Source organism: Erythrolamprus reginae, chromosome Z, assembly GCF_031021105.1.
Source record: "Erythrolamprus reginae isolate rEryReg1 chromosome Z, rEryReg1.hap1, whole genome shotgun sequence".
NCBI classification, from domain to species: domain Eukaryota; kingdom Metazoa; phylum Chordata; class Lepidosauria; order Squamata; family Dipsadidae; genus Erythrolamprus; species Erythrolamprus reginae.
Window position 1 is genome coordinate 58,447,899 of NC_091963.1, and position 144,179 is coordinate 58,592,077.

Consider the following 144,179-nt stretch of genomic DNA (forward strand, 5'->3'; position numbering starts at 1 on the left):
GCGAACCCTGGCGCAGTTGCTTCAGCGCCCATGTGGCTGTCTGCTCTTGCACCGGGTCCGTGAATTGGTGATGCAGCTGGTCACAGAAAGCTGCAAAGTTCTGGAGTAGAGGGTCATCTCGAGCCAGGTAAGGTGCCACCCACGACGCTGCAGGGCCAGCCAACAAGCTACAAAGAAACACCACTTTGTGGTCATCTCCAGGAAAGTGCACCATCTGGGCATTTATGAACAGCTGCACTTGGCTCAGGAACGCAGAAAACAGCCGCTGGTCCCCCCAGAACTTCTCTGGCATCACCACGAAACATTTCCTCCTCGGCAAAGGCGTTGGAGGAGGTACCACGGGTGGCGCCTGGGGTGGGGCTGGCTGGTGGGACAAATCCTCCACCTGGCGTTGTAATACCAGGACCGTCTGGGTCAACTGCGCAATGTCTCTGCGCAACTCATCAAACACAGCCTGCATGTCAGCTGCAGAAACTGCCATGGTGGAAGGCAAAAACAGGAATCCAAAAAGCAAAAATGCCAAACAAGGAACAAGCAGCAGGGAGCAGGAAGAAAAAACAAACAAACCACCCCCAAACTGTGAACCAGGTGTGTCTGGTGGTTGGTGGAGTGTTATACTGTTCTGTCTGGGTCACTCCGGAAGCCAAGACCAACCCAAAAAGAGAAGCCAGACACAACGGTAAAAGGCAAAGGCAGTTTATAAAATTCAAGAAAAACACAGGTAACAGAAAATGTCCTTACAAACAGGAAAACGCTGGAACTTCAAATATATCCACGAAGGCAAAAGTCCATGCAGCAATACAGGATTCTTGCTGCCAAGACGAGGCTGTAGATAGGAGACTTACACCTCCCACGGGTCTTCCAAACTGCTGGGCCACAAGCCAGGAACAGAGACATCGAGAACAAAGCAGGTCACCGTAACTCCAACTGATAACACTCCACATGGCTTCAAGGGCTTGCCTGCCTTTTAAACCCTGCTAATGAGGACCACACCCAAGCCCTGCTGTTCCTAATTCACTGCTGATAATACTTCTTTAATTGCTCTTTTCTTTGATCTGAACGTCTCTGTCGCATGTCAATGACGGCTTGTGCTTCATCACCTAATGACTCCAAGCTACTGGCTGGGGAGAGCCCCCCCGGGGCTCTCCTGCTGTTCTCCTTCGTCCCATTCCTGACTTTCCTCTCCCCCGTCTGACTGCTCAGCCCCCTCCTCTTCGCTGTCATCCTCCTCCGGGCATGGAGCCAGCAGAGACACAGCCGGTCCCTGAGCAGCCTCAGGCTGAACCACAACACATGCCAATCAAAGAGAATATGCAACAACAAGCAACAATTGATAATCACAACTATCAATGCTTTAAATGCAATGACATTATCAATGATCATGATGGTTTCATAAAATGCAAAACTTGCAATCAGTCTGCGCACTACAACTGCCTCAATATTTCTAAACATATTGCCACCTTTCTAAAAGCAAACACTTCATTTCTTTATATGTTCTCATCCTGCACTCCCAAGCTGAATATACTCAGCAGTTTGTCTGATGAGATTAACACCTTAAAAGAAGCCCTCAAAACCCAACAAACATTCATAGAAAGTATTGAATCAAGACTTTCATCCATGGAGAAAAATATCCAAACACTGATTAATCCAAATCCACCCGACAAAATATCACTCACCACTTCACCACCCCAACCTCAACCTCAACCACTTCCAATACTCCAAAAACCCACTAACTCTACCACTGATATCTCTACCTTAGTCAAGAATGCCATGCAATGTGAACAAAAACGCCAGAATATTATCCTCTTTGGTCTTGAAGAAAGCTATGAATCATATATAACAAAAATAAGAAACATCATCCACCTCCATCACTCACATGCACAATCGCCCAAGAAGACATTTTAGAAGTTACCAGAATTGGACCTAAGCACAAGTATAATGATGGCTCAATAGCCTCCTGCTTCTGCAAAGTGGTATGCAAAAATGAACAAATAAAACAGCAATTCATCAAGACCATTAACCATATTGCCAGAAATAACAAGTCTTTCAACAAACTCAGATCCAGACCAGATCTTTCTCTCCTCCAACGTATTTGCTCTCACAAACTACGGGCAGAACTCAAGAGACACTATGAACTTGGTGAAAGAAACCTTTACATAGATTACCGCATGGAATGCATCAACCCAAAACCCATAATCTTCCCTACATCAGCCCCGGACTTGCTAGGCAGCATTGGTGAAAGCAAACGGGAGACTCTGGAGGCCCCCGCAGGGCCGCCTGCACTCTATGTAGCCCCGGAAATGCCTGGAATAAGCACCTTTCCCGTTTCTATGCAGAGGGAGCAAAGGTGGAGAGTGGCTGCGGAGGGGGCCTCGGGGCTGCCAGCCCCTTCCTGGTCTGAGGGGCGGGCAGAAGAAGGGCCAGCTGGGGGGATCCACTTTCCAGAGCCCCCTCCTACAAAGCGCCAGGGTGGGGAGGAGACTCAACTGAACTTCAGCGGGCGGGCAATTATTATTATTTCTCTCACCTTCATTTCTGTTTTTCTTCTGCTTTCATCCCCCTTTTGCTTTGTCTTGGGCTGCAGGATTGGGGTGGGGGCTGATGGAGAGAGCCCCCTCATGCTGATCAAGGCTGCCCCATGGGCTTTCTCTAGCATCTGGATACAGAGCACCGAGGGATGCTCTTCCACTTCCTCTCAGTTGCCGCCACACGCACCGTGTCACTTGCCCAGCGGTGGGCGTTTCTTGTGGGGTCCCTGCTGGCAGTGTCCCCATTTTGGATGCCCGTGGTGACTGGGGGCGCTGCTGGCAGAGACCCCGCGAGAAATGCCTGCTGCCAGGCAAGTGACATGGCGCATGCGGCGGCAACCGAGGGGAAGCAGAAGGGTTTCCCTTGGCGCTCTGTATCCAGGTGCTAGAGAAAGCCCAGAGGGCAGCTTTGATCGGCGCGAGGGGGCTGGCTTCCATCAGCCCCCCTCCAATCTTCTGCCTTCACAGGGGAGGTGGGTGCGCACAACGGTAGCCCCAGACAGAGCCGGAGAAGCCAGGGGTTTCTCCCCCGCCGACAGCTTGGGAGGGGCGGATCAGCTGTCGGGTGGGGAGTAACGGCGCCGGCTCTGCGTGGGCTTGAAAAACTCTGCGCTGTCCTTAGGATTCACCTGAGCCACAACGCGCTGCGCAGGTTAGAGGGAACACTGCCTGTGGTAGCCAAATACTAGGCAGAACTCCTCTCAGACCTTCCCTCCCTCTCATTATAATCTTCCTTTATTCCCTCCTTTCTTTCCTTCTTTTTCTTTCCATTATCCTTTCTTTTTCTTTCCCCTCTTATTGATCCTGCCTTGCTTTCTTTCAATCTTTCCTTTTTTCTTCCCTTTTCTTTGTCCTTCCTCTTTCCCTTTCTCCTTTCCTATCTCTTCTTGGATGGTCAAATGCAAAAGGGGAAACATTTCTCCTTTTGTTTTTTTGCTTTTAGTTTGTTTTGCATTTAGTTTGTTTTGCATATGTAGCATTCTACATATCTTTAATGGAATCTAGATGGAGGGAATCATGCAATAGAATGTCATGAATCTGTGAAGCCAGTGCTCAACATTTTAATAAAAGATTTAGATGAATCGAGAAGGGGAACTCATCAAATTTATATTTGACATCAAACTGAAGGGAATAGCCAACAGTTTAGAAGACACACTTACAAGTACAGAAGGACCTTGACAGACTTGAAAACTGGGCCTTATCCAACAAAATGCTATTTAGGGTTGAAAAAAACACTTACACAATGCACAAATATAAAATATGTGGTACCTGGCTGCTCAGTAGTTATTGTGAAATGAGTCTAGGTGTCCTAGTGGATAACCCCTTAAATATGAGCCTGTAGTAGTAGAAGTTCTAAAGCCAATGCAGTCTTGGACTGTTAATGCTCCATCATAGAGGTTTTCAAGAAGATATCAACAAATGTTTGTCCAAAATGGAATAGGGTATTCTGCTTGAGCAGGAGGTTTGACTAGAACAGTGATGGTGAACCTTTTTTGCCTCAGGTGCCAAAAGGATGTGCACACATGCTATAGCCTGCATGCGCATGTCCACACCCATAATGCAATGCCCTGTACATGTGCCAATCCCCAGCTCACTGCCTATGAGCACAGGCCTCACTGTCTTCCAGTAGGCATATTGGGCTGTTTTTTTAATTCCCCCAAGGGTTCAAGAAAGCCTCCTGAAGCCTGCGGATGGCAAAAAATGGCTCAACGAGCCAATTGGGAATTTGGAAATGAAAGGAAATGCAGTTGCCCCTATTACTTACCTTCAGATAGTTGCAATCAGGCCTCGCACACCTTGATCCATTTCTACTGCAGACAGGAAGGCTTTCCTGAAGAACTGTGTAGCAAATAAGAGAGCTTTCCAGATTGATCGATATTATCAGCTGCCACGGCCTTCAGGAGGGGCCTTTAGGAAAGGCCTCTGCAGCTGATAACAAAGCTCCAGATTGATCCAGAGCTAGAGCTCTGTTACTGGCTACACAGGCCTTCAGAAAAGCTTTCCTGGCTGCAGAAGAAATGGGCCAAAGCTGTGAGGCCTGGCTGCAACTGTCCAAAGCCAAAGCAGATTCTGAAGACCTCTGACAGTGAAAAGGAAACTGAGGGTGAGCAAACAAGTAAACTTCCAGATACCCCATTGAGCTGTTTTCACTGTGGGAAAAGTGAAAATGACTGAAAAGAAGGCTGAAAATCAGTTGGCCAGCATGCACATGCCCACTGGAGCAGACATAGTGTAACTCCTTGTGTGCCCTTAGATATGGCTCCATGTGCCACCTGTGAGACATGTACCATAGGTTCACCATCACTGGACTAAAATGTCCATGTTTTTAACTCTCCAGGTGTTTGTATATATTATTTGCACCCTTCTGCCAAGCAGATCAAAGTCTCCTATTGTCATTAGGCTACTCTGACTGTAGCCTAATTGGGCACCCCATTTCTACTTGTTTGCAACCAGAAGTTTCTGGGATGTAAATGAAGAACACTTATTCTTGCACTGGGAATTGAGAATGTCATCAGTGCTGTTGAATTCATTTCATTTGTGTAAGCTTTGGAAGCAACAACTATGAAGTGCTTAGTCAAGTATGAGTCTTGAGCATTTTCATTTACATCGTACTAAATCAGAGTTGTCAGAAAGAAGTATACAGTTATGTGTTTCACTCTGTTACCCTAAAAATGCAAGATTTAGGCATTTTCTAGCAGAGATATTAAAAAATGGCATAGGTACTCCCTCACTGTATCTCTGTGTTGCAAACCTTTCTAGCTACTTCTTTGAAAATTTATAACAAAAAGTTTAAAGGACAAATTTTGAATCAGGATCAACTAACAGACTGAATAAAAAAGGGAAAAGGTTCAAAGAAAAATGTTTAATAAATGTTTGAATAACATGATAAAACTGATTTATGAATGTTTACATCCATCAAATATATATCACAATTTCTTAATTTTAGTTTGTTTATACTTGTTTGTAAAGGAACCACATTTATTAAAAAAACAGAAACAATTTTCCTTTTAAGGTGCCTTTGCTATTTCTGAAAAACATTTCCTTAATAACATTATTCAGAGTGAGAACTTGATGATGAAATTAGAAGCAATATGAAGTAAAACAATAGCACAATACACATACACACACTCTTTTAAATAAATGCTTGAACTGTGTTATTCTCAAACATATTTTCAAATGATATTAATAATGTATTGTATTTTTAAAAAACAGAACTGCATATTCTTGGAGAAAATATTAAAATATTTTCATACAAAGTTTGAAGTATTGAAGTATACAGATACATAAATTAATACATATAAAATAAAAATACATGTTGAATAAATAATTCAATAATCTTTTGAACATCATATTGTGTAGTCCATAATCTCCTCCTCTTTATTATCTTAATGGTAAATCTACTACTTAACTTTTAGGAATATAATAGGATACAATAATAGAATCCCCATCCCACCAGTAGTGCTGATCACAATGCTATAATATCTTGAGACAAGTATTCTGTTCACTCACAAAAAAGCTAGCAAATATACAGGATACAGGATGTCCTATTTTTACAAAAAAGAAACATACTTCCAGCCCTTCAAATATCTTAAAGACATCAAGATTGAAAAATACTGATCTATATTCAGGAGTGGGCTTCAAAAAATTTAGCAAAATATGAAAAGATAAAGAGGAAAAATGGATAAAACAACTACCAAATGACAAAGGCGAGTTGCTATATAAAGAGGGGGATAAGAGACAAATTTTTTGAAACTATTATAGAGATTTATATAAACGGGAAGTAGTAGATGATAAAGAAATTTGTGACTACTTGGAAAAAGCAAATTTACCAAAAATTTCAGAAACTTTCAGGGAAAGTCTTGATGCTAGAATAACAATGATGGAGTTATCAGAGGCTATTAAAAAACAAAAAAATGAAAAGGCCCCAGGGCCTGATGGATTACCAACTGAAGTATATAAAACTTTTAAGAAAGTATTTGGAATTCTAATTCTGGATATATTTAATGAAGTGTTGACTGAGGCTAAGATACCAGACTCATGGACAGAAGCTTTTATTTCCCTGATACCAAAAGAAGGGGTAGATATTCTGAAAGTGAAAAATTATAGACCTATTTCAGTTTTAAATGTCAATTATAAAGTATTTGTATCCATAATAGCAAAGAGACTGAAAAAAATTCTCAATGAATTTATTCATATAGATCAAAATGGATTTCTTCCTAAAAGACAAATAAAAGATAATATGCGGATAATTTTAAATACCATTGAATATTATGAATAGCATCCTGAGAAGCAAATGACATTGATGTTTTTAGATGCTCAGAAGGCATTTGATAATCTAAACTGGCAATTTATTAATAGACAACTACAATATATGAACATTGGTACACTATTTCTTCATGTTATTGAAGCAATATACAAAAAAACAATCTCTAAGATATTGATTAATGGAGAATTGACTCAAAAGGTGGAAATTACAAAAGGTATGAGGCAAGGATGCCCTTTATCTTCATTGCTATTTATTCTGACTTTGGAAACTTGGAAATGGATTTGGAAAAATGGAAAAGTCTTCAGTTATCTTTCATGGGCAGAATTGCTTTAATCAAGATGAATATCTTGACAAGATTATTGTTCCTATTCTTTACAATTCCTATTAAAATTGATAAATCCTTCCAATGAACTAAATAAAATGACTTCTAAATTTATTTGGCAAGGGAAGAGACCAGGGATTAATTTAAAGAATCTACAAGATGTTAGAGAAAGAGGTGGATTTGGACTCCCAAACTGGGAGCTATACAGTGATCCCCCGGGTATTGCGATCCCGATCATTGCGAAACGGCTATATGGCGAGTTTTCAACCCGGAAGTAAAAACACCATCTGCGCATGCACGCCCTTTTTTCTATGGCCACGCATGCGTAGATGGCGCCGGGCAGATCAGCTGCTGGGCGGCTTCCCTGGGTCTTCCCCCTCTTGCTGGCGGGAGGGCGAGCGGCGGGCATCAGCGAGGAGTTTGCGTGGGTGGCAGGGAAACCCCAGCGCCGCTTCCCAGCTGAGTCCTGAAGCCAAACGCGGAAGTTCGCTTCAGGACTCAGCTGGGAAGCGGCGCGAGCGAACGGCGTGGGCGGGCGAAGGGCGGGCGAGCGGCAGCGAGTTTGCGTGGGCGGTGGGGAAACCCCAGCGCCGCTTCCTAGCTGAGTCCCGAAGCCAAACGCGGAAGTTCGCCTTTGCCTTCTGGCTTCAGGACTCAGCTGGGAAGCAGCGCGAGCGAACGGTGTGGGCAGGCGAAGGGCGGGCGAGCGGCGGGCGCGCGGGCAGGCGGCGGACAAGCGGCGGGCCGACAAGACCAGCGGCGGGCGCGGCAGCAGCGAGGAGTTTGCGTGGGCGGCGGGGAAACCCCAATCTTCGGCTCCTCGCTGCTGCGGCGGAAGTAAAAACACCATCTGCGCATGCGCAGATGGTGTTTTTACTTCCGCAGCGCTACTTCGCGAAAAACCGATCATTGCGAGGGGTCCTGGAACGGAACCCTCGCAATAATCGGGGGACCACTGTATTATCAAGTGGCTGCAATGACATGGATAAAAGATTGGATTTTTACTTAGAAATAAAAGACTTTTAATTAAAGAAGGACATGACTTGCAGATTGGATGGTACGCATTTAAGTGGTATGAGAAGAAAAAAATACATAGCTACTTTCAGAGACATATTATAAGGAATTTGTTATTGGCAATTTGGGAAAAGATAAAGGAGAAATGTTATTCAAAAGTTCCATTCTGGATTTCGACAATAGAAGTTTTTCTTCACCCCAACAGATTAGATTGGTCTAATATCTTAAGATATAAAGATATACTGACACAGTTAATGAAACTACAGTCATTTCAAGAGATAGAAAGACAAGGTATAAAAATAGACTGGTTTATATATCTTCAGTTGCAATCAAGGGCAGATAAAGATCTTAAAATAGAGGGTATCAATTTACAAAAAACTGAGCTAGATCAGATTATATTTGGTCAAGAGGACACTTTAATTAAATAATTTTATAAGTGCTTCTTATCTATTGCATTAGATTTTGAACAGGTGAAGGACATAATGATAAAGTGGATGAGAAATATAGGCTATACAATCGATATAGATAGTTGGCAGCAATTATGGGAACAGAATTATAAAATGACAATGTCAACTACATTTAAAGAAAATATGTATAAGATGTTTTATAGATGGCATGTCACCTGAGAAGTTAGCTAAGATGTTTAAAGGTTTGTCGATGAAATGTTGGAAATGTGCTGATTTACCTGGCTTTTTTTACCATATGTGGTGGACTTGTCCAGAAGCTCGAAAATATTGGATACGGATTCAAACTGGATACAGAAGATTCTGAAAAAGCCTATTGAATTGAAACCTGAAATATACTTGCTGGGTATTTTACCGGAAAGTTTCAATAAAGAAGAAATATATTTAATTGTACACATAGTAACGGCTGCGAGAATTGCCTACACACAAAATTGGAAATTGAATAGAATATCAATTGAAAGGGAAGTTTTAAAGAAACTTATGGATTGTGCAGAGACGAATAGACTGACTGATTCTGATTATTACAGAATTTGGGGAAAATTTAATGAATGGATGGAGAGTTAAGACTTATTGATGTTTTGATGTTGTTAATATTCAGATAGTGTTGATAAAATTGAGACAAGAAGATTGAGTTTTAAATATTATAACCCAGATGGAGAAGATGAGGAATGGTGGTAGCACTAAGTATTGATATAAAACACACACCCAAGTACTATTGGGATAATCTACTGTAAACATATTCAAATTAACTAAATTTTTAAAAAGAAAAGTTATTTAGCTTTTTTTAGATGTGATATTCAAATTTACTTTATATATAATTTACTTTAGTATATAATATGATATACTTTCTTATTAGAACAACTATTTTATTAGATATATAGAATTATGGTTTATAGCTCTTTTTGTTGTAATATGAAGAATTATTTTATATATAATTTACTTGGCTCAAAAGATTATAAGGAAAAAAAATATTTTTTTGAATAATGGGCTTAACAGATTTGTAATATTTAAATAAGAAATGAATTTGTTGACCCGTGATTAATGTAAAGGTTATTGTAATATTTTAATATTAGAGAAGGAAAAGTTATACTTTAAAAGTTTTTTTGAATATATAAGATATGATATGTTTTTACAATTACTTTGTGAAAGAAAGAGATATGAGAGCCTCCATTGAATGATTACAAGGTAAAAAGGGAATATTTGTATATGTTTGACAATAAGCTGGACTTTGTGTTGGAAACTATGTATTGTTTTTTTTGTTGGAGAAAAAATAAAAAAATTATGATCGAAATTTTTTTTAGCAAGAGGATCTTTGTCCAGTTGCTGGGTGGGCATGACCCTGGTGGGCGTGGCCTAGTCTGCCTCCTGCACCATGGTGGGGGTGCATTTTTGTCCTACCTGGACTCTGGAGGCTTTCTTTGAGCCTTCAGGAGAGTGAAAACGGCCTCCCCAGTCTCTCCCTTCCGATAGGTCCATTTTTCACCCTCCCCAATCCTCCATGTGTGCCCTACACTTACCTGTATCCAAAACAGGTCACGTGGAGGGTGATTGGTTGGGGCGGGGCCAGACAAGAGTAGAATTTGTGAGTTCTCTTAACTGCACAGAATCTTACTAGAGGTTCTCCCAAACTCCTGCGAATCCCCAGCAGCCCAGTCCTGTCTATATTAAATGTTGATTTTTTATCTGAAAGTCCACTTTCTGGCCAGAATTCTTGTGTTATAAATTTAACACCCCTTCTAATAAATATTATTAATCAGAACTGCTAGATTTTTGTTCCTTGAATTAGGTGTTTTGAATCTGAACTATATAGCAGAAAACCCGACAGTATATTTGAATGGAGTCAACCCATTTGGGCTCACTAGAACTTCACAAAAAGCATCCTTAAGAGTAGACTGTTGATTAACCACATACTTAAAGTTGACCCTGACCCTAGAAATACAAACTTTCAGCTTGAAAAAATACAATACATGTTTGTGCATATTTTTTTTGCATTATTTTTGTGAGGTAATAAATTGTTCACATTCAGGATTGCCCATCATTTCAGGAGACTCAGGAATCCTCTTCCCATTCTTTGGATACACACACCAGCAACTTGCAGGATTTCCATCAAGCGAAGTTTCACACTAAGAGAATTTTTAAAAGCATATTAAAATAAGTAAATATGGGGGTTTTTTTCAGTAAGAACTAATTTAAATATTAGAGAACAATTTTTATCTAGTTCCTATTCAGGTAATTTTTTTATTTATTTTAATCTTATGTATAGTTCAATCTTCTTCACCCCTATTATGCTCAATCCAACTACTGTAATTTTCTGAGTATAAGATGCACCTGAGTGTAAGACACACCTTAGTTTTGGAGGAGGAAAATAGGGAGAAAAATCTACCTACCAGGTATTCATTTGGCTAGAGTCCTTAGTCTGGTCAGCTTTGGCACATTACTTTATCCTCTGATTAAAGCTTTAAAAAACCTTATCCAGTAGGTTGCATGAAAAAAAGCCTGCAAAGACTTAGGACTGGAAAAAGACCTTTGGAGCGATTAGCAATGAAAAAAAAAAGCCTGCAAGCACCTTGTTAGGGCTGGGAAAAAAAGCTTCAAAAAAGCTACATTCAGAGTGTAAGATGCACCAAATTTTCAGCCTCTTTTAGAGGGGAAAAAGATGTGTCTTACACTCTGAAAAATAAGATATTCTCAATCTGACATTGAGTTATGATTGAGTTGACTTTGGTTATGATAATATCTTGTAAGATTTGGATGATAAAGTATGGATAACTAATATTTAAAATTAATTTTTTTGAAGGGCAATTAATGTATTATAAGGGTAAATATTTTTTTAAAGAAGTAAATAAGGATGCATGACAATTGAAAATAATCTCTTTGGCCTAAATGTACTAAAATTTAATAGATATGTGAAAGCAAATAGATGAGATATAATAGCAAATAGTATCATAAGTTTGCATAATGATATTTTAAAAGTTTATTTGAAAGTTTTCCAGGTGATAAAAGTAAAGGAGGCAGCATTTTGTTGTTGTCAATGATGATAAATACCAAATGTAAATGTAAATTCATTGTATTGTATTGAAGATTGAAGGTATATGATATTAGACTGTTTAAAAGTGGAGGAAAAAAACTTTTACTTGAAAATCAGTTGACTTTGTCTACTCTTCAAAAAGCATTTCTTTGCTGTTATTTCTCAACTGAATTGATACAGGGAATCTATCCCAAAAGATTGAAAATAAGAAGGGTATTTCATGTAAATGAAGAGTACATGTTGACTTTACACTTATTCCACTATATCATATACATAATCATTCAGAAATACATTGTGTGTGGGGGGGTATGTGCGTGTGTGTGCATGCACACACGCGCGGCCATGCACACACATGGATGCATATGTGGGGAGAATAAAAGAAATTATCAAGCAAATCTATTTAAAGATATTATAGCTGAATAATCATATTTTTAATTGTTCTATAATATGTATAAATATTATAAATATAATATGTATAAAACTGCCAGATCTGTATATTAACTTAGCATTATCATATTATAAATAAATTTTTTGAAAGTGCATAGGATCTTCTACAATTCTGTGAACTTCGTTTCCCCCTTCTTCATGAAAAACCAATGCTTCTTACGGGAGCTTCTCTACTTACTTCAGATCTTTTCTCTTAAAATATATAACTGAAACTTCCCTCAGAACAGAAAAGTAGTTCTACTTCCTCCATCTTTATTTTTCTTCTTACCAAAGTATAAGCAAACACAGCTATCCATAGTCCACTTGCATTTGTTATCATTATAAATATATTACATCATCTATGAGATCTGTTGCAGATTGAAGATTTCTACTTTTGAACATGGTTATGGTTCATCATGAGACCTACAGACATTTTGTTTAAAAAAATGTAATGTCCTAAGAATGATATTTAACTGTGAATAGTCTGCTTTTGTTCTATCAAAAAGAAAAAGATTTGGCTGCCTTGCTTATTGTTCTGTCTGAAAGGACAACAATTAGAAATAAAGAGCCACACACGCTGTTTAAAATTTGATCATAGAAAAAAATCTATTGGTAAAGCAAGTCATGCAATCCACTGGTTAATTCTAAGGAATTTCATGCTGGCAGCATTTCTCTCTAATGAGCTGGAGATAAGAAAGCCCGAGCTGTGAGCCAGAGAGCTATAAATCTTAGTCCTTTAAGTGTTTCTGGCAGCTTGAACAAAATTTACGGTTCAGTAAAACTTTGCAAAGCATGATACAAGCATGAAGGAAAAGGATTTGAAGTCAGAAAGTCCTCTCAGTTCCAATTCTCTGACAGCCATGATGAGGAACGTTGTTCACCATGCCCACTTTCCCTTTGGTTGTCCCTTATATACTGGCAATGCATGGCCAAATGTCCTATAGATCTACTATTGCCAGGAACCCCTTTTTTCAGATATTCATGCCTAGACCACGTCCTCCTGACCCTTGCATCAGGGAGGTCCTCCTCCTCTAATTCCCTATCATCCTCTGATTCACTCAATCCCATAACTGGAGGTTCTACAGTCTCTGGTTGACCCTCAGTCCTTAACTCTTCCTCATTCTCACTCTCAGACTCAGGTGACAAGAACACTGGCTTGCAATGCCAGTATACATCCGTCTCTCGATCCTCAAAATCTGTGACCAGCTGAGCCGGATGAGGAGCACTCACAACACTTATGACACTTAAAGATGACAAGTTTTTCATTTCTGAATTAACATGTGGGATGGAGAGGCTTGATTTCTATCATTTTCAAAGTAAGGGTTTCTGAGCAGGTTTCATTCAATGAAAAAGGTAATAATAATAATAATAATAATAATAATAATAATAATAATAATAATAATAATAATAATTATTATTTATTAGATTTGTATGCTGCCCCTCTCCGAAGACTCACACCATCCTTCATTAGCTTGGAAATATCATTCCCATCCACTACTCCTCCACCCCCAAATTACCTGCTTACTATGATAAAATCCATTTTTATTACAGTTGGGTAAATAAAATCTGTATAACTGTCCTCCAGTTGTTTGTTGAGTTTTTGACAACTTATCCAGTATTTTGTACAGTTCTTTTTGACACGGTCCCTGAAAGAACATTAAGATCATAAACAGTGAAGCATTAGAATAAAGGCTGAGATGCTTTTGTCCCACACACATGCAATATTACTTCTAAGAACTTCCAAAAGTTCTTTTAAAGTTCAATTAAAATTAAATCTGTCTTCTACTGCCTTACAAATAAGATAGCTATTTCTTTAATATCTTTCCAGAAAACAACAATGACAGAGATCTTTTCCAGAAAACATTGAGTGATGTTATTTTTCCCCTTAGTGTTGTTTTTCTTTATTTGTTTTTTACTTAATGCATTGCTTCTCTAGCATTTCCTTACCAAGCTCCATCTCAGAAAGCTCTTTCTACCCTATGTAGGTAAAATCTTTTAAGTCGATTTAAATGCTCCTATTATGATTGTGTAATCCATTTGTATATTTGTATTATACTAAGAAAATCTCCTTTACATAATTTTGGATAATTTGCCCAGGTCTAGGAAGCAATGTTTTAAGTGATTGGGTTATAAATGCTTAGTTGTTAGTTGTAAACCAATGTGAGTTTCTGATAAAAAACATAACCCTTTCTGAGGGGATCAATGCCCCCCCCAAGAACAATAGAAACATATGTGTTCACAACTTGGGTGTCCTCCTGGATCCACAGCTCAGTCTTGATCACCACCCCCCCCGGCTGTGGCCAGGGGGATCTTTGCCCAGGTTTGCCTGGTTTATCAGTTGTGGCCCTATCTGGACCAGGAGGCTCTATGCACAGTTACTCAGGCCCTCATCACCTCCCATCTTGATTATTGCAACACACTCTACATGGGGCTACCCTTGAAGAGAGTTTTGAGGCTCCAAATTATCCAGAATGCAGCCCCATGAGCTGTCATGGGTGCACATCTATATAACACCTATGCTCAGTGAGCTGCACTGGCTTCCTATTAGTCTCCAGGCACAATTTAAGGTGTTGGCAATTACCTATAAAGCCCTTTATGGCTCAGGGCCAGATTATTTACAGGACCATCTCTTACCGCATACCCCCCAGAGACCTATAAGAATCCACAGAGTTGGCCTCCTCCAGGTCCCGTCAACTAAGCAATGCAGTTTGGAGGGGATGTGGCTGAGGGCTATGGAATCAACTTCCCCCCGAGGTTTGTACTGCTCCCACCATAATGACTTTCCATAAGGCCTCAAAGACCTGGCTTTGTTGGCAGACCTGGGGGCCATGAATTGACAACTATCATGGTCAAATTGTATGAATGCTATGTATGTAGGCTGATTATTTAGTTTATTATGGGTTTTCATCTGGGTTTTATTGTTAGATTGTATATTTGACTTCTTTTTAATTGTTTTTTGTATTTTATATTGTTGTCAGCTGCCCTGAGTCCTTTGGGATTGGGTGGCATAGAAGTCTGAATGAATGAATGAATGAATGAATGCAAACAATCCTTATATTCAGTTTATTTTGCTTCCAGTGAATGCTAATGAAGCAGTTGTTGCTTTATGTTAAAACAGATTCTTTGTCACTAATGAAAAAGCTGGTTGTACCAGAATCTTCAGACTGTACCTTGTGAAGAAAATTCCATGCTTTTCAAAGCAAATTGCACCCTATTTTTAGAGAAATGTCTAATAAAAAATTGCATTATCTGTTTTGAATGTAGCTCACAAATCAGTGATGTTACAGGATTCATTTTTAGGATCCCCAAAACTACCCACACTTCTGCACTCGGTACCAACTGTAGCTTCCAAATATTCAGGTAGCCCCATGTAGAAGTGGATTATACTAAACCAGCTGTGAGGTGACTGACAACTGAATGATTGAGCACGGGGAATCCTGATTCAGGAAAGACCACAGCTAGTGCACAACTTAAGATTGTGCAAAGACTGTCCTAGCCACAACTGCCACATGTTCTTCAATATATTCCTTCTCCAAACAATGCACAGATCTGAGGTTATTTGAAATTGTTGTGTGGTGACAGAGAGATCTTACCTGTTCCTCCTTAACTTCAGCTCTCAAACTTTCATAAATGTTATTAGCATCCCATGAAGCAGATTTATCTTGATCAGCTGAAAACACCACCTCATAGTTGACTAAGTGATCTGTTGTTATTTCATCATCTTCAGTGGGCATGTCTTCTGGTTCTACAGGTTCTAAGAGGATAAACCAAAACAATAGTGTATTGCATTATAGTTCAGGTAGAACAGTGATTGCAATTTTTTTTTGGTTCATGTACCAAAAGGGGGTGGGGGTAGGGGTGCTAGTATGCACGACGTGCCCACACCCCTTCCCTCCCCTGCATGCATACTGCCATCCCACACTGCTCCCTACGCATGTGCACAGGCCTTTCTGAAGCCTGATAGGTGAAAAAAAAATCAGTCAAAGTACAAACTAGAAATTCGGAAAAATGCCCTTCCAGTTTGCTGTTGTGCTGTTTTTTGCATTCCGGGATGCAAAAAAGATAAAAGAGGAGAATAGCAACAGGCAGAAGCTGCTGGGTAAAGAGTGACAAGAATGTAGGGAACCATCTCCCACAACAGTCGAAGAGCAGGGAAAGAAAGCTTCTGCTTTTGGCTTCATGGAAGGAAAACAGAAGTTTTTCTTTCTTTCCTCCAAACTCCGGCTCTTTGTCTTCCAAACCCAGCCAGGACAGCAGTCACTCTGGATGAGAATTTAGGATGGGTATCTCATGGTGGGGAGAGCTGCAAGATGCGTGTCCTACCTGGGACTTGTAGCTCCATTGTGTTTCTCAGCATTGTGTCCAAGGAAAGAAGTCCATTGCACTGGCAAAAGGAAACTTCTCATGAGTTCGAGAAGTTTGAATGAACCCACAAGAAGTTTTCTTTTCCTGATACCATGGGCTTCCTTCCCTGGACACAACACTGAGGAAGACCACAGAGGTACAAGTCCCAGGTAGGACACACATCTTGCAGTGGAGTGCATTTTGGATTTTGGAGGTGGCAGGTGAGGTGAGGGAAGTCAGCTTGCCTGGCACACAAACTTGGAGGGAAGCAATGCTTATGCCTGTTGTCCACCACAGGTCATGTCAGATTCTGAGGAGGATGAGCCAGGCCATTGGGCCAGGGGAGTTGCCAGTTAAGTCAGACAGTGAGAGTGAGGGAGAAAGTGACCTGAGTGGACCTGAGGAACCACTAGAGGGGGCTGATATGACAATGGGGGAGTGGTCCCAGTTGAAGGATGAGGAATATATTAGAGTGGAAAGTCAGTGGATAGACACTCACTATAGGTGATTATGGAGAAGGTGAGAGCAGTTACATAGTAAAAGGTATTAGCTTACATCCTGAGCCTCTTTGGGGTGTGATGTCACTTCCAGGCAGTATAAAGACAAAGGATTATGGGAAATGGGGTGTGAGGATTCAACGTCGTTCAATGGAAGAGATATGAGGCTGACGGATGTGATTGAACAAGGCTTAAAACTCATGATTTCTGCTTCTATAAAAGACATTGTCTGCTCATTGCTCAGGATTTTTGGTGAACAAATTCATATGCTTAAATAATGAATGGATTTTGTCTAAAAATTGCTGATTAGAGTTTTGGTGCCTTTTCTGGACGTAGCTCTGAAGAGAAATGCCCAGCCGGTGGTTTTTAAAGCCGCCGGCTGAAATTGCCTACGGGGCGGGGGGCGACGCTGAGCTAGCTCTTTTCAGAGCTCAGTACTTCCGGGTTCATTCGGAACCCGGAAGTTCGGCTTCTGGCAGCGTGCCAATGAGAGCGCGCTGCCGGCTTGCCCTGCCGGGTCCCAGATCGCCCTATTTAAAGGGCGATCTGGAAGGGACCTCCATTGCTGCTTTGCCAGCGAACGGAGGAGCGACGGAGGAGCGACCAGACGCTGCTCGCTTGGGACCACGTGGCGTTCCAGGCTTGTCGGGTCAGGGGCTTACGGGCCTCTGACTCTTTCTTTTTCTTTATTGGTTTAATTTGGGAGCGAGAGGGTAGGGTAGCCTACTCTCTGGACGGGTGTGGGGGTGTAGGGTATAGTGAGGCCCAAGGGGCTTCACCCAGTAGGCATTTTGTAGAGTTAATTCTTTAATTAATTGATTAATTATTTAATTAATATTTAATTAATATTTAATATTTAATATTAATATTAATATTAATTTGGGACATTTTGTGGAGTTAATTCTTTGATTAATTAATTATTTAATTAATATTTAATTAATAATTAATAATTAATTAATTATTTAATTGATTAGCTCAGCTAAATTAATTTAATTTTGTAAAAATAGAAAATAAAAATAAATGTCATTTTAGGAACGGGATTTTGTTTGCGTTGGGGGTTAGCGGGTAGGCCTCTCTCCCCCCCTTATGGGGAGTTTAAACCCCCCCCACATGCACACACATGCCACTTCCCCCCCTGCCCCCCCCATTCTCCACGGGTGTGTGTGTTTTACTAAGGTTGGCTGGTAAGGGCTAAAGGAAGATAAGCCTCTTGTTTTGGGACAAGGGGATTTGGACACTTCAAGGCAAGGGTGGCCTTAGTGGAGGGTAGTGGGATCAAGTACTGCACCTAGTGGTGCGATCTGGTCCCAGGGCCCCCACCCGTTCGGGTGTCTTGGCCTGGGTTGTGGGGGCATCCAGGTTTTTTCCCTGTTAACAGTGTCCCAGGGTTTCCTGAACCCCAAGACCTCCCTTCCGGGTGGCTGGGGGTGAGCAGGCCTGGTTTGGGCCTACGATCTTAACTTTACCCTTGGGATTTTAGAGGGATTGTCTACATGGCTCCCAAGAGGCGTGCCCCTACCCAGGGCCCCCTGGGTCCTCGCCCTCGGAGGGCGAGGGTCCCTTCATTACGGGCTAGGGAGGCGGGGGAGATAGTTCCTATCCCTCGTGCGCAACCCTCTCCTGTCAGCCAAGCCACCCCAGGCCCCGAACCCATTATCTCGGCTCAATCTTTTTCCGCTTTACTAGATCGCCTGGACCGGATGGACGCCCGCTGGGAAGCCGCCTTCGGGGCACACAGCAGATCCAGGCCCTCGGCAGCGTTGGGAGCCCCTCCTGTCAGCGGGGATGCGCAAGATCCAGCTCCGGACCAGAGCGACCCGAGGGTACAGGATGCCAGTTCGGCGGCCAGGGCCCTCGGGGCCCCATTGGATGGCAGGGGTGAGTCAGTATCCATTGCACCCACACCGGTTGTACGGCGGTTATCCACCACAACCCCCCCGGCGGGGCCGGCCGGCATGACTCCCCCTTTGGGGTCCAGCATGCCTACGGTATGCTCCCAAGTTTGGGGTGCGACTGTGCAACCGGCTTTGGTCCCGGCCGGGGCGCCAATGGTGAACACGGGGTCCACCACGGGGGGGAGCCAGGGTAGTATTTCTAATACACAGTGGCTCCAACCATTGCCCGGATCTTCGGGGCCAACCGGGTCATCGCTCAACATGACTGGCAGTGGAGGGCCCCAGGTAGCTCCTGTTGGGTTAGCTGGGTTGGTGACAGTGCCGGGTTTTTCTTCCCTTGCGGCGGCCTTTTCTGTGGCAGGGACGGCCAGTAACAGTGTGGCCACCTCAACCGACTCCATGGCTGCTGCCATGGGGGCGGTGCCTGTAGGCCTTCCATCAACCCCCTTGGGATATCATTTGCACCCCTCGATTAGGGATAAGATTTGGAGGAGAGAATATATCGACCTCTATACCCTGTTAAATAGGGAGGTTCCCAAGAAGGAGAGGGATGAGGAAGCTCGGACCGATCGGGCCAAAAAGGTCAATGTCCCCAGAAGTTTCAGGTCTTGGCTGTACGCCTTTTTGACCTATGCTACCATTATAATACAAAAGGAACCGGGTAGGGCTACGGCGCTACTTAAATACATTGACCTCATTGCCATGGCATACTTCGAGGTCAAGGGGGATGCCTGGCAGAACTATGATGAGGCATTCCGGATGAGGGTGACTTTTGACCCTTCTCTCCCCTGGGATCGGGACGAGCCCGACCTATGGTTTCAGGCGACCCGTAAGAGCGGGTCGGGTCAGCGGACCGATAGCGGTCATCTAATGGAGGAGGAGCCGGCTGCACCCCGCGTTGCTGCGAGACAGGGTGTTTGAACCACCCAGCTTTGTTTTGAGTACAGTGCCAAGGGCTCTTGTGCACGCTCCTCTTGTAAGTTCCGGCATGCTTGCGGTAAGTGTGGGGGTTCCCATGCCACCCACATGTGCACACGTCCTGGTGGAAACAGGGACAAAAGTAAGCCAGCCGTTCCTGCGACGCAAGGGCCCCAGTCCGGTCAAGCTTGAGCGCTTGGCCGAACTCCTGCAAGGGTACCACCCGCCAGAGAGGGCGGCTGCTATCCTTTGGGGCTTTTGTGAAGGCTTTAGTATCCCTTATCGGGGTCCACGTAAGGCCTTTATGTCAAAAAAATTGAAGTCAGTTTTGGGTAATGATGATTTAGTTAGAGCTAAGATTAAGAAAGAGGTAGACGAAGGGAGGGTCCTGGGCCCCTTCCCCCCCACGTGCCTAATAGGAGGGTCCCCCCCCGGGTGGTGCCCAAGAAAGCCCTAGGGGAATATCGGCCTATTCACCCCGTAAAAAGGTAACAGCTTTAGGAGCTCACATGGCTACTTAACTTCGCATGCTGGGTAATTGCTCCCGGTAGGGCGTTTTTATGCAGACTGTATTCCTCCATGCAGGGATTAAGCTCGCCCCATCATCGTGTGCGGCTCAATGCAGGGGCCAGAGAAGACTTGCGGGTATGGCAGACATTCCTGGCTCGATTTAACGGGATTTCCTTCTGGCAGCAAGATTTGCTTCTCCAAGCAGACTTGCCATTGCACTCCGATGCCTCGGGTTTCCTTGGCTTTGGGGTGATGCTAGGAGGAAGGTGGCGCCATTCACCGTGGCCAGCCGAATGGGAGGCAGCAGGAATTTGTAGGGATCTTAGGGAGCCTGGTGGGGCTACAGAACCAGGGAGTCAGGAGGCAGATCGGGCCATTGGGCTGTCAATAGCTCCAAGCACCCGGGCTGCATACCGCAGGACAGGTAAGGAATTTTGGAGTTCAGGGCTAGCAAGGGTTACAGGCAGGCTTGGCCATACCAGTCGACCAGTTGTTGGAGCACTGGGTGCTGTTACACCAGTGTGGTCTGACTGTCAAAACCATTAAGGGTAAATTGGTGGGTCTAGCGTTCATCGCCAAGGCTCAAGGGTTTCCCGACATGTGTAGTGATTTCCGGGTTAGGAGAATGTTAGAAGGGGCTCCCTTGACTAAATACCAATTCTGGGCCATTACAACCCGGGCCCTTGAACAAGTTGGTGCTGACCCCTTCAGGTTTGGCACACATTCGTTTCGGATCGGCACTGCTATCGCGGCCGCCACTGCTGGTTTCACGGATCACCACATTATGGCCATCGGCCGTTGGAGGTCTGCGGCCTTCCGTTCATACGTTAGGCGTCCCCGATAGGGACCCGGGTATTGGCCGTTTTAATTGTTTGGTTTGTTGTTTCAGCCGTTGCTGTTTTCCGGCCCGTGGTTTGGCTCTTGGGCCACAGTTTCGTTTTTGGGCCGGCTGTTTTGCTGCGAGGTCTCCTGTCATATCCCAGCTTTCCCTGGGCGCCAGGATGGACATCGTCTGGATGGACCGCAGGGGAATGCACTGGGAGGGGCTCTGCCCCCTGTTTTTTGAGCAGTGTTGGTCCGGGAGAGCCCCCGAGTTGCTGTTGATCCACCTCGGGCGCAATGACCTCCATGTTTTGAGTGGCTTGGCGGTGAGCATCCAGGCTCGCGAAGATCTGCAGGCCATCACCACTGCATATCCAGACACACGCATAGTGTGGTCTGAGATTCTCCCCAGACTGGTCTGGCGGAATGCTATCTCATCTAAAGCTGTGAACAAGGCCAGGTTAAGGGTCAACCAGGCCATTGGAAGGGTGGTGGGGGAGTTGGGGTGGGGTGTAGTGAAGCATCCCCTGATAAAATTTGGAACGCCCTGGCTGTACCGGGCCGACGGCGTTCACCTCTCAGATGAGGGGAATGCCATTTTCCTGTCGGACCTGCAGAGGTGCCTCCAGGAACTAGTTTAGGAGGCTGGGTGGGGGTCGGGGGGGCCAAAATTGAGATCTGACCCCCCCCTCCGTGGCAGGTTGGGGGCGGAAATGGGCAATTAGAAGCAACTGCGCATGCTCCTTTCGGGCATCCTTTAAGGGTGATGGACCGCCTCTCTCCTGGAACTAGAGGTTTGAGCAACATCGGGGATTGGAGAGAGGATGTCCATGGGAATCACTGGATCCAATCTCCCCCGGGGATTGGAGGGTGAATTCCTCCCACACGACGAAGGGGCGTGATTTGATCCAGGTGAAGGTGGTACCTCCACCTGGTTCAGCAAGGAGTTCTTGCCCAATGTTGCCAAGGAATGTTATGGTAGGAATTTCCGCCCCGTTAGTTTGGCTCTGCAGGTCCTTAGTCTGTTTTGAATTAAATATTCAAAGTTACGTATTTAAATTTATTTAAAGTCATTTAAATTTATGATAATTAATAAATGACCCTTAATCCACAATATATGTCTCAGCGTCTTTACTCCGCCTCTGGGGGGCAAATGCCCAGCCGACGGTTTTTAAAGCCGCCGGCTGAAATTGCCTACGGGGCGGGGGGCGATGCTGAGCTAGCTCTTTTCAGAGCTCAGCACTTCCGGGTTCATTCGGAACCCAGAAGTTCGGCTTCTGGCAGCGCGCCAATGAGAGAGCGCTGCCGGCTTGCCCTGCCGGGTCCCAGATCGCCCTATTTAAAGGGCGATCTGGAAGGGACCTCCATTGCTGCTTTGCCAGCGAACACCCGCCCACCCTCCGCTATCAACAGTGTGTCCTAAGGAGGTCGCCTTTGGGGCTGAATAGGAATTTTTTGCGGCCTCCCCTTTAGAGGCGGCCGTTTTTTTGCCTATTCCACACTGATGGTGCAGACTGGATTGGTTAGAGGGTGCGGCGCTTTTAGTTGTTTAAATAGGCCTCACTTTGGTCACTGGGGTTTGGCAGGTTGGGGGCGGAAATGGGCAATTAGAAGCAACTGCGCATGCTCCTTTCGGGCATCCTTTAAGGGTGATGGACCGCCTCTCTCCAGGAACTAGAGGTTTGAGCAACGTCGGGGATTGGAGAGAGGATGTCCATGGGAATCACCGGATCCAATCTCCCCCGGGGATTGGAGGGTGAATTCCTCCCAGACGACGAAGGGGCATGGTTTGATCCAGGTGAAGGTGGTACCTCCACCTGGTTCAGCAAGGAGTTCTTGCCCAATGTTGCCAAGGAATGTTATGGTAGGAATTTCTGCCCCGTTAGTTTGGTTCTGCAGGTCTTTAGTCTGTTTTGAATTAAATATTCAAAGTTACGTATTTAAATTTATTTAAAGTCATTTAAATTTATGATAATTAATAAATGACCCTTAATCCACAATATATGTCTCAGCGTCTTTACTCCGCCTCTGGGGGGCAAGATAACTTCTTCTTTGATGTTTAAAATCTGATTTTCAATATGTGCGCTTTTTCTCAAATAAAGAGTTTGATTTTATCATAAAATAAGGGATTTCTGAGTAGGTGGGTTGCTCCAAAGGCCATGCACAGAACAATGCCTTTTAAGTGCAGCAGGCTTAGGATGGGGAGTTCCGTGCATTGAAACTAAAGTGTGACCTCTTTTTCAGCTGCAGCCAAAAAGACGGAGTCAAAAGCAGGGGAGGGGTGACAAGGGCTCTGTGAGCAAGGATTGGTGGTGAAGACAACTAGAGTGAAGGTGAGAGTTAGGAGCTGTGCGTCCTCCCAGTGGGAGGTGGAAAAGGTTTGACAGTCACCACATGCAGGTCTGTCCTCTGCCTTCCTGGCCAGGCTCCACAGCTGGGGGGCAATGGAGCAAACCATGCACGGCTGACAGCATGGCTTTCGCTTGTCTGCTTCTGGGAATGGCCAGTGCTTGGCTTACCTTCCTGCGAGGCTCGGAGACAGTCCAGCATGCCCATCCACTAGCTCTCCAGGCAATGCCACTTTCTTCCTGCCCCAAGGGCCCAGCCAGCCCAGAAGCTGCACTCTGGGATGGCATATGACAGGGGACATGGGTGCCAGCACTACCATCCCTCTTGCCTTCCTGGCTTTCAGCTCCAGGACCTTCATGGGCCAGGAAATGTTAGGTCAAGCATCTATGGAGCTCCACTGGCCTCAAGGGTCTGCTGGATTCTGGGGTGGTGGGGGCTGTGGGGGGAAGGAGAAAATTGCACTGCCTGGAGAGCCAGTGAATGGGTGTGCAGGGTGCTTTCCTAGCACTGGCCAGATCATTTTCTTCCTTCTCCCACCACTAAGAAGCAAGAAAGAGAAAGAGAAAGAAAGAAGATCCTAAAGTCAGCAGTTCCATGGCCAGCCGCTTTGTTTTTTCCAATCTTTCTTTCTTTCTTTCTTTCTCTCTTTCTCTCTCTCTCTCTCTCTCTCTCTCTTCTTGACAGTGGGAGAAGGAAGAAATTAAAGAGAAGCTTTAATTCTGCTTCTGTTCGCAGAGAGACATTTCTCTTCATTCCTGTTTCACTCTGTTCTCTAGCTGCAGCGGTTTTAAAGTTAGCAACCAATTCACCCTCCTATAGAAATTTTCCCCCACCCTGATTTTAAATCATCAGACAAAACTGCAAAGCAAATATTCCCTAGGCCCGCCTTCCATGACCTGCTTCAAAACACATGGCTTGGAAGAGCAGTTGGTCATCCCCCAAAATGTTCTTTCCAAAAGTTTCTGTAATTTGAAAAAGTGAGTGGATGAATGTGTTACTTTAAACATGTGTGCCCACTAGAGGGGGTTTTTTTTTTGCCTTGCATTTGATTTAAAGGAGTTGCCATCCTGCCACCGATCCCAAATTCAGTGCGGTTCACCAAGGAACTCCGGGAGATGAAATGTCAGAAGAAATGTCTGCAGCAATGCTGGAGAGCCAGTAAATCTGAATCTGACTGAACATTACCAACTATAACTTCAAAAAGGCCAATTACGACCTCATCGAAGCCGACCTCTCACCTCTCGACTGGCACACAATTTTCTCTGATTACATCACTACTGAAGACCACTACAATATGTTTTTACTTAAAATCCAAAGAGTCATCAAATTATACTAATATTCACTAAAACTAAGAAAAACAAATTACCCATAAAAATAAGAAAGCTCCAAACCAAAAAAAGAACTCTTTGGTGCAAAAATAAAGCAGGCCATGTTTCAAACTTCAAAAGCCACTATAAAAATTTGTGTCACCAAATAAAGACTGAATGTACCAATTATCACATCATCCAAGAAGAAAACCTTCTACGGACAAAGTCTACGTGTGCCTTCTACAACTTTGTTAACAATAAACTCTAAAACTCTAGACCCATCCCACCCCTTTAAGCAGCGGTCCCCAAACTACGGCCCATGGGCCGGATGCGGCCCATTGAGGTCTTTTAACCAGCCCGCGGCAGCACACAAGATTTTACCGATCGATATAATAAGCTACTGAATCTCCTGTCCACTCACCGTGGTCGGCTGCTGAGTGAGGAGGCAGAGCAGCAACAGTTCCTCTCCCTAAAGGCGAGAAAGAAAGGGGCCAATTGCAGGCCCGCTTTCCTCCCCGCCTCTTGCCTCTCCACCTCCTCCCCACCTCCTCCTCCACGGTGTTTGGATGGGAGATTCAGGAAATTGGCGCTTCAAAAACTCCACTAAAAGTCACAGCTAAGTGTGCCATGGCTAAGTGTGTGGAGAGGGGAAGTGGCTGCTTGCAAACCCCTGACCTCCACTGCCTCCCCCCCCCGCGGCACAAGGCGAGCACACCTCCTTCTCTCTGCTTCTCCGGCGGGCACCGCCTCCGTGCCGTCCCCTTCGCTCTGCCCCCACAGCAGCTGCCATTGGTGCAGTGACAGCAGCGGCTCATCTCGGACCACCTCGCTGCTGGCTGGCTGCCTGGGAAAGCAGTTTTGCTGGCTGGCACAGGGCAGCTGCTGCAACAACAACAACAACAACCGCCCCGTGGTAGCCGCTGATGCCAAGAGCCCGAAGCCTGCTCTCCAGCGTCAACACCAGGCTTTGGGTGAGCAGAGCTGCACGCTGGCGGCAGGAGCTGTTGGGAAGGCAGACGCGGTGTCACTGCCGGGAAGGGCTGTCAAAGAGGCCCTGAAGGGGGACAGGGCGGTCCCCACCGCCTGTGTCAGCAGCGAGGTGGCCGCGCCGGCTGGGGCGAGAGAAGGCTGGAGTTGCACATAAAATGGCACCCGCTGGTGGGGCCTGGTCCGAGAGGAGCCGCCGCTGTCGCTGCACCAATGACAGCTGCTGTGGGGGCAGAGCAAAGGGGATGGCATGGAGGCGGTGCCCTCCAGAGAAGTGGAGAGAGAGAGAAGTGAGGGGGGGTTCACCTTGTGCTGCGGGGGGAGGCGGTGGAGTCAGGGGTTTGCAAGCAGCCGCGAGGTGGCCGCGCTGGCTGGGGTGGGAGAAGGCTTGAGTTGTATGGAAAGCGGCATCTGCTGGTGGGGCCTGGTCCGAGAGGAGCCGTTGCTGTTGCTGCACCAATGGCAGCTGCCATGGGGGCAGAGCAAAGGGGAGGGCGCGGAGGCGGTGCCCACCAGAGAAGTGGAGAGAGAGAAAAAGAAAGAGAGAGAGAGGGAGAGAGAAATGAAGAGGGAGAGATGGAAAGAGAGAGAGAGAAAGAGAAAAATGAGACAATGATGGAGGGAAAGAACGAGGGAGAGGAAAATGAAACAAATGAGAGAAAAGGAAGAGGGAAGAGAGAAGTGGAGAGGAAGGAGGTAGGGAAGGAAGCAAGGAGAAATGGAGGGAGTTTGTTGATTTAAGTTTAAATTTACTTGTTAATAAAGAAGTATAAATTACTTTATTACTTTATTATTAATTATTAATTACTTAATTATGTATTACTTCTTTATTTTAATTATTGTATTTGTTCCCATTTTGTTTTTTAGTTTAAATAAGGTATGTGCAGTGTGCATAGGGATTTGTTCATAGGGATTTTTTTATAGTCCGGCCCTCCAACAGTCTGAGGGACAGTGAACTGGCCCTCTGTGTAAAAGGTTTGGGGACCCCTGCCTTAAAGGGCCAAACAAAATAGACCATAATGATGAATCAATCAAAGCCAACCTCTTTAATACCTTCTTCAGCTCAGTCTTTATTAACAACAATGGCTGATGCCCAACATTTCCTAGTCGCACCACAAATAACCTCAATGATCTTACACAAATTGATTTTACAGAAGATAATGTTAGAAAGGCATTACACAACCTAAAACCATCTTTATTTATTGGACCAGATGGACTATGTGCATACTTTTAAAAAAAGCTCTCCTCCACCTTGGTTAAACCTCTGAGCATAATTTTTAATAAATCCTTCAGTACTAGCTCCCTACCCACACTATGGTCACTTGCCACAGTCATCCCTATCTTCAAAAAAGGAGATCCAAACAACGTTGAAAATTACAGACTATCTCCTTGTGTTGTGTCACCTGCAAAGTTATGGAATCAATCATAAACCAATCCATTACACCCCACCTTGAAGCTAATAACCTACTTTCCAATAAACAATTTGGTTTCAGAAAAAAAATATCCTGTAATCTACAACTCTTCCACTGTAAAAACATTTGGACCACTCAACTTGACCAAGGTAATCCAATTGATGCGATCTATATCGACTTTTGCAAAGCCTTTGACTCAGTTGTCCACGACAAACTTCTTCTGAAACTCAAATCCTACGGCATCTCTGGATTACTACACAATTGGTTAACAGCATTCCTAAAATAGGAAGTGCCACTTCTCTTCCTGCTCCTGTGGTGTCCCTCAAGGTAGTGTTTTAGGACCCATACTATTCATACAATACATAAACGATCTTTGCAATTGCATCACTAGCAATTGCGTTCTCTTTGCAGATGATGTCAAACTATTTAATGCCGCCAACAATGCTGCTACCCTTCAAAAAGACCTTGACCACGTAGCAGAATGGTCTAAAACCTGGCAACTTCAAATCTCCACCACTAAATGCTCTGTCTTACACATTGGTAAAAAGAATCAGAATACTAAATATAAATTTGGAGGAATTGAATTTATTGATAACCCTCAATCTGTCAAAAACCTTGGAGTATTCATATCCAATGACCTAAGTCCTAGAGCCCACTGCAACAACATTGCCAAAAAGGCTTTAGGAGTTGTTAACCTAATCCTTTGCAGCTTCTTCTCCGGTAATTTTGAATTGCTAACAAGAGCTTAAAAACATTTGTCAGACCAATCCTAGAATACAGCTCGCTTGTATGGAACCCACATTGCATATCTGACATCAACACAATTGAGAGAGTCCAGAAATATTTCACAAGAAGAGTCCTTCATTCCTTTTCCCACAACAAAATACCTTACTCCACCAGACTTGAAATTCTTGGTTTAGACAACTTACAACTCCATCGTCTCCATTCCGACTTAATTATAGTTCATAAAATCATATACCAAAATGTCCTACCTGTTAACGACTACTTCACCTTCAACCGCAACAACATACAAGCACGAAATCGATTTAAACTAAATGTCAACCGCTCCAAACATGACTGCAAAAAATACGACTTCAGCAACAGAGTAATCAACGCCTGGAATGCACTACCTGATTCTGAGGTTTCTACTCCTATCCCCAAAACCTTTAACCTTAGACTATCTACAATTGACTGCTCCCCCTTTCTAAGAGGTCTGTAAGGGGTGTGCATAAGTGCACCATTGTGCCTACCGTCCCTGTCCTATTGTCTACTTTTTATCATTACTTATCTAATGTTTTATATGTACAAATTATCACCCTATAATTGTTTGTCAAATAAATAAATAAATAAATAAATAAATAAATAAATAAATAAGAATTTACAGTAGGGCTTACCTAGTAGCAATAAGAGTGGCAAAATATGCACATTTTCTCGCTCTTATTGTGTCCATAGACGTGGAGAGAGCAGAAGATCCCTTGCAGGGGATTTGTTCAGTTTTTGACAGGCAAAGTCACTCAGCTTTGGGTAGACCTGGACTCCAATTGGGCAATGTCAAGTGAGGCGATTGGAGTAAAGTATACAATTCATGTATGGTATGTTTGTGTGTATGTCTGCTTTAATAATGGGTTTTTAAAAATGTTTTTAAATTATTAGATTTGTCTTGAATTCTTTTATTGTTGTTGTGAGCTGCCCTGAGTCTACAGAGAGGGGCGGCATACAAATCTAATAAATAAATAACGTAACGTAACATAAAGTCTTAGTCCCGTTGTGTGGGACGAGTTTGATCCTGTGACTCCTGGTCAAGTGGACAAGGCCATATGAGTGATGAGCACCTCCACTCATTTGTTGGAGCTGTGTCCCTCCTGGCTAGTTTCAGCCAGTAGGGAGATAACACGAGGCTGGCTCCAGGTGTTAGTCAACACTTCCTTGAGTGAGGGGTCCTTTCTGCAACTTTTAAAGGAAGAAGTTATGAGGCTCCTCCTCAAGAAGCTTTCCTTAGCCTCATTAAACAAGTACCGTCCTGTCTCCAACCTTACCTTTGTAGGAAAGGTTGTTGAAAAAGTGGTGGCGCTCCAACTCCTACGAACCTTGTATGAAGCGGATTACATAGATCTGTTCCAATCTGGCTTCAGACTTAGCTGCAGCATGGAAACCTCTTTGGTCACACTGATGGATGATCTCTGGGGGCCCCGGGATAGGGTTCACTCCTCTATTCTGGTGCTACTTGACCTCTTAGTGGCATTCGATACCACTGACCATGGTATCATTCTGTGGCGGCTGGAGGAGTTAGGAGTGGGAGGCACCATTTTACGGTGGTTGTCCTCCTATTTCTATGACCAATTGCAGTCAGTGTTAGTGGAAGGACAGAAGTAAAATTCTAGACCCCTCCCTTATGGGGTGCTTCAGGGGTCGATCCTCTCTCCTCTCCTATTTAATATCTACATGAAACCGTTGGGTGATATCATCTGACAACATGGAGTGAATTACCAACAGTGCACTGATGATACTCAGCTATACATTCACCCCATGTCAGTTCAGTGAAGCAGTGGAAGTAATGTGCCAGTGTCTTGAAGCTGTGAGGATCTGGATGGGAGTCAACAGGCTATAACTGAACCCCAACAAGACTGAGTGGTACTCCCTCCTAAGGATGATTCCAACTGTTCATCTCTGGTGCTTGGGGGAGAATAAATTTCCCCCTCAGACAGGGTCTGCAAGTTGGGTATTCTCTTAGTTCTACAGCTGAGGTTAGAACAACATCTCTCAGCTGTGCCTAGGGGGGCTTTTGTACAAGTCTGTCTTGTCTAACAGTTGCAGCCCTACCTTGACCAGGAGGCACTCCGCACAGTCACTCACATCCTCATCACATCATGCCTTGACTATTGCAATGCATTCTACCTGGGGCTACCCTTGAAGAGCATTCAAAGACTTCAGCTGGTACAAAATGCAGCAGTGCATGCAATAATAGGTGTACCAAGGTATGTGCGCATTACTCCAACTTTACGTGAATTGCATTGGTTACCAGTCAGTCTTTGGATACAATTCAAGATGTTTGTTGTCATATTTTAAAGCACTAAATGGCTCAGGGCCAGACAATCTATCGGACCGCTTCCTGCCTCACAGCTTGCTGTGGCCAGTAAGGGCCCACAGTCCATTTTCTCTAGGTCCCATCTGCCAAATAATAGGTTTAGGTTTATTGGATTTATATGCCGCCCCTCTCCGCAAACTCGGGGCGGCTGGTGAGACCCCAGGGAAGAGCTTTCTCTGTTGTGGCACCAACCCTTTGGAATCAATTGCCCCTGGAGATCTGTACTATCTTTACCCTGCCGGTATTCTGGAAAGCCATTAAGACCTGGCTTTTCTGGCAGGCCTGGAACTGGGGTATTCTATATTTTATTGCATTGCTTTTGCTGTTGTATTTTGTTGTTTCTGTATTTATGATTATTGTTACCGTGTTTCCCCGATAGTAAGACCCCCACGATTGTAAGACATATGGGGGGTTTCAGGGGGGTCGGCTAATATAAGCCATACCCCGAAAGTAAGACATATGTCTTACTTTCGGGGAAACACGGTACTAAAAGCGAGGTAGGCGTCTGAGCAGTTCGCGGCGCTGGCGAGGGAGCTTCGCGGCCAGGAGAGTCTCCCAAACCTGGCGCGGATAAGGACTCCTCGGCCGGCGGAGGAAGCGCGGCGGCGGCAGCAGGCTCCGGAGGGAGCTAGGGCGGTGGCGAGAAGACGGGATTCCGGGTGCCGAGCGCCACCTGCCCGCCGTTCACGCCAAGGACAGGCAGCCCCAGTTCCAGCACCTCGGCCTGCTCGCCCAGCCTCTTGCCCGGCGGGGAGAGCAAAGGCGGCGGCGGGAGTAGTGGAGGCGAGGCGGAGAAGAAAGAAGCGGCGGATAGCTGGCGAGGTGCCGGCTAGAGGGCTGGACCCCGCCGCTTTGCCGCCGCTCCCGCCGCCGCTCCCGCCACCGCTCCCGCCACCGCTCCTGCCGCCGCCTTTGCCTCTTGCCCGGCGGGAAAGGCGACGAAAAGGGCTATCGGGTCCCTTCCAATTGCCCGGCCGGCGTCGCCTTAGTCAGCAGCGGAAAAGCAAAGGAAGCAGCAGGAGAAGCGAAGTTCTTGAATGGTGGCGGCGGCCCTTGATCGCAGCCGATGAGGTTCGGCTTTCTTCGCTTCTCCTGCTGCTTCCTTTGCTTTTCCGCTGCTGACTAAGGCGATGCCGGCCGGGCAATTGGAAGGGACCCGATAGCCCTTTTCGTCGCCTTTCCCGCCGGGCAAGAGGCAAAGGCAGCGGCGGGAGCGGCGGCAAAGCGGCGGGGTCCAGCCCTCTAGCCGGCGCCTCGCCAGCTATCCGCCGCTTCTTTCTTCTCCGCCTCGCCTCCACTACTCCCGCCGCCGCCTTTGCTCTCCCCGCCGGGAAAGGCAACGAAAAGGGCTATCGGGTACCTTCCAATTGCCCGGCCGGCGTCGCTTTAGTCAGCAGCAGAAAAGCAAAGGAAGCAGCAGGAGAAGCGAAGAAAGCCGAACCTCATCGGCTGCGATCAAGGGCCGCCGCCACCATTCAAGAACTTCCGCAAAAGACGCAGGAGCGGTGGCGATGGCGGAACGCTGCTTGAACCGCCCCCGCCTTCTGCTTAAAACCCTCGGTTCGTGCCTTTCCTGCCTGCCTCCACTCACCCGCGCTTCTGCCACTTCTTTCATCAAGCTCCCCGAACCAAGGATGATGAGCAGCTCAAAGGACCAATCAGCACTTCCTAGCACCAGCTACGGTGGCCAAATAAGACCAAAATCTTCCCGCTTCTGAGTCCTTAAAAGAGGTACAGTACTGTATACTTAAATGATTTATCATCCAGGCTACATTGCCCCCCCCCCTGCAAATTGTAAAGTCTAGATTTTATTTATTACATATTTCAAAATAAGAAATTAAAAAATTGCCCGGGACAATATAAGACATACCCCCAAAGTAAGACACAGTGGGGCTTTTGGGGATAAAAAGAAAGTAAGACACTGCCTTACTTTCGGGGAAACACGGTAGCTGCCCTGAGTCCTTTTTGGAGTGGGTGGCATATAAATACAAATGATATAAATGAATGAATGAATGAATGAATGAATGAATAAATAAATAATAGCAATTTGACAATAATAATGATAACCACTATTATTAGAATGCATAGACTACCTACAAACAACAGCAAGACAAAGTAGCAACAATGCTGCATTGGAAGAACTAATGGGAATTGAAAGCAAGAACAAGTGGGATCATAAAATAGAGACAGTAATAAAAAATGAAGATGCTAAAGTACTTTGGGATTCTGGAATTCATAAAGACAGGTATCTGCCACATATCGCACTATTGTGCCTATCCTCCCTGTCCTTCTGTCCTATTATCCTTTTTATTACTTCTATATACTTTCTTATGTTAATACAAACTATAATTCTATACTTGTTCGACAAATATAATTAATAAAAAATAAATAAAAATATCATGCCAGACTTAACAATTCTCCATCAGAAAGACAAAAAAAATGTCTGTACGATGGATGTGGCAGCACCTGGAGACAGGAGGAGAGGAGGGGAGAGGAGGGGAGGAGCAGAGTGGAGCCAAACAAAGCAGAGCAGAGCAGAGCAGAGAAGAGAAGAGGAATTGGAGGAGATAACAAAATACAAATACCTGCAAATATAAATAGAAGGCAAAAGAAAGCAAAAAGAGTACAATAGTAATAGATGCCAGACAACAAACTCCACTTCCTCCTATGCTATAGAGCCCCTGACTATGACATCTCACATGTGAACAAGTTAACCTCACTACTAACGTGGGCAACCTCCTACCTCATATTTCTTGGTGACCTAAGCCTACCACATATTAACTGGTCCCTAAATGAATGCACAACTGAACCCATTCACTCAACCCTCTATAATGCTATCACTAGTCTAGGGCTAGTTATTGACAACAACAGATTCAACAACTGCCTAGGCCTCATCTTCTGTGACAGTTTACACTCAATTTATAGACTCTAAGTAGGAGAACTCTTTTCTAACAGTGACCACAGCACAATTATTATGTCATCAAATAAAGACTGAATGTACCAACTATCATATCAAACAAGAAGAAAACCTCCTACGCACGAAATCTACTCGTGCCTTCTATAACTTTGTAAACAACAAACTTAAAGACTCTAGATCCATCCCACCACTTAAGGGACCAAACAACAAAGAGTATATTGATGAAATAATCAAAGCCAACCTCTTTAACAACTTCTTCAGATCTGTCTTTGTGAATAGTAATGGCTCATGCCCAGCATTTCCTAGTTGCACCCCAACTAACTTCAATTATCTAACACAAATCAACTTTACCAAAGAAAATGTTAAGAAATCACTGCACAACCTAAAACCATCTCTATCTACTGGACCTGATGGACTATGTGCATACTTCTTTAAAAACTCTCCTCAACTCTGGCTGAACCCCTAAGCATAATTTTAAAAATATCTTCTACAACTAGCTCCCTACCTAAATTCTGGTCTCTAGCCATGGTCATCCCTATTTTCAGAAAGGGTGATCCTAGCACATGAAACAGAGTCGACTGACAATGAGTCAGTCAAGGTGACTGGGGCTAAACGTCTTTGTCCATCTGTCTGGGAGAGGTTTGACTTGGTGACACCTGATGAAGTGGACAAGGCCATTGGAGCTGTGAGTTCCGCCACCTGTTTACTGGATCCGTGTCCCTCTTGGCTGGTTTCGGCCAGTCGAGGGGTGACACGGAGCTGGGTCCAGGAGATTGTCAACGCCTCCTTGGGGAGGGGGTCCTTTCCGCCCCTTTATAAGGAGGCGGTTGTGCGCCCCCTCCTCAAGAAGCCTTCCCTGGACCCAGCTGTGCTTAATAACTACCGTCCAGTCTCCAACCTTCCCTTCATGGGGAAGGTTGTCGAGAAGGTGGTGGCACTTCAACTCCAGCGGTCCTTGGATGAAGCCGATTATCTAGGTCCTCAGCAGTCTGGATTCAGGCCCGGCTACAGCATGGAAACTGCTTTGGTCGCGTTGATGGATGATCTCTGGCGGGCCCGGGACAGGGGCTTGTCCTCTGTCCTGGTGCTCCTTGACCTCTCAGCGGCTTTCGATACCATCGACCATGGTATCCTTCTGCGCCGGCTGGAGGGGTTGGGAGTGGGAGGCACTGTCCTTCAGTGGTTCTCCTCCTACCTCTCCGGTCGGTCGCAGTCAGTGTTAGTGGGGGGTCAGAGGTCGACCCCGAGGTTTCTCCCTTGTGGGGTGCCTCAGGGGTCGGTCCTCTCCCCCCTGCTATTTAATATCTACATGAAACTGCTGGGTGAGATCATCCAAGGGCATGGGGTGAGGTATCATTGATATGCCGATGATACCCAGTTGTACATCTCCACCCCATGTCCAGTCAACGAAGCAGTGGAAGTGATGTGCCGGTGCCTGGAGGCTGTTGGGGCCTGGATGGGTGTCAACAAACTCAAACTCAACCCAGACAAGACGGAGTGGCTGTGGGTTTTGCCTCCCAAGGACAATTCTATCTGTCCGTCCATTACCCTGGGGGGGGAATTATTGACCCCCTCAGAGAGGGTCCGCAACTTGGGCGTCCTCCTCGATCCACAGCTCACATTAGAAAAACACCTTTCAGCTGTGGCGAGGGGGGCGGTTGCCCAGGTTCGCCTGGTGCTCCAGTTGCGGCCCTATTTGGACCGGGAGTCATTGCTCACAGTCACTCATGCCCTCATCACCTCGAGGCTCGACTACTGTAACGCTCTCTACATGGGGCTACCTTTGAAAAGTGTTCGGAAACTTCAGATCGTGCAGAATGCAGCTACGAGAGCAATTATGGGCTTCTCCAAGTATGCCCATATCACTCCAACACTCCGCAGTCTGCATTGGCTGCCGATCAGTTTCCGGTCAAAGTGTTGGTTATGACCTATAAAGCCCTTCATGGCACCGGACCAGAATATCTTCGGGACCGCCTCCTGCCGCACGAATCCCAGCGACCGGTTAGGTCCCACAGAGTTGGCCTTCTCCGGGTCCCGTCGACTAAACAATGTCATCTGGCGGGACCCAGGGGAAGAGCCTTCTCTGTGGGGGCCCCGACCCTCTGGAACCAGCTCACCCCTGAGATTAGGATTGCCCCCACCCTCCCTGCCTTTCGTAAACTCCTTAAGACCCACCTTTGCCGTCAGGCATGGGGGAACTAAAACACCTCCCCCTTGCCCATGTTGTTTTGTTGATTGATTGCCTGTTTTTTATATATACTGTTTTTATGAGATTATTAATTTAAATTGTAACTAGATGGGTGTGCATTGGATTTGGTATTATGTACTGTACTGTTTTTTATTATTGTTGTGAGCCGCCCCGAGTTTGCGGAGAGGGGCGGCATATAAATCCAATAAACCAATAAACCAAAAAACCAACATTGACAATTATAGACCAATCTCCTTGACCTGTGTCACTTGCAAATTCATGGAATCCATCATTAACCAATCCATTACACTCCACCTTGAAACAAATAATCTACTTTCCAACAAACAATTTGGTTTCAGAAAAAAAATTATCCTGCAACCTGCAACTTTTACATTGCAAAAACATATGGATTACCCAAATTGATCAGGTTAACTCAATTGATGCAATCTACATAGACTTTCACAAATCCTTTGATTCAGTAGTTCATGACAAACTTCTTATGAAACTAAAATCTTATGGCATCTCAGGACCACTTTACAATTGGATATCAGCGTTCCTGTCAAACAGAAAACAGGTGGTCAAAATAGATAATGCCATATCTAATCCTGCTCCAGTTAACAGTGGCATTCCCCAAGGCAGTGTCCTAGAACCTACTCTCTTTATACTCTACATAAACCAGCAAAGCTGGCTGCCCGCCGGAGAAGTGGAGAGAAAGAAAGAAAAGAGAAGGGAAAGAGAGGGAGGGAAAGAGAAGTGGAGAGGAAGGAAGGAGGGAGGGGAGGGAGGGAGGGAAGGAAGGGAGAGAAAAGGGAAGGAGAGGGAGGGAGAGAGAAAAGGAGGAAGAGAGGAAGGAAGGAAGGAAGGAAGGAAGAGAGAAATATAAAGGGAGGGAGAAAGAGAGGGAGAGGGAGGGGAATAGGGGAAGAAAGGAAGAGAGAGAGAAAAAAGAGAAAAAAGTGGAAGGAAGAGAGAAGGAAAGAAAGGAAGGGAGGGAGAGAGAGAAAGAAAATCAAAATCTAGTTTGAAACTAACTCAACTATTTAAGTGGCATTTTGATACTTAGCAGAGTTGCCCCATTCTGAGGTCACTGTTATAGACACACAGTATTTTATTTTGAAATTCTCTGAGGCAAAATATGGTGGTTTTTTTAAAAACCAAAATATCTTTACTGCAGATTAAGATCAGCAAAATATCAATCATCCAATTTCTTAATATGATTTAATTTTCATGTCTCTCAGCTGCATAAAAACATTTGGTAACTAATTAATAGTAATAGATTTTGGTTTTGTTTTATTATTAATTTCTTTTAATAAAAAAGAAGGGAATTTTTTCCTTATTTATTTATTTATTGTTTATTTATTTATTGTTTGTTTATTTATTTATTATTTATTTACTTTGACTTCTATGCCGCCCAGTCCCAAAGGGACTGCTGCTCAGACACTATACTTTTCCACCCAAACCGGAAAAAAATTAGAGGCAACACTACCTTGGAGTACTCACTTCCAATGACCTAAGTGCCAGAGCCCACTGCAACAGCATTGCCAAAAAAGCACTAAGAGTCACAATCTGAATTCTATGCAGCTTCTTCTCTATGAAGGAAAAATCCATTGTGTATAAAATAATTTAAGTTTTATTTTAAGAATATCAGTATTTGCTGTCGGGAGTTTCTGTCTTTAACAAGATTAGGATTTCCTGTTTTTCCTTATCTTGTGACTGTCACTTTGGGATCTGTTTTTAACAAGATAAATGTTTGCTGTTTAACAAGATAAATGTTTGCTGTTTACCCAATAAACTATTCATCTCCGGGAGAGGGAGGCAGGATGTGGACCATATTTGGGCAAGGAATTCTGTGTACCCCTATGATAAGTTGAGGAATTCTATATACCTTTGTGATTTGTAAATCCTATATAACCTGCTCTTTAGCTTCTGTACAAGTGTCTCTTCCCTTGGGAAGAGTACTCACTTTGCAAACCGTTTTTGGTATACCCAGAGAGAATAAACATTTCTGTTCTCTTTGTCCAAACGTCTCGTGTGAACTTTTTCATAAAATTTCAGCGCACAACTTGGGGACTCGTCCGGGATTCCATCCTGTTGGCTGTCCAGAGAGGAACGTCTTTAGGTGCACCCTGTCCCATTTGGACAGAAGATGAACCTCCATGGATAGGCAAGTGGCTCTGGTAGACCCGTAAAATTGGCTAAATGAGATCACTAGGACAAGGAGACAGAAAGAGGAAGAGACAAAGAGAAATAATAGAAGGCCCCTCAAGGACCGGGCAACCCTGTGCACAGGTCTGGTAAGTACCTGTAATTTGCTATGGCATTTTACAACTAAGGGACTACTTACTCAGATGGTTATTGGGCGGGTAGGCTAGGTTGTTTGGAGACTATTGAGTGTGTGTGGTGAGACGTCCTTTTGAGGGGTCCTATTAGAGGATCTGCAGGACGATGTGAGAGTTGACTCCTGATTTGCGGTTCCATCCTCCCGCGAGGGAATTGGCCAGAAAAGGAGGCACGAAAGTTGGTGAAGTGTGAATTGAAAGTCTCAATAGTGGGAAACTCCAACAGGGAAATCCTAGTGGGAAAACTACCATTAACGTCCAAGGGCAAGATAATTCTTGGAAAGGTGGGCTAGGTAGCTTGGAGACTAAAAGATACTCCAATCTCCTAGTGGTAAAACTGCCTCGGGTGGGCTAGGTAGCTTGGAGACTAAAAGATACTCCAATATCCTAGTGGGAAAACTGCCTTAAAAATCCAAGATCAAGAAGAAAATAAAATAATGGGAAATAAAGAGTCTGCAGACATAAAGAGAAAGAGAGAGAGAGAGAGAGAAAAGAGCCTGGTTCAGACTCTGAACCCGAAGAGAAAGAGTTGTTAAAACTTTTATTTAAGGAAGTAAAAGTTGTTAAAGCGGCAGATAGCCCAGAGTTAAAGAGTTAAAGAGCTGTGTAGTAACAAAAGGAGGAAAGTTAGATTTTGAAAATGCCTGGAAATTAATTTAGACCCTCCAACTACTATGCAGATTTCAGGAGAATGGAAATTCCCCAAAACATCAAGTTTACTCCAAGTAAGAAAAGAGGCTGAGTGATTAATAGGGGATTTAACATAATAACGATGTGTAGAATTGGATTGATTGTGATATGTTTTGACTGGCTGGCAAATGAATGATGTGTGTGTTTGTGTGAAGAATGGAACTCATTAGCTTATGAAAAAGCTCCCTGGAATAATTGTAGATTTATTTGTATGAAATGGAATTTTGATATGAAAATGATGTATACAAGCAGTAAGAAAAAGTTGGTGTGAATGCATTTTTGATTCTTTAAAACAGTAAGTAGTAATGAAATGTATGTTATTTACTAAAGCTAGAAGAAAAAAAATTGTTGAGAGAATGATGAGTGGAGAAAAGTATTACATTTCTGTGTAGATATATATATATATATATATGTAACATTTTCCTTGTCAAGGATTCTTTTGCCTTGAAGGAGTAAGAGAGAGAAAGGATAGCCCCCCTCCCCCTTTGAGTGTAGCTGCTCGCTTTTAACAGTTTCCCCCCTCACTCCCCCTTCTCCTTGCTTGAGAAAGGAGGGGTCAATGGGCAGCTTATTCATAAAGCCTTTCACTGTTTGGATTTGATTCTCTTTTTTTAAAGATAATTTTAGGTTTTTAAAAGAATTTTAATTAAACAAACACACACACACATATATATATGGAAAAGATTTTGAAAAGATTTTGATGTTTTAATCTATGAGAATTTGCTTCCATTTGAATGGAAGTTGAATCTGATTCATTTTACTAAAAGCAAAGCATTGATTCTAAAGTTTGCCCCAAATATATTTCAGAGCATTAACTTAGAATACCTATTAAGATTGTTTTCTGAAAAGAAAAGAAAAGCAAGGGCTGTTCATTTTTTCCCCTTTTTATGTCTCTGTGTGGAACACATTGAAAAAAAAAATAGAAGACAGGGTGCTCCACTTTAGGGCTTATTTGTTAACAGCACAAGTTGTTGCCCTTCAGAAATTGTTACAGAACTGGTTTAAATATTTTCAGTGTTAGTGAAAGAAAGCATAAAATTAATTGTTGGAGGAGCTGTGGTAGTTAGCACCTCTCTTTTTGGTCTTGAACCAAAAAAAAACCAAAACAGTAGATGGCGGATGGATTGAAAGAGTTTGAAATATGAGAGAATACTTATGGAGCAAATGATTAGTGTTAACTACTGATGTTAACTTGAATCCAGCTTAGTTTTTAAGAGGAGATTTAGAAGAAGAAGCAAATAAAATTAATGAGATGAAGCAATTAAATTACAGACCAGAGTTAGATCTGACTTGATGGATGTGTCCTTAAGAAAAGAAAGAGAAGGAGTTTTGGTTTAAGCCAATTAGAAAGATGTTGGAATGTAAGAGACTGGGCAGAGGATGATTTAGACAGTAAAGAAGGATTCTGAAGTTTAGTAGAAGAGAAAGGAGAGGTTTTGTTTCCTGAGGCAGAGGCCAAGATAGAAGATGGGGATTTGGAAGTGGACAAGGAGAAAGGATACCTGGAATGTGATAGATGGATCTTCAAGATTAGTGGAAGGACATTGTTCCAATGGATATGCCATTATTAGGATAATAGGATAATATGAGAGAAGAACAGGGATGGTAGGCACAATAGTGTGCTTTTGCATGCCCCTTACAGATCTCTTAGAAAAGGGGAGATGTCAACAGTAGATAATTTAAGGTTGAAGATTTTGGGGTTAGGGGAAGAAACAACAGAGTCAGGTAGTGAGTTCCAGGCATTGATCACTCTATTGCTGAAGTCATACTTTCTGCAATCAAGTTTGGAGCGATTTACATTTTGTTTGTATCTATTATTGTGTTGTTGTTGTTGTTGTTGTTGTTGGAGGTGAAGTAGTCACTAATAGGAAGGACGTTATGGTGTATGATCTTATGAACAACAGTTAAATCAGTTGTTCGGAGGAGACGTAGTTGTAGATTGTCTAAGCGTAGTATTTGAAGTTTGGAGGAGTAAGGTAGTTTGTTTCGAGAGGAGGAGTGAAGGACTGTTCTTGTGAAGTACTGTATTTCTGGACTGCCTCAATTGTGTCAATGTCAGTTATGCAATGTGGGTTCCATACAGGTGAGCTATATTCGTGTATTGGTCTGATGAATGTTTTGTAAGCTCTGGTTAATAGTTCAGTGTTTCTGGAGAAGAAGCCATGTAAGGTTAGGTTTGTAACTCTTAATGCCTTTTTTTTTAAAGCAATGTTGTTACAGTGAGCTCTGGCACATAGGTCATTGGATATGAGTACTCCAAGGTCTTTGACAGGGTTAGCTATGAGTTCATTATTTCCAAGTATGTATTTAGTATTTTGATTCTGTAAGACAGAGCATTTGTTGGTTGAGATTTGAAGTTGCCAGTTGTTACACCATTCAGCTAAATGATCAAGGCCATTTATTAGAGGAAAACGTGGTCAGTGATTAAAAGAAGAAGAAGAAAAAGAAGAAGAAGAAGAAGAAGTTACCCAACCACTGATCTGCACAAGTGACCGAATTATATGCTTTATTGAGAGCTCTAGAATTAAGTAGAGAAAGGATAGTAAATATATATACATTGATTCAAAATATGTTTTTGGAGTTGTACGCACTTTTGGGAAAATTTAGAAGGAAAGGGGATATGTGGCAAGTCAAGGAAAGAATTTAATACATTTTGAGTTAATATATCAAGTTTTAAAAGTCTTAAAAGGGCCACAAGAAACTGCTGCAATTCATATTCGAGCACATCAAAAGGGGGAAGAAGAAGATAAGAAAGGAAACAGATTAGCGGATAGAGAAGCTCAAGCAGCGGGCCAGAAGGAGGAGGAATGAGTGTTTGTTCTGATTCCTCAAGTCTTAGATCCTGAAGAAATTCTATTTAGTGAAGGTAAACAGGAAAAACTAAAGCAGATAGGAGGACAGGAGGGGAAGGATGAGAAATGATTCCTCCCAGATGGAAGACAATTATTGAACCAACCTTATTTTAGGAGAATAATGGAAAGATTACATGAAGGGAGTCATAGGGGAACTCAAGGATTGATAGACACAGTATTGAAAACATTTACTGGGATAAAAATATATACAGTGATCCCCCGGTTATTGCGTCCCCGACCATTGCGAACAGGGTAATTTGCGATTTTTGAACCCGGAAGTCAAAACACCATCTGCGCATGCGTGCCCTTTTTTTCTATGGGCACGCATGCGTAGATGGCGCCCGGCAGATCAGCTGCTGGGCGGCTTCCCTGGGTCTTCCCCCTCTTGCTGGCGGGAGGGCGAGCGGCGGGCATCAGCAAGGAGTTTCCCCACCGCCCACGCAAACTCCTCGCTGCCGCCCGCCCTTCGCCCGCCCACGCTGTTCATTCTCGCCGCTTCCCACCTGAGTCCTGAAGCGAATTCGCTTCAGGACTCAGCTGGAAAGCGGCGAGAGCGAGCGCTAGCGAACGGCTTGTCCGCCGCCCGCTCGCGCGTCCCGCGCCCACGCCGTTCATTCTCGCTGCTTCCCACCTGAGTCCTGAAGCGAATTCGCTTCAGGACTCAGCTGGAAAGCGGCGAGAGCAAGCGCTAGCGAACGGCTTGTCCGCCGCCCGCGCGCGTCCTGCGCCCACGCCGTTCATTCTCGCCGCTTCCCACCTGAGTCCTGAAGCGAATTCGCTTCAGGACTCAGCTGGAAAGCGGCAAGAGCGAGCGCTAGCGAACGGCTTGTCCGCCACCCGCTCGCGCGTCCCGCGCCCACGCCGTTCATTCTCGCCACTTCCCACCTGAGTCCTGAAGCGAATTCGCTTCAGGACTCAGGTGGAAAGCGGCGAGAGCGAGCGCTAGCGAACGGCTTGTCCGCCGCCCGCTCGCGCGTCCTGCGCCCACGCCGTTCATTCTCGCCGCTTCCCACCTGAGTCCTGAAGCGAATTCGCTTCAGGACTCAGCTGGGAAGCGCGAGCGAGTGGCGCCAGCGAACGGCTTGTCCGCCACCTGCCTGCCCGCTAGCGAGGAGCCGAAGATTGGGGGCGGCACGGCTGTTTTAAAACGTCGCCGCCGGCATGGGGGGCTTCCTAGCAGCCCCCCAAACCCGGGTTGGGGGTCCGGGGGGTGCTGGCAAGCCCCCCATGCCGGCGGCGACGTTTTAAAACAGCCGCGCCGCCCCCAATCTTCGGCTCCTCGCTAGCGCTGCGGAAGTAAAAACACCATCTGCACATGCGCATATGGTGTTTTTACTTCCGCAGCGCTACTTCGCGAAAACCCGCTCGTTGCGGGGGGTCCTGGAACGGAACCCTCGCAACGAGCGGGGGATCACTGTACTACAGCACAATAGGTGGTGAATAAATGTGTAAACCAAAAGGTAAACCAGAACTATGTAAGACAATGACAACGAGAAGGAAGATCACTTGCATTATATCCCTTTCAGAATGTACAAATAGATTTTATATAAATGTCACAAGTGGGAAGATTTAAATGTTTACTGGTAATAGTGGATCATTTGATAGGATGGGTGGAGGCTTTTCCGTGTGTAGATGAAACAGAACAAGATTACTGCTAGAACAAGTTATACCTAGGTACGGGTCAGCACAATAAATTGTTTCAGATTAAGGTAGACACTTTATTGGGAGAATTGTGCAGGGAATTATGAAATGGTTTGGGAATTAATTGGGACTGAATGGTAAAATAAAGCATTGTTTAACTAAGTTATACATGGAGACTGGGCTAATTTGGATCAAAGAATTATCTATAGCCCTGTTGAGAATTAGAATTCAGCCTCAAAGAGACCCTGGGTTAACGTTTTATGAAATGTTGTTTGGAATGTCTTTAAGGGGGGAGTGGATTAAAAACAGGAGATTTCCGTATAAAGATCTGATACAATATTTGCAATCATTGTCCAAGTCTTTTGAATATTCCAGATTGAGTAGCCTGTTGTTGCAAACATCTGTCCTGAGTTTTAAAGTAAAGAAATTGGTAATTGGATTCTGATAAAACGGTGGAAGCTCAAGAAACTCCAACCTATGTGGGAAGGCCCGTTCCAGGTGCTGCTGACTACAGATACCGCTGTTAGAACTGCAGAACGAGGCTGGACTCATTATACTTGTGTGAAGAAAAGCAGTGCTCCCAATACATGGACAAGTCAACCTGTCGGACCCTTAAAGCTGCGGATAACCAGAAAATAAAATGCTTATTTTTCCCTTTCAGCCTGGATGCCTGTACACCCAGAAGAAGAGAAATGAAGGATGGGTAATGCTATTATGGCTAGGGTTGATAATGAGAAAAGCAGAGGGTTATCGGATTTGTATAAGTGCAAAAGGTGGACAGGGGAGAGAAATGGGATGGGAGCCCTGAGAGAAATGTACTTATGTGTTTAATGAAATGGTAACTGAATGGCTCAAAGATAAGACACATCCTTGTCATTGGGGTGGTCTCTGGGAGGAATTTCAGGAATTTCAGTGTTATGTTATAATTGGAGCTGAGGATCCATTATGTAAGGTGAATGCAGAATTACAAAAATGGGCAATGTGTGGATGGTGGAATAAGACTATCCCATCCACCTTTATTCACAAGATTCCAGTCAATATAAAATGTGGAAATGAGTTGTATTCAGATTTACCTATGGGATGGACAGGCCGGTGTGCCTTGGACACTAAAATAACAAAATCAACCAGAATATTAAAAACAGGGAGTTTTTGGATGACGGATGAAAAGAAGGTGCAAATGATTCACCCAATCATTAAAATAATAATAATAATAATAATAATAATAATAATAATAATAATAATAATAATAATGAAAATAGACATAAGGGAGAAGGGAAATGATTGCTAGAAGTACATAAAACAGTACAAGCAGGGAGCAAGATAGGGCAAACTTTGGTTTACCAAATATGAGTGTACAGGAAAAGCTTTGCAGTGTCAGTTTAGGGTTATAGCATATCATGTATGCAAGCAACAAGGCAAAATGACATGTTATGATCCAAAGGAAAACCCAGTTCAATATTGGTTAGAAGTAAAGGAGGGAAATGATCAGGGAAAGCTTCATTCTAAAGTGCGAATAAGAAATCCTACTAGTAAAACTTTTAGAAGCTTGCCAGTTGGCCAAGGTACCCAGTGGATGTTGGAATATGGATTGGCAAAGAACATACATATATAATGACAAATATATCTGTCCTCAAAAATGGGAGGAGACTAAAGAACAGTGTTTTAATGCTGATGAAAAATACAGTACTGTCCTTATTGGAATTGTGTAGGTTGGGCTACATGGAATACTAACCCTGGAGCCAGTGGATACCTTACCAAAATAAATGTGCGAAGTAATTGTGAGAACAATAAATGTAATTATGTTAATTTTACCATAAATAATCCACAAGAGTTTATAAGTAAATGGGGAAGCCAACATGGAATAAGAATATATGGATCTGGGATTGACCCTGGAGGTTTATTTTATTTAAAAATTAGTAAGTTAGTAGAAGAAGGAAACCCATTAAGTAAGACCTTCTTCTCAGACTTTTGGGAAGAGATTGAGAAACCTTTTAAGTACCAGAGGGAGCCATAAATCTGTTCTTAACATTTGCCAAAACTATTGCTCAGACATTAAATGTGTCCAATTGTTATGTGTGTGTGGGAAAATATGTAGGGGACCAATGGCCCTTAGAAGCAGTAGAATGGAATATAAGCATACCATATGATGAGGCTAATACAGTATTACACAAGCAGAAAGTTAATGGATGCTACAAACTCCGATTGTGATTAGATGGTGTGTAAATAGAATAGATCCCCATGCCCTAATACAGTGGTCCCTCGACTTGCGCGTTCTCGATTAGCGCGAAACGCTGCAACGCGGTTTTTCAAAAAATATTATTTAAAAAAATAAAATATTAAAAAATAAATTTTTTTAAATTCTGTTCCCTGAATGGAGACCGCCGGCCGCTCAATCGGGCCGGCAGGGAACAGAATGGAGCCTTCCGCGGCGGGGCTGGTAAGGGGGGGAGCCGAGGGGGGAGCCGAGCCCAGCCCCGTGGCATTCGCTTTCCTCCCGCCGGCAGCCGACTGATCGTGGGCTCCTTCGCAACCTCGGAGAGCTTCCTGGTTTTCGTGAGCTTTCATGCCCCGGAAGCTCTCCGAGGTTGCGAAGGAGCCCACGATCAGTCTCGGCTGCGGGTGGGAGGAAGGCGAATCCCCCGTGGGCTCCGTTACATCTTCCGCTGCCAGCCAGGCCATGCTGGCGGCAGCGGAACAATCGCTGGCTGTCAACTTTTCTTTTTAAAACTGGGCAGGAGCTGACTTGCCTCCCCAGTGCTAAAAAGAAAAGTTGACAGCCAGCGCTACGACTGACGGAATGCTGAGCCTCCCGGTGGAAGGCTGCCGCTTGGCCGGGGAGGCTCGGCCGAAAGGGGCTGGAGCGGCAGAGCCGAGCATGCCTTCCGCCCGGGAAGTCCTGCCCCTTCATCCCCACCCCTCGCCCCTGTGGTCGGCGGGGATGAAAGGGCAGGACTCCCTGGGTGGAAGGCGTGCTCGGCTCTGCCGCTCCAGCCCCTTTCGGCCGAGCCTCCCCGGCCAAGCAGCCAGGGAAGTCGAGCCAGGCGTGGCGGCGGCAGCGCTGCTTCTCCGGTCGCCCGGTCCTCTCCTGCCTCCTGCGCCGATGTTCCCCGCTGCGACGGAAGGCAGTCGCTTGGCTAGGGAGGCTCGGCCAAAAGGGGCTGGAGCGGCAGAGCCGAGCACGCCTTCCACCCAGGGAGTCCTGCCCTTTCATCCCCGCCAACCACAGGGGCGAGGGGTGGGGATGAAGGGGCAGGACTTCCCGGGCGGAAGGCGTGCTCGGCTCTGCCGCTCCAGCCCCTTTCGGCCGAGCCTCCCTAGCCAAGCGACTGCCTTCCGTCGCAGCGGGGAACATCGGCGCAGGAGGCAGGAGAGGACCGGGCGACCGGAGAAGCAGCGCTGCCGCCGCCACGCCTGGCTCGACTTCCCTGGCTGCTTGGCCGGGGAGGCTCGGCCGAAAGGGGCTGGAGCGGCAGAGCCGAGCATGCCTTCCGCCCGGGAAGTCCTGCCCCTTCATCCCCACCCCTCGCCCCTGTGGCCGGCTCATCCAGGGGGGCGTGTGTGGACTGGCAAGCGGCAAGCGGGAAGACCAAGGGAAGGTTCCTTCAGCTGCCCAACACCTGATCCGCTCCGCAGCGCGGCAGCAGCGAGGAGCCGAAGATGGGGTTTCCCCTTTGCCTTTACCCCATCTTCGGCTCCTCGCTGCTTCCGCGCTGCGGAGCAGATCAGCTTTTGGGCGGCTGAAGGAATCTTCCCTTGGTCTTCCCCGCCGCCCACACGCAAACTCCACCATCTGCGCATGTGCGGCCATGAAAAAAATGGCGCACATGCGCAGATGGTGGTTTTACTTCCGCATCCAATATAACGCGGAAATCGGTTAGCGCGGGAGGTCTTGGAACGTAACCCCCGCGCTAACCGAGAGATCACTGTATTGGATATGTCCCTTGTGAAATAATGATAGTTCTAAGTATGGACTAATGATGTTACCCTGTCTTATTTCCTTAATTAGAAGTTTTGTCCAGAGTTCCATTGAAAGTATTGTATCCAGTCAATAATCAATTAAAACTATAATGGTAATGAAAAAGATTGGGAAAGAGTTGAAATTACTAGAGAATGAACAGCAAAACATTCAGGAAGAGAAAACGAATAATGGAAAAAAAAAAAGCAAGTTGTTGGAAATAAAATAAAATCTTAAACAGTTTTGTATTAAAGAAAACAAAGAAGAAAAATGAAGGAATTGAAGGAAAAATCCATTATGTATAAAATAATTTAAGTTTTATTTTAAGAATATCAGTATTTGCTGTCTGGAGTTTCTGTTTTTAACAAGATTAGGATTTCCTGTTTTTCCTTATCTTGTGACTGTCACTTTGGGATCTGTTTTTAACAAGATAAATGTTTGCTGTTTAACAAGATAAATGTTTGCTGTTTACCCAATAAACTATTCATCTCCAGGAGAGGGAGGCAGGATGTGGACCATATTTGGGCAAGGAATTCTGTGTACCCCTATGATAAGTTGAGGAATTCTATGTACCTTTGTGATTTGTAAATCCTATATTACCTGCTCTTTAGCTTCTGTACAAGTGTCTCTTCCCTTGGGAAGAGTACCCGCTTTGCAAACCGTTTTTGGTATACCCAGAGAGAATAAACATTTCTGTTCTCTTTGTCCAAACGTCTCGTGTGAACTTTTTCATAAAATTTCAGCGCACATCTAGAAACACCGATCTACTAACCAGAGCATACAAAACATTTGTCATTTGTCAATTGTTGAATACAGCTCACCTGTATGGAATCCATACTGCATAACAGACATTAATACAATTGAAGGAGTCCAGAAATACTTCACAAGAAGAGTCCTCCACTCTTCATTATGCAACAAATTGCTTCAATTACTATGTTTATACCGCCTCTGAACTGATTTAACTGTTGTTCATAAAATAATACATCCCAATGTACTCCCTGTTAGCGACTACTTCACCTTTAATAACAACAACAAAAGAGCACGCAATAGATACAAACTAAATGTAAATCGCTCCAAACTAGACTGCAGAAAATACAATTTCAGCAATAGAGTGGTCAACACCTGGAATTCACTGCCGGACACTGTTGTTTCTTCCCCCAGTTCCAAATCTTCAACCTTACATTATCTACAATAGACCTCTCCCCTTTTCTAAGAGATCTGTAAGGGGGGTGCATAAGTGCACCTTTGTGTCTACCGTTCCTGTCCTAATGTCCTTTTATCTTTTCTATCCCTACTTTATACTTATATTATGTTAAACATACTACATTACAATACTATATTTGTATGACAAATAAATAAATAAAATTAATAAATGAAGATATGCAAATAGAAATAAAATGATAGTGCAAAAGAAAGCAAAGGTAGTACCAATACTAATAGGTGCATTCCCAAAACATCTAATGGACCACTTGAATATCATTGACAAAATTGCCATCTGTGAGTTGCAAAAGACTATATTACTCATATTACATTCTGTGATAATATCTTTAACAGTATCAAATAATCTGGTGTAAATTCAAACACAATCAAATGTCCTTGGGAAAGGTTTAGTGAGTGGATAAAAATGTCAAATTCATTCTAAATAGCTGGTTGATTGCCAGCCAGTCATTATATATTTAAATCTGTTGATTGCCCAAGTCTTAAAATATCCAGGCAATTCACCAGAGTTAAACAGACATTACAAAAAATAGATAAAACAAAAATTCCCAACAAAATGCCTGCAGGAATCACGATGGATGCACACAACTCCCCGAGTGCCTGGTAGATTTATTTATTTTATTGACTTTAATTTTAGTGTAATTTTAAGTGATTGTTTTTATTTTTATAAAACGAGCAATGAAAATTCAGTGTGTAGCAGCATAACATTTCAGCATTTTCAAAGATGCCTTTGGCTTCCAAATATCTCCCCATAGATATTCATAGATAAACGCAGGAGTGATTATAGCCCAGTTTGGAAGTGTTCTCATCTAGTCAGCAAAAACAAATCAAAGGTCAGCTGAGATGAAAATATCCTATACAGTGGAACCCCGACATAAGAGCTGCTCTACTTAAGAGCAACTCGAGATAAGAGCTGGGAGGGGAGAGATATTTTTGTTCTACTTACAAGCCCAAATTCGAGATACAAGCGCCAAGGAGCTGTCTCCTGAAGCCAAACGCTAACTTCCGCGTTCGGCTTCAGGAGACAGCTGCGAAGCAGCGCGCGTGTTTTAAAAGGTTGCAGCCGGCCTGGGGGGCTCGGGGGGGTGCTTGCAGCTTTCTTTCTTGCTCTTTTTCTTTCTCTCTTTTACCTTCCCTTCCTCTATTTCTTCTTTTCTTTCTCCTTCCCACCCTCTTCCCTCCCTCCCTCCCTTCACTCATTCCTCTCTTACTCTCCCCTTTCATAAGTTTCCTTGCTTCCTTCCTCTGTTCCTGTCCCTTCCCTCTTTCCTTCCTTCCTTCCCACCCTCCGTCCATTCATTCACCCATTCCTCTCTTGATCGCTTAAAGCCGGTCCCTGGTGCAAAAAGGGTTGGGGACCTCTGTCCTACAGGATTGGGTGGCAGAGAAGTTGAACATATGTAAATTTAAAAGTTTAAGAAAGTTTACAAGTTAAGTGAAAGAAACTTCATTATTCATTTATATGTACATGTACATTTCTTCATTAAAAACATGTCTTTCTGCATAATTTAGACTAACTTTGTGAGTTTTTTGAGGGCTGGAACCAATTAAAATTATTTACATTAATTCCTATGGGGAAAAGTCGTTCGAGATAAGAGCTGCTCGACTTAAGAGCCCAGGTCCGGAACGAATTAAACTCGTATCTCGAGGTACCACTGTATTATAAAAAGAGATGGTATGGAATAACTTACGCAGTTGAGATTTTTTTGGGGGGGGGTTGGTTTTTTTTTAGTGTTTGGCTATTTTGTGACAGACTATGCCCACTAAGTCAGCCATTTGATCATTGCCAAGTCCTTCCCCATGGAAGATTTTTTATGTTTACAGAACAAACCACAACATGTAATAGCCTTTTTTGAGAGAGAGAAAACTATCATAATAAACTCTAAAAATTCAGATGTGCCAGGTGTAAAAATATTGGAGATTCCTAGCCTAAATTAATGTTGTTTTACCTTTTACCTTTCTTTTTTTAAATGTAGGCTTATACTGTTAAATGTGCATTGGCAATGGCAAGTATTGACATCCTAGAAGATGAAGACTATAACTTTCTGAAATAGCCAACCAGCCATTGAAAATTTTGGTAATTTTCCAAGACCATCCAGAGATCAACAAAATGCAGTGGTTTGACCCATCTAGTGAACACTTGCATATCAGAGAATTTTCTTCATATATTTTCAACAGCTAGACATCAAGCATTTTATACATTTTACTGTGAAACATTTCCCCTATGACTATCCAAAGTCAGAATAGTATAGATTAAAATTAATAATACATTCAGCCAATATTCCCTCTAATTTTTTTTCGGTGTGGGCGGAAAAGTATAGTATCTGAGCAGCAGTCCCATTGGGACTGGGCGGCATAGAATGAATGAATGAATGAATAAATAAATAAATAAATAAATAGATAAGAAAAAAATCCCTTCTTTTTTATTAAAAGAAATTAATAATAAAACAAAACCAAAATCTATTATTATTAAAACTAAAACAACCAGCAAAACCAAAAACATAACTATTAATAAAAACAGGTGAGGGCTGGGTATTTTTTCTCTCTGTTATTATTTAAGTGCTTTTACCATATGCTTTAAATCAAGTGTCTTCCCCTCTCTCTCTCACTCTCTCTCACTCTCTTCCTTCCTCTCTCCTCTCCCTCTCTTTATTTCTTGCTCTGTCACTTTCCCTTCCACTCTTCTCTCTCTTTCTTTCTCTCTCTCTAGCTTTCTTTCTCTCTTTCTCTCTCTCTCTCTCTCCCTCTTGCTCTCTCTCTTTTTCTCACTTTCTCTCTCCCTCTCGCCTTTCTATCTCACTTTGTCTGTTGCTCTCTTTCTCTCTCTCTTATTCTCTTTCTCTCTTTTCATTCTCTCGCTCTTGCTTTCTCTCTCACACTCTTTCTCTCTTGTTTCTTTCCCTCTCTTGCTTTCTCTCTCTTTCACTCTTTCTCTCTTGTTTTCTCTCTCACACACACTCTTTCTCTCTCTTGTTCTCTCTCTCTTGCTATCTCTCCCTCTTGCCCCCTCTTTCTCTCTCTCTTACTTTCTCTCTCTTTCACTCTTTCTTTCTGTCTCTCAAACACACTTTCTCTCTCTTGTTCTCTCTCTCTTGCTATCTCTCCCTCTTGCCCCCTTTCTCTCTCTCTTGCTTTCTCTCTCTTTCACTCTTTCACTCTTTCTCTCTTGTTTTCTCTCTCTCTCTCTCTTGTTCTCTCTTTTTCTCTCTTCCTTTCTTCTCTGCGGAGGCCGGCAAAGGTTTTTCTTATTTTGAATGTTCCGGGTGGGCTAGCAGGGGGATGGGGAGCGCGCATGCATGCACCCCCAACATTCCAAAGAACCTTTGCCGGCCTCCACTGTCAGAAGGTTTTCTCCGAGTGCTCGCCGCCACTGCAGCCACCGCTGTGGGAGGAGCTGGAGAAAGGGGCCGATCGGGCGGACGGGTGGCAGTGGCGAGAAGCCATGGGCGCAAGGGGGGCGGAGGCACTTGGGGGGTGGAGGCGACTGCAGCGCCGGCCTCTGCACTTTTGTCGCTCCTCACCCCAAACTCCAACACCCGGCTCCTTGCGTGGCCCTAGAAAAGTGTGCGTGAGGGGTTGTTTTTGGCCTTAGAGGTCACTACCTGGCGCTGGTGCTGCCAGTGCCCTCCCGCCGGGCTCCAAAGGACACTTGGTAACGCCCCTGCCAAGGAAGCTCCAGCTGTGCGGGGCCTCTGACCTGAAGCTATTTTAAATGTTCCAGGCGGGCTGGCAGGGGGATGGGGGAGCACACACGCACGCACACCTGACATTCCCAATCCTCCCTCCGCTGTGAGAAGAATGCCTGCCCCGCCTCTCCTGTAGTCGTTTCGCTGACAGCCTGGTACAAAAGCGCTCTTGGTGAAGGGACTGCAAGAGGGGCCGGGCGAGCGTTACCGGCCGGATGAGGAGGACGAGAAGCCTCTGCAGCCACCCCCAATCCCCCCCTCCCTGGGCGCCTTCCAAAGGTCCCTGGAAAAAGGCAGGAGGTAGCAGCGAGGCGCGAGGACAAGCAGGCAGCTTGGTGGAGGGGAAGCGCTGAGGGGCTCTCCTCCTTCCCCATCCCCGCGCTTCTCTCCTGCTTTGGCTTTTGCTTCACCCTGCGATTTCCCCGCAGTTCAAACGGAGGCAAGAGGCGGCTTGGATAAAATTGCGGGGAAATCGTGGGGCGAAGCGAAAGCCAGGGCGGACTCGCAACTGCACTACCTGACTCTGTCAGCAGTAAAACAGGCCTATGACATGTTGATGTTTCCCCTGCATCCATCTCTACATTCCTTGGGGCAGGAGCTGGGCCAGATCCAACCACAACAGGCATGATCTCTTTAACATTGTCAATAGTTAAATGCATTAATGAGGGCTGAAAATACAACATCTATGTAATAGGCAATCAGGTAATACAGAGGTCAAGGGTAAATGTACAGTATCTTACTCCTATCTGAATGCAGACTGGATGACAGATATGGGTTTCTACTATTTAATCTGTAAATCAAAATCGATGAAACTTTAATAAATAAATTTTCAATCACTGTATATGAGACCATAAGTAATTAAGAGCAGGATCAATAGGTTGGAGCATTTTACAGAGATATTATTCCATTTCTATTTAGGTTAGCAGAACTAACATGTCTCTATGTAAGGGAGATTGGTAGTTTCTAAATTTGATAGGTAAGAAACAAACAAATGATCTTGTCTTAAAACAAAACATTCATGCACAAATGCTTTCTACTCAAAACTTTAAGAAGTTGTTGCCTCCTCCCATCATTGGGAGACTGATAAAAAAGCAACTCCTCTCCCTTTAAAAGTTCTCTCACAGCTATAAAAGTCAGCCTCATCATATTATATTTTCTTAGTCCTCTGCTCAAACTAGGAAACTGTGCTTTGATTTTAGGAGTAATCTTATTTTGAAAATGCCACTGACTGATTCCTATAGTCATTCAATCAGTTCCTCAGTGCCAGATATTGGACAGCAAGTTCTAAATGTGTTTTCTAACATAGTGTTTTTGTCTCTATTTCCCAATCTTTGTTTTTGAACCACATAAACTAAGTTAGGTAGAGAATCTCTCAATTTCAGCCATGCTGAAATGAGTTAACTTTTCAATCTAGGGAGTTGGGCAGCATACAAATGGAAACAAACAAACAAACAAACAAGATCACTCTAATCACTGTCATTTTCTCTGCCAGTCATCACCAACATTCTGAGTATGAGCAAAAAGAGATACAGAAAGATCCGTTTCTTACCTGCAGTATCTGTCCTATCAGCAATGGGGAGACATGTACCTTGCCCCTGAGTGAGAACATAAAGAGGTCGAGCTTGATCTACCTGTACCTGGCAACTAAGCCCCTGGCTACACCTTGCTGTGTATATTCCACAAAGCTCCCCCAGCTGACGGGCACAGTTATGACAGCAACTGCAGCCTGGTTGGCGTGATGTTTCTGGGCAGCTGGCAGACACTGGTGGGCATAGTCTGAGCTTTTCTTCAGTACAAGGGGCACAATGCATTAAATGGAGGGCAGCACCCAAACTGAAGCCAGGCCCAAAAAGTAACAGTAGAAGCTGACAGCTGAAGCCTGAGTAAGTCATGACGCTTTAGAAGGATTGTGAAGCAGAGTCTGCTGCTATTAGAGAAAGAGGGGAATACTACTCAGCTTTTCCATGCAGCTAGTCCTGAATTCTCCACAGTGGGCGATTCATATAATTTCTTGAGAGTCTGTTAATCTTTAAACCTAAGTTAACTATTATTTGAAGAGGAGGGACAAAAAACAGAGTTTGATTGGTAGTTTGTATCCCATCCCCCTTATTTTCCCCTTTAATTAAGTGTTGCCATAATTAATCACTATTCTATTTATTCCTAACCTTTTCAGGACAGTATAAACATGTCTATAGAAAAGGGATGGCATTTCCATTCTTATTTTTGCCTTTTTGCCTAGGCAAGAAGGTGATAAAAATTTTATTAGAAAAAAATGAGAGAGGGGTGGGAAGGATAAGTATTTCCCACTCTCTCATCCCAAAACATCACTTCATATTTGTATGAGAAGGGATTGTTTAATTTTTGTCATGTGGCTGGAGGTTATTAGAACAGTGATGTACCAATAGAGGCCCCTGGAGGGTCAAGAAAACTCCTTAGATCCAGTAATCTCTGAACATATCACATAGGAGCTAGTGTCAATTTGTGTGCTAATAAGAGTTGTTTGGTATAATTTCCTGGGCAGGTTCTTGTCCTCAAACAAGGATTAATGTGAGCACCTGATCCACTGAAGATGGGAAGGGGTTGGATGTGTATCTAATCATCAAGAAAAGAAATTCCCAATTATTTAACCCTTCATGGCAATCAGCAATCTCACATTTCAGAATGAATATACAAAACCTGCATCCTAACACACCTATCCTTAGTAAATGTCAAGGAGACATTAAAGAGAGAGTAAACCTACAAAAGAGAAAAGACAGAGTGCCTGCAAGGGTCCAATAAAGTACAGAAGCAATAAAACATGATTTTTTTTTAAAGGAGGAGGGTAAGAGATGGAAAATGTTACAGCTGTGCAAGTAGCATTAATTATTGCAGAGGAGGAGAGAGAGAATGAGAGAGACTGCACTAGAACTAAGCGGAGATTGTCCAGAGACAGGTTGAAGATTGTTCGGGGGTGCGAAAGATGGGAGGCTCTGGAGATGTTTCCCAAGAACAATAACTTCTGGAGGGCGACCAGAGCAACTGATGAGAACAGTCATTGTCCAAGCGAGGTAAAAAGACAGGACCTCAGAATGCTTACCAATGATAGGGGCCAGCACTGAGGGGACTACCTATCATTATTTTCAGAGACCTGGATATCAGCATTGGACTTTCTAGAACTTGCCAGACTGTACTCTGGTGCCATCTTGCTGTTGCTGCTGTTTTTAATGACTTTCTAGCTGACTTATGATCAAGAACTATTAATTAATAACTGATTCCCTATTTTATATATTTTATATATTCTATATATTTTTTGTATATTTTATATATTTTATAGCCAAATTTTTATGCTTATTGTTTTTAGCTAAATTATCTGGGGATTTTAATTGACAGATAATTGGGATGGATTTATATTAATTCTTTTTTAACTAATTTAAGGGGTTAACTTATATATGTTCTTAAAACCCACCTTTGTCGTCAGGCATGGGGGAACTGAAACACCTCCCCCGGCCACGTACAATTTATGTATGGTATGTTTGTGTGTGTGCTTGTTAATATAGTGGGGTTCTTTTTTAAACTATTTTAAATACTTAAATTTATTGAATCTATTTGGATTTGTACGATTGTTTATATTTTTGTTGTGAGCCGCCCCGAGTTCGCGGAGAGGGGCGGCATACAAATCTAAATAATAAATAAATAAATAAATAAATAAATAAATGTTATAAGTGAATGGACTATTTTATTAATGTTTTAATAAATTTGCATTTTAAATTAATTATTAGGGTCACCTAACAATGGATGTCTATAACTACTGGAATGAATGGAATGGTGTGGATGGGAGTGGATGGGAGGGGAATGGTAGATGGAATGGGGTGGGTGGGTGGGATTATAATATGTATGAAGTGAAAGAATACAATATGAATAAAATTCTTTGCACACCTGATGCTGAAGAGGCAGGAGGGGAGGGGGCACTTATCTCTGGGGTGGCAGAGGGTCATAATATCCCGGTCTTGCTGGGGAGAGGCAGATATGGCGGGGGCCATGGAGCTAGCCGTTCCAGGAGAAGGAAAGATTGCTGCTTCTTCCGGCTCCATGAGTTCAACTCAAGGCTCTGGTGATGAGTGTAATTCTGGCCGTGGGCTCAGGCTGCTGCTACTCAATGCCAAGTTGGTGGTAAATAAAGCTCTCCTCATCTGAGATTTGATCCTGGATGATGAGGCAGACCTGGCTTGTGTGACCAAAACCCGGCTGGGCCCAGAGGGAGGAGTTCCTCTCTCTGAAATTTGCCCAGCCAGGTTTCAGATATGGCATCACCCCCGACCCCAGGGAAGGGGGGGAGGAATGGCTATTATAGCCAGGGAGAGCCTTTGCCTGCGTTTACAAGTCCCTCCTGGTGAAGTTGGACTTAGGGGTTCAGGTAGGCTTGTTACTAATGTACCTGTCTCCCAGCTGTATGACAACAGCCCTGCCTGTGCTGCTCGAGGAGGTAGCCGGGCTGGCGGTGGGGTTCCCCAGACTTATTGTCTTGGAGGACTTTAACCTGCTGTCGCTTGGTGAAACCTCTGGACTAGCACAGGAGTTCATGGCCACCATGACAGCCATGGACCTGACTCAAGTAGTACATGGTCCGACTCATGAGGGGGGGCATGCACCTGACATGGTATTCCTCTCTGAGCAATTGAGTAATGATCTGAAACTAAGGGGCTTTGAAGTGTTGCCTTTGTCATGGTCAGATCATTTTCTACTGCGGCTTAACTTCCTGGCTCCAATCCTTCCCCGCAGGGAGGCGGAACCGATTAGGAGGTTCTGCCCCAGACGCCTGATGGATCCAGAGGGCTTTCAGAGGGCGCTTGGGGTTATTCCAGATACACTTGTCCACAGTTCAGTAGAGTCTCTTGCTGAGGCCTGGAACAAGGCTGCAGCAGAGGCTCTTGACCGGATTGCGCCATTGCGACCTCTCCGCGGCACTAGACCCCGTAGAGTCCCATAGTTCAATGAGGAGTTCCGGGAGTTGAAACGCCAGAAGAAATGCCTAGAGAAGCGATGGAGGAAGAGTAAGTCAGAATCCGATTGAATACTTGTAAGAGCTCATATTAAGACTTACAAAGTGGCGCTGAAGGCGGCAAGATGCGCGTATCATGCCGCCTTGATTGCATCAGCGTAATCTCACCCGGCTGCTCTGTTTAGGGTGACCCGCTCCCTTCTTAACCAGGGGGGAGTTGGGGAGCCCTTGCAGAGTAGTGCCAAGGATTTTAATACATTTTTCACTGATAAAATTGCTCGGATCCAGGCGGACGTCGACTCCGTTTGGATAGCAGAGTCGACTGACAATGAGTCAGTCGAGGTGACTGGGGCCCGTACTCTTCCACCTGTCTGGGAAGAGTTTGATCTGGTGACACCTGATGAAGTGGACAAGGCCATTGGAGCTGTGAGTTCCGCCACCTGTTTACTGGATCTGTGTCCCTCCTGTTTGGTTTCAGCCAGCAGGGAGGTGACATGGAGCTGGGTCCAGGAGATTGTCAACACTTCTTTGGGGAGAGGGTCCTCTCCAGTTCCCTCCAAGGAGGCCTCCTCAAGAAGCCTTCCCTGGACCCAGCTGTACTTAATCACTATCACCCAGTCTCCAACCTTCCCTTTATGGGGAAGGTTGTTGAGAAGGTGGTGGCGCTCCAGCTCCAGTGATCATTGGAAGAAGCCAATTATCTAGGTCCTCAACAGTTGGGTTTCAGGCCCGGTTACAGCATGGAAACTGCTTTGGTCGCGTTGATGGATGATCTCTGGCGGGCCCGGGACAGGGCTTTATCCTGGTGCTCCTTGACCTCTCAGCGGCTTTCGATACCATGGACCATGGTATCCTTCTGCGTCAGCTGGAGGGGTTGGGAGTGGGAGGCACTGTTCTTCAGTGGTTCTCCTCCTACTTCTCCGGTTGGTCGCAGTTAGTGTTAGTGGGGGGTCAGAGGTCGACCCCGAGGTCTCTCCCTCGTGGGGTGCCTCAGAGGTCAGTCCTCTCCCCCCTGCTATTTAATATCTACATGAAACCACTGGGTGAGATCATCCAAGGGCATGGGGTGAGGTATCATCAGTATGCAGATGATACCCAGCTTTACATCTCCATCCCATGCCTAGTCAATGAAGCAGTGGAAGTGATATGCCGGTGTCTGGAGGCTGTTGGGGCCTGGATGGGTGTCAGCAGACTCAAACTCAACCCTGATAAGATGGAGTGGCTGTGGGTTTTGCCTCCCAAGGACAACTCCATCTGTCTGTCCATTACCCTGGGGGGAATTATTGACCCCCTCAGAGAGGGTCCGCAACTTGGGCATCCTCCTCGATCCACAGCTCACATTAGAGAAACATCTTTCAGCTGTGGCGAGGGAGGCGTTTACCCAAGTTCGCCTGGTGCACCAGTTGCAGCCCTATCTGGACAGGGAGTCACTGCTCACAGTCACTCATGCCCTCATCACCTTGAGGTTCGACTATTGTAATGCTGTCTACATGGGGCTACCTTTGAAAGTGTTCGGAAACTTCAGATCGGCAGAATGCAGCTGCGAGAGCAATCATGGGCTTTCCTAAGTATGCCCATGTTACTCCAACACTCCGCAGCCTACATTGGTTGCCGATCAGTTTCCGGTCACAATTCAAAGTGTTGGTTATGACCTATAAAGCCCTTTATGGCACCAGACCAGGATATCTGCGAGACCGCCTTCTGCCGCGCGAATCCCAGCAGCTGGTTAGGTCCCACAGAGTTGGTCTTCTCCGGGTCCCATCAACTAAACAATGTCGTCTGGTGGGACCCAGGGGAAGAGCCTTCTCTGTGGTTGCTCCGACCCTGTGGAATCAACTCCCCCCAGAGATTAGGACTGCCCCCACCCTCCTTGCCTTTCGTAAACTCCTTAAAACCCACCTCTGTCGTCATGCTTGGGGGAACTGAGACATCCCCCCCTTGCCAATGTAGTTTTTTGCATGATATGACTGTGTGTATGTATTTTATATATTGGGGTTTTTTTTCTTTTTAGACTTTTTATGTAAAACTGTTATTTTAGATTTTAATTATTAGATTTGTTACCATGTATTGTTTTATCACTGTTGTGAGTCACCCCGAGTCTACGGCGAGGGGCGGCATACAAATCTAATTATTATTATTATTATTATTACAAATGAAAATCTGGCAGTATAAAATATTGAAAGTATTAAGAATAGTTGCAGCTTTAATTCAGTATTGGGGATGGTGTACAGATTGGAATAGGTAGAAAATAATAGTTGGAGTGGTATCAGCCTATCACATAATAGATTAGACCAGTGCTTCTCAACTTGGGCAACTTTAAGATGTGTGGACTTTAATTCTCTGAATTTCTTAGTCAGAATCTGGGAGTTGAAGTTCACATAAAGAAGGAATATAGAAAAGAGCAACAAACATGATAAGGAGTTTGGATGCTAAACTGTAAATGAATGGTTGTGGAATTAAGTATGTGCAGTATAACAAAGATAAGAAATAGGGATAACTTGAAGGGGAGAATAGATTGACCTATTCTCCAAAGCAATCTGAGAATAGATTGACCTATTCTCCAAAGCATCTGAGGGCAGGGCACAAAGTAAAGTGTCGAAGATCATTAGAGAGAGATTCAATCTAGAATTAAGGAGAACTTCCCTGATAGCAAGAACAATTAATCACTGAAAAGGTTTGCCTTCAGACATTGTGGGTGTTCCATCATTGGAGATATTTAAAAAGAGATTGGACACCCATTTATTTAGAATGTTATAAGGTCTCTTGCTTCGGCAGGGGTTGGACTAGAACAGGAGTGTCAAACTCAATTTCATTGAGGGCCACATCACAGTTGTGTTTGACCTTGGGGGGGGGCAGAGTGGACATGGCTAGGGGATGGCCAGGGTAGGTGTGATCATCTTGATATCATTCATGTTGGGGGCACCTGTGGTGCCCAAATGCTAAAACAGGATTCCCCTGAGACCCTCCCTTACTCTCATTATAATCTTCTTCCTCCCTCCCTCCCTCCCTCCCTTCCCTTATTTTTTCTTTTCCTCTTCATTCTCCTTCCTTCTTCCTTCCCCTCTTTCCTAATTTTCCCTTCTTTGCTCTCTTCCCATCTTTTTCTTTGTCTTTCCTCTTTCCCTTTCTCCTTTCCTGTCCTTTCTTGCTATTCAAATACAAAAGGAGAAATATTTCTTCTTTTGTTTTTTTAGTTTGTTCTGATAGTCCTTTGCCAGTGGAAAAAGAGCATTCCATGGGCTGGATCTGGCTTGCAGGCCTTAGGTTTGACTCTCTGGGACTAGAAAATCTCTAAGGTCCTTTCCAATCCTGTTATTTTACATTTTATATTCTAATATTCCTAGAAATATTTTATTATTAAATTATTTGATTTGGTTTATATAATGGGATAGCTGCTAACATAATAATTGAATCTCTCTTTCGTCACCTTCCATCCATTGATCCTAGTCTGTCCCTCTAGTGCTCTGCCAAATAGTGTGACCCCCTCTGCTCTTTGTGACAGCTCCTCAAGTATCTGAAGATTGCTATCATGTCCTCCATAGACTTCCTCTTCATTAGACTATCTATGCCTAGTTCCTATAACCTTTCCTCGTATGCCTTGGTTTCCAATCCCTTTTTCATTCTGGTTGCTCTCTTCTGCAATTTGTCTAGAATTTCAATATCCTTTTTATAGCGTGATGACCAAAATTGTATGCATTACTCTGAGTGTGATCTAATTAGGACATTATAGAGTAGTATAGTCTTGGAGTCTTGAAGTGTATCCCTCTGTTGATGCAACTCAAGATTGTGTTGGCTTTCGTAGCCGCCGCTGTACACTGCTGGCTCTTATTCAGTTGGTCATCCACCAAGACTCTGAGATCTCCTTTGCAGTCACTACTGTTGAATGTAGTTTTACCCAGATTGTATGTGTGTCTTAGGTTTTTCTTGCCTAGGTGTAGGATTTTGCCTTTCTCTACATTAAACTTCATTTTGTTAGTTTGAGCCCACAGTACTAGTCCATCGAGATCCTTCTGTAAGACTATTCTAAGGATTTTTATGGTTTTGGGACATATGATCATACTGGCAGAAAACATGATATATTAATTTTATGTTCAAATAGAAACTATACAAATATTAATGATATTTTAGTGGTTTGCTCTCCAAGCTTGTTTCAATTTAGCTTCTGAACATTTCATTACCAGATTAGGTAACATCTTTGGTAGGATTTTTTTGTTCTATTCTCCTTAGTTTATAAATGTCTTGTGTGCAGTTTGGTCAGTTGTTCATGTAATTGGTTGCTCATTTGGAGCTATATTTATTATATTTTTAGAATTTGGAATTCAGTTTATATACATCACATGAGTTATTTTTACATTAGCACACGGGTATCAAACTCAAGACCCAAGGGCTGGATTCAACTCGTGGGATGATCTGACCTGCGGGGTTGACTTGGAAACAGTGAACAACAGGCCCATGGCTTTCCTGAGCTCCATTTTCACTGACAGATGCTTGCAGGAGGCTGTCTCAACTGAAAATGGATTTTGGGAGCCTGTTTCGCTGGCAGAGTCCTCGGGCCACCACAAACAGTTGGTGTTGAGCTGGTCACACTTACTCTAGTCCCCTGACAGAACCCTGATGTAGCTCTCAATGAAATCAAGTTTAACACCCCTGGATTAGCATATTTAAATCCTTAATCATATTTGATTATTTAAACCTAGATGTACTGTTGAGTAGATTTTCCTTTATGCCAGTGGAGATTTTCTCCTACTCAAAATGCATTATCAGGACTCAATTTGAATGTATGTTCCATTTTATTGACACTTAAAATTGAATCAAAGCTAGGCAGTTTTTATAACATAAGGTGTATTGACCCTTGCTGGCCAGCTTAAATAGGATTCAAGAAAACTTGATTTAAAGTTTCATGTAGTCATTTGACATGACCTCTTGACCCCTCAATTTTTAACCATATCCTCTAAAAGCAAACATCGTTATAAGCCTCATAGTGGTTTATAAGTGGGGAAGAAAATGTTAGCAAAAAAAAGGCCTTGTAAACATTTGTTGTAGTGACTATAGATCATGTGTTCTTTTCTATGACTCAGAAAATATATGAGAGCAGTCCAGAAGGAACACCCAATTATGGTCAGAACATGTTACATTATGACCTAGTGGCCCAGATGTTCAATATTTTTATTTGTTTAAAGTAATGTCAAGGCTGAAGGGCGGGAGCAAGGAAGATATAATACTACTATCTCAAACAAACACCCATAAACATTTCTCTCACTCTTTCACTACGTGATATTTTGCATCCTGCGTACTTTGCTTTGAAGGAAAGCAAACAGGTAGTTTGTTTTTCATCACAGACCTTTACAGTGAGACTGAACATTCCAATAAGAATAGCTAGGGTCTTTATGTGGAAAAGGGCCAATATTGCTAAAGACATCCTATTTTTCAGTTGTTTACTATGTAGTTGTGTAAAGAGATTTGTAAAGGTCAACGCCTATGAAATGTTTTATCTCATAACATTGGATAGCTCCAACCTTGCTAAGTTTTAGGAAAAAGAGAGTTCATGCCCCATCCCATTATTCTGCTTTCTTTCTGTTCTACCCAGCCTCCTTAATTAGTAGAAATAATGACACAATTCATGCTGCAAAATCAAAAGCTAGCATCCTAAAATATATTTTTGTGAACACAATTCTAAAACGTACAAGTTAAATCATTGGAATGTGAATCCGGCTGCAGTCTATCATTAGCAATAGATAGTGGGAATCTGGGAAGGCTATAAATCCTCTGATCTAATGTGCTTTCTTTGACAGATGTACTCACTGGAGTCGAAAGACATTTTTTCACCTAAACACAAAAGCAGGAGTCAAGAATCCGGAGGAATAGGAAAGTCTTTTAGCTCACAAGCTGTACTCTCCATTACAAATATTGGATCTTCACCCCTTTTTTACCCATGATATCCTCACTTATATACCGTCTGGGTATGGTCAACTGTCTAGACTTCCTTTCATAGACTCACCTTCTTAACTTCTTCCCATAAAGATATATAAAGATATTCCTGTCTGCTTCTTCTGACCCAATCATCTGTCTCCCTCCTCCTCTGACTCAGACATTACCATCATTGGAGTTTCTATAGTCTCTGGAGGTTCCTCAAGTTCCTCAGGTTCCAACTCTCCCTCACTCTCACTATCTCACTCAGTTGTCAAGAACACTGGCCTAGGGTACCAAGACAACCCTAGTTCATCCTCTTCAGAATCTGTGACTAACTGACCCGGTCATGTTAGTCACCACTCACAACACCTTCTTTCTTATAAATCTATATCTATATCTATATATCTATTGATGGATGCTTCTGTCACAAATTCTTTATTTTTTATTCTCCAACACAAAGTTAAAAATAATACATAATTTCCAACACAAAATCAAGCTTATTACCAAACATGTACAATTTTTTTCCTATTTACCGTGTAATCATTCAGTGGAGGTATTATATCTCTTTCTTTGACAAAAGGACTGTAGAAACATATAATATCTTATATATTCAAAAACCTCTTAAAATACAGCTTTTCTCTATCTAATATTAAGGCATTACAATAACTGTTACATTAATCGCTGGTCATCAAATTCACATCTTATTTGAATCTTACAAATCTGTTGAGCTAATTGTTCCAAAAGGCAATTTTCTTATAATCCTTTAAGCCAAGTAGATTATATATAAAATAATTCTTCATATTGCAACAAAAAGTTTAATAAACCATAATTCTATATGTCTAATAAAGTAGTTATTAACAAAGTATATCATATTATATAATAATGAAATAGATTATATATAAAATAAATTTGAATATTACAACTAAAAAAGATTAAGTAAAAATAAATTATATATAATTTGAATATATTTAAACTAATTTATTCCAATAATATGTTTTATGTGTTGTATCAATACATAGTGCTACCACCATTATTCATCTTCTCCATCTGGGTTATAATAATAGAACTCAATCTTATTATCTCAATTTTATCAGCAGTATCTTATTATTAAAACATCAAAACATCAACAAAACTTAACTCTCTATCCACTCATAGAATTTCCCTCAAATTCTATAATAATCAGAATCTTGTTTGTCTTTAAGTTTCAAAGTCAATCTATTCATCTCTGCACAGTCTGCGGAGAGGGGCGGCATACAAATCCAATAAATAAATCCATAATTTTCTTCAAAACTTCCCTTTCAGTTGCTATTCTATTCAATTTCCAATTTTGTGCATAGGCAATTCTCGCAGCCATTACTATATGTGTAATTAAGTATATTTCTTCTTTATTGAAACCTTCCGGTAAAATGCTCAGAAGGTATATTTCTGGTTTTAATACAATAGTCTTTTTCAGAATCTTCTTCATCCAATGTTGAATCCGTGTCCATCTGTTTGAGCTTCTGAGCAAGTCCACCACATATGATAAAAAGAGCCAGGTAAATCAGTACATTTCCAAATAAAAAGTTTTAATCAAAGTATCCTCTTGGCCAAATATAATCTGGTCTATCTCAGTTTTTTGTAAGTTAATACCTTCTACTTTAATATCTTTATCTCCCCTTGATTGCAACTGAAGATATACAAACACTCTATTTTTATGCCTTGCCTTTCGATCTCTTGAAATGACTGTAATTTCAATGACTGTGTCAATATATCTTTATACCTTAAGATATTACAGCAGTCTAATCTGTTGGGGTGAAGAAAAATTTCTATTGTCAAAATCCAAAATGGAACTTTTAATAAAATTTCTCTTTTATCAAATTGCCAATAACAAATTCCTTATAGTATGTCTCTGAAAGTAACTATGTATTTTTTTCTTCACACACCACATAAACGCATGCCATCCAATCTGCAAGTCATGTCTTTCTAAAATTAAAAGTCTTTTATTTCTAAGTAAAATCCAGTCTTTTATCCATGTCATTACCTTCTTTCTTATATGATAGTCTCATCTCATCTAATTTATGCACATATTTTTAATTGATTTTTAAAAATATTTACATCTTAATATTTTTAGGTGGTTCAATATCCATATATTTACATTCATATCAATATATTATATATTTATATATTATATATACAATCATCTTTAATATTCTTTTCTATTTCTGTCCATCTCTTACTGTTGTTTTGCATTTCTTTTTTGTATCAATTTATACCATTTTGTCCAAGTGAAGTAGTAGTCCGAGTCCTTTTGGTCATTTAGTTCCATTGTTAATCAGTCCATTTCTGCAGTCATATATTTTTTTAATTATCTCCTTTTCAGCAGATATCTGTGGGTCCTTCGATCTTTGTGCATGGGCAAATCTTGCAGCTCTTACTATATGTAACACCAAGGTAACAGTGGGCTCCCTCTCTATTCAGAGTGAAAATATCTGCCTGGTTTAACATGGCGGATCTGAAGCCGCGGTGATCTGCAAAAAGAAGGAAGTTTTTATTGATTGTGGTGGATCGCATTTAAGACCAAGATAAATCTGTGAAATTGGGAGAAAAACTGGTGATCAAGTGATCTAACTGCAACTGAAAACAGCAGCAAGTGAAAGGAGAAGGTGTAATCACATGCTAGAAGCAAAATGGAGAGCAAGAGGGAGAGAAAACTGGAGAGGAACTTGGTGCCTTGGACTGAAAGAAACTGGGATACAAAGGAGATCAAGTCGATCCTAAACAACCTAGGGTGAAAGAGGCTTTGCCAGCAAAGAGATCAAGCAGGATTACAAAGAGCCAGCAATTGGAGTGAATGGAAAGCAATCCAAAGAGATTCGTCTTAATCAGCGAGAAGAAGCCAGAGGGACTATAACAACTTTCTCACAGTCAAACTGCAAGTTTTTGATGAAGATTGGACATCATTCATATGTTAATAATATTCTTAAGAGACAACAAAGAAGGAACTCTTGCTAAGATTTTGGATATAAAACATTACATATTTTTAGTAAATATCAAGTTACAAAGGTGTCTCTCCCCCTCTCTTTTCTCTTGTTACTTTTTCTTCACCATTTCTTTCCTCTGTCTTTGGACATCCTGATTCCTTAAAACTACTTAAAATTTATTTAAAATTGTAAATATTATTACATGGTATTTTGATTGTCTATAAGTGATAAATCAGTAGTTACTAATTTACTAATCTCAACTCTAATATACAAGTAAATATATGTTAAGATTAAAAATATCATTATTGTTCTTTCTATTTTATTATTAGATGTTTTACTATCAAAACTATTTAAAACATTTAAAGTATTTTAATACTATTTTAAAAACAATCTAAAAATACTAACACATCTTTCTCTAACTTTGAGATATTTATATTTATATTTGATAAAATCAAATTAATTTAAGAAATAATTATTAATACTTTAATACCAGAACGTTATGTATATTGGAATTTGCATTATATAGAAATTAATTATGATTGTAGACTGTTACCTAGAATCTATAGTTCTATTATCTATAACTATTATTATTGTTGTTGTTGTTAATGATATAGAAGGTAAAACCTATATTGGCCTAATACAAGATAGTGATTTTATAAAATTGCATATTAATTGTTTAGTAATCTATATACTATTTATATATTATACTTAAACGTATTTATTACTATAGCATATACTATAGTTGTGTAATACAGATAAAATAGTGTGATACAAGACATAATCGGTTCAAAGTTAAGAAGAAAGAAGTATATTATTCTAAATGCCAATGCGCACAATTGAAAGGTTCTGATAATTGACTGTGGGTGTTCCTGAATGGTGATTTGGAATAGGATTTTCAATATATTAGAGAAACAAAACAAAATATTAAGAGAGATGTCAAGCACTACTACAACAACAAGGTGATCGGATTTTCACATAGGTAAAGCGGGACACCATTGACGGTGTGTGTGTGTTGGGTTTCTTGATTAAAAATTTGGTCTGTGAAATAAATAAATAAGTTAGTTACCTAAATTATCTAAGATGAGTCAAGCTATTCTCCAAAGCATCTGAGAGTAAAACAAGAAGCAATGTATGAAAACTAAACAAGGAGAGAGGCAATTTAGAACTAAGGAGAAAATTCCTGACTGTTAGGACAATGAATGAATCCGTGGAACAGCCTGGGAACAGAAGTTATGATTGGTCCAACACTGAATATTTTAAAGAAGATGTTGGATACCCATTTGCCTGAAGTAGTGCAGGGTTTCCTTCCTAAGCAGGGGTTGAATCAGAAGACCTCCAAGGTCTCTTCCAACTCTGTTGTTATTATTATACAAGGCAGTTAGAAAATGTTTCACATTTTAAAATATCTGTACAAGCCACAAGAGTCATCTCTTTAGAGGAACATCTTTCTACCTTATAGACAGTATTTCCAGAAACCCAGAATAACTATAAACAACTTCTGCATCTAGTACATCTAGTATCCATGTGCTCCAAATCAGGCAACTGTATAGTTCCAACACAGATCAGTTTGACATGCCTTGATTGTTAATGAATTATTTACTTTCTGTCTCTCTAAGACTTTCAGATGACTTGCACCTTAAGGAGGTTGTTTTGATTTTTTTTGTTTTTGTTTTTTGAAAAAGCAATATCATTTAGTAGCAATTAAAAGCACCTTCAATGAGACTTAAAATAATAAAATATCCAATTAGAAAAAAGCCATACTTTTGACTTCCGGATGGCAGCCGAGCTGCACTGGCAGGCTGGGGACAAAGCTCCGTCCCTGGACTTCCGTTTTGCCCTGGTGGTTGCACCTGCAGCTATCCGGTCAGACCCGGAGAGTCCAATCCAGAAAAGGGGGCTTCTGAGCATCCGGGGGCACCCGCTGATGCCCCGAAGGTGTAAGATTGCCCCGCAGCACCAGGGACAAAGATCTGGGCTCCGAATGCTCGGTGCCCGGCCATAGCGGCATCTCTGTCAAAAGAGGAAGCAAAAAAAAAGACAAAGAAGTCCGACAGAGTGCTTAGACCGACAAAGAAGAAAAAGAAGGTAAAGAGAGTATTATGTACACAAATAATTAAAAACAGAACAATTTATATGACTAATTAAGGTGAAGAAGTTGCCAGCTCAAATAGAAAGAAAGGGAAAGACCGGAACAACTTTTGCTTTTATAATTACCGCGACTACATCAGAGCGCTTTAAAAACTTTTTTCTGTGACTTTATTCCTGGAAAGTTCAACCAAATATAATAGAACTGAGGGGATAAAGACTGGATAAAACCCTACTTGGAATTGAAATTAAAATTGTAGCTTTCCTCTTTTCTCTGTGTGGATTCAAGTATTAATAATAGTTACAGTAACAACAGGATACAAGATGGAGATTTAGTATTCTAAGAAGACAAAGGATTAAAGGTTTAAGGACAGACAAAGGACTACATACACTTCAGTATAATTGGATCTATACCTGGATTTATTTGGATTTTCCTTGATTCAACATAAGATTTTTTCCCCTTTTTTCCTTTTCTGTTTAAACTATAGGGAATAAAATATTGTAAGTTTATTTTAAACTATTTACAGTTTGAACTGAAGAAGAAACTTTTCATTGCTTTTTACTTGCCTGACATTTTTGATACACAATTTGGATTACAATTTAACTATAATTGACGATAATTGGATCATATATGAACAAATAAGGACTGCTAACTACAATATAATTAGTTTCTATTTTTTCTTTTTAAGAAATAATCTAGACTTTGGATATTGACACTGTCTTAAATTTGGACTATTAGCATAAAATTGAATATTGGATCTAAGATTTTTTTTCCTTTTTGCAATGTTACAATTTCTCCTATTAAAAATATACATAGTAAAATGAACTGCTAACCTGTTTTCTCCTCCCTCTTTCTTGGGAAACCCCTGCCTTCTCCTATTAGACTCAATTCGATATTAATTCTTTTTTCTTTCCCTCTTTTTTTCTTAACAGTATAAATAGGTCTGAAGCTAAAACAGACCTAAAAAAATAGTATGAATCTCAATTAACTTTCTCCTTTCTGTTTATAAATGAGTTGAGTTAATGTTTAAGTATTAAATCTTTTTATTAAATTTCATTTCTATATTGCTCAATTAACTGATGTATTTGGAAACTCCCTGTTTTCTTTTTATTAATAATAATTACATTAACTGGTTTATTGTTCTGATATTATATTTCTACATTTTTATATTGAGAATTGAGTTGCATAGTTTTTGGAAATATCCTTTCACTTATACAAGTTACTTTAAACACTGTTGATATATTCTTTTATCTCTTTCAACTCTTCTATTTTTCTCTTCTTTTCTTCTAGATAATCGATATTTTTAAATTTAATTTCCTCTCTTATTTTTAATCATAATTGGGAATTGTACTTGATTTTTAAATATCTTAAGTATTCTTATTTTACTTAATAATACATATATTAACTTAAACAATTAAAATTAGTTTGTTTTCCCTTTTTCCCTTCTCTTTTTAAAATTATTATTCTTTTCTTTTTTTATTTTCCCTTCCTTTTCTTTCTTTTCTCCTATTTGATACAGTAAGTTTGTTAAATTGTTGCCATTTTGGAAGCAGTTAAATTTTACAGATTTTAGAAGATCCAGAAAAACATCTAAGATGTCCACTACATCCACTATTATAAAAACCTCTAAAAAACAGACCACAACTCCAACCGCTACTCCACAAGGATCTCCTTCACCATCACCATCTCCTCTACCACAAAGAACAATAACAAGTATGTTGGGCAAGGAGAAAGAAAAGGAGAAGACTCTGACGCAGCCAACTTTGCAGACCACCCAGGACTCCTTGGCCCTACTTCAGATCTCAATGAACGCCAATAGAGAGGATGCTCGTGAAGAAGCTAAAAAACATTATGAAGATATAAAAGCAGAAATGGGTGATCTGAAGGTTGAACTAGGGAATATGAAGGGAAGTGTACAAGCAATGGATGGGAAAATTGAAGTGATACAACAAACCTTAAAAGAAAATGAGCAATGGATGAAAAAGGTTGAAGATAAAATGGAGAAAACAGAACAGAGAATGGACGAATTTAAAGACCACAGTAATGTGATAAACCGAGGCTTCGACGAAGCCATTACTAATTTAGAATTACAACGAGCCTCACATGGGTTGAGGTTCCAGAATGTAAACAAAGAAAAAGATGAAAATGTGGGCTTAAAAATGGCAGAAATAATAGGTGAGTTCTTACAGATGGATCCATAGGAATTAATAAAAGAAATCGATGAAATCTACAGAGTCCAAACTAGCTATGCAAGAAAACACAACTTACCAAGAGAGGTGCACATCAAATTCGTTAGGAAGACTATAAGGGATGACATTTTAAAATGGTCAAGAGAGGAAAACTTAAACTACAAAGACAAAGATATTATAATATTAAAACAAGTGCCAAGAAGAGTACAGGAAAGTCAGAGGGAATTTTATTTCTTAACAAGAATTTTGATTAAAGAAAAAGTAATCTTTTGTTGGCTGATTACAGAAAGCCTTTTATGAACAATCCGGCCTGTTCAGGCATGATCTACCCCATAGAGAAACTAGAGAAAGAGAAAAGGAACAGGGGGCAACCTCCAAGGAGGGGAGGAGGCACAAGATGCTAAGAAAAAACTACCACAAGCACAACAAGAATTGGTGTTAAGCACTAGACTTCGAGAACCCAGAGAAACAAAAAAAATACTATAAATAGAAAGGTATTCAGATGTCAATTTTTTCCCCGTAAACGTAAATGGATTGAATCACCCAAGAAAAAGAAAACAGATATTTTCCAAACTTAAAAAGCAAAGAGCGCAAAAAAAGAGAAAAAAGCCATACTTTTAAACATTTGTAAAGAAATAAGTTGCTGAATTTTTTAAACTGAAAATATGACATCTGTACAATACATTGACAATAAAATTATAAGGGAATTTGTCATTATCCTGCATAGAAACATTAAACATGACCAATTTGTTTTTTGGTTATATACACAGCCTTGTAAATCCTCCACAAAAAGCCTGGATAGCAGATAATCAGATGACAACTCTGCTAAGTATCAAAATGCCACTTAAATAGTTGAGCTATTTCAAATATTTTGCTCTCTCTCTCTCTCTCTCCCCCTCCTTCCCTTCTCTTTCTCTTTCTTTCTCTCTCTCTCCTTCCCTCCCTCTCTCTCTCTTGTCCTCTCACTCTCTTCCTCCCTCCCTTTGTCTTTCTTTCTTTCTCCCTCCCTTTCTTTTTCTCTCTTCTTTTATTCCTCTCTTTTTCTGTCTCTCTCTTTCTCTCTCTTCCTCCCTCCCCCCTCTCTCTTTCTCTCTTCCCCCACCCCTCCCTCCCTCTCTCCCTCCTTCCCTTCCTCTACTACAGGAGTCCCCAAACCTTTTACACAGGGGGCCAGTTCACTGTCCCTCAGACTGTTGGAGGGCCGGACTATAAAAAAAACTATGAAAAAATCCCCATGCACACTGCACATATTTCCATATACTTTTCTATAATTTCATTTAATATTTCCAAGCTCAATTAATTTTCAGGCACTTAGCACTTACTATTATTAACTTTCATCAATCTTCTACATTTGCAAGTATATTTTCAATCCATAATGCAAACTCAAAAAACTCATACAGTACATATCGTAAACCCCTTGTTTATCATATGTATCTTCCATTAATTTTACCTATGTAATTCTACATACAGTGTTCCCTCGATTTTCACGGGTTCAAACTTTGCGAAAAGTCTATACCACAGTTTTTCAAAAATATTAATTAAAAAATACTTTGCAGGTTTTCCCCCAATACCACACTTTTCCCCACCTGATGACGTCATATGTCATCGCCAAACTTTCATCTGCTTTTAATAATTTTTTTAAAATAAACTTTAATAAATAAACATGGTGAGTAATAATCTAAATGGTTGCTAAGGGAACGGAAAATTGCAATTTAGGGGTTTAAAGTGTTAAGGGAAGGTTTGTGATACTGTTCATAGCCAAAAATAGTGTATTTACTTCTGCATCTCTACTTCGTGAAAATTTGACTTTCATGGGCAGTCTCGGAAAGCATCCCCTGTGAAAAGCTGGGAACACTGTAGTTCTAAAATTCTAATCCAATTTTACAAATTAATGCATCCTAATATTAAACAACACCTAAATATATCTTTTACCAATATTCCATAGTCAATCCATATTTAATAATCAATCATCCCTCCTCAAATTTCTACCATTGTTCTCCCTCTTTTCTCTCTCATTTGTTCCTCATTTCTCCCACTTCCTCCCTTTTTCTCATTCCTTCCCCCTCACTTCTCCTCTCTTTTTCCATCCCCATCTCCTCCCACCTTTTGTGTGTGTGTGTGTGAACTCTTGAACCATTTCCAAAAACAAGTGAGGGCTGATGTTTTTTCTCTGTTATTATTTGAGTGCTTTTTACCATATGCTTAAATCAAGAGTCACTTCTCTCTCTCTCTTTTCTCTTTCTCTCTCTTCATTCCCCCTCTTTCTTTCTCTCCCTTCCTTCCTTCCCTCCCCAATCTTTCTCTCTTCCTCTTTCTCCTCGCATCTCTTTCTCTCTCTCTCTTTCTCCCTCCCTCCCTTTCTTGACAGAGCAGAGCCATCCGCTTTCCCTCTCAGCAGGAAGGGGTTTGAAGACCTCAATGCACCATGGCCCTGAGCTCGCAAACACCACGACTGACCCCCTTCCCTCTTTTTTTTCTCTTTCCCTGTGTGCGTTTGTTTCGGCCTCGGTTTCTTCCATCTTATTCCTCCCCCCTTCCACTCTTGTCCCTCCGTGAAGGTTGCCACTCACCTCATGTTGCCTGTGGGCGTTCAACAAGAGAAGGCTTCTCCTCCCTTTTTTCTCTTCTCCCGTGAGTCACCACTGGCTTGTTTTGTTTTATTTAACTGGAGGGACCAGCGTAGAAGTGACCACAACGCCGTGCGTCACTCTCCCCGCATCGGCACCAGTCTCGGCTGTCCCTTCCCTCCCACCTCCACTTGGCCTTCCCCTTTTTTCCTCTATATTTTTTTCACCATATTTTTCATTGAAGGCCTTGCAGCGAGGACTGAGCAGGGGCACCTGGCCCTTCCCCCCCCTTTACCACCACCAGTGCCATGTTGAAACAACCGCTGCCACAGCCCTCCCCTCAACCTTCTGAACCTTCCTTGGGGGCCCCAAATTGCTGCCGCTGCCACCGCTTCTCATAAAACCAACCCACCCACAGCCAGCCTCCCTCCCTTTCTCTCTCCCTCTCTTTCCCTCCTCTTTCTTTCTCCCTCTACCTTCCTTCCCCCCTCTCTTTTCTTTTTGCCTACCTTTAGCAAAACTGACACCGGATCTTCCAACAGCACAGGCTCAAGCAGCAGGGCAGTGGAAGAGGAGGCGGTGGAGGTGAGGGTCTTGCAAGCGGCCACCCCCATGCCCCATGGCAAAAGGCGAGCACAGCGATCAAGGGATTGCTGTCGGGGCAGCAGGGGCCCGTTGATGTCAAGCCCAGCAGCAGCAAGCAAAGCTGACTGCCTGAGGAAGCAGCACGTTTGAAAAGTGTGCATTTAAAAAGCGTGCTGCTTCCCTGGGTGGCCGGCTTTGCTGACCGGTGCAGGGCTTGACGTCAGTGGGCCCCTGCTGCTCTGACAGCAATCTCCCGACTGCCGTGGTCCCCCCCCCAGCAACAGACTGTTAGTGGCGCTGGAAGGAGGTGTAAAATCTGGTGTGCTGTCACTCACCTGTGAGCCGGATAAATGGCCTCAGCAGGCTGCATGCAGCCTGTGGGCCATAGTTTGAGGGCCACTGCTCTACTCTCTCTCTCTCTTCCTCCCTCCCTCCCTTTCTCTCTCTATCTCTTTCTCTTTATTTCTGTCTCTCTCACACACTCTTTCTCTTCCTTTCTTCCTCTTTCTTTCTCTCTCTCTCCTTCTTTCCTCCTTCTCTCTTTCTGTCTCTTCCTCCCTCCTTCTTTCTTTCTCTTTTCTTTCAATCTCTCCCTCCTTCCCTCCCTTTCTTTCTTTCTCTTTCTCTCTCTTCCTTCCTCTCTCTTTTCTTTCTCTCTCTTCCTTTCTCCTCCTTCCTTTCTCTCTCTTCCTTCTTTCCTCTTTTCTCTCTCTCTTCTTTCTTCCCTTTTTCTTCCTCTCTCTCTCCTTTTCTCTCTATGGAGCTGGTCATAAGGTTTATTCAACCAGCTCTCTGTGGAGCCAGTTTCAGTACCTGGATGGGCTTCCTCCTAGGGGGGATGTGGGGAAGGCAGGCGGGGGTTCTTTGCACCTCTTCTTTCCAAGCCACATGGGTGCTAGTTCCAGAGGCTGCAGAGCCCCTGCCAAGGAGAGAGAATGGCTACAGGGGTAGCCTCTCCTGGCACCTCCCCACCAAAGACTCTGCAAGGTGCACAGATAGGTGCTGTGGTGGGGAAGCCGGTCTTGGGATCAGCACCGCCAGTTGCAGCCATCAGTTGCAGCCATCTGGTGGGGAGAAACAGTGCCTGGCTCTACTCCCAGGGCACGAGAGGAGCAGCAACAGCTGTGAAGTTGGAGACTCTTGGAAGGGGGAAGGAGGGAAGAGAATTTTTTGTGGCAGAGAGAGAGAGAGAGAGAGAGAGAGAGAGAGAGTAAATTCCCCTTTTTACTTGCATGCAAGTCCCTCTCACTTACCTTAGTTGCTTCCCCGCTCTTCAACAGGCCCAGCACTCCAACTGTGGCGGTCCTCCTGCCTGCTCAGGGATCACTGCACAGCATTGGAAAATGCTGTGTGGCAGTTCCTTGTTGGGTGCGGGGCCACGGGCCACACAGTTTAGAGGGAACAGTGTTTGGGAGTCCTCATTCTGTTTATGGGCCTCAGTTTTTATTTAACAGCCTCTCTTTCAAAGCCCCCTCAGCCACCTCCATGCAAGTTTTGCCTTCCTTTGCTCAGAAAAAAGGCTTGACCAGATAGCCCCAACGGATTGCACATGCATCAAAGTTTTTTCTAGATACTCCTATCTCAAACTCTGATGTGATATATTAAATAAAGGGGGTGAGGCCAAGCCGAAGCGACGCGTAAGTTAGCAGCTCCTGACTTACACTCGAGATTTTTCGTTTAAAAACCACTTTAGTGGGGAAAATTCTTCCCGATGAGAAGAATTTGAGCAAGGGGAAGCATTGGACAGCGGGTGGGGCGCAACCCCCCCCTCTGCGGATGGCGAAAACCCCGTGTTTAGACAGGAAAAAAAGTCGGAGTTTCCACCTCCGGCCCAAAGGCTTGACATGCTGAGTTGACAACAGGGAAGCAAAAGAGAAGCGGCGGCAGCAGCGGTTTGTAATCAACTATCTTATTACACTTACCCATGATAATTAAGGGTGAAAAGACGTTAAAGGGGAAAGGAAACAGGCAGTCTCCTGGAGTGAGTGTTTGGCGATCGAGGAGAGTGGAGCGTTGTGACGCAGAAAGAAAAGGAAGTGGTTGATGGTGGGCAGAAGTGACTGGTGGAGGAATGAAAGTTGAGAAGGAAGGATCCCACGGAGATATTGGCGCCCAGGCAGAGGACAACCAAGTACTTTGTTTGACGGGGGAGACGAGAGTGGAGTTCAGAGGAAAAGATTGGAGGAGGACCCGTCGAACCAGAGTGCGGAGGGTAAAGACTACAGAGGAGCGTCCGGAGATCAGAGACCAGAGGAGAGACCAAGCAACGGTGACGGCGGAGTGACGACGAGATGGAGGGGAAAGATGGAACCGGCCAGGAAGGAGTAGAAATTTTGAGACAACCGACGTTCTTTTTTCTGAGTTTCTGAGTTTCTCTGGAGCCTCCAGAATTACCTGGCAATCAAGGAGACGGGGGAACTGCGAGAAGATCTGGAATCAGTCGAGAGTCGGAAGGAAGGCGGAGATTTAAAGGCGTAGGTGGAGTTGGAGTTCCTGTTGGAGTTTGTAAAGTTAGAGAGTCGGGGAAAGGAGGAAGAAGGAGGAAGAAACTTCTGTGTACGTGATTGTTGTGATTGAAAGAGAGGAGACGCCATTCTTTGTCTACAGGAAAGAACCCTGGAGTCTGAAACTAACTAACATATACGGTAATCCAGGATACTACTAGTGCTGCTTAGTAACATTGACTGAACTGCCAAGACCACATAAAACAACTGCGCAAGAATTTTGAATTTTCTGCAAACGTATATTGGATAAGTTATAATCAACATTAATAATAATAACGTCAATTTTAAAATCTTTGTGACAATTAACTATTGATATGTGGTTTGGAATTTGATTCTTGCAGTTTAATTGATTACAAACCCGTCTTTTCTCTCTTCCCTACTCCACCCTATCCCCTCCCCTCTTTCCTTTCTCTTTTTTTGGTTTTACTTATGCTCTTTTTTGCTTATACCCACAGTTATTTTTTCTATCTTTTATCTGTTAGTGGATTCCCCTGAATCCTGTTCTCCAGCCCCTTTCTTTCGCCTTCTTTCTTCCTGTGATTAATTGTGATTAAGTGTGATTAATTGTTTGATTAAATTAGTAAATTGGTAACGCTTTAACTGATTAATTATATTGACTATAGTGATTATATTGGGATTATATTATTATATTGTGATTATTTTAGAAGTCTTGAACAAAATTTAGTTTATAAAATATAGAATATAATAATATATAATAAGTTAGTTATATTAAATTATTTATTGCTATTTATTGTTATTAACTATTAATTATTAATTATTAACTATTAGCTATTAACTATTGTTGATTTTTATATATTTATATACTGATATACTTATTGATATTTACTGATTAATTAAGACACACAGATATAGATACATAATTAGAATTTTTAAACTTGACTTTTACTAACTATAGATATTTGATATCGGATAAATTAGAATTGTGATAAGTGGGGAAAATCTGACAAGCTGAATTGATTGACTTTCTGAAACAAATTACTACTTTCTCCCATAATTGACGCTGTTGAATACACCTTTTATAGAGTAATTTGAAAGATAAACTTGAGGAAATCTTACAAACATCTTAATAGAAGGATATTATGTCAACCAACTTCTTTAAATACCAGAAGAAAACCACACCAGGAACTCTGCCTACACAAAATACAAAATCTAATATATAAATGGCAACAATGGACAAAACATCTCTTCAATCAATACAAGCATCATTAGATTTAATCCAGGAATTTATGGTACGGAGTCAGGAGTCTGCGACAGCAACCCATGAAACTATAAAACAGAATCAAAAGGAAACAAATAAGAACTTTGAAAAAATGTCTGACAAAATTGAAGGGTTAGAAAATCGAATGGAGAATATACAAGAGATTATAATTAACCATGAACAAATAATCCAAAAATTAGAAACAGATACAAGGAAAATAGAGGAGAAAAGATGTGAAGCAGAGGGAAGATTAAAGGCAGCCAATAAAGATCTTGAGGCCTCGATTGCAATATTAGAAATGGAGAAATTGGCACAATTCCTCCGCTTCCAAAATATTCCTGAAAACGCAGATGAAGATCTATTTAACAAATTAGCAGAATTAATAAGTGAGAACACACAAATTGAAATTGAAGAGGTGAAAAATCATATCGATGAAATATACAGAATTCAGACAAACTACGCAAAGAATCACAGACTACCGAGAGAAGTTCACGTAAGATTTAGGAAAAAATCTATAAGAGATGAAATATATAAAACAACAAGAAATGAGAAAATAATCTATCAAGGAAAAGAAATAATGGTTCTCAAACAGATACCTAAAAGGAAAAGGGAGAAAAGGAGAGAATATCACTTTTTAACGGCGAAGGGAGGAACGGGAAAGAGGAAGGAAGGAAAATATGGCAAAAACACTTAATCTATTTTCAGTAAATATCAACGGATTGAATTCACCTATTAAAAGAAAACAGACAAAGATGAAATTAATAAAACAAAATTCAGACATATTATGCCTACAAGAAGTCCATATAAGAAATCAGGACCGCAAATTGTTAGAAAATAAAAAACTAGATAAATTATTTACAGCATTAACATATTTTAAAAAAGGGGGCATAGCTCTATACATTAGGGACAAATTTCAACCTGAAAAAATCTATGCGGACAAAGAGGGAAGAATATTAAATGTAAAGATCAGAATAGGAAACAAAGAAATAGTTATAATAGCAATTTATGCCACAAATTCAAATCAGAAACAATTTTATAAAAAACTAGCGGAACATGTAGGACAGATAGAAAAGCGAAACATTTGTATTATTGGAGATTACAACGCAATGTACGACATTCAAAAAGACTATAAAACAATGAAAAAAAAACCAAAAGAGAGGAAAACCCTACCATTAGAATTTCATGAGATGGTGAGAGAACACAGACTTGCAGACATATGGAGAGAGAGAGACCCCCTCAAAACCTAAAATATACTTTCTACTCACCACCTCAGAAATCTTGGTCTAGGATAGACATGATTTGGGCAGATAAAGAAATCAGGAAACTAATCCAAGATGTCGAAATAGGCCCGAATTTATGGGCAGATCACCATCCAATATTAATAAAAATAAAAAACCCGAGAAAAGAGCATTATCGATGGTCCGTAAACCAAACTTTAATTCAAGAACAAAATTACATTAATTATATTAAACAAGAACTTAAATTATTTTTTAAAGAAAATTGGAACAATGATACTACAATTCAGAATATTTGGGACACTACGAAAGCATTTATAAGAGGGTTAACAATAGCATACTCAGCGAAAATTAAGAAAGCTAAAGATAAAAAATTGAATGAATACAAAAATAAATTAAAATATTTAGAAACAGAAATCCAAAAAGATCTCCAAAATGAAAAAATAAGAGAAGAAAGGGATAATATAAAACACAACATTAATCTAATAATACAAGACGAAATTGCGGTAAAACTAAAGATGACTAAACAACACCAATTTGAAAATGCAAATAAAACAGGTAGATGGTTAGCATATACATTTAAAAAAGAAGAAGAAGAAAGATATATACAAAGATTAGAAGATGAAAATGGAGAAACTCAATACACAATGGATTAAAAAAAGAATATCACAGTTAAATATTATACTGAACTATACCAAAGAGAAGAAACAAAAAAAGACCAATTAAATAGTACTTAGAAAATGTAAAATTAGAAGAAATATCAGAACTAGATAAAGCAATACTAAATAAAGAAATAACCCTAATAGAATTGGACAACGCGATAACCAAACAAAAAAATAATAAAACACCAGGTCCAGACGGGATACCGGCAGAATTCTAAAAAGAATTAAAGGAAACAGTAGGGGAAATATTATTAATCATATTTAATGAGGTGTTAGAAAAGGGATTATTACCCACAACATGGATACAAGCGCTAGTAAGTATAATACTGAAAGACCTTTCTAAAAAACAAAATATACAAAATTATAGACCAATATCGCTTCTTAATGTGGATTACAAAATTTTTATGTCAATTATGGCAGAGAGATTAAAACCAATTATGAATAAAAGAATAAATCATGATCAAAACGGATTTCTGCCAGGAAGATATATAAGGAATAATATAAGAACGATATTGGATACGTTAGAATATTACGAGGTACATTCGGAAAGACAACTAGCCCTTATGTTCTTAGATGCCCAAAAAGCGTTTGACAATCTGAGATGGGAATTTATATTAGAGTTAATTAAAAAAATGAAATTCGGACCAAAATTATCCAAATGATACAAACAATATACCATAATCAATCTGCAAAAATTATAATTAATGGTGAACTAACGGATTCATTCCAAATTTGGAAAGGGGTACGCCAAGGTTGTCCGCTATCTCCATTTTTATACATACTAGCTGTGGAGACAATGTTAAATCAAATAAGAGCAAATTTAAAGATTACAGATTTGAAAGTCAGGAAACAGGAATTTAAAGTACAGGCCTATGCGGATGATCTAGTATTTATTATGGACGAACCAATAGAAGTAGGTGAACATTTAATGGAAGAAATAAAACAATATGGAGAAGTGGCGGGTCTAAAAATTAACAAACAAAAAACTAAAATTATAACCAAAAATATGAGTTTAACACAAGAGCACGAATTAGAGAGAATTCTGGGAATCCAAACTGTAAAAAAAGTAAAGTATTTAGGCATAACATTAACCAAAAGATGTAGTACAATTAAAAAAGATAATTATGATATATTAACCAAAAAAAAATTGAAGAACAACTAATTAGATGGAACAAACTCCACATTTCATTGACAGGGAGAATCAACACAATCAAAATGACCATCCTACCAAAGTTTCTTTACCTATTCCAAACCATTCCAGTAAAACTGAATAAATTTTTTTCCACAAAACTAAACAGTACTATTTCTAAATTCATCTGGGAAGGGAAAAAACCAAGAGTAAGACTTAAATATCTACAAGATAAAATTAAACATGCTGAGTATATCTGGGCAGACTGAGATTAAAACTGTTAAAATTTCCTAAAATAATGAGCAGGGAGTGTGGTAAGCCCTCCCTCCTAGAGAATGAAATATTTTGAGGAATATTAAAAGAGGCAGAATCAGTTTTCTTGTCGTTTCCATTTCTTCATTCTGACCCTGCACTCTTGAATGCCAAAGCAAAAGCCCACTCCATTCCTCTTATGGCAACCCCCTGGATATCTGAACATTGCTATCATACCTCTGCCAACCTTCTCTTCTGCATGCTACATATATCCACTTCCTTCAATCTTTGTTAGACATCATTTCTTAGAAACTTCATTGCACAAATAGTTGTCTTAACCTCCTCCAGAGTAAAATTAATTTCTGTGATCTGGACTGCACACTATTGCTAACAGATACCAAAATAACATTTGCCTTGGTAGTACTGCCTGGTAATGTGATCAACAAAGACAACCAGGTCCTGCTACCAAGCCAGGTATTCCCCATCCTAACTTACATGTCTTCCTCCCCTGATGCAGGACTTCATGTTTTTCTCCAAATTTGTTTTGGTCCACTGCTTAAGCCTAGATCTTTCTGAATGTTTGTTTTTGTTGTAGTTTTGGGACATTTGCAATTTGGTAACTGTTAGTTATTATTGAATATTGGTTGAGATCTTGGAAACCAACCCAAAGCGGCTGTAAAGGCTGAACCTATGCACTCCATGAGTGCTCTGCTTCTCCAAGAGCCATGAAATGAGTGTTCACATGTCCTATACTTTATGAACCTTCCTTCAGGAAACTTTAGGGTTCTCTAGAGAATAAGGAATGTTCATAAAGCAATGAAAGTCCTGGGTTAAAACAGAAAAGTACGCAGGAGTCAAATTTGACTTAATGCATCATAACAACAATCACCTCAAGTACAAGCTTCTCTACTTGCTACCACCTTTAAATGTTGTTGCGGCAGAGACGGAGAAACACTCAGACACAATTTGTGGGTATAAAGAGTCACTTTATTGAATAGAGTAAAAGGCGAAAGATTTATACGATCTGAAGAGAAACCTTTATTAAATATAGTCTTATCTGGATTCAAAATTAATTAATTAATTAATTATGACCTGCAGAGGTGAATACTATCAAAGGGGTGGAACTTCTTACCAAAACATTTGTAAACAACTATCAGGCAAAAGCTCCTTGCCTGGGCGAAGGAGAGTGGCTTTCCTTACGCCTGCCCCCTTCCCCGGGTCACATCTCCCAGCGTGTGGGACAGCTCACTCTCAGTCTCTGGAAGCCCTGGCTAGTGAGCCCCAAGGGCAGCCCCCTCCTCCACCCAGGCTGGCCAAGGCCTGTAGTTAAGGTGAGAGACTGTCCATCACCTCCCAAGAGGTGCCCTAAAGGAGATCACACAGTTGCTGCTTAAGCCCATTTTCCGGCCACAGCAGGGGGGCAAAATGTTAATTATAGCCACCTGCCCCCCAGCACGCTTGCGCGCAGGCACCTCTACAGGTCGGTCAAAAAGAGACTGTTGCCCTCGTCGGTTAAGTGAACCCCATCTGCCCTGTATAGATATGGTTTAGATGCCCTTATGTCGGGATGGTCAATAACACCCCCACCCTTTTGCAACACCCACTTCTTCATCGCTTTGTTCATCCCCTTGGGGTCCTTGGCCTGTCTCCAACAGCGTCGAGGGATCATGTGTGACTACATTAAGTGTGTTCCTGGCCAACAAGTACTAATGACATCAATATCGCCCTTCATTAACCACAGCAGGTCCACACCCGATATAGTGCCCAGATCATTTCCTCCCAGGTGTAATACCAACCAATCTGGAACCCTTTGCACCTTCCTACTGTCAAAAAGCAGCGGGCACAAACCACTCCAGCGCAGGCCCCTTTGCCAGAGCCATTAGACCACCACTTGATGGGCCAGATCCAGGAGTGCTCCGAGTGCCATCATCCGGGCTCTCTTCTCTGCCCACACAACCATGCTGTGACCACAGACCAACACCCTAGGTTTGATCCCAGCATCATAATCTAAGAGAAGAGGAGAAATAGAGCAGTGTAAAAGGATGGCTGTTGCCGCATCACCCTTCCAAAAAAGCTCACCTACAGACGAATGTATGCCTGAAATGCCTTGGATCACCATCTGCCAACCAACCTGATTTGGTCCGTGCGTAGCCCATCAACCACTGCCAAAGTTGCAGCCCCAATCCAGAAGGAGTGCGACCCATACTGTCTGGGGTCCAATCCCAGTAGGACTAATGCCTTCTTGACAACAGCCCCAAATTGAAACTGGGTCAATGGCCCACCACTGTGGTGACAGAATAATGGGCCTGGAGCCTCACCCCTCTGGGCCCAGTAAGATTGAAGTACGAAAACTGGGCATACCCTCACATCTTTGGCCCAAAATAACCGCACCGTGGTGCCTCTGCCCATCTGGTCTGTCTTGGAGTTTCTAAGCATTAGGTAGATCACCCCATACCCCAGCGTGAGATCCCTGGCCATAAGGGCCTGGCCCGAGGTGTCCCTCCTGGATGACGCTAACACTTCTCCAATCCTGAACACTCCAAAAAACAGAGCGACTGTGGTCGCATGGAACATGGCAGCCTCATAACTCTAATTACACAGTCTACACCATAACATCCCGAGGCCCAATAAATGATCCAAGCTGAAGGGGCGCTTGCTATCCCCTCTTATATGGCACCCCTCCTTAAGCCATCCCTCTACGGCATGCTTGACCGTGAAATCCTCTGACATGTCACTAAACCCCTGGATTTAGGTATAAATACTAAGCCCACCAACTTGCCGCGTATGGTGCGTGCCCAAAATCCCCGGCGTTTACTAACTACACAGAACTCTAATAGGTGCTCCACTGGAATAGGCCAGTATTGGGGATACCCACTCTGCTGCCGGAAAACCCAGAATTCCCTACCTGCCCGCTAATAACTCCTCCTGGTACTTGCTGCCATGGACATGTACACTGTCTTGTTTATCTCAGCCTCCCAAGCTGCCACAGGTGCTACGGGACCGCTTCGGGGTGATCCTCCACCTGTGGAGCAAGCAGCCGGAACCTAGCCAACCGCCCCCTGGACAATGCATCTGCCACATCATTTTGTATGCCTGGGACATGGCATGCTAGAAACAATGTATTGCCCTCCAGGCTTTTCTGGACAAAGTGCTGGACCAGGCCCATGACACGCTCATTGCATGAAGATAACGTGTTGACCATATGAACCACTGCTATGTTATCACACCAGAAATGTAGTCTTGCCCTTGAAATGAGAAGCCTGTAACTACAATGGGAAAGAATTCCAAAAACGTGAGATCCCTGCATATGCCGGAGCCTAGCCATTGATCAGGCCATCTGGAATGGCACCAACGCGTGCCCCATATGACCCCCAAAACCAGCCGCCCCAGCAGCATATGACTTCACTTGCATGTTGCCCCAAATTAGCAGGTCCTGCCTCCAAAAGGACACCCCATTGTACCCCGACAACAAAAACTGCCACATCAGTAGATCTTTCTTCATGCCAACTGAAAGCCATGCCCTATGGTGAGGCCTAGAGAGCCCCTTCGTGGCAGAGTAGAGTCTACGCATGAAAGCCCTGCCTGGCGCTACCACTCTGCAAGTGAAATTTAGCAAACCAGCTAGCTCTTGCAATTTCCTGAATGAGACCTTCCTGACAGAGACCACAGCTGTCACCATGCCCTTGAGACACTCCAACTTCCCCCTGGGTAGCCTGCAAGTCTGGCTGACAGAATCCAGCTCAATACCCAGGAATGTGAGCCTGGTAGAGGGGCCCTCTGTCTTCTTGTGTACCAAGGGAACTCCGAGGTCATCACACAATGCCTTGAAAGCTTCCATATTTCATGCTCAAACACCGCTGCCAGCTCTGCCCACAAACATGAAGTCATCCAAATAGTGTACCACCGACCTGGCCCCTGTCTCCGCCCTATGGGTTCATTCCAAGAATGTATTTCATTTCATTTATTCATTTGTCCAATACATAAATACATAGGAAGAAAATAGACATGTGGTAATATAAAAGAGGGTGAAGGTGAACTTAGAGGAGAGGATATATGAAAGGAAGAGAATATATAAGATAGGTGAAAGAAAGGAAAGACAATTGGACAGGGGACAAAGGGCACACCAGTGCACTTATGTATGCCCCTTACTGGCCTCTTAGGAACCTGGAGAGGTCAATTGTGGAGAGTCTAAGGGAGAAGTGTTGGGGGTTAGGGGTTGACACAATTGAGTCAGGTAGTGAGTTCCAAGCTTCGATAACTCGATTGTTGAAATCATATTTTTTACAATCAAGTTTGGCACGGTTCGTATTAAGTTTGAATCTGTTGCGTGCTCTTGTGTTATTGCGGTTGAAGCTGAAGTAGTCATTGACTGGTAAGACATTGCGGCATATGATCTTGTGGGCAATGCTCAGATCGTGTTTTAGGCGTAGTTCTAGGCTTTCTAGGCCTAGGATTGTTAGTCTATTTTCGTAGGATATTCTGTTTCGAGTGGAGGAGTGAAGGGCTCTTCTGGTGAAATATCTTTGGACATTTTCAAGGGTGTTGATGTCTGAGATGTGGTATGGGTTCCAGACAGATGAGCAGTAGTCTAGGATGGGTCTTGCAAAAGTTTTGTAGGCTCTTGTGAGTAGGGTGAGGTTGCCTGAGCAGAAGCTGCGTAGGATCAGGTTGACAACTCTAGAGGCTTTTTTGGCCATATTGTTGCAGTGGGCTTTAGCACTTAGGTCATTCAATATTAGTATTCCAAGGTCCTTTACAGAATGTGGGTTGGCAGTGAGAGATTGTTTATTCAGTTCGTATGTGCAGTTAGGATTCTTTTTGCCAATGTGGAGGGTAGAGCATTTGTTGGTTGATATTTGAAGTTGCCAGGTGTTAGACCAGTCTGAGACAAAGTCCAGGTCTTTTTGGAGAGTGAGTGTGTTGTCAGTGGTATTGAAAAGTTTCACATCGTCGGCAAAAAGAACACAGTTGCTTTCGATATGGTCGCAGAGATCGTTGATGTAGAGAATGAAGAGAGTAGGACCTAGTATGCTTCCCTGGGGAACGCTGCTTATGACAGGAGCGGGGGTGGAGATGGCGCTACCAATTTTGACAATTTGTTGCCTGCTTGACAGGAATGCAGTAATCCAGTTGTGGAGGAGTCCTGAGATGCCATAGGATTTGAGTTTTAGGAGTAGTTTGTCGTGGACCACTGAGTCGAAAGCTTTGCAAAAGTCTATATAAATTGCATCAATGGATTTTCCTTGGTCAAGGAGGGTAGTCCAAATGTTTTTGCAGTGAAGTAGTTGTAGGTTGCAGGATAGTTTCTTTCTGAATCCAAATTGTTTGTTTGAGAGTAGGTTATTAGATTCTAAGTAGAGGGTGATTTGTCGATTTATAATTGATTCCATGATTTTACAAGGGACGCAACAGAGAGATATTGGTCTGTAGTTGTCCACTCGTGAAGGTCTCCTTTTTTGAAAATGGGGATGACTATTGCTTTTGACCACAGCTTGGGGAGCGTGTTGGTCCTGAAGGATTTTTGGAAGATAATGCTTAGGGGTTCAGCGAGAGCAGAAGAAAGTTTCCTTAGGAAGTATGCACAGAGACCGTCTGGTCCGGCAGATAGGGAGGGTTTGAGGTCACGGATTGCTTTTTCTACATTGTCTACAGTGAAGACAATTTGGGTTAGGTTTTTTAGTGGGTTAGAGGTGCGATTTGCGAAGATGGGGGAAGAACCATTGCTGTTAACAAAAACAGAGCCGAAAAAAGAGTTGAAGAGGTTGGCCTTGGATGAGCCATCATGGTATTCTTTGTTATTGGGTCCTACGAGTGGTGGAATAGGTCTGGAGTCATTGAGTTTGTTGTTGACGAAGTTATAGAAAGCACGGTTGGACTTGGTGCAAAGGAGGCTTTCCTCTTGTTTGCTGTAATAGTTGAGGCATTCTGCTCTTATTCTTTGGCATATGCTTTTGTAGCGGACTTTAAAGTTGGTTACTGGGCTTTTTTTGTTTCTATGCCAGAGGGAATTTTTTTTGGTTTGTAGTTTCTTTATCGAGACAGGTATGTTATTTTTTCGCTTGCCTCTGGAAGAAGTGAGTGGCACATCTAGTTCGTTAAGCCTTTTGATTTGGAGTAAAAACATATTGTAGAGATCATCAGTGGTGATGCAGTTAGAGAACAAGGATTGCCAGTTAAGGATTGAGAGATTGGCGTGCATGAGATCATAGTTGGCTTTCCTGAAATTGTACTTAGGCGCTGCATACTTCTGGTGGGTGTTTAGATGATGTAGGTTGAGGTTGAAGTTGATCGTACTGTGATCACTGTTGGAGAAGCGTTCTTTTGTGTGCAGTCCATAGATAGCACTTTTGCTGTTGCAGAATATGAGGTCGAGGCAGTTGTTGAGTCTGGTGTTGTTTGATACTAATTGTTCTAGTCCTAGGCTGGTGACGCCGTTATAGATGGCGGTGTGTATGGGTTCAGTGGAGCATTCATTTAGCGACCAGTTGATGTGTGGTAGGTTGAGGTCACCAAGGAAGATAATGGGATGGGGGCAGGAGGTAGCCCAATTTAGCAGGGAGGTTAGTTTAGTTGCATGGGTAATGTCGTAGTTTGGAGCTCTGTAGCACAGTAGGAAACGTAGTGTAGTGTTGAGGGAAATGTCAGAAACTAGGCTTTCAGGAAGGATAAGATCTTGTGCAACTTGAATGTTTTTTAGATTGAGTGAGCTTTTGTAGAATATGGCTACACCACCCCCTCTGCGGGATTTGCGGTCAGACTGAAGACCAGGTAGTTGCTTTGTGTGATGATGGAGTCAGGATAGGAAGGATAGGCCAAAAAGTACGATGTTATGGCGTTTTTGTCCACGTTCCATGGCATCTTGCATCAGGGTGGAGATGTCAGTAGTAGGGTTTAGAGATAGAGGTAGTGGTGGACTGGGTGGAGTATAAAGTGGTGGGGTGGGGGGGGGGTACTTGTTTTGGTGTTTTTGCGTGTATCAAATCTTGGATGTTTTTTTCTATGGAGGCAAGCCCTGGTTCCATGCTTTCTGTGTATGATAGCAAGGTTTTAGGGACTGCTGATTGGGTTACATTGGATAGATTGCCAAGGGAGTCTGGTTTGGGAGTACAGGATGGGCAGAAATAGTAGAAAGAAGGATTATCTTGAAGGAAAGTGGTGACATGCTTATTGATGTTAAGGCAGGTATGTTGAGCGGATTTTTTGCAGGAGTGACATTTTATAAATCCTTCTTGTGTATTAATAGTGTTGTTGCATATGAAGCAAATTTTAACAGAATCATTTACTTGCTTGGGTTTTTTTCTTGGATGGTATAGCTGCTGGTTGAATGGGAGCAATTTGGAAGTGACTGCTACGTTCCTTTGCAGCCACTAGGGGTGTTGGAGCGACCTGTAGAGATCTATAGCTTTGGATGAGAAAGGTTTTAGATGTGACTGCTGTGTAATTTTACAGCCACGGGGGGGGGGGGGGGGTTGGAGCGTCACTGTAAGCAGGAAGAGTTTAGGATTATGAAGAACAGAGATTTTAAGAGCAGAGCTGGTCTTCAGCCACAAGGTAATGGCGGAGCTTGGAGGGAGGTCACCAAGAGCAGACTGCCTGGCTTCGGGGCTTTGGGGGAGAGGTTACAGAGGGCTCCAGAGGCTCGGGGGAGTCCTCCTGGCTTCTCGTGCTCCTGGTGAAGTTGCTGTTCAGGCAGTCAGCTGGGTGTCGGGGGCTTCAGGCGAGGCTCTGGGGAGTCCTCCTGGCTTTCAGAGTCAGCTGGGCGTCGGGGCTTTGGGGGAGGTCAGGGATGGCTTCAGAGGCTCTGGGGAGTCCTCCTGGCTTGGCTGATGACTTCGGGGAGGTTGCTGATGGTTTTGGAGGCTCTGGGGAGTCCTCCTTGCCTCTGACGCTCCCGGGAGAATCAGCTGGGCATCGGGGCTTCAGGGTAGGTAGCTGGGGATTCTAGAGGCTGGGGGGAGTCCTCCTGGTTTTACTGATGGCTCCGGGGGTTGGGGGAGTCAGCTGGGCATCGGGGCTCTGGGGGGCTCTCCGAGGGCTCACAAAGCTTGTCGGGGCTCCCTGTAAGTAGCTGGGCTCGGGGGAATCCTCGTGGCACTCGGGGAAGTCCCTGTAGGTAGCAGGGCTCAGGGGAATCCTCGTGGCGCTTGGAGAAATCAGCTGGGCGTCGGGGCTCCCTGAAGGCAGCTGTGCTCAGGGGAATCCGGGGAATGGATCGCCGGTATCTGTACTCACCCTCAGATGCTTTTTGATGTTTTTGATGTTGTTTTTGATGGGGTTTTTTAAATGTTTTTTTGAAGTTTGTCAGAGCAGCAGTACCCTCCCTCCTTCTTGTTACCCCACCGGAAGTTTAAGTAATCTCTCAAACAGCAAACATGACACAGAGCATCCCATGGGAAGAGCCCTATCCACAAAGAAACCCCCATCAAACATGAACCCCAGCAGGTCGAAATCTGCTGGGTGGACTGGGAGCAGCCTAAAGGATAATCAGAACTACAGAAAAAACAATTGCTGCCAACCTGCCTTCCATTGAGGACCTGTATACTGCACGAGTCAAAAAGAGGGCGGGGAAAATATTTACTGACCCCTCACATCCTGGACACAAATTGTTTCAACTACTACCCTCAAAACGTCGCTACAGAGCACTGCACACCAAGACAAGTAGACACAAGAATAGTTTTTTTCCGAACGCCATCACTCTACTAAACAAATAATTCCCTCAACACAGTCAGACTTTCTACTAAATCTGCACTTCTATTGTACTAGTTTTTCTCATCATTCCTATCACCCATTTCCTCCCATGTTGACTGTATAACTGTAACTTGCTGCTTATATCCTAAGATTTTTATTAATATTGCTTCCTCATTGCTTATTTGACCCCTATGACAATCATTAAGTGTTGTACCACATGATTCTTGACAAAAGTATATTTTGTTTTATGTACGCTGAGAGCATATGCACCAAGACAAATTCCTTGTGTGTCCAATCACACTTGGCCAATAAAAAATTCTATTCTATTCTATTCTAAAGGCCAATTTAATGTTGCATTTTCCCATCAACGCCCCATCACTGCACTCATGTACCATACGTACTGTGGCATCAAACAGGGTGTACCTAACCGAACACAGCTCCAATGGTATGTGATCGTTAACTGAGTCATCTGGGGGAAAGGATAAATTATGAATAAGCCTGAACTCACCAGGGGTATGCTTGGACACCACATCCAAAGGGGACATGCACAGGGTATCGATGGTGGGGGCTCGGAACGGCCCTACCACCTGATTTCCCCCACTTCTCTTTGCACCTTTTTCCTAACAACATCCTCCATTCCTAGAACCTATTTCAAATAATTTGACATAAAGGGTCCCCTGGTCCCCTGATATGATATCCTAAAGCCCTCAGAAAAACCCAACAAAAAAAATATTGGGAATGTACTTAATCTCCCAAGAGATTCTGGTAATTTATTCCTGATCCACCTGGCTGGAACAAATAGGGACAAACAGCAGAGTTCAGAGGTCCCAAGCAAATGTGCTGGAAGCCTCTACCAGCTGAAGAGATCCCAGTCCTGATCATTAAAGGTTGTGCTCACAACACAGTAGTTTTTAGGCTAAAATGGAACAGCGTAACTTGCATTTCTGTTATATTTGTAAATTTCTGTTATATTTGTAAATCCCACCACTGCTTTTATCTTAGTACATCATGTGATCTGAGCCATCTCTGAATACTACACTACTGATGACCTCTACAACACATTCCTACTCGAAATGAAAATTATCATCAGACTTCATGTACCTCTAACATGCACCATAAACAAAAAAAAATAACCTCCCCATCTCAATAAGAAAATTACAAACAAGAAAAAAATCTCTCTGGAGGAAAAACAAAAAAGGACAAGTTTCCAACTTCAAAAGCCGATATAAAAGCATTTGCAATCAAATAAAAACAGAATGCCTTAACTACTACAGCAAACAAGAGGAACACCTCCTATGCACCAAATCTAATAGAGCTTTCTATAACTTTTGTCAACAATAAACTCAAAGACTCTAGACCTATCCCACCTCTCAAAGGACCCAACAACAAAGAATACCATGATGATTCTTCCAAAGCCAACCTCCTCAACTCTTTCTTTGGCTCTGTCTTTGTTAACAGCAATGGCTCATCTCCCAATTTCTGTCACGTTGAGTATTGACAGCCCCAGAGACATTCAGAGACTTTCAGAGTTATTCAGTAATTAAATAGTTAACAGTGTGTGTGTTTTATTAGCTCCTCCTATTGTGATGTAAAATCCTGCCACATCATTCACGCATCACATCTGTCCCCTCCAGATCCTCTATATTGTATCTTTATATTCTTTGTTAGCTGCCATGATGTAAGACGTATTTTATATGCCTCCTAAGGCATTCCTTATTTTTTTTACTTTTGTAATGAATATAAACTTCATTTGAAAGCAGATTCTTTCTTAAATCCATCGATCTCCAGAAATGATTTATTATAGTCCACGTGGACTGTAATTTATTGCTATATTTCTGTCATGGCAGCAGAGGTCAGTTTAATTATCAATCAATCTAAGAGCTACTACCTTTTGTAATGCCTGCAAAACGTAACAATAAGAAGTTATTCTCTCAGTCCTTCATTGATCACATGTCTAGTGATCAAATAGATGACCTGATGGCTCTTATCAATAATTCCCAAGAGAAGAGAAATCCTGCCATGGAAGAACAAATCTCTCATGACAAAAAGAAACAAGCAGAAGAAGAATTTTTCCTTACCAGACAAGAGCCGAGCCGTGACAAACAGCAAAAAACTGTAAGTGCAGATATTTTTCTTGATGTTGAAAGCGAGCAAGTGATTTATGATGCACAAGTAATAAAACCTTTAGAAGCTCTGTGCCCTCAGATTTATGACCAAAGTAATTTAGAAGAAGCTACTATAATACCTTCTAAGTCAGCCAGTCAGGTAATCTCTGAAAGCAGTGATTTTACTAAATATGGCCCCTCCTTAAAAGCCAAACAGAAAGTAAAGCATTGCGATGACAAACAGTCTCTTAGAAGTTCAGCTGGGAGTCTGGATTCAATTAATGATGTAGATAGAATAAATGGTATGATAGCCCACCTCGAGCAAACGATTCAAGAAACGCAAGCATATTCTGCTCATTTTGATGATCTGGAGACTTCCTTAACAGAAAAACAGAAAATGATAAATAATGCTTGCTTAAATGATATTTTCAAATCCAGGAAACAATTAAGTAGGCTGAGAGAAATTCAAATGAATCTTTTAGAAAGAGAGTTTGGAAATTTTTCTATCCAGCAAAAAGAGCAGGAAAGTAAAACCTATTATGCCACGTCTGCAAACAAAGAAACGGAAACCTATAATGCTATGTCTACATGCAAAGAGATTTCAGAAAATCCCAAAAGTTATCCTGCAGCGACATCTAGTGGAGTACATGATTTTAAATCTAAGTCAAGTTCTATCTTAACAGAAATCCCAATGTCTTTTGCAGATGAATGGAAACGCAAACAATACATTGCTTATAATCAACCTTTAATTAAGCCACAAGCACCACAAGAAAGCCAAGGTGTGCAGATGCAGCAGGACCAACGATCACAAGCTCCAGTTCTCCAAGCACCCCACCAGTACAAGTGCAACCACCATTCCAAGCACCTCAGATGCCACAACAAACAGCCATGCCAGCTGCAATTCAAAGACAACCTGTCACCTTAGCAACACTGAAAGGTGAGTCAAGATTAAAGAATAATGGACACAATTATAAAACTTGGTTACATGAAATAAGACTGATTTTAATTGCTGAAAAAGTGGATCATATGGCTTTTGATCCTCCCAATAGACAGTGGACTGAGGAAGAAAGAGATTGTAATATGCGTGCCACTTTACTGATTCTTATGTCTCTCGATACCAATTTGTCAGTTAGATTTTCACATGATATTACTGCACATGATTTAATCATAGCCTTAGAACTTTATAGACCAGTTTCAGAGGGAGGAACATGTTTGTTATTCTCTGAATTTTTCACTACAAAATTAAAGCCTGGAGAAAAAATTGCTCCACACTTATCTAAGATGCTAGCAATGCAAAAGGATCTAATAGAGCAAGGCTATCAAATAGATCAAATGCAAATAAATACAGCGATAATTGCCTCCCTCAATCATGAATGGAAAGATGCTATTTTAAAGTATAATAACATACCGTTAGCCCAATGTACAACTCCCAGAATATGCAAACTGTTAACAGAAGAAGAAGGGATTATGCAAAGTAAACTCAAAACTACATTGTCCGGAGACAAACCTACAATGAATAGAGGCTATCAACAAAGGGGCTACACTTCAAGGTATTCACGGCACAATCAGCCTAGAAGAAATGATTTTCAACACTCTCAATCCAATGATCCTCAATGCTCTCAATCTGATGATTCCCAAGGCTCCCAATATCCTGCTCATCCCAGAGGAACAGATTCTAGGGGTTCCAGAAGCAGAGGCTCCAGCAACTACAGATCATCTCAAAGAGGTTCAAGAGGTGAGCCACGTCCTTATGTCAATTCTTTCACCCTGAACAGTGTTCCACAAAAGAGTCCACAGTACGACATTCGACATTTATGGACATTAGACAGCGGAGCAGCTTTTCACATCACCTACCAGAAAGAACTTTTCAGAGAATTTCATAAGACTGACATCAAAGAATTGCATGCTGTATCAGACCACTTATACAAAGTTGAAGGAGAAGGAACAGTCTGCATAAAAGAATTAGATCAATTCATCCCACGTGTTTTATACGTTCTAACTGCTACAAGCAACTTACTCAGCACATATCGCCTGAATGAAGACTTAGGTTCTGAAGTGACCCTTAAACTAACAGAAGCTTACATCATTAAGAATGAGAAAGTCATTGCTACTGGTTTTCCAATTAGAGGTGTTTACTACTTAAAGCCAAATCCTCCTGCAAAGTATAAAAGTATAAAAGTTCCAAAGTGCGAAAGCACAGGTCCAGAGAGAAAACCTGTTGCCACTATAGATACAAAGGCTCCTAAAGCCAATGAGGTTCAAGAGGTTCCAAATGATGTTTCAAATGTTAAACCTGTATTAACAAACAAATCTTTTCATTTCAGGTGTGTTCACAGATGGCACCGTCGTTTGGGCCATGCATCTTACCCAGTCTTGTCCAAGATGCCTGATTTTGTAAATGGTTTTAAGGTTGATAGTAATTGCAAAGTTCATTTAGACTGCTCTGTCTGCAATTCCTCAAAGTCCAAGCCCACACCTATCGCTAAGCATGCCACATGTTTGTCTACACACATTTTTGATTTGGTTCATACCAACATTGTCGGTCCATTTCGGCCTACTAAAAGTAACTAAGTATTTCTTGACTATTGTTGATAGTTATTCCAGATATGGGTATGTGTACCTAATGAAACAAAAATCTGAGACCTTTCAGATCTTTAAAGACTTTGCTGCAGAAGTACTCACTCAACATGGTGTCCACATCAGAAGAATACAAAGTAATCATGGTGGAGAATTCATGTCGCAACAATTCCAAGAATGGATGAGGAGAAATGGAATCCATCATCAAGCGTCAGCACCTTATTCCCCCCAGCTTAACGGGATTGCAGAACGCAGACAGGGGGTCCTACAAACTATGTTCCGTTGCCTTCTAGAAGACACTGATATGGACAATCTTTATTGGGGTGAAGCATTCAGGTATGCTAATTATATTGTTAACCGCACTTGGAGCAGTGTTTTAGATCAAACTCCTTACTACATGCTTCATGCAAAGAAGCTTGATATTCAAAACCTCCACATTTTTGGCTCATATGCCACGGTTAACATTCCACTGGTTCAAAGAAAGAAAGGAGGTCCAGTGTCAGAAAGACTGAGATTTATAGGTTTTGATGAAAGTTCTAAATACTACAAATTTGCTGACCCTAATCCCAGAGCTGTTGTTTCTAATTCAGTTAAATTTGAGGAAGATACAAATTGGTCCAGAATACACAGTAATGATACTTTATTTTCCTCAAGATGATGTTCAAGGTACAGTGCAACCTGATCCACAGGCAGCTGTTCCAGATGATGTTTCTACAAGAGATGATACACAGTCTTCAACAGTCGCAGACGATGTTTCTAGCGATGCAATTGGAGACGGAGATGACCAAGATGAATGATGGACCACAGTTCCAAGACGTTCGCAGAGAACCAGGAGAGGAATTCCTCCAAAGAGATACCAACAGCAAGTATTACACAAACCTTTTCCTTTTCCATGTAACAATGTTACATTTCCTCCTGAGAACTTTTCTCAAATAAAACATTTATTTATTTATTTATTTATTTATTTATTTATTTATTTTATTTGATTTGATTTGTATGCCGCCCCTCTCCGGAGACTCGGGGTGGCTAACAGCAACAATAAAACAGTGTATAATAGTAATCCAATACTAAAAACGATTAAAAACCCATTAATATAAAACCAAACATACATACATACATACCATGCATAGAATTGTAAAGGCCTAGGGGGACAGAGGATCTCAATTCCCCCATGCCTGATGGCAGAGGTGGGTTTTAAGTAGCTTATGAAAGGCAAGGAGGGTGGGGGCAATTCTAATCTCTGGGGGGAGTTGGTTCCAGAGTGCCGGGGCTGCCACAGAGAAGGCTCTTCCCCTGGGACCCGCCAAGCGACATTGTTTAGTTGATGGGACCTGGAGAAGATCCACTCTGTGGGACCTAACTGGTCACTGGGATTCGTGCAGCAGAAGGCGGTCCCTGAGATAATCTGGTTCGGTGCCATGAGGGGCTTTATAGGTCATAACCAACACTTTGAATTGTGACCGGAAACTGATCGGCAACCAATGCAGACTGCGTAGTGTTGGTGTAACATGGGCATATTTGGGAAAGCCCATGATTGGTCTTGCAGCTGCATTCTGCATTATCTGAGGTTTCTGAACATTTTTCAAAGGTAGCCCCATGTAGAGAGCGTTACAGTAGTCAAGCCTCGAGGTGATGAGGGCATGAGTGACTGTGAGCAGTGACTCCCGGTCCATGTAGAGTCGCAACTGGTGCACAACGTGAACCTGTGCAAATGCCCCCCTCGCCACAGCTGAAAGATGTTTCTCTAATGTGAGCTGTGGATCGAGGAGGACGCCCAAGTTGTGAACCTTCTCTGAGGGGGTCAGTGATTCTCCCCACAGGGTAATGGATGGACAGATGGAATTGTCCTTGGGAGGCAAGACCCACAGCCACTCCGTCTTGTCTGGGTTGAGTTTGAGTTGTTTGACACTCATCCAGGCCCCAACATCCTCCAGGCACTGGCAAATCACTTCCACTGCTTCATTGGCTGGACATGGGGTGGAGATGTATAACTGGGTATCATCGGCGTATTGATGATACCTCACCCCATGCCCTTGGATGATCTCACCTAGCGGTTTCATGTAGATATTAAATAGCAGGGGGGAGAGGACCAACCCCTGAGGCACCCCACGAGGGAGAGACCTAGATGTTGACCTCTGACCCCCCACTAACACCAACTGCGACTGACCGGAGAGGTAGGAGGAGAACCACTGAAGAACAGTGCCTCCCACTCCCAACCCCTCCAGCCGGTGCAGAAGGATACCATGGTTGATGGTATCAAAAGCCACTGAGAGGTCAAGAAGCACCAGGACAGAGGACAAGCCCCTGTCCTGGGCCTGCCAGAGATCATCCATCAACATGACCAAAGCAGTTTCCATGCGTAGCCGGGCCTGAATCCAGACTGCTGAGGACCTAGATAATCGGCTTCTTCCAAGGACCGCTGGAGTTGAAGTGCCACCACCTTCTCAACAACCTTCCCCATAAAGGGAAGGTTGGAGACTGGACGGTAGTTTTGAGCATGGCTGGGTCCAGGGAAGGCTTCTTGAGGAAGGGGCGCACAATTTGCCTGAGTCTGAACAAGAAAAATGGTATGAGGATATGGAAAATGAACTGGACAGTTTAAAGAAAGTTAATGTGTTTCAACACGTTGAGCCTCCAACGAACAAGAAGATTATTGGCACACGATGGGTCTACAGAATTAAACAGAAACTGAATGATGAGAAAATATACAAAGCAAGACTAGTTGCACAGGGGTACTCACAGGTGTATCCTGAAGACTACACAGATACATTTTCACCCACAGTTAAAAATGAAAGTGTCAAAATTGCCCTAACCACAGCTATTGCTTTGAATTTAGAAGTTTTCCAGTTTGATGTTTAAACCGATTATCTGAATGCTGATCTAAATGAAGAAATCTACGTGAAGAGCGCACCCGGGTTCCAGGATCGAGAAGGGGATGTCTGGTACCTGCAAAAGAGTCTTTATGGTTTGAAACAGTCCTTCTTCATGTGGCATCGCTGCCTCATTGAGAAGCTAAATTAATGGGCTTTATTAAGTCCGACTCTGATGAATGCGTGTTTACAAAAGGGCAAGATAATGTTTATGAAATTATACTTGTTTATGTTGATGACATTGTTTACATTGGTCCTAACAAACGTATGAGTGAAATTTTTGCAAATGGTTTAGAAAGATATTTTACTTTGAAAAGCTTAGGGCATATTCATGATTATCTAGGAGTTCAGATTGAAAAAACTGAGAAGGGGTTTTGCCTTTCACAAGAGATCAAGGTTGACCAACTTTTGCACAATTGTAACATGTCTAATGCACATCCATGTCGTTCTCCTATGCAAACTGATTTTTACAGGTTGACACAACAAGATTATCCTCAATTTGAAGACCAAACGCTTTATCGGTCAGTAATTGGGTCACTGTTATATATTAGCAGTTGGACAAGACCCGATATTTCACTGAGTGTGAATCTTTTGTCAAGGTATGTTGGCAAAGCAACTACATTTCATTGGACATGCATAAAGAGACTGCTGAGATACATGAAGCATACGAAGGACATGAAGTTGTTCCTTGAGCCGAAACACGACAAGTATCCTGAATAGATTTGTTATGCAGATGCTGACTGGGCAGGTGATAAAAAAACACATAAAAGTACTTCTGGTTATATAATGTTTTTGAATGGTTGTCCCATTTATTGGAAAGTTAGAAAGCAGAATTTTATTTCTTGTTCTTCCACTGAAGCTGAATATGCATGTGTTTCTGGTTGTTGTAATGCATTAACCTGTGTTTCTGCTCTCGTTGATAATATTTGGGGCGATCCCATGAAACCTGTTGTGATTCCGTCTGAGGCTCCTTAGGGAACAGCTGAACCTCTGCCGGCTCCATGCTCAGAGGGGGAGGATGAGGAACAGGAGGAGGAGGAGGAGGCCCAGGCAGACGGGGAGGAGGAATATCAGGCCGAGGGAGAGGGAGAACAGCCTGAGTCCCCCGGGGTGGAGCTCTCCCCAGCAAGCAGCCTGGAGTCCTTGGATGAAAATGCACAAGCCATCATCGATCTCAGGCAGAGAAGAGCAGCACAACGAAGGGGACAATTAGCCAGGTATTTCCAGCCCTAAATAGGCAACAGCTGGGTTTGGGTGTGGTTCTCCCCAGAAAGGCTGAAAAGGCAGACCCACCCTTCCTGTATTGTGGAGTATTATCTTTGGGAGTCCTGGGACCTGGCTGTGATCTTTGGCGTTTCTGACTCTGGCTTGTGGCCCTGAAGGCTGAAACCTTGGGGGGAAAGACGTGGGTCTTATTCTCTACAGTGGTGTGTGTGCCAGCAAGAAGTCTGCTGTATTGTCTGTCCGTCATGACTCTGCTGTGAAGCCTCATAGCCTGTCTGTTGGGAAGAACAGGTTTTTCTCTGTGTTTGTTTTTCAAACTATAAAGTGCCTTTGCTTTTACCAGCGTGTCTGGCTGCTTTTTTCAGTTGGTGTTGAAGTCTGGGGGCACCCAGACAGAACAGAAACCAATTGTTATTATGGAGGACAATGTTTCAGTTACATTCATATCTGAAACTGAATATGTTGGAGCTCGTTCACGGCACATCGACATAAGATATAAGAATGCAAGACAATACGTAAAACAAGGAATTGTGAAATTACACTATGTGCCAACAACTGAACAAATTGCTGACTTGCTGAATAAACCATTGCCAGCTAACCAACATGAATACCTATCCAAGAAAATGTACCTTATGTGAACCAATATCCCTGATGACTGCCAAAGAAGGGGTGTGACGCTGAGTATTGCCAGCACCAGAGACATTCAGAGACTTTCAGATTTATTCAGTAATTAAATAGTTAACAGTGTGTGTGTTTTATTAGCTCCTCCTATTATGATGTAAAATCCTGCCACATCATTCATGCATCACATCCATCCCCTCCAGATCCTCCATATTGTATCTTTATATTCTTTGTTAACTGCCATGATGTAAGACGTATTTTATGTGCCTCCTAAGGCATTCCTTATTTTTTTACTTTTGTAATAAAAAGAAACTTCATTTGAAAGCAGATTCTTTCTTAAATCCATCGATCTCCAGAAATGATTTATTATAGTCCACGCAGGCTGTAATTTATCACTATATTTCTGTCAATTTCATCAATCGCACCTCAAACTCCCTCAACGACTTAACCCAAGTAGACTTCACTGAAGACCGAGTTGAAAAAGCATTACGTGACCTTAAACCTTCTCTATCAGTTGGACCAGATGGTCTATGTGCTTACTTCCTAAAAAAGCTGTCTTCTGCCATAGCTGAACCACTAAGCATAATTTTTGAAAAATCCTTCAGAACCAGCACAGTTCCTAAGCTGTGGTCGAAAGCAATGGTCATCTCCATCTTCAAAAAAAGGAGACCCCTCTCTTGTAGATAACTACAGACCAATTTCGCTATGCTGCGTCCCATGCAAAGTCATGGAATCAATTATAAACAAATCAATTACTCTCCATCTAGAAACTAATAATTTGCTCTCTAACAAACAATTTGGTTTTTAAAAAAAACTATCCTGCAACCTGCAGCTCCTCCACTGCAAAAATATATGGACAACTCATCTAGATCAAGGGAAATCTACAGATGCAATTTATATTGACTTCTGCAAAGCCTTTGATTCAGTGGTCCATGACAAACTACTCCTAAAACTCAAATCTTATGGCATTTCAGGATCCCTCCATAGCTGGATTACAGCATTCCTGTCAAACAGACAACAAGTAGTCAAAATAGGAAGCACCATATCCACCCCTGTCCCAGTTAAAAGCGGTGTTCCCCAAGGTAGTGTACTGGGACCAATGCTCTTCATTCTCTACATCAATGACCTTTGTGATTACATCACAAGCAACTGTGTCCTCTTCGCCGACGATGTAAAACTCTTCAACACCACCGATAACACAACTACAGTGGTACCTCGAGATACGAGTTTAATTCGTTCCGGACCTGCGCTCTTAAGTCGAGCAGCTCTTATCTCGAACGACTTTTCCCCATAGGAATTAATGTAAATAATTTTAATTGGTTCCAGCCCTCAAAAAACTCACAAAGTTAGTCTAAATTATGCAAAAAGACATTGCAAGAATAAATGTAACTTTACTTATTAATAAGATGATAAGCTGAGAGCTTTCCTTCCCTTCCTCTTTTTACCCAAAACAATCAACATGGCAAACTTTTATTTTTATTCATTAAACTGTAGTTATTTATTCAACTTCACTGCCACCCAATCCTGTAGAGGGAGGAAAGAAGGGAGGAAGGAAAAGGAAAGCAAGAAATGGAGGGAGGAAAGGAAGGAAGGAAAGAAAGAAAGGAAGGAAGAAAGAAAGGAAGAAAGAAAGGGTGAAGGGACAGGAACAGAGGAAGGAAGCAAGGAAACTTATGAAAGGGGAGAGTAACTTCACTGCCACCCAATCCTGTAGAGGGAGGAAAGAAGGGAGGAAGGAAAAGGAAAGCAAGAAATAGAGGAAGGGAAGGTAAAAGAGAGAAAGAAAAAGAGCAAGAAAGAAAGCAAGCAAGAGAGAAAGAAAGAAAATGAAAGAGAAATAAAAATAGAGAGGGAGAATGAAAGAAATGGAAGGAGGGAAGGAAGGAGAGAAAGCAAGAGAAAGAAAGAAAGCAAGAGAAAGAAAGAAAGAAAGAGAAAGAAAGAAAGAAAGAAAGAAAGAGAAAGAAAAAAGAATGAAAGAGCAAGAGAGCAAGAGAGAAAAAGAAAGAGAGAAAGAAAGAAAGAAAGAAAGGCAACTTCAAAGAAAGGCTCACTGAGCATCTCTCACTCTCTCTCTCTCTCTATCCCTCTCTCTTTCTCTCCCCCCTCTCCACCCCTTTCCCTCTCTCTTTCTCTCTCTCCCTCTCTCTTTCTCTCCCCCCTCTCCCCCCTTTTCCTCTCCCCCCCCAGGCCGGCAGCGATGTTTTAAAACAGCCGCGCCGTTTGCGAGCTAACTCCTGAGGTGCGGAAGTTCGCCTTTGGCGTTTGGGCCACTCGGAATGTGAAATTCAAAACAGCGTTCGGATCCCCCCACCCCCAGCAGAAGCCAAGGACCCCCAGAGTGGGGCGGCAGGGGAGGCGACCGCCTCTCCACTCACCAAGTGCCGGGATACGAGCCGAGAAGAGCCGGGCTGGCTTACTTTCCTTCCTTCCCGCGCTGATGCAGAGCCGCTCGAACAAAGCGTCACGCCCCCCTGACGCTTTTGGCGGCAAAAGAGCCCAGCGTCGCTTCGGAAGCCGCCGAAAGCATCAGAGGGGCATGACGCTTTGTTCGAGTGGCTCTGCATCAGCGCGGGAAGGAAGGAAAGTAAGCCAGCCCGGCTCTTCTCGGCTCGTATCGCGGAGAGGGGCGGCATACAAATCCAAGTAATAAATAAAATAAAATAAAAAAATGTCTCTCCTCTCCCAGCTCTTATCTCGAGTAGCTCTTAAGTCGAGCAGCTCTTATGTCGGGGTTCCACTGTACTCTTCAAAAAGATCTTGACGCTGTTTCTGAGTGGTCTAACACATGGCAACTCCAAATCTCAGCTAGCAAATGCTCTGTCCTAAACATTGGGAAGAAGAATCTGACCTCCAAATACGAACTGAATAATCAAATTATCACAGATAATCCCCACTCGGTTAAAGACCTTGGTATACTAATAACAAAAGATTTAAGTGCCAAAGCCCACTGCAACAATATAGCCAAGAAGGCTTCAAGAGTTGTAAACCTAATCCTACGTAGCTTCTGATCTGGCAATCTCACACTACTTACCAGAATTTACAAAACTTTTGCCAGACCCATCCTCGAATACAGCTCATCTGTTTGGAACCCATATCACATCTCAGACATTAACACCCTTGAAAATGTCCAAAGATACTTCACCAGAAGAGCCCTTCACTCCTCCACTCGAAATAGAATACCCTATGAGACTAGACTTTCCATCCTGGGCCTAGAAATTTAGAACTAAGACGCCTTAAACAAGATTTAAGTATTGCCCACAAGATCATATGCTGCAACGTCCTGCCTGTCGGCGACTACTTCAGCTTCAACCACAACAACACAAGAGCACACAACAGATTTAAACTTAATATTAACCGCTCCAAACTTGACTGTAAAAAATATGACTTCAGTAACCAAGTTGTCGAAGCGTGGAACTCATTACCAGACCCAAAACCCCAACACTTTACCCTTAGTTTATCTACGGTTGACCTATCCAGATTCCTAAGAGGTCAGTAAGGGGCAAGTACAAGTGCACTAGAGTGCATTCCGTCCCCTGTCCTATTGCTCTCCTATATCTCCTATACATTTACTGAATGTAGTAGATCCTTGGAACAAACTTCCAGCAGACGTGGTTGGTAAATCCACAGTAACCGAATTTAAACATGCCTGGGATAAACATATATCCATTGTAAGATAAAATACAGGAAATAGTAAAAGGGCAGACTAGATGGACCATGGGGTCTTTTTCTGCCGTCAGTCTTCTATGTTTCTATGTTTCTACATTTCTTCTATTCCTATATCTCTTCTTCTATTATTTCATTGATATGTTCTATTACTATACCTTCTTTTCTATTATTTCTTAGATATATTTTGCTATGAGTATCTCCTCTATAACCTTCATCATGTATTTTACTATGTGTATATAGATATATACCCACTAAAACCTTCATTGTGTATTGGACAAAATGAATAAATAAACAAACAAACAAACAAACAAACAAACAAACAAACATGTGAACAGGGCAAAACACATTGGCTTTTTGTTCATTTGGTTCTGTTTAGCATACAGGTAAGTCCACATTTAACAAATAGCTCATTTAGAATTTAACAAATCTACCATTTTCAGTTACAATGGTGATGAAAAATTAACTTTAGGACCAATCCTCACATTTATGACTTTCACAAGTCTGTAAAGCAGAGGTTTCCAACCTTGGCAATTTTAAGACTTGTGGACTTCAACTCCCAGAATAAAGCTGGCTGAGAAATTCTGGGAGTTGAAGTCCACAAGTTTTAAAGTTGTCAAGATTGGAGGCCCCAGCCCTAGAGCACCTCAATCATAAAAATCTAGGACCCTATAAAAATCCATCAACTCACCAACCATTTTATCAGCCACTCCTGAAACATGCTGCTGTCATTGAAATTTCTGGAAAACCAAATAAACAGAGACCTTCTTTCCTTGTATCCAGTTCCATTTTATTTTCAGCATCTTTCTCCCAGATTGGAATCAGACCAGGTTTTTCTTTCAACAGGCGTCTGGATATTTCTGTTCTGTGAAAAGAATTTAGTCAGCTAAGATTTGCAAAAGACTGCTTATGCAAGCATGATGTGGTATATAACCAAGATGAATGAAGAAAACTCTTATGGAATCTAAAAGAGTTTGCAATTGATTAATAAGTCCTCATTGGCAATTTTCTTTAGTGCTACAACATCCATGCACCAGTGAATATTATTCCTAGATGTCTCTATAAGTCTATTTGTCCTTTAATATGAAACTCTAGAGTATATTGTCCTCTCTGTTCTCGTTTAAACAAACACCTGTAAAGCAAAGAACTGCTGAGTCAGAAAAATTACAGTTCTTTCCATTTAAAAGAAGTAGCAAAGGACTTCCGGATGGCAGCTGAGCCGCGCTGGCAGGCTGGGGACAGAGCTCCGTCCCCGGACCTCTGTTTTGCCCTGGCGGTCGCGCCTACAGCGATCCGATCGGACCCGGAGAGTCTGATCCAGAAAAGGGGGCTTCTGAACATCTGGAGGGGCACCCGTCGATGCCCCGAAGGTGTACGATTGTCCCGCAGCGCCAGGGACAAAGATCCGGGCTCCGAATGCCCAGCGCCCGGCCATAGCGGCACCTCCGTCATAAGAGGAAGCAAAAAAGACAAAGAAGTCCAACAGAGTGTTTAGACCGAGAAAGAAGAAAAAGAAAGTAAAGACACTATTATTTACACAAAGAAAAACATTAAAATAACTTGCCGGTTTGCATAGAAGAAAAGAAAAAAATGGAACAGCTTTTGCTTTTAAATTACCGCGATTACATTAGAGCATTCTAAAAACTTTTTCTTTTGACTTTATTCCTGGAAAGTTCAACTAAATTTAGTGGATCTGAGGGGATAAAGATTGGATAGAACTCTACTTGGAAATTGAAATTGAAGATTAAAACTGTAGCTTTCCTCCCTTTTGTGTGGATTTCTCTGTGAATTCATGTATCAACACTAGCTACAGTAACAACAGGAAAACAGTTATACAAGATGGAAATTTAACATTCTACGAAGACAAAGGACTAAAGGATTAATGGCAGACAAAGGACTAGACACATTTTAACATAATTGGATCTATATCTGGATTTATTTGGATTTACTTTGATTCAGCATAAGATTTTTTTTCTCTTTCTCCCTACTTTCCTTTTCTATTTTTGGATTTATTAAACTATAGGGAATAAATTTTTTAAAGGTTATTTTAACTCACTTGCAGTTTGAACTGAATAAATTTTCCTTACTTTCTATTAGCCGGACACTTTTGATACACAATTTGGATTATAACTAGATTATAATTGACTACAATTGGATTATATATGAACAATAAGGACTGCTAATCAGAATAAAATTAGCTTTTGTTTTCTCTTTTTAAGAAACCTTCTAGATTTTGGACACTGACACTGTCTTAAGTTTGGACTATTGGCATATAATTGAAGATTGGACTTAAGTTTTTTTTTCCTTTTCACAATTTTACTGGTGAAAATTTCTCCTATATAAAAATATACATAGTAAAATGAACTGCTAACCTGTTTTCTCCCCCCTCTTTCTTGGCGAACCCCTGCCCTCTCCTATTAGACCCAATTTGATATTAACTTTTTTCTTTCCTTCCCCCCCCCCCCTTTCTTTACAGTATAAATAGGTCTGGGGCCAAAACAGATCTATAAACAATTGTATGAATTTAATTAACTTCTTTTTTTCTGTTTTTAAATGAGTTGAGTTAATGTTTAAGCATTGAATCTTTTTATTAATTTTCATTTCTATAGTGTTCAATTAACTGATATATTTGGAAACTCCCTCTTTTCTTTTTACTAACAATAATTACACTAACTGATTTAATGTTCTGATATTATATTTCTATTTCTACCCAAATAACTATCCTATGAAGCCATAAAATAACATTATGAATCATTGATAAAAGGATGAACAAATTTAAAATGACAAAAATCTAAACTCTAACTCAAGTTCAGAAATCCAAAATTTTCATCTATACTGATAGTAAAGATTTTAAAAGCTGTAGAGTAATCGGGTCAATAGATAAGTTGATACCATCTATGACACCTGATAAATTTATAGATATGAATTTACCTCTTCTTTTATTTCTTCTTCTTTCTTTTCTTTTTTATTTCTTCTTTTCTTTTACCCTCTTTTTCTTTTCTCTTTCTTTTTCTTGCCTTATCCCTCCCTTAACAAAACATCCAAAACTTTATTTTATTGCTCTAATTTTGTATAAAAAATAAGAGTTCCCACTGTAACAAATTGGTGACTATATATAAAGCCAACATTTTCTCAAACTATCTGAAGAATAAGGAGGAAAATTATGAATATTCAATAACAACTTTTGAAATAACAGAAGCAATAAAAAAAGTCAAAACAGAGATCAGGTGGTTTGTCAAGTGCTTTTAAAAATATGTTTCAGAATCAACTCTTATTGCCAATGAAAGACCCAATGAATTCTATTTTACAGGAAGACTAGCCCGTGATTAATGGGAGAAGCATACATTGCTCTGATACCCAAGAAATGGCAATTATAGGGCAATTTCCTTTGGGATAGGGTGGCATAGAAGTCAAACAAACAAACAAACAAACAAATAAATAAATAAATCTCCCTTCTTAATGATGATTGTAAACTTTTTACATCCATTCTAGCTGAAAGGCAAAAGCAATGAAATTTCTTACCTAAAAAAGATGTGAGAATTATTTTGAATATAATTGAATATTTACAACAAAGTAATGATAAACCACATTTTTTTTTAGATGCAGAGAAGGCTTTTGATAATTTAAATTGGGATTTTATTTTTAAATAAATAAAGTAGTTGAAAAGATGAACTTAGGACTGAGTTTCATACCAAATTTGAAATCAATCTATACACTACAGAAAACCAATCATGGTTAATTGGGAGTGACTTTTGTCTTCTGTCTTGTTTATCTTGATGTTGAATTATTAAATAGAGATATTAGATATATATATATTTCTGCAAACAAAAATGGACTCAACTCACAAACTAAATGAACACAGATATTTACAAAACTCCAAAAATTAGAAGTGGATATTGTATGCATACATCAAGTACATATTAAACAACAGAAAAACAACTTACTAGAAAATTTAAAATTAGGTAAACTTTTTATATCATTATCATAGGGGAAAAAAGAGGAATAGCAAGATACCTTAAAGAGAGATTGGAACTGCAATTAATATACACCAATGAAGATGGAAGAATTCTGATAATAGAGATGAAAACAAAGCAGAAACAAATACTACTTAACATAATATACACCCCAAATAGTAATCAAAATGAATTTTATAGAAAATAACACGATAAACTAACAGAATTAGAATTTGAGTACTTTTGCTTAATTGGAGACCTCACAGACAATAAAAAAGACTATATGAGCAATAAGAATAAAACAAAGAAAACAACTTTGCCTGATTCATTTTTTGGAATGACCCAAGAATTAAGGTTAGAACATGCCCGGAGAGAAATAAATAAATGGAAAAACCAATATACATATTACTCCATTCCACATAAATCATGGTCAAGGATCGATATAGCCTGGATGACATTGTGACTAAGGAAAGAGCTGGAAGAAATAGAAATCATGACAAACAATTGGGCAGATCACAATCCAATCAAGCTGATATGAAAGGACATTTTAAGAAAAGGAGATGGACAATGAACCAAGAAGTATTGAAAGAGAAGGAATTCATACACATGATAGAAAAGGAATTGAAAGTATTTCTTACAATTAATGTAAAAGAAGACTCCCTACCCACACTATGGTCACTTGCCACAGTCATCCCTATCTTCAAAAAAAGGAGATCCAAGCAACATTAAAAATTACAGACTTATCTCTTTGTGTTGTGTCACCTGCAAAGTTATGGAATCAATCATGAACCAATCCATTACACTCCACCTTGAAGCTAATAACCTACTTTCCAATAAACAATTTGGTTTCAGAAAAAAAAATATCCTGTAATCTACAACTCTTACACTGTAAAAATATTTGGACCACTCAACTTGACAAAGGTAATCCAATTGATGCAATCTGTATCGACTTTTGCAAAGCCTTTGACTCAGTTGTCCATGACAAACTTCTGAAACTCAAATCCTATGGCATCTCTGGACTACTACACAATTGTTTAACAGCATTCCTATCTAACAGACAGCAAGTGGTCAAAATAGGAAGTGCCACTTCTCTTCCTGCTCCTGTTAACTGTGGTGTCCCTCAAGGTAGTGTTTTAGGACCCACACTATTCATACTATACATAAACGATCTTTGCGATTGCATCACTAGCAATTGCGTTCTCTTTGCAGATGATGTCAAACTATTTAATACCACCGACAATACTGCTACCCTTCAAAAAGACCTTGACACGTAGCAGAATGGTCTAAAACCTGGCAACTTCAAATCTCCACCACTAAATGCTCTCTCTTACACATTGGTAAAAAGAATCAGAATACTAAATATAAACTTGGAGGAATTGAACTTATTGATAACCCTCAATCTGTCAAAGACCTTGGAGTACTCATATCCAATGACCTAAGTCCTAGAGCCCACTGCAACAACATTGCCAAAAAAGCTTTAAGAGTTGTTAAACTAATCCTTCGCAGCTTCTTCTCTGGTAATTTTGAACTGCTAACAAGAGTTTACAAAACATTTGTCAGACCAATCCTAGAATACAGCTCACCTGTATGGAACCCACATCTGACATCAACACAATTGAGAGAGTCCAGAAACATTTCACAAGAAGAGTCCTTCACTCCTCTTCTCAGAACAAAATACCTTACTCCGCCAGACTTGAAATTCTTGGTTTAGACAACTTACAACTTCATCGTCTCCGTTCCGACTTAATTATAGTTTATAAAATCATATACCAAAATGCCCTACCTGTTAACGACTACTTCACCTTCAACCGCAATGCACGAGCACGAAATTGATTTAAACTAAATGTCAACCGCTCCAAACTTGACTGCAAAAAAATATAACTTCAGCAACAGAGTAATCAACGCCTGGAATGCACTACCAGATTCTGTGATTTCTACTCCTAACCCAAAAACCTTTAACCTTAGATTATCTACAATTGACCTCTCCCCCTTTCTAAGAGGTCTGTGCATGTGCACCACTGTGCCTACCGTCCCTGTCCTATTGCCTTCTTTTGTTACTTTTTATCCTTACTTATCTAATGTTTTATTTTTACAAATTACCACCCTATAATTGTTTGACTAAATAAATAAATAAACAAACAAACAAATAAATAAATAAACAAACTTATGGGACACTACCAAAGCTTATATTCAAGAGCTCATAATAGCTTTTTTGGTGAAAAGAAACAAGAAAACAAAGACAAGAATCCGTACAGGAAGAACTCAAAAGAGTGGAATTAGAGTTCCAGAATGATCCATAAAGTGATATATTAAAGGAACATGAGATATAATTAAATATATGCTCAAGCTTCTTACACAAGATAAATTGGCTCAGAAGTTAAAAATGGCAAAACAAAACAATTTTGAACATGCTAATAAACCCAGGCGATGTTTGGCGTAAAAATTTAAAAAGGAGAAAGAAAAAAGAATAATAGGACGAATAAGGATGAAGTGGGGGTAATGCACTAACAAGAATGAAGGAAAAAAGGAACTAGTACAAAACTTTTTTCAAAACTTACATCATCAAGAAAACATGGAAGATAGTATCAAGCAATACTTGGGACGAATTTGACTGAAATTGCAGAGAAAAAAAGGGAAATACTCAATGAAAAAATAACCATGATAGAATTGCCAATAAATGCTGGAAATGTAATCAAATTCCAGGAACATTTTATTACATGTGGTGGTCTTGTAAACATGCTAAATCATATTGGATAAATATGGTTATGCAGAAAAACCTTCAAATGCAATGTTAATGAAACCTGAAATCAGTCATGGTCTCCTCCCCTTACATGGGGGATGCCATTTGGGTAGCAGAAATGGTCTGGGAACAGCACAACCAAAAGATTTCGGCGAAAATCATTGGTTGCTTGCTTCTGCGCATGAGCGGATGCATAAATACCCATGAAAATAGCCAAAATCTTGGTTGTGCTCATGAGATTTCATCATTTTTCAACAGTTTTTGCTTCTGCACATGTGCAGAAGCAAAAATATCACGGAAAATAGCTGAAATCTTGTGAGATTTGGCTTGTTGCGCATGCACAAAACCCAAATCTCGCCTCGGGCATGCTCATGTTGGGAATGCCCGCACACGCACTGGCTGCCGAGGACCATCCAGGTAGTGAGGTAAATGGCTGCCCGCAGTTGCCTGAAATCTTTCTTCTAGGTATTATGGATATATTAAGAGAAAAACAATTTGGAACTTTGTATCTCTGATGGTGACAGCTGCAAGGATTTTATGTGATAAATATTGGAAAGAAAAGGGAATAACAACCATGGCAGAATGCATTTTAAAATTGGCAGGGATGGTGAAATTAACTGCATTGATTACAGACAATGGTTTAGACAAATTTCTAACAGATTGGAATCCATTTGTATGCCGCCCCAAGTTTTCGGAGAGGGGCGGCATACAAATCCAAATAATAAATAAATAAAAATAAATAAATAAATTCCTGTGAGTTAAATATAATACTGGGCTGTTAACATATTTATTTTGGAGGTTAACAATAACAGCTTTCTTACAATGAACAGGTATTGGGATTATTTAATTGACATACAATAGATTTGTATATTTGGAATATTGGCTAAGACAACATGATGTAAAACTGGCGTTGTTATACTTACCTGAACATCCATTCTCATGTAAGGGACTTAGCCTCCAAGGATGGGTTTGACCTTATCCAATAGCCAATCAGGACTGAGTCCAAAAACATATAGATTATGCCCTCTGTTGGTATGTCTCGGTTCAGCTAGGCTACGAGACCTTCGACATACGCTGAGCAGAGTTTAAGGAAGAGTGTGGATGTGTAGTACAGCCAGTAACAACACAGATTTAGTATGCTGAACAAGTATTATTTACATATATACATATTTACAAGCACAAAGCAGAAATAATCAATGAACTGTACATAGCTGCACGAAGCAAAATATACTCCCCCTCACAAGGTAAATATATTCCCCCCACCAGTTCCGGTGTGAGCGGCGAGAGGATGGTGGAGCCGCTGCTCCTCTGAGACTATGGCATAGAACGCCAAGAAATGAGTCAATCCAGGCTAGACTCTATCCAATCTTTTTCTGCTGCTGAACCCTCCATTCTGGGGGCTCAGAACTGAATGCTGCTGTGCCATTTCGTGGGGCATTGGGGAAAATAGCGCCGAGAAACCAGTCGGGAGATCAGCTGGTATGCGAAAGATGGTGGCCATTCCCAGATGCCAAGGTGCCAAGGCAGAAAGAACTGCCCAGAAATCGAACTGAGCCTCTTAGCTCAGCACCAGGAAGTGAGAGTGCCAAGGCGGCAGAGGCGGCAGAGGTGTAGGTGGCAGAGGTGTAGGGGCGATGGAGCGAAGATCAAGGTGAAGATCAGGGCTAAGGCCGGGGTGGAATTGCCTGTCAAGTGGAGCCAAAGACGGTGAGGATGCAGGCTGGTGGGAGCGGTCTACTGCCGGCATCGGAGGGTGTCCGAGGAAATGCGAGGAGATCTGAAGGAGGCCAATACCATTGGGCAAGGAACAGCGCCCCAATCTCCTGCATGGCATCAGTAGGTGAGAGTTACTGGTGCCGAGGGGGATGGAGGAAATGGATGGCTGGAGGGTGTAAGAAGGAGATCGAGGCAAACTGGGACTACCATTGGAGTTGAGGGCACCGGCTGGCACTAGTTCGAGATAATGGAGTGACCGGAGTGGCTAGTGTTGGGGGGGAAAGTGAACTGAATTGCCGAGGACCATCAAAGGCCAAATGACTTGGGGTATGAGGTAACAGTAAGATCCTGCTTGTTATCCTCCCCCCTTCACTTCCACCTTCTTTATTCCCTATTGAAGATCATTATTGAAGAACTGTGCCCCTAGTGGGAGATCTTATAATACAGCAGACTTTAAGCAGACTCTAAGAAGGACCTTTGGAGGACACTATTACTAATCGGACCTGGATTGACTGATTAATTGATTATTCTTTTTTATAGAACTGTTTTTTTTAGATTAATTGATTGACCATACTATATTTATTAATTGACTCAGTTTAATTTAATAATTAGTGAGATAACCTGTTTTTTAGCTTATTATTTTTAATTAATTAATTGTGGGGTAATTTTAGAGATGGATGTTTGGGATCAGATGGAAGGCATGTATGTGATGAATGGAATGATGAATGGAATGAATGATTGGGTCAGTTTACCTGGCGATGTAAAGGCAGGAATGTTGGGGGAACCTATCTCTGGGGTGGAAGAGGGCCAGAATATTCCAGTGCTGCTGGGGAGAGGCAGATATGGTGGGAGACATGGGGCAGGCCATTTCAGGGGAATGAGAGAACACTGCTTAAAAGTGATCCCATGTTCTGGCCCCATGGACTCAACCAGGGGCTCTGGTGATGAGTGTAATCCGGGCCCTGGACTCAGGCTGCTGCTGCTCAATGCCAGGTCGGTGGTGAACAAGGCCCTCCTCATATGGGATTTGATGTGACTGAAACCTGGCTGGGTCCAGAGGGAGGAGTTATTCTCTCTGAAATATGCCCAGCAGGGTTTCAGGTATGGCACAAGCCTTGACCCCAGGGAAGGGAGGGGACGAGTGGCTATTATAGCCCAGGAGACCATTAGCCTATGTAGACTCGCTGCTCCTGAGATTGCGGGATGTGAATCCCTCTTTGTGAAGCTGAACCTTGGAGTTTAGGTGGGCTTGTTGCTCATGTACCTGCCTCCCAGCTGCATGTCAACAGCCTGCCTGTGCTGCTCGAGGAGGTGGCTGGGCTGGCAGTGGATTTCCCCAGACTTATTGTCTTGGGGGACTTTAATCTACCGTCGCTCTATGGATCCTCTGGACTAGCGCTGGAGTTCATGCTGACCATGACAGCCATGGACCTGACCCAAGTAGTTCAGTGTCCGACTCATGAGGGGGAACATGCACCCAACATGATATTTTTCTCGGAGCAGTTGAGTGATGGTCTGAGACTAAGGGGCTTAGAAACTGTGCCTGTGCCATGGTCAGACCATTTTCTGCTACGGCTTAATTTCAAGGCTCCAATCCTCCCCCGCAGGGAGGTGGAACCAAGTAGGTGGTTCCGCCGCAGGCGACTGATGGACCCAGAGGGCTTTAAGAGGGCACTTGGGGTTTTACCAGATTCACTTATACACAGTTCAGCAGAGTCACTTGCTGTGGCCTGGAACAAGCTGCAGTGGAGGCTCTTGACCGGATTGCGCCATTGCGACCTCTGTCTGGCACTACACCCCGGAGAGCTCCATGGTTCACCAAGGAACTCCAGGTGTTGAAATGCCAGAAGAGACATTTGGAGAAGCGGTGGAGGAAAAGTAGGTCTGAATCTGATCGAACACTTGTAAGAGTTCATATTAAGTCTTACAACGTGGTGCTCAAAGCGGCAAGATGTGCGTATCATGCCGCCTTAATTGCATCAGTGGAATCCCACCCAGCCACCCTGTTCAGGGTGACTCGCTCTCTTCTTAATCAGAGGGGGGTTGGGGAGCCCTTGCAGGGTAGTGCTGAGGATTTTAACATGTTTTTCGCTGATAAAATCGCTCAGGTACGGACTGACCTTGACTCCAATTGGACACCAATGTCGACTGACAACGAGTCAATCGAGGTAACTGGGGCCCATCTTTGTCCATCTGTCTGGGAGGAGTTTGACCTTGTGACACCTGATGAAGTGGACAAGGCCATTGGAGCTGTGAGTTCCGCCACCTGTTTACTGGATCCGTGTCCCTCCTTGTTGGTCTCGGCAAGCAAGGAGGTGACATGGAGCTGGGTCCAGGAGATTGTCAATGCTTCTTTGGGGAGGGGGTCCTTCACGGCTCCCTACAAGAAGGCACTTGTGTGCCCCCTTCTAAAGAAGCCTTCCCTGGACCCAGCTATGCTCAACAACTACCGTCCAGTCTCCAACCTTCCCTTTATGGGGAGGGTTGTTGAGAAGGTGGTGTCACTTCAGCTCCAACAGTCCTTGGAAAAAGCCGATTATCTAGGCCCTGAACAATCAGGATTCAGGCCTGGCTACATCACGGAAACTGCTTTGGTTGCGCTGATGGATGATCTCTGGTGGGCCTGGGACAGGGGCTTGTCCTCTGTCCTGGTGCTTCTTGACCTCTCAGCGGCTTTCGATACCATTGACCATGGTATCCTTCTGTGCCAGCTTTAGGGGTTGGGAGTGGGAGGCACTGTCCTTCAGTAGTTCTTCTCCTATCTCTCCGGCCAGTCACAGTCGGTGTTAGTGCGGGTCAGAGGTCAACTTCTAGGTCTCTCCATTGTGGGGTGCCTCAGGGGCCGGTCCTCTCCCCCCTGCTATTTAATATCTACATGAAACCACTGGGTGAGATCATCCAAGGGTATGAGGTGAGGTATCATCAGTATGCTTATGATACCCAGTTGTACATCTCCACCCCATGTCCAGTCAGTGAAGCAGTGGAAGTAATGTGCCGGTGCCTGGAGGCTGTTGGGGTCTAGATGGGTGTCAACAGGCTCAAACTCAACCCTGACAAGATGGAGTGGCTGTGGGTCTTGCCTCCCAAGGACAATCCCATCTGTCCATCCATTATCCTGGAGGGGGAGTTATTGACCTTCTCGGAGATGGTCCGCAACTTGGGCATCCTCCTCGATCCACAGCTAACATTAGAGCACCATCTTTCAGCTGTGGCGAGGAGGGCATTTGCCCAGGTTCGCCTGGTGCAGCAGTTGCGGCCCTCTTTGGACAGGGAGTCATTGCTCACAGTCACTCATGCCCTCATCACCTCGAGGTTCGACTACTGCAATGCTCTCTTCATGGGACTACCTTTGAAAAGTGTTCGGAAACTTCAGATCGTGCAGAATGCGGCTGCGAGAGCAATTGTGGGGCTTCCTAGATCTGCCCACGTTTTGCCAACACTCCATGGCCTGCACTGGTTGCCGATCAGATTCTGGTCACAATTCAAAGTGTTGGTAATGACCTATAGAGCCCTACATGGCATCAGAACAGAATACCTGTGGGGCCGCCTTCGGCCGCACAAATCCCAGAAACCAATCAGGTCTCACAGAGTTGCCCTTCTCTGGGTCCCGTCGACTAAACAATGCCGTTTGGTGGGACCCAGGGGAAGAGTCTTCTCTGTGGCAGCCCCGGCTCTCTGGAATCAACTCCCCCTGGATATTCGTATTGCCCCCACTCTTCCTGCCTTCTGCAATATCTTGAAGACCTATCTATGTCACCAGGCATGGGGGGACTAACTATCTCTTCCCCCCCCACCACCTTTTTTCTGACTATAATACATGAGGATGGTGTGATTGTGCAGTAACGATTGTTTTTAATATTTATGGGTTTTAAATTTAGCTTTTTATCTAATAGTGGATTTGTATTCTGTATATTGTATTATTGTTGTTGTGAGTTGCCCCGAGTCTTCAGAGAGGGGCGGCATACAAATCTAATAAATAAATAAAAGCAAAAAGGTGAATGAGCTATCCAGCGTCACCAACAGGAGAGAGTGCTGGCGCCCTCTTATGGCGAACCAGCCAAAGTTCTTAAAGAGATATTGCAACTGTAAAAATACAAACTACAATTGGTAGTTTAACATACATGGCAACCACAAATACTGTTATCTACAATTGTTAAACACAGTTGCATTTACTGCTTCAAGTTATACCTGGTAAAATTATCAGTATGTAGCTTAGCCCCTTGCACCTTGGTGAAATTGTCAACAATATTCTCAGTACTTTTGCAATACTCTAATTTGATTAGGCCATCTTTAACACACTCCCTTACATTGTAATATCTTAAGTCTGTGTGTTTTGAGAGTGTTTTCACAGCTTTTCCCTTTGCCATGCTCAAAGCTGACTGTATCCACACCAAGATCCAACAACAACTGTACACAATCTGTACACAATTGTGGCAAACTGGCAAACTCAGCCTCCATTGAAGACAGACTGATATGCTGTTGTCTCATGGATTTCCACCCTACCAAGAATTCTCCATATAAAATCGCTAAACCTGTAGTAGACTTTCAGGTCACAATGTCCAAAGCAAAATTAGCATTCGCGTAAGCCACCAGTTTCAAACTGTTATCAGGTTCTAAGTATAAACCATGATGCATAGTACCTTTTAAATACCATAAAATCCTCTTAATAGTCTTCCAATGATATTCAGTTGGCTCCTCGTTATAATGTGCCAACTGATTAACGTGATACACGATATCAGGCCATGACCAAAGTCCCAAATAAGACAAGCTTCCAACCAGAGAACGATACAGTTCCCTACCAACAGCCTTTTCTGCTGTATTGCCATGCACAAAGCAACTCTCCATCAGAGGCCAGGCAACCTTACAGCTTTCTATGTTATACTTTTTCAGAAGACTGTTAATTTTCCAAGCTTGTGTTAATCTAAAACTATTCTTGGTTTTTTCAATGTCAATGCCTAAATAGTGGCTAATGTCACCAAGATTCCTGATCCTGAATTTCTTTTCCAGATCCTGCACTATCTTCCTTACAGCTTCAACAGATCTAGCAATAATAGCAATGTCGTTCGTGAACAATAACAATACGTCTTTGGAATCTTTTCTATTTCTCAGGAACATACAGGGATCAGCTTTACTCGCCCAAAATCCCATATCCTCTAATGCTTTAACAGTCATGGGGTTCCATTCAAAACCAGACTATTTCAAAACATATAAGCTTTTTCTTACCTTCCAACACTGACCCTTGTCATGCTTGACACCGGGCAGAATTCTCATGAAGATTTTATGCTGCAACAGCGTGTGCAGATATGCTATTTCCAACATCAACGTGGTGCACACAACATTTGTGCTTCGCAGCCCATACTAACGCTGTTCTCAGAGTTGCCGCTCTCAAACTTGGAGCAAAAATTTCATCATAGTCACCCTCCATCTGGGAAAAACCCTGCGCTACCAATCTAGCTTTATATTTCAGAGCACCATTGAATCCGGTCTTGACTTTATAGACCCAACGAGATCCCACCAAATGCTCTCCAGGAGGCAACTGAACTTCTTTATAAACTTCTAGCTCCTTCATGGCAGCTAACTCTTTTCTCACAGCATCATGCCAATGCCTCTTCTCTTTATCCAGAAATATTTTAAGTTCTCCATAATGCGATGGTTCCACAACTGCACAAACTACATTAGCCTTGTAACTATCCATCTCTTTACCAACTCTAGAACCTGTCCTTGGAACAACAACATAGCTAGTACTTGGCATTGGCTCTTCCTTCACTTCACTCTTAATATCTGCTACTGGAGCACTTTCACTTGTACCAGGAGTTTCCTCAGTCGATAACTCCTCTTCACCTGACCCTTCAAACTCGCTTCTAGCACTGCTAGGCAGCCTCTGGCAGCTATCCTTCTTCTCCACAAATAAAGGAGACTGAACACTAACTCCTTTACTTGTCCCTTCAGGGTGTTCTACCCTATTCCAGCCAGTCTGTTCTAGAAACTTGGTGCTTGCACTGTAACTGCACACACCAGTGTTCTTATCCCAGAACTTAAAATATCTATGGTTGTTATGATAACCAATGAAATACAACAACCTTGCTCTATGCTGACCTTTCCTCTGAACCTGAGATGGAATATGCACCCATGCTAGTGCTCCAAACACATGAAGATAGCTCAAGTCAGGCTTCTTACCATACCGCCTAGTGAATGGTTTCTCTCCACTAGCTGAGTCGACAACATTGTTTAAGACCACATTCACACACAGCAACACCTCAGACCACAACTGTCCTGACAAACCAGAATCCCTAATCATGGTTCTCATCCTGGCCTGTAGCGTTTGGCCTCTCCTCTCAACAAATGCATTATGCAGTGGCCTATAAGGCACAGACAGCCTATGTTCTATACCACAATCCTTCAGCAAGTCCACAAACCTCTTGTTTGTAAATTCTGTTCCATTGTTAGAGACCACACTAACAACCTTCTTATTCATTTTTCTTTCCACAAATTTCAGCCAGTTACTAAACAACCTAAAAGTATTTGCCTTTGTCTTCATTGCATACACAAAGCTAAACCTAGAATAATGATCTCCAATGCTCAGAATAAACCGTGAACCATCATAGCTAGTTGTTCTCAATGGACCTATTACATCAATAAACACTAGTTCCAAGACAGCCTTAGTTTTAAAGCCTTCATAACAGTTTGCAGGGGTAACCTTGCTTTTCTCTTCATGGCAAATGTTGCAATCTACATATCTTGAACATGGTTTAAGTTTGATACCATCAACAATCCCAATTGTCTTTTTCACCAATTGGAAGTTCAAATGCCCCATTTTTCTGTGCATAAGATGAATACAATTATCATGAGGTTTTACATTGCTAAACATGGCATTTGTCTTTGCTTGTTTCTCTACATTAATTATGTATAAACCATCTTTAAACTCAGCAACAATTTTACACCCCTCTTTTTCAATAATGCAATGATCATTTTCAAATAATACCATATAACCCATCTTGTTTAGTGCAGATTATACTTTGCCTGATGAATATATAATTAGAATACTGCTTCTTTAAAACACAGACAGCGAGCATTTCCCTCCCTAGAAGCATTAATTTTCCATACTTTCCCTACTGGTATTTAGCTTCTCAAAACATTTCTTATCATTGATTAAACAATGTGCCGACCCACTATCAACAACCCACAAACCACTTATAACATTCTTGGTTTGTTTTACATTCCTAGTAACCACAAAGATATCACCAGGTTCCATCGACAAAACTTTGCAAAATGTCCTTGCTTTTTACAAATGTAGCAAGTTCTAACAGAAATGTTTCTAGATATGAAAGTATTTTGCTGAGGTTTTTCTTCTTTAAACTGCAAACAGTCTCTGCGAAAATTCGCTTCTTCCAGCAGAAGCCCAGTAATCTCTTTGGACAGTACAGAAGCCCAGTTCATCTTTGGACAGTATACCAATGATACATAGGCATCATAGCTATCATCAAGTGACGATAAGGTAATCAAGTGAAGATAAGGTAATTCACTTGATGAATCTCTGAGAAAATAAGCTCTTTTTCATGCAGCTTTGACAAAATCTCTTTCATTGCAGTCAAATGAGCTAGCATATCTCTGTAAATGAGTGTGAAAAAGCTCTCAACACGAATGCGAGTTAATTGCTGGTCTGCAAGCGTAAGACCAATTAAACTGCAAGCTTTCAAATTATCCCAGTTAAAGTCTTTTATCTTCTTGGCATCCTCCTCCACACCAGGATCCAAGGTACCCAAATTGGAGGGTTCAGCAACAATATCCCATAGTCCTTCACATTGCAACAGCATACTGCATTTAGCAGCCTATGTTTTGTACTTGCTTCCATCCAACTGAGCAATGCAGAAAGCTTTAGAGGACTGGAACATTGCCATTTTTTTCAATGATACTGTTACAGCAAAAATACTAACTGTTATACAATGCTAGCTAAAGTAGGCGTACATAAGTGCACTGGTGTGCCTTTCATCCCCTGTCCAATTGTCTTTCCTTTCTCTCACTTATCATATATATTTTCTTTATTTCATATATCCTCTCCTCTAAGTTCACTTTGACCTATAAATAAAGTAAACCACACATTAACAAACCACAATTGACTCTGCCACTGGGCCCATAACCAATGTCAGTATGTCTCGGTGCAGCTAGGCTACGAGACCTTCAACATACGCTGAGCAGAGTTTAAGGAAGAAAGTGGATGTGTAGTACAGCCAGTAACAACACAGATTTAGTATGCTGAACAAGTATTATTTACATATATACATATTTACAAGCACAAAGCAGAAATAATCAACAAACCGCACATAGCTGCATGAAGCAAAAAATACTTCCCCACAAGGTAAAGGCAAAAAAGGTGAATGAGTTATCCAGCATCATCAACAGGAGAGAGTGCTGGTGCCCTCTTATGGCAAACCAGCCAAAGTCCTTAAAGAGATATTGCAACTGTAAAAATACAAACTGCAATTGGTAGTTTAACATATATGGCAAGCACAAATACCGTTATGTACCATGTACCCTCCATCTTATATTCCCCCATTCAATGAAGGACAAAAGAACAGACTCTGCATGCAGCTTCCAATTCAGACCAAACAAATTTAATGTAACAAGGAGAACCATACATTCTACATAATAAGCAGAACTTATATATATATAAAAAACATGTGACATATATATACAGTGATCCCTCAATTTTCGCGGGTTCAAACTTTGCGAAACGGCTATACCACGGTTTTTCAAAAAATATTAATTAAAAAATACTCCGCTGTTTTTTTTCTATACCACGGTTTTTCCCACCCGATGACGTCATACGTCATCACCAAGAGTCACTTCTCTCTCTCTTTCTCTTTCTTTCCTGTCATTCTCTGCTTCAATCATTTTCTCATTTCTCTTTTTTCTCCCTTTTTCTATCATTTTTCTCTCTCTCTCTACCTTCCACTCTCCCCCCTCTTGCTCTCTCTCTCTTTCTCCCTCTCCCTCTCTGTGAGAATGCCTGCCTCACCTCTCCTGCAGCCCCCTCGCTGATAGCTGGGACGAAAGTGCTCTCAGCTAAGGGACTGTGAGAGGGGCGAGGCAGGCATTCTCAAAGCGCTCAGAGCGGCTACCGGCCGAATGAGGAGGATGAGAAGCCGTAGCCGCTAGTGCTGCGGCAGGAGGACCCGTGTCCGAAGAAAGCCGGTGAGAGGGGTGGATCGGGTGGGTGGGCGGTAGCGGCAAGGGGGCCGGAGGCACTGGGGGGGCGGGGGCAGGCAACATTCAAAGCAATCTTTGCCGGCCTCCGCACTTTCGTCACTCCCTGCCCTAATTTCAAGCCCGGCTCTTTGCGCTGCCTTGAAAAAGGGTGCGTGGGGGTAGTTTTTGGCTGTCCATAGCCAAAAATGGTGTTTTTACTTCCGCACCGCTACTTCGCGGAAAATCGACTTTCGCGGGAGGTCTTGGAACGTAACCCCCACGAAAATCGAGGGAACACTGTATATATATATATATGTGTGTCACATGTTTTTTTTGCTGAATTTGAAAATTAAGGGAGACTAGGATAGATCTATTTCGGCTTTAGTTTGGCCTCGTCAGCTAGTCATACCCACTGGGACTTGAACCTGCAACCTTTGCCTTGTCAGATATAGAATTATCCTCTAGGATACAATATCCAATTCTTTCAGCTCTGCACCAGGGAAGGGTTACATATTTTTGTGTCGAATCACCCTGGTGTATTGAAGGAACATCACAGCTCCTTATTTGCCTCTCGGCCCAACCCAGGGCCATTTCCAAGGCAGTTAATTTTATTGATAGCCGACAATTCTATCTATTGTGTCACAAGTATATATATGTTTTCGTAGATTTTCATGGGTACAGGTATGACGGTCTTGGCATATTCGGGTTTCTTCTTGTGTAGGATTTGGAAATTTCTGGTGACGTTTCGACGAGGTCCCACTCGTCATCTTCAGGCTGGTGTTTCTGCTCTTGTTCTAGGGCAAACACAGCGAGACCTGAGCTGCCTTCCTTCTATAAATACTGGTGGCTGGGTGTGGTTTGATGGCTCAGCAATTGCCTGCTGTGTAGAAACTTCCTGGTGAGTCAGTGGGGTAACACCTGGGGTCATTAATCTAGCTGAGATATGCTGATTAGTTAATGATTGTGGATTAGGCGTGATATCCTGAGTAGTTGGAGCTTGCATGCTACTTGATTGTTTTGCAATGTGTGTTCTGAGTCTGGTTTCAGTTTCTATGATGTCTGGTAGGCGGGAGGTATCATCCCGCTTGTTCATATTTTGGGGATGTTTTTCTATCTCGATGGCTTCCATGATTATTCTGTTGCTGTAGTGTTCTGTTTTGGAAATTAATTTAGTACTGTCAAAATCAATTTCATGTCCTGTAGTTTTGAAGTGTTGGAAAAGGGAAGAGGTTTTTTTCTTTTTTCTTTAATGCATTCTTATATTCTGCAACACGTGCATTTACTCTTCTGTTAGTTTGTCCAATATATGTGGCTGGGCAGATTTTACATGGTATTTGATAAACTCCCTGGTTTTCTAGCTGGATATTGTCTTTGGGGTTTGTTAGGATGTTGGCTATTTTTTTATGCAGAAAGCTTTAGAGGACTGGAACATTGCCATTTTTTTCAATGATACTGTTACAGCAAAAATACTAACTGTGATACAATGCTAGTTAAAGCAGGCGTACATAAGATAGAAAAACATCCCCAAAATATGAACAATCGGGATGATACCTCCCGCCTACCAGACATCTGGAAACCAGCCCTCATTAACAAACGTATCCCAGCCATAGAAACTGAAACCAGACTCAGAACACACATTGCAAAACAATCAAGTAGCCTGCAAGCTCCAACTACTCAGGATATCACGCCTAATCCACAATCATTAACTAATCAGCATACCTCAGCTACATCAACGACCCCAGGTGTTACTCCACTGACTCACCAGGAAGTTTCTACACAGCAGGCAATTTCTGAGCCATCAAACCACACCCAGCCACCAGTATTTATAGAAGGAAGGCAGCTTAGGTCTCGCTGTGTTTGCCCTAGAACAAGGACAGAAGCACAAGCCTGAAGATGACGAGTGGGACTACACACACACACACACACACACACACACACACACACACACACACACAAACTCACAGCCAGCTGAAGCTCAAGCAAGGGCAAGACTTGAAGATTAACTCCCCCACATGAGAATGGGTGTTCAGGTAAGTATAACAACACCCCTTCTCCATGGTAGGAGGATTAGCCTCCAAGGATTGGACATGCCAAAATAGCCCATTTAGGCAGGGAAGTCAAGGCTAGCTGGGATGACCTTGACACCTGGTTGCATGAATCAAGACTCGGTGGCCAAAGACTGCTTCGCCTGAGGCAAAAGCATCAATTTTATAATGGAGGATGAAGGATGTGGGTGATGCCCAGGTAACTGTCCTGCAAATCTCTTCTATCAACGCCCAAGCAGACCAAGCAGCAGTGGTAGCAGTAATACCACCTGGTTGGGGTAGCCCCATGAGACTATAACACATGGAAATAACCGTCCGAATCCAGTGTCCTACTGTGGGAGAACACATGTTTTTCCCCAATGTGGCAGAGTGAAAAGACACAAAGAGGGCCTCTGTTCTGCAAAAGTCAGAAGTTCTAGCCACATACACTTCTAGTGCTCATCGTGCATCAAGTGTATGCCAGTGCCTCTCCAAGTCTGTTTGGATATACTCCAGGCTGAGGTTACAGCTACAAGAAATACTACCTTATAGATCAGGCAGCACAGTGAGATGCCCTCCAAGGCTCGAATGGTTTTCTAGTCAAGGAATCTAAGACTATGGACAGATCCCATGTGGGGAACCTGTGGACCACTGGAAGACACAAGTTAGTAACCCCTTTGAGAAAATTTGCACCAAAGGATGGACAGAAAAGGAATCCAGTGAATTACAACAGAGTACTGTAGAGAAGGCGGCTAATTGCTGGCAAAGAATATTTGGGACAAGGTCTTTGGCTAGACCCTGACAGAGGAATTGGATTATGTTAATAATAGACAAGTCAAGGGGAAAATGCCCAGTGATGGGTTACCAATTTTTTTATTACCACACTGTGGCCGTGGCTTATGCATTTTGTTTCAACTTCTTTCAGTGTAAATTGGGTGTTCTGGGGTGGAGCTCCATTTTTGCTACCCCACTGCGTTCCCCCCTGTCTGGGCAGTAGCCCACCTCTGATTATCTACTGTATAAAGTGTATGTAGACACACACGCGTGCACAGCTTTTCTAAAATTATACACATTCAACCTCATTTACTGCGATAGAAAAACATACCCAGAGCACAGAAGGGAAAAAAAGAGAAAAAAATCAAAATTTTGCTACCAGTACTATGTACCTGACTGTACCCATAGGAGCCCACCACTGAGAATACCCCAACAGACTGCACCATATACAAAACACTTTCCAGGTATGATAATAAATACGTTCAGTTGAAGACCTCCTGGAGGCCAACATAGTATCTGTAAGGTCCTCTGGAACCTGGCAGTTCTTCAAAATGAGCCGCTCAAGTGCCTTGCAGTCAGTTGCATCCAATCTGGATTGGGATGTGACACTGATCCCTGGAAGAATGATCACTCTGTCTGCAGGATTGGCCATGGTGGAGATACATTGGCCTGCAAACCAAGCTCTCTTGGGCCAATGAGGGTCCAGTAGGATGCACTCTGCCTTCTCCTGCAAGACCTGCTGAATGACCTTGGGTATGAAGGGTATTGGAGGAAATGCATAAAGTAGTCCTTGCGGCCAGGCACAGTGGATAGCATCAGTTCCCTCTGCACCCTGTACCTGATGAAGTACCTGGGAAGCTGGGTGCTCTCCAGAGTGGCAAAGAGGTCCAGAACTAGCCAGCTGAACCAGAACATTAGTTGAAAGATGTCCAGGTGCAGAAATCATTCTGTCTGGTCTATGAGCCAATCAGTCTTGTGGTTGCTCACACCAGAGATGTGCTGTGTGGTCAGAGACTGAAGATGATGCTCTGCCCAGAGCCTGAGTTTCATGGCCTCGGCCATCAATAGCTGGATCATAGTGCCTCCTCCTGTTGATTGATATGCACGTTGATTGTCATATTGTCCGTGAGGACAAGCACATATTGACCAAACAGGAAAGGCTGGAAATGGAAAAGAGCCAGGAAGACAGCCTGGAGTTTAAGCAAGTAGATGCTCAGGCATTTCTCTGCTGGGGTACAGATGCCTTGGGTGACCTCCGACAGGATGTCAGCTCCCCAACCTAAGGTGCTGGTATCTGTGGTGACCAACAGTTTCTGTGATTCCAGAAAGTAGGTCCCTTTATGGATGGCCTATGACTTCCACCACTGGAGGGATCTCCTGACAGCAGCTGGGAGCTTGACTTTGGCTGGAGAAGAGCCCTGCCCTGCCCACTGAAATGGAAGCAAGGACTATTGAAGGTCCCTGGAGTGCAAGTGGGTCCAAGGAGTGATATGTATGATTGATATCATCTTGCCCAGGAGTGAAGATAGCAGACTCAGGGGAGATGAGCATTGAGCCAGAACTTGCTGGACAGTGTCCAATAGCCTATGCTCCTGTGAAAGATGCACTGTGCACTCCAAGGAATCAATGATGGCCCCCAGATGAGTCATCTGGTGACTCATCTGTGAGGTGGTGACAGTTGACTTTTCTCTAAATTTACCAAGACAGTTGACTTTTCTCTAAATTTACCATGAAACCATGGTGTTCAAGTCCGTGCAGTGTTATCTAGAAATCTCTCTCCCCCAGGATGAAGCAGAAGATTAGATGGAAATGTCATCCAAATAACATTGCACATGGACAGGCATTACCCACAGCCAACATCTTAGTGAACACACATGGTGCCAAAGAAAGTCCAAATAGTAAGGCAGCATATTTGCAGTGCACACCCACATAGCAAATGTGCGAATATTGATGGTGACAAGGCCGAATTGAGATGTGTAAGTATGCTTCTGAAAGGTCAGTGGAGGCCAATAGGTTCCCCTGCTGAATGGCTGCCAAAATAGACTGCAGGGTGTGCATCTTAAATTTATGGTAAGCCACGTACTGGTTGAGCCTCCTGAGATAATATATATAATTGTTTATTTATAGTGCTCTGGCATTTCCTGTGATTTTATATAAATATTTCTTATTTTTCTGCCATTTTTATTTTATTTTATTTGTTAAACTTTAAAATGGCTGCTGCCATAAATAGACCTATTCAAAATGACCACCCCCATATGGACACAAGAAAGCAAGTTATGGTGGCCTAGAAAGGCTCTCCAAAATGGCTGCTGCCCTGTACAACTCCCAAAATGGCCACCTTGGCTTCCTGGTGCCCTTAAAAATGGCCACCAACCATATGGAGAGGGAGGTAATGTATTCAAAATGGCCACTGATCACATGGCCCGACTCAGAAAGGGCTTGGCTGCCAATGAGGAAGGACTCCTACAGGGCCTCTGTGCTGGGAAGAAGGCTGAAGCAGTCGGAAGAGGACGAGCTCGCCGATGGAAAGGCCCCCAGAGATCACAGGCCATGCAATTGTGGCAGGTAAGCAATGGAGAGATGGGAGGGGGTGTTGGAATGCCAGATTAGGTGCAAAGTGTCAGGCCACCTCAGGGAAGCATCAGAGAGTGGTGCCTTTTGGCTCAGCTGGCAGCCGGGCTGCAGTGTTAACAGGGAACTCTGTTTTGCTGAGAAGGCGAGTGGTGGTGATTTCCAGGCCAGCTGGGAAAGTGGGACATTGCTGAAGTGATGAGCTCCCTTTTGGTGCAATTTAGGTAGCACAGGAACGGTTAGATAGCCAGAGCTTCTGAGGAGAGCTTTTGGGCTTTGGCCTAAAGCCATTGTAGTGATTCCTTGGCCAGCTGACAGACTGAAGAACAAAGGTTTGGTAAAGCTGCCAGTCTGATCAGAAAGGCAAGGCATTAATTTGGAATGGCCAGGCAACCATGAACGGTGCCGAAAGCCCTATTCCTATATTTTGGCCATAGCCTCCAAAGCTAAGGCCTGCCTGAATTATTGCTTCGCATTGCAACCATCCGTTGTGAGGCAAATCTCCTCCCAGGCAAGCCTCATCCCATTTCCCCCATCTCACACTGGCATCTTGCAGTAAGGAATGAGCAGGCTTTCGGCTGGAGTGAGTGAGTGACAGCTGTAATTGAAATCCCAAGTCTGCTTCAACCCAACTATAGGCCAGATTGGTGTTGGGGAAGCTCACTGGGGGAAGGAAACTTACGAGTAAGGATGGTAAAGGTAGATGATGGGTAGATAGGAACTCTTGACTGTAGTGCTTGTTGGAAGCAAAAGCACACGTCCTGGACTAAGACTGAGTTGAAAAGGGGGGATGTAAGATGGAGGACACTATTGATATATTTTTATACCCAGTCCTGATTGGCTATAGGATAAGGTCAAACCCATCCTTGGAGGCTAACTCCTTCTACAATGGAGAATAGTAATTTAAGAACCATAAATGGAAAATGTATATAATTATTTGTGGGCCAGTAATGCAGGGGGGAGGGGGGAAGAGAACGTTAAATTTGTTTGTGATACAAATATTAGCATTGTACCAGAGTGGAGATTATATATTTACTGTTAATTTTATATTTGTTATACATCTGATTTGCTTAATGATCTTAATGATCTCATAATTCATTTGATGGCTATAGAAAGAACAGTTGTAAAATTGGGCATATCTCATTTTTAATTGCTTAAATTAATTGCTTAGTTCTAATTGTGGTCATTAAGTTAAAGATTTTTAAGTTTTTTTTTCTTTGCTGTAATTGTGTCCAACATAGAAAAGCATTTCAATTATAAGCTAAAGGTTAAATTGTCAGCCTTGTTTGCTTTGTAGAATTGCCATGCATTTATCTAATGTGTCTCATATTCAACTTAATAAATTTGCATATGCATCAAAGATAAATTCTTTGTGTGTCCAAATACACTTGGCCAATAAAGAATTCTCAATTCTATTTCTACCTTTCTTTGTATCTCTATATCATAAATATATAAGAAGACCAGTAATGGGCAGCCAAAATTTTTACTGCCACATTGTGGGTGTGGCTTGATGGTCATGTGACTGGGTAGGAGTGGCTTGCCACCCATGTGACCGCATGGGAGTGGCTTGAACGATCATCATCATTCAAGTGAACTGTTAAGTCCTCGACTTACAACCTCATTGGTGTCACTCTCTGGGGTGACAATTTGCTTCGCTGGGTCACCCCTTGCCTCAGGCTGAGTAGCTAGGTGAACGAATACCGATCAGCTGTTGAGAAAAGAGTGGGGAGGACATGGGCTGCCTTCAACTCCTGTCGGTGCTGGAGGAGGAGGATGGAAGGGGGGGATGGTCCACTGGAGCTGGGCACACAGCTTCATTTCCACCAGTGGAACTGCATTCCACCCCGTCCTGCTTGCTGCCCACTCCTGAGGAAGACCATTGGCTAAATTGTCTCCTCCTAAAATTGCCAATATATTTACTGATTTTTCTTGCCAAAGAAACAGTGGAATCCTCTGGCCCAAAGCTGCTTTCATGGTAGAATAGAATTCATAGAAACCTGGCTTCTAGGCAAGCACCTTAATCACTACACTAAACTGGCTGACTAAAACTTTTTGATTTATCTTTTTTCTTCACATTACGTTTTATAGGATTTTATTATTGTGTTTAGAAACAGTATTACTTTAATTAAATTACCGTATATACTCGAGTATAAGTCGAGTTTTTCAGCCCAAAAAATGGGCTGAAAAACCCAACCTCAGGTTATACTTGGGTGACAGACAAGTCACCACAAGAGGGCGCCCACGTGACCCTGGCAGGTATTACTGGCTTGGGCGGCTGAGGTAACTTGCACACGAGAGGGGAAAAAAGAGGTCGGGTGGGGGGGCGGTGGCGAGAAGACAGAAGCAGCCAACCAACCACTCCAATGGCGTGTGAGAGGGGAAAAAAGCCGGTGAGTTGAGGGGGCAGTGGCGAGAAGACAGAAGCAGGAACTTCCCAGTTTTTGTGGCAAAAGTAGGTGCCTCGACTTATAGTCAGAGCAACTTATACTCGAGTATATACAGTAGCAATTTTATACTTAATATTTTCCCCAATTTATCTCTTTGTCAAATCATGAATATTAACATCTGTTTTTAATTATAAAAATAATTACATTGCAGGAATATCTGTATTTAATCAGCAATTTAAATTAATTTGTTTTTTTCTTTTAAAACTTGTTTTTTAATTTTATTTTTAAGGATTAAACTGTAAGTTTTTCTGACATTTTCCTCAGGTTAATGAAAAAAATTAATGCATGTGATTTAACCATTGTATGTGTATTACCATTTTAATCCTTTTATTTTCCCAAGTATAAGATATATATACTTTCTTTTTTATGTTTTGCCTTTAATCTGATTTAAAGTCTAGATTCGGTTGATTACTCTGCATTAACCAAAGGTCTGAAAAATGTTAGAATTTATTAACAGTCAAGTCAATGTGTCCAATTGAATTGGAGAACATGTCCTAAAGATGGAATATTTTAAAACCAGTATTGAATATTCAAATTGAAAAGAATGGTGTTCCTTTAATAGTTCTGGGTAATGGTAATAATAATTAACAAATTATTCAAATAAATATTTTTAGAGTTATTTCCCCAAGATACTTTTTTGCAGAATTGTCTTGTTGCTAGTCATCTTTCAATTTTTAATCTTTCCTTCCAATTAGCTGTAGAAATTTCCAGAGAACTAGATTTTCATATAATGTATCCAAAGTAAAATATTTCTAACTTAATTCTATGGATCTTGAGCAGGGATGGGTTCCAGTTTTCTGTGCTGTGGGTTTGCTCAGGAACATGCCATATGATGGGAACACATACATTACATGCTATACATTCACTTTTAAAAAGCTTCTGCGCATGCACAGAAGCAAAAAACAAGATGGCACAGAAAACTGACTTGGGGGCATGGCAGGCCTGGGTCACTGCTGGTTCTAGTGACCCAGACTGCCAAGTTATTACCAGTTCTATAGAACTGGTCCAAACCTCCAAACCAGGAGGAACCACCTCTGGTCTTGGGAACCAGGAATGGAAGCCCACCCAGGTCTAAATCAGTATTCCTTTGAAAATATACAGTAACTTAATTGGTACTAAAAATAGCAGAATCAGCAATTATGAGTTCCTATCATTCAGCACAAGTGGCATCCTGCTCTGTGAATTCATTCATGAATTGGGACTCCCCAACCAATTAGATCCAGCAGGAGATACATTGCCTTCTATCCACGAGGAATATCATGATGGAACCTAGTAAAAAAGCTTTTTCTGTTATGCCACTCTGTAGAACATCCTTCCATCCCCCTGATATCACAATCCTACTGATTGACCTGGATTTATCATTAGTTTAAATTCTGATGGTGTAGGTGAGCTTATTTCTTCATCTTGTTAACTATGATTATTATATTATTGTGGGCCATTTTTGCCAGGTGTTATTATATTTGTTACATTACTTTTCTAATGCTGTTTATTGCATTTTTAATTCTTTTAAATTAAAAAATACGTTTTTAAATTCCATTCAGAGTTATATATTTAAAATGTGAACCACATACATTTGAGACTTGTTTAGCATGTCATTCTCCCATATTCCAAAGACTCAAAAACTGGTTTGTTCTCAGACTTTAAAAAGGCTTTGCTCAGGCCCAGGCTCAACCAGAAGTGTGTTGCTTTTGTATTCAAGTTGTTATCATTTCAGATTTTATTAGACGCCTCCTTTTTCTAGGAACTTTGATGCTGCATTTCATCAATTGCTCATCCAAAATTACACAGAAGTAGGAAATAAACTAACAATCCCATTTCTACTTTACAAGCATCTCCATTGGTATCTGATGCAAAAGATTCTGTACCAATCATTTCCTAATTATGATTAATTACCATACTCACAATCATTTTACCTTGAAACATGAGTATAACATCTGGTGTTTTCAGAAAATTCCTAAATAATAGCAATGGCACTTAGATTATATACCACCCAGGGGTGGGCTGTTGCCCAGGTGGGGGGGGACACAGTGGGGTAGTGAAAATGGACACCCCCCCCAGAGCACCCAATTTGCACTGAAAGATGTTTAAAGGAAATGCAGGATGTCCTGCATAAACCACGCCCACAGTGTGGTAGTAAAAGTTTTGGTAGTCCTTCACTAGTAATACCCCATAGTATTTTTTGGCATTCTTTGAGCAGTTTACAATGTCAGCATATTGCCCTTAACAATTTGGATCCAAATTTTACTAACGTTGTAAAGATTGAATGAGGAATCTCGTTTCAGCTGGTCAGGATTAAATTCCTGGCACTGGGCAGAATTGGCCTGCAACACTGCAGCACCTTTTCTATTACTTTACAAAAAATATCATTTTTCCAAAAACTTACACATCTTAAATTATTGCAGCTCCAAAATATCAACTACTTGAGTTAAAACAACTTGTAAGCCTTTTCCTTTAAAAAAGCAAAAAGAAACCAGAGTCTTCCATTGTACTGTCAATGCTGGGCAGATTCCACATCCTTCAATGCATGCTATGACTATATATGCTTAGTAATAATAGCTAATCTGGGTTGAGCCCAGTTGAGCTAGATGCAATTAATTAGTTGAAATAAAACAAGCCGGGTCAACCTGACATACTAGGAGACAGATGTGAGTGCCCAACAGCCATCTACACCCAGTACCCTCTTTGAAATTACTAAGTCAGCTTGACCTGTATTGTGCCATACTTTTTTGCCTGGTTGTGAAAAGTGTCACATGAGAATGCAACTTGGATTCAATTTTTAACATCTTCATGTCTGACCTTCCCCTTTGTCACTCTGTCTAATAAATGTGACATCATGTTAGAAAATATTCTTCAAAAATACACGTAAATGTTTTATGTATTGCTACCTGGACATATTGAAACTGATTGCAGCCATAAGTGTAATTAAATAGAAAATGTTGCTTAGGTTTTATAATGCTGTACAGTCCAGATTTATATCACACACTGCAAAGGACTTCTGGTATTCCTGGGGATGCAGTTTGATTTTTTTTAAATGTAGCACACAAATGTAACCCTTCCTATACTCAACTGCCATTTCCTAGCTGTTGAATGTGCAGCAGAACTGTTTAATTCTACATAAGGAAGCAAATCTCTAGGCTCAGGTGCTTCATGAATACATATTTTAGAAACTCTGTGAAACTTACTGGGAGATTTTTTTAAAGCCTTTTTATAACATCACTCCATTTATGCACACATTTCAAAACAGTTGGATCACATAAATCAGAAATTTAATTAAATCAAATGCTATCTCTTTAATGTGCCAGGATATCAGCATGAGTTTGCTAAATAGCATGCTGACTTGTTAATGTGAAAAACAAGTGGGGCTTGCTTGGTATATCATAACATTTGACAGAAGGAGCCAATCAAATACCATGGAGCTGTATTAACAGATACAGCTATTGTATTTATAGTCTTGGATTCACAAAGCAGATAGAAATAGTCCTTTCTCTTGATCTAGAACAGTGATGACAAACCTTTTTTTCCTCGGGTGCAAAAAATGTGAATTCAAGTGCAACAGAGTGCACATGTGTGCCTACACACATTATGCAATGCCCCCTGCAGGCTCGAACATCTGTGGGCTGTGGGGGTAGTGCTATACCCCCCACCCCATTTTGGTGCTAGTAGGCCTCCATGAAGCCTCCTGGAACTTAAAACTGGTTGCGGGAAGAGTACTGCAACACCCCCTTCCCCGTGTGCATGCACACGTGACTCCACCCCCCACGCATGCATGCATGTCTCTCGACAAAAATCTGAAAATCAGCTGGCTGGCAGGAGATGCACAGGCATGCGTGGTGGAGCTGATCTGAGCATCAGCTTGTGTGACCACATAGATGACACCACCAGTGGCATGCGTGCCATGGGTTTGCCATCATGGATCTAGAATAATTCATATGCAGAAACTATGGCTAAGCAGGTCAGATTTTTCTTCTAGCCTCTTTTTCTCCATCAGGTTTTGCAAATCCTGTTATTGGTACTAAACAAAATTTACAGTCTTTATTGGCCATATAATGCATATATTTGAAAACTGCAAACTATGGCTTGATGGGTGGGAAAAGAAATAAAAATAAAAGAACAGGTTCATTGAGAAATATCATAGCCTTAAAGAATGGAAAACACATGTCATTAATAAGTAATCCAAAAGTTGTCCTCCGATCATTTGCCTTTTGATCTTTCCCCATACTAAGTGGAAAAACATCCTTCATTGCATCATCTATTATTACACTATAGATAAATATTTTTTTTCCAGCAAAGTTTATTTTACCAGCAACCTCACATAATTTCTCCCCATCTTGTTGAGAGTACATTCATTAATTTTTCACTAAAGCTACATCCTCAATACAACAGAGTTCATACTGGGTACAAGGTCATGAGTTACCAGCCTTGCAATATTAGATTGTCTGAGTCTTGTAATCTTTTTTCACTGCTTCTTCTAACTCAGATTCAAATGTCCTCAATTGTTAGTTCATGAGTAGTTGCTTCTTCAATGTTTTTAAATTGCCTAACTCGTTCTTCCTGCAATTGAGAAGAAAAATAATGAGGTTGCCATACCAAAATTAACACCATGATTGCAGCATTTAGGAGCTGAATCGAATGATCAAATGTTATTTTAAAAATGAAAATTAAACTTCAATATCCTAACTGGTCTTTTGCAATTGAACATATAATACAAATTTAAAATATGTCTACTAAAACCAAGTAAAGAGTTGAGAGATGTTTAACACACTTTACAAATAGCAGCAACATTTTTTTTCTGGCTTGCTGTGAACTAATTGATAAACATTTGAGGAGGACCTCACCCCTGGAATGTTACAGTATTCAATTTAATGGGGGAGAAAAAGTACTTTTCCCAATTCTCCCTCCCAAAGGACTTTTTTTGCACCCCCTGAAATATATTTGGAGTATATAGTAGAAAAGAGAAGATGTCACAGATATTCTGGGAAAAGGCAACATGAATAAAATGACTGTTCCCGCAACCTTCTGTGAGCATTAACTTCTCTTTATTAAGAACAATTTTGACTAAGTATAAAAGAAAGATCTCTGTATGATTAAGATATTTTCATTTAAAAACAAATCCAGGATCTTAGGTCTAGAAAGGAGGATATTCTGCATAAGTACAGCAGGAATGTAGGTCTTTTAGAAGTGTCTCCAGATTTAATTTCATAGAGTTCTTCTATTGGGAAGACCTAATTTCTTCTCAGTTAATATGGATAGTGTTGATTTCACACCTATTACTGCCCCTCATAGGAATGTTGTGCAAATAAAACAGATTGGGAGAACTCCCTAATCAGATAAGATAGTTCTTAATTATGACATACATATTACAGAAATACTAAAGCTGCTGCAAACAAATGATAAAAACTTCACACAAATCAGATAACCAGAAATTCCAAATTAATTTGGGATAGGCACACCAGAAGTCTTTGCAAAGTTTGCTGAACACTTTTTTTAAAAAAAAGATATTTTTTTCTTTTTATGTTCTAGTTTTAACAAGAAAATGCTTTTTAAAATTTCTGTTTAAGATTATAGTAGATTGTTTTTGATCAGATTTATTCAGATTATATAATGCTACTTTTCTCTCTCTATCTAAATTCTATCTTCTTCCAGCTTCAATACTCTGTGATATGGACGAGAAAACAGTGGCTTTTATAGATTGAATTCCAACATGGCCAACAATAATCCACAATTGGTACTGAGCATGGGATGAGCATACAATGGTACCTCTACTTACGAATGCCTCTACTTAAGAACTTTTTAAGATAAGAACTGAGTGTTCAATATTTTTTTTGCCTCTTCTTAAGAACCATTTTCTACTTAAGAACCCAAGCCCGGAAAAATTTCCCAGGAAATTTGGGAGCAGCACGAAGGCCCAGCCAGTTTCCTGCCATTCCCCCTTTAATCCTGGCCATCTCAGGCTTTTCTGGGGTCCCAGAGGAGCCTTTCGATGGCGCTTAAAGACGCTTTGGCAATCCAGAGCAAACAAAGCATTTTCCTTTCTCTAGGTGCTTGGAGAGGGAATAAATCTCTGTCAGCCCCCAGAGAAAAGAAACGCTCCCTTCGCTCTGGGCAGCCGAGGAGTCACCACAGTGAAGGAAAGGTGCCAGTCATAAAGCAAGCAAGCGAGAGGAGAGGGGAGCCCTTCAGCATGGGAAGGAAGAGGCAGCAGGTATGGGAGGCGTGTGCTGCCTCAGAGTTCCTCTTTTTTTTTAAGCCTTAAAGTTTTGGATTTTTTTGATTCCCCTCACCTCATCTTCTTCCTTTGGCAGTGACTCCCCTCCTCCTCTTTCTCCTCCTCCTCCTCCTCCCACCCCAATTTATTTCTTTCCTAATGTGTTTGCATGCATTATTTGCTTTTACATTGATTTCTATGGGGAAAATTGCTTCTTCTTAAGAACCTGGTCATGGAACAAATTAAGTTCTTAAGTAGAGGTACCACTGTACTTCACTATTCTGCAGCCAGCCTGGGCATTTGATTTCCTAAATCCTAGTACCTTCCCCAAGTCACAGTATACATTGAAACAGATCAGGGTGAAACTTTTTGCTATATGCATAACTCGACTATAGCCACCATTATTAGGTTTTTAGTAAGTATCTAGAACTTTCGCAGAACCTCTTAGATTTATAAACAAAAGAGCATGGGAAGGAAGCATTTACCACAAGCACTTTTTTTACATTTCTTTTCTTCCTTCTTTTTGTGATTGATTCTTTAATGATAGTTGCTTCTTGCCCACTTTTTGTTTGTTTTGTTGTGGCAACCAATCTTTCATTGGACTGTGCATCACTGCAGTTACTGTATCTTTTCCTTGACATCATTGAAAAGGGACTTTGTTGAAATGCTTCTGTAAATTCCTCTGGACCTGTTATAGCCAACCCGTTATAGCCAACATCGCCAAGAAAGCTTCAAGAGTTGTTAACCTAATCCTACGTAGTTTCTGCTCCAGCCATCTCACACTTACAAAACTTTCGCCAGACCCATCCTCAAATACAGCTTATCTGCTTGGAACCCAAACCACATCTCAGATATTAACACTCTCAAAAATGTCCAAAGGTACTTCACCAGAAGAGCCCTTCACTCCTCCACTCGAAACAGAATACCCTACAAAACTAGACTTACAATCAATGTTCTCTCTAATTTTTTTCTGGTGTGGGCGGAAAAGTATAATGTCTGAGTGGCACATTTTCATGCCTGGGTGTGGATCGGATAGAAACCCAGTCATTAAGCGAATCTGGCTTCTCCGCCCCCCCTCCCCCATTGTCTTTGCTTGTGAGATGGTCGCAAAAGGGGGTCACGTGACCTCAAAACACAGCAACAGTCATAAATATGAAATGGAGGCCAAGTATTGATCATGTGATCATGGGGCTGCTGCGAAGGTCATAAGTGTGAAAAAGGGGCATGAGTCACTTTTTTCAGGGCCGTTGCAACTTTGAACAGTCAGTAAATGAACCATTGTAAGTCAAGGACAACCTGCCTTCTCCCCTAGATGTTTTCTGTGGAGTTTCAAAATGGACTCCTGATCTGCTTCTAAAAGAGTGCACTGATCAGACAGATAATCCTCGACTTCTGTTCTGACCCCAATGGAGGCTAACGTTTCTATCTCCTGAGTAAGATGGTTATTAAGTGAGTTCTACCTCACTTTACCACCTTTCTTGCCACAGTTGTTAAGTGAATCCCTGCAGTTGCTTGTCAGAAGATCCCAAAAGATGTTCACATATCCCTGGGACATTGCCACCATCATAACTACATAGTCAAGTGTCCAAAGTTTGATCCAATAACCCTTTTATTTTTCTAAAAAAGTCCTTCCTTCCTAGAAGGAAGAATAGAAAGAATAAAATGGAAAAGGGGATTAAATGGGGATATTAAAAAAAAGAAAGAAAAGTTTTGCTCACATTAAAGAAATTGGAGTTTGAGAAGGGTTGATTAAGCTTGGAGTATTGTTTTGTTTGTTCTTTTTTAACTTTAATTATTTTTTTCTATTTAGATATATGAATTTAGGAATTGCCGATCTGTTTTAATAAAGTTAGAAGCATTGATTATAATAAGATATGTAGTAGGTGATACTGATTAGGATTAATGCATAAATTGGATTGAATTTAAAATTGTTGGGGAGACTAATGATGTTAATGATTTTTAATTGATTGAAAATAGATAATATTTAGATTTCCCTCCCCTTTTTTCTTTTCTCAAATTGTCTGAAATTTAAGATTAATAATTAAGTAAGAAATGTAGATAAGTATTAATTGGCTAAATGTTAGATGGTCTGAAATAATTTTTAAATTTGGGATTAGGTAAATGTGCTATTTAGAGGGGGAGAAGAAATCTGATATTCGTATATGTTTATGTTTTGTTTTTAATTTTCTTTTGTTAACATCTGATTGACTAAACAAGATTTATTGGTTTATAGAAAAACATATAAAAAGAAGGAAGCACTTTGGCATAATGGTTAGAACTATAATTGGTGTTGCACTTTTTGAAGGAGGGAATTTAATTAAAAGAAATGTAATTGGATGACAAAATTAGAAAAAAAAAACTTTTGCAACTTTTTTGATGATTGATATTAGGTACTAACAAAATACCACATTTTATTCATGGAAAATTAGATGATACAAAGTATTGTTTGAATTTATGTTGAGACAATTTTTAAAAAATCCCCCCCTCAAAAGTCCTTCCTTCCTCTGTCCCTCCATTCATTTCATTCTCCTTTCTTCCTTCCTTCCATCCCTCCCTCCTTCCTTCCTCCCCACTTTTCTTTCCCTCCCTCTCTTTCCCTTTTCTTTCTTTCGCTCTCTCTTTTCCCTCTCTCTAATTCTCTCCATCCAAGTCTACTCTCATTTCTGTGTACCTATCCCTCTCCCCCTTCTTTCTCTCATTCATTTCTCCTGCCCTTTTGCTCTCATTTCTCTTGCTTTCATTTCTGTTTCTCTCTCTCTCTCTTTCCTCTTCCCCTCCCTTTTTCTTTATCTCCCTTCTCTCTCTCATTTGTTTCCCTCTACTCCCTCTCTCATTCTGTCTGTCTTCGCCAAAGAGAAACAGCGAAGGGAAGATCAGCAGGAGTTGGCGTGGTCCAGAGAACTGGAGCAGCCAGGCGGCATGGGGCTCTGACCCACGGGAGTTTCTCTGAATCTGCCTGAGAGAATGGCATTCTGGGAGGAAGCATAGGCAAAAGCGGAGTAAGGTCTGCTGCTGCTCTTGGTCGGTTGTTTTATTTTCTGTCTCATTAAGTCGCGGAACCCCTGGCTGGCCCTTGCGGAACCCTTGGGTTCCACAAACCCCTGGTTGAAAAACACTGACCTACTATGTACCACTTGGAAAGCAATCAACTTCTGCCCCCCACCATGCGCCTGGGGGGGGAGAAGCGGGCAGTGTGTGTGTGTGTGTGTGTGTGTGTGTGTGTAAAGGGCCAGCAGCAGAACGGGGAGCTCGTGCACATGTGCCATTCGGTGCAGAAAAGTTTTTGCTGCTCTTCCCCCATCTCCCTACCATCTGCCTCAAGAGGCTCCTCCATTCCGACCAGGCTTCCTGGGTTGGTTTTTTTTTGCCTTCATAATTCACCTCAGAACCTGCTCGGCAGTGGGAAGCAGGAAAAAAAATAGCAGAGTGACTGGGTGTGGTCCCACCTCAGAGCTGGAGAAGCTGGGCGGGGCTCAGAGCCCACGAGGGTTTCTCCATGCCAGACAGCTTGGGAAGGGCAGAACAGCTGTCCAATGAGGAGAAATGGCTCCCCGCTGCGAGGCATTTGAAAACCCTGCATCACGATTGGGTTTTGGGTGCGCAAGCACGCAGGAACTGTTAGAAGGAACAGTGCTTACAATCCTGGATCTAGAGAACTTAGAACTACGACACCTTAAACATGATCTAAGTATTGCCCACAAGATCATATGCTGCAACATCCTACCTGTCAACGACTACTTCAGCTTCAACCACAACAACACAAGAGCACACAACAGATTCAAACCTAATATTAACCGCTCCAAACTTGACTGTAAAAAATACAACTTTCATAATCAAGTTGTCGAAGCATGGAACTCATTACCGGACTCCGTAATGTCATCCCCTAACCCCCAACATTTTACCCTTAGACTATCCACAGTTGATCTCACCAGATTCCTAAGAGGTCAATAAGGGGTGTGCATAAGTGCACTAGTGTGCCTTCTGTACCCTGTCCTATTGTCTCTCCTATATCTCCTATATCTTTTCTCCGAGTCTTCGGAGAGGGGCGGCATACAAATCTAATAAACTATAACTATAACTTCTATTCCTATATACTTTCTCTATTCTTTCATTGATATATTTTATTCCTATATCTTATTCTTATATCTTTATTCCTATATTTCATTCATATATCTCTTCTATTATTTCTCTGATATATTTTACTACGAATATATCCTCTATAACAGAGGTCCCCAACCTTTTTTGCACCAGGGACCGGCTTTAAGCTAGACCAGTTTTCCATGGCCCGGTGGGGGGGGGAGCTAGCTGTCAGCGGCGCCGTAAAAGGGGCGATCAAGAGAGGAATGGGTGAATGAATGGACGGAGGGTGGGAAGGAAGGAAGGAAAGAGGGAAGGGACAGGAACAAAAGAAGGGTGCAAAGGAAGCAAGGAAAGGTGTGAAAGGGGAGAGTAAGAGAGGAAGGAGTGAAAGAAGGGAATGAGGGAGGAAAGAAGGGAGGAAGGAAAAGGAAAGCAAGAAATGGAGGGAGGAAAGGAAGGAAAGAAAGAAAGAAAGAAAGAAAGAAAGGGGGAAGGGACAGGAACAGAGGAAGGAAGCAAGGAAACTTATGAAAGGGGAGAGTAAGGGAAGAAGGTAGGAAGGAGAAAGAAAAGAAGAAATAGAGGAAGGGAAGGTAAAAGAGAGAAAGAAAAAGAGCAAGAAAGAAAGCAAGAAAGAGAAAGAAAGGCAACTTCAAAGAAAGGCTCACTGAGCATCTCTCACTCTCTCTCTTTCTATCCCTCTTTCTTTCTTTCTCTTCCTTTCTCTCTCTCCTCTTCCTTTATCTCCTCTCTCTCTCTCCCTCTCTCTTTCTCTCCCCCCTCTCTCCCCCTTTCCCTCTCTCCCTCTCTTGCTATCTCTCCCCCCTCTCCCTCTCTCTTTCTCCCTCTCCCTCTCTTTCTCTCTCCCCCCTCTCTCTTTCTCTCTCTCTCCCCCCTCTCTCTTTCTCTCTCTCTCCCCCTCTTTCTCTCTCTTCTTCTCACTTTCTCTCTCTTGTTTTCTTTCTGTCTCTTTTGCTTTCTCTCTCTCTCTCACTCTTTCTTGTTTTCTTTCTCACGCTCTTTCTCTCTCTTGTTCTCTCTCTTGCTATCTCTTTCTCTCCCCCCCTTTCTCACTCTCTCTTTCTCACTTTCTCTCTATCTTGCTGTCTGTTGCTCTCACTCACTCTCGTTCTCTCTCCGTTCTTCTCAGCGATGACGCGCGCACGCCCTGCCCGCCTCACCTTTGCGAGAGCACTTTCGCCCCGGGCTCTCAGCAAGGGGGTTTGCAGGAGAGGCGGGGCCGGCGAAGGTGATATTGAATGTCGGGGGAGAACGGGCAGTTGCACGCGCTCCCTATCCCCCTGCTAGCCCACTCGGAATATTCAAAATAAGAAAAGCCTTCGCCGGCAAAGGTTTTTCTTATTTTGAATATTCCGAGTGGGCTAGCAGGGAGATAGGGAGCGCGTGCAACCGCCCGTTCTCCCCCGACATTCAATATCACCTTTGCCGGCCTCCGCTGAGGAAAGCCTTTGCCGGCATTTCCTCTCGGCATCAAGGAGGCGCAGCGGCGGGCGGAGAGAGGGAAGGGGGGGGCAGCGGCGTCCCTCCTGGCCTTGGCGGGCCGCCCAACCCTCCCCACCTCCTGCAAACGCGGCGGGCGGCGGGGGGAGAGCGAGGAGCCGGTTCCGGCGGGCGCGGGGCTTGGCTGGCTGGCGGGGGGAGCGCCGCTGGTGGTGCGGAAAGGCCGAGGGGGCCCTGGCGCCGCGGACCGGCTGAAAAGCCCCAACGGCCCGGTCCCGGTCCGCGGACCGGCGGTTGGGGACCTCTGCTCTATAACCTTCATTGTGTATTGGACTAACTAACTAACTAACTAACTAACTAACTAACTAAATAACTAACTAAATAAATAAATAAATAAACAAACAAATAAATAAATAAAAATAAATAGTTGAAAACCTTCTTGGAAGCATAATCCAGGAGCTGTTGCTTGGCTCTCCATTATAGATAGTTGTCATTTCATAAATTGTCTTTGGATAGTGTGAACTCAATCCTTCAGGACTGTCTTTAAATGATGGACTTACTTCAATTAATTTATTTTGCAAGAGAGGTAGTGACATCAATGAATATGAAAGTGAAAGCATGTTGTTAGAACAAATTGGCCCTTCTTTTAGAGTGCTGGGTTTCATTATTGCCATTTTTAGATGCCTCAAATAAATACTTTCTCTGATATCTTTGGAGCAATATAATAATAATAATAATAATAATAATAATAATAATAATAATAATAATAATATATTGGATTTGCATGCCGCCCCTCTCCGTAGACTATATTACCTATAAATAGCATCAATACTTAAGTCTATGGCATAGGAAACAATTTTTGCTTAGTGTTTTAATTAACATATCAATTAATCAATTTAAAATTTAATTAAATGCTGTGGTTGCTGATCGACTAGGGATTCTGGTGTGGCAATAAACAACTTTTTGTGAATTTGTGGGAATTCCTAATGAGGAATGCCACAAGCTGATCTTCCCAAAAGACTATCTGAAGCTCTACATCTATCTCTTGACTACATATGATACCAGCAGATATAGAAGAGAAAGGGTTTCATGTTCTAAGCATGCCTTCTTCAATGTAAGTCTCAATGACCTACCAATGACTTAGTAGAATTTAAGCTCTACAGCAGTGTTTCCCAACCTTTTTTGAGCCGCGGCACATTATTCATATTTTCAAAATCCTGGGGAACACTGAACGGGGGGGGGGGGGGGGCGCGGGGGGGGCTAAAGAAAAGTTTGGACAAAAAAAATATCTCTTCCTCTATTTCACTCTATTTCTCCCTCCCTCTTTCCTCCCTCTTTCCATTGTATCTCTCCCTCCCTCTTTCCTCCCTCCCTCTTTCCTTTCTATCTCTCCCTCCCTCTTTCCTTTCTATCTCTCCCTTCCTCTTTCCTCCCTCTTTCCTTTCTATCTCTTTTCTTTCTATCTCTCCCTTCCTCCCTCTTTCCTTTCTATCTCTCCCTCCCTCTTTCCATTGTATCTCTCCCTCCCTCTTTCCTCCCTCCCTCCCTCTTTCCTTTCTATCTCTCCCTCCCTCTTTCCTTTCTATCTCTCCCTCCCTCTTTCCTCCCTCCCTCTTTCCTTTCTATCTATTTTCTTTCTATCTCTCCCTCCCTCTTTCCTTTCTATCTCTCCCTCCCTCTTTCCTCCCTCCCTCTTTCCTTTCTGTCTATTTCCTTTCTATCTCTCCCTCCCTCTTTCCTTTCTATCTCTCCCTCCCTCTTTCCTTTCTATCTCTCCCTCCCTCTTTCCTCCCTCCCTCCCTCTTTCCTTTCTATCTATTTTCTATCTCTCCCTCCCTCTTTCCTTTCTATCTCTCCCTCCCTCTTTCCTTTCTATCTCTCCCTCCCTCTTTCCTTTCTATCTTTCTCTCTGTCCCTCAGTGGCGGCAAAGAAGAAGGAAGGCAGGCTGCAGAGGGCACCGAGGACAAGAGCGCTCGCTCGCTCCCTCGCCCTCTGACTTCCCTCCCTCGCTGCTGAAGTGACAAGTGCGGGCACGAGCGTGCGCGCGGGCCCGCTGCAAGAAGTTTTTGTTTGCTTTTTTTTTCCTTCCCCCGCCTCACGGGAGAGAGAGAGAGAGAAAGAACAGCGCCCTGTCGGTTCCGAGCGCAGCCAGGGAAAGTGGCCTCGAGCCGAGTGCGAACTGCGGGATGCGGCAAAGGACTCCTTGCCAACCAAAAAAGGGGTGGGGGTGGCGAAGGCAAAGCCTGGGAGGCGGGGAAGGGAAGAGCAAGAGACCCCCAGACAGAACGGCTGAGGGGAAGGAAAGACGGAAGGAGGGAGGGATTGAGAAGCGAAGCCAGGGAGGGCTGAGAGCAAAGGGGAGCGGCGCGCGCGCGAGAGGGGAGGGGTGGGGCGGGGATTCCCAAAACGGACGGAGAAAGCCCTCTCTCGCAGAGAAAGCGCTCCCAGCCAGGGGGCTGAGAGAGAGGGCTTTCTCCGTCCATTTCGGGAAAGCCCGCCCCGGCACCGGCAGCGCCCCGCGGCACACCTGGCCGTGTCTCGCGGCACACTAGTGTGCCGGGGCACACCGGTTGGGAAACGCTGCTCTACAGAATTCAGTGATGCATTATTGAAGAATAATGCCCACTGGATCTTTGCTTCCAACTTATCAGTTCTAAGATGGGGTTCTGAACATTTTTATTTAGAGAATATAAGTCTCAACAAACTCAATGGATATTGTTACAACTCTATCTTTTGATTTAAAATGAAACCATTACTTTCAGGCTCATTTTTTTCTTTTTACCAGTTCTTGTGACTTGTACATATGACAGAGAAATAAAATGCATGTAATTCCACATCAGGTAAATATGTCGTATTCTTTTTGAATACCAAGTGGCAGTTAAAAGCATACCAGATGAATTTTTTAAAGAGAGAGACAAAGAAGAGGAAATTTTGACTTTTAAACTATATATGACGCCAATTGATTTACTGGAAAACCCCCCACCTTTTTCACCTGAGAATGTCTCAGTTCATGTCATGGTATAAATTGCAACAATATTTATTTCCCAATTTGTTTAAGAATAAATTATTATACAAGAAAAGAAAGAAACAGCCGTTCCATTTCACATTTTCTCTACCACTAAAAATGTTCATTTTTCTTGAACCTAGTTGGGAACAGGCATACTGTATTTTCAAATATTTTGCTAATTCACATTCTAAAGAAAACAGTATTTTAAAATATCATGATCTTTTTTCTTTACAATAATTTCTTCCTAGGTCAGAATCTTTTTAAAATGCAAATTTAAACTGACAAGATTCAGCTATAATCATTTAGTTTAAAGAATGTCACAACCCTACTCCTGAAGAATTTTCATCCTATATTAGTGAGGTGAACCTTTTAGAGATTGATTGCATCCCAAAACCCATTTATTTATTGCAAAGTGCCAACTCGGCAATTTAACCTGAATAATGAGGTTTTGCTACCTAAAAAAAAATAAACAACACAAAGTTCAGCTAATTGCTCTAAGAAAAACATGATAAGTGCACTTTTATGCCCTTCATTCTTTTTGAATTCGAAATATAATGTTTAGCAACAATAAAAAAGATTTTTGTAATATTATTTCTTTCCCTCCCCATCTCTTCCCCATCTCTCTTTCTTCCCTCTCATTCTTTCCCTCATCTCTTTCCCTTTCTCTATCCCTCCCTTGCTCTCTTTCCCTCTGTCTCTCTCTCTTCCTCTTTTTCTCTTTCCCTCCCTCTCTCTCTCTCTGTTTCATGTGTCTCCCTCCCTCCCACCCCATCTATCAATCTAACAATCTATCAATCTATATATCCATTCATCCATCTATCCATCCATTCATCCATCTATGCTCTCCTGTCTGGCTTCACATGCCAGGTGAATCCAATCACTTGGGCTATGGAGGGAGAATGGAGACTGGCAGACAAAGCAAAGCATTAGAGATCCACATAAAATAAGACTACCCCAACCTGGATCCTGTCAGGGAGACCTCCCAGGCTCAGGCAGCCTGAACCCCCCCCCCCCTTGGAGGCGACCTGCAAGCAAACAAACATGGACTTTGACTGAGAGGCAGCAGCATGGAGCCCCATGTCTGGCCAGCGAGTAGAGCAGGCAGGATGGCACCTTCCTCATCATCGCTGTGGTTCTGGCACTGGCGAGGAGGGATGTTCAAGCCAAACATTTGGAGCCACATTTGGCGAAGTGGACTTGGCAGGGTCACTTAGGAAGGAGACCCCTGCCCATTTGACTTCCTTCAGCATGTGGCTGGAACGCAGAAGACAGTATGGGGTGGGAATGCAGAAGGCGGAGTAAATCTGTGGCTCTCAGTGTTCAATCCTCAAATAATCCTTTGGGGCAACTTTTGGTGGAAAAATTTCATGAATCGCAGGAAGCTTTGCAGTTGCTTCTGCGTGTGTGGGGGAGTCCATTCTACTACTGTCTTCCTCTTTTGGGGGTCCATCTCTATCTGTTATGGGAATTTGATAGGGAAGATAATCAATTTTACCTTGGTGGAATTTGAATTTAGATAGCTTGGCATATAGTTGATGAATGAAAGCCATTTTCCATTCATTGCCTTCCTTGAACATAACCCGGCAGAATACCTTCCACAAGTCCAATTTGGTATAAATCCTCCCTTTGGACAAAAGGACTAGCATATTTTTTATTAAGGGTAGGAGCAGTGATGGGGAAGTAATTTTATATACTATTTATTGAATATATAATAGTGGTTTTAAAAAAAATATCTTTATTGGTTTTAAATATTAGGTATCTTAAAAATCCAATTTTGGGCACTTTGCTACTTTCTGAAGCTTTCGCCATATGCCACATCACAAAATTGCTGCTTCCTCTATTTCTGGCTGTTTTAGCTCCATTGAAAATCAAATTAAAAAACAAAGATCCAAAATCCCTTTCGGCCACTCTCAACTCACCAGCATTAGCTTCAAATCCCTTCCTCTCTCTGTAAGTACTCATCCAGCTCTTTCCAGATGTTACTGCTTAGCTTTCCATCCTGGTTTTGCATTGTCTCCGTGGCTGTGTCGGCTCAGGTATGGCTGCCTGTCTGGCTTCACACCACAGCCGGTGCGAGACTGAGCTAATTTATCTGGTGGGGCATGCCGGCCCCTACCAGACCCTGCATCACCTTCCCTTCATGAAGGATCTGGTCTGGTCCAGAAGGACCAGAACCCCTGGGCAGTGGGGATTCAGAACCTTTCCAAGGGAGAGGAAAGACTCCTTGTTGCCGTGGCCATCAGATCCTGCCCCTCTTCCTCTCTATATATTTTCTTTATAGGAAAATCTATAGGGTTTATTGTTTGTCCAGTGTTTTGTGCCCATG

General features: G+C 42.3%; 1 protein-coding gene across 1 annotated transcript; it reads right to left on the reverse strand.

The window, feature by feature from the left end:
• Nucleotides 1-9,765: 9,765 nt before the first annotated feature.
• On the reverse strand, nt 9,766-53,581 carry IGFBP1 (insulin like growth factor binding protein 1). Its single transcript, XM_070767121.1, has 4 exons — nt 53,211-53,581; nt 15,643-15,803; nt 13,567-13,695; nt 9,766-10,718 (listed from the first exon to the last, which is right to left on the reverse strand). The coding sequence occupies exons 1-4, from the start codon at nt 53,551-53,553 to the stop codon at nt 10,587-10,589; spliced, it is 765 nt and encodes a 254-aa protein (XP_070623222.1). The 5' UTR covers nt 53,554-53,581; the 3' UTR covers nt 9,766-10,586.
• Between the last annotated feature and the right edge of the window lie 90,598 nt (nt 53,582-144,179).

Excerpts from the sequence above, each read along its gene's own strand:
- IGFBP1 (XM_070767121.1), bottom strand. The coding sequence starts at position 53,553 with ATGACTTACTCAGGCTTCAGCTGTCAGCTTCTACTGTTACTTTTTGGG. Across the intron at positions 15,804-53,210 it reads TGATAGGACAGATACTGCAG|AACCTGTAGAACCAGAAGAC; the intron begins GTAAGAAACGGA and ends TTATCCTCTTAG. Across the intron at positions 10,719-13,566 it reads GATTTTATCATAGTAAGCAG|TGTGAAACTTCGCTTGATGG; the intron begins GTAATTTGGGGG and ends AAATTCTCTTAG.